At 36.9% G+C, this 144,179-nt stretch overlaps 1 protein-coding gene across 1 annotated transcript; it reads left to right on the forward strand.

Moving 5' to 3' along the window:
• The first annotated feature begins 1,759 nt into the window (after nt 1-1,759).
• Nucleotides 1,760-71,788, forward strand: emei (transmembrane protein 161-like emei). The gene is made up of 11 exons (XM_090387530.1): nt 1,760-1,857; nt 12,440-12,540; nt 18,194-18,292; nt 21,687-21,938; nt 24,702-24,856; nt 30,214-30,274; nt 32,818-32,961; nt 47,522-47,635; nt 59,760-59,934; nt 65,962-66,058; nt 71,410-71,788. Exons 1-11 carry the CDS (start codon nt 1,855-1,857, stop codon nt 71,667-71,669), a joined length of 1,461 nt encoding a protein of 486 aa, XP_090243656.1. The 5' UTR covers nt 1,760-1,854; the 3' UTR covers nt 71,670-71,788.
• Nucleotides 71,789-144,179: the final 72,391 nt, after the last annotated feature.

The raw sequence follows: 144,179 nt of genomic DNA on the forward strand, positions 1-144,179 counted from the left end.
CACCTGAGAACGACTAACTCAGCCACGGAATGAAAAAGCCCATTCAAATTTTAGTAACACTTTGGTCTTCTGGTAGTGAATATTATTTGAAACTATATTTTGTTTCTCAAATAAATACTCCATTGAATTTTGCACCTGACTGAAAACAAAAATTTTTTGCATAGTTGTACAGTTTTACTTTTTTTAAAAATGTAAATCAGGATTTTAAAACTGTCCTATACTTGTTTTTCTTGTAGGTGTTATACATAAAATATACACTCATTGATCAATGAATTATGACAACCCCATCCGTAATGGACTATGCCTCATAGCTTGCAGTATAAAAAGCCGAACTGCTTTGTAAGGTGCAGCGGTCGTTATTTACATCCGTTCGTGCAAGTCAAAGTGATAAAGTAGCAGTTATTATGGGATGTAATAAAGTTAACATGAATTTTCAAAAGGATATGATTGTGGGAGCTCGTGCGTCGAGTGTTTCCATATCGGAAACAGCACGTCTTGTCGGTTGTTCGCGGTCCACTGTGGTTAAAGTGTATAAAGTATGGTGTCGAATGAGTCAAACCACCTCCATCTCCCGTCGACAGATCTGTAAAGGATTACGTGGTGATAGAGAGATACAGTGCGTTATACAGGCTTAACGGCAGGTCACTGTGCGACAGTTGACTTCGCAGTATAGTATGGGGAATGCAAAAACAATATCCCAAATGACGATGTGCTGCACACTCATACATATAGTGTTCCACAGCAGACAACCCAAGAGACACCCTCTCCTCACCGCTGATCATAGTCGACCACGAAAGCTGTCGTGTCAGAAACAGGCTGATTGCACACTGAAAGAATGAAAGCAAGGGTGCCGATCGGATGAGTCCAAATACCTGGTGCAGCACGCCGACAGACGCCTTCGTGTGTGGCGCAAGCAACACGACTCCATGGACCTATCGTGAATGGTATCATTGTCCAGGCAGGTGATGAGTTACTTAATATGGCGCATGTTTTGCTGGCAATCACTAAGACTCTTGATGCTTGTGGACCAATATTTCTCTAGTGAGACCTACCGGCAGTGCTTCCATGTTGAATTTTTTTTCTTGGACAGAAACGGGATCTTCCAATTTGATAATTTGCCATGTCATCGGGTCCACACTGTTCTCGAGTGATTCAAGAAGCTTAAAGATCTGAGTCATCTTCACTGGCCTCCAAATTCGCCTGACCTCAATCTAGTTGCTCATCTGTAGGACGTTTTTGGAAAGTGAGGCGTTTGGACATGCTACCGTCATTTATTCCGATACTGTGGAAAGCCTTGCAGGCTGCATGGCTCTAGATCCTTATGAGCGACGTCAGACATATAATGGAGTCTTTGCCTAGCCGAGTGACGGCTGTTATCTGTGCGAACGGTGGTCCAACACGGTATTAGGTAGGTAGTCACAGTTCAGTGATCACTCAGTGTATATAACACTTATAAGAAAATTCGATTTACCCCAATGCAACATTCATCCCCAAAAATTGTATTTTGAAGATGAATGTTGTAATCCTTGTGTTATCATTTTCTATTTTTCTGGAGCACTCTCCCATTACAGTTTTAAACAGAATATAAGTACAGTATGCATTGCTATAATTGGATTGCAGAAAAGAAAATACACTGACATATTTCGTTGTAATTTTGCGTTAGTGCTGCCCTCTTTAGTTACATGGACGTCTCCACATGTTTTCTGGTTTTATTTATAGTGTGAGATCAAATTGAGGAATCTGGAGTGTTGTTGTTTCTCCTCATTTTGGTTTTTATTCAAAACTGTTAGCGAAAAGGATATTGTACACTTGATCGCATTGCATTAAAGTCAAACTTTTGTATCACCAGTCACAATGGTAAGATTACTATTTGTCGTCTACCCCTCGTTTCTCGTGGACTCCTTACGGATTCAGATTTTCCGCAGTCGTTCTCCTTAAAAATACTGCAAACATAATGTAGATATGAATATTGTTTCAAGTCGTGAATAAAAAGGAAACCGTATATAAGAAAAGGCCTATAATCAATATACATAAGCACTTGTGGATGTGTTTTCAGTTTCCTCACCAACTCACTCCACTGTGTTGCTTTTTTTTTTTTTTTTAAGTAAAATTTCGATGTAGTAGTAGTGACAAAAATGAAAGAGAGCAAGCTTATGTAGAATCAGACAAAAAAAAAACATACTTCACCCATCCTTACCATCCAACAATTTGTTTAATTCTTCATTGAATTTATTCAAACCATCCAATTCCACAAAAACAATTGGAATCCTATTCAAACAAACACTCACTGGCTGAAGGCAAGCTTCTGCACATCTGCCCCTGCAATCATTCTTCCTCAACTTAAATTTATGCCCCCCCCCGTGTGTAGGCTTGGCAAGAGGAAGAATGCTATTCACATCCAGCCTACTCAATCCATTCAAGGCCTTAAACACCCAAGCAGATAATCCCACAGGTGCCTAGTCTTCAGACTCTGCAACTTGTAGAACTGAAGCCTTTCTAGGCAACAGCAACCTTTTGTTCCTTTCATCACTCTGGTTTCCCTTCTCTGCACCCATTCCAGCAATCTACATTCTTCCTCCAGATCTACATCCTGCAGGCCTCCAGACCTGTACACAATACCCTAGATGTGGTCTAACCATAGCTTTGTACAAAGGGATAATCATCTCCTTATCCCTACTAGCAAATTTTCTGTATATCATTTACAAGACCCCATTACCTGGCCTTGCTGCACGTCTGCATTGCTTAGAGCAGTGGTCTCCAAACTTTTTTGGTTGTGCACCCGTATTCTACTTAAAAGGACTAGCTCGCATCCCGGAATAAAAAAAAATTAAATGTATAAGTTTCATATATTTTTTTATTTATAAATCATTTACATGGATGGCATTATATCTAAAATCTATTTATAAAATCATTTGTTTGATTGTTTTCTTTATCTACCTTTGTTTAGTAAGTTAAGCAAGGATGGTAGATATACTCCGAGCCCGAAGCAAACAGGTGGTTGCTTTGTTTTGGACATGGGCGAAACTGACTGCATGATCAAACAAAGCCGCACATTGAAGTATTAAAAAAACATTTATTTATAATTTTTATCTTCAATTACATTTTGAAAAACTAAAGTTTTCATAATTAATTAATATTGATTAATTAATTAATATTGATATTGAAATTAATTGCGGATTATCTCGTGGATCATTTCCTGCACCCAACTTTGGAGGCGCCTCCGTAGCCAGGTGGGCAGGAGCAGCAGTGCATAGCACACGCTTCTTGATTAGACCGGGGTTCGAGCCCGTGACCACCAAATACGGAGGATGCAGAAAGGTCAGAGAAGGACCACTGCATATCCCCAGAGCAATATGGCCATAGTTGCTAATGCTCTTAAAAACCAAATAACAACAACAACAACCAACTTTGGAGACCACTGGCTTAGCGAATTTCATATCTGAGTGAGTTACCCCCAGGTCTTTTTCATTGTCTACTACCCAGAGTGTAGTTCCACACAGTTGATAAGTTACTCTGCAATTACTGCTACCCATTTGCAGTACCTTGTATTTGTAATTTGTTAAATTCAGCTGCCATTTCTTAGCCCATCATCCTAATTTTTCTAACTCTTGTTGCAGTAGCATACAGTCACCACTGTCATTAACCACCCTGCCAATCTTTGTATCATCTGCAAACTTTGACATTAAGCCTGATATATTGTCATCACTATCATTAATAACAATTGAAAATGACAATGGGTCCAGTACTGGACCCTGGGGAACTCCACTGATAATATTAGTCCATGAAGAACAGTGCCATTCTCTGGCTTCCACATAACCATCCCTTTATCCATAGCAGCAACTTTCTTTGAATGTCATATTTCTCCACTTTATACAGCAGTCTTTTATGTGCAGCAGTATCAAAAGCCTTCCTGAAATCCAAGTATGTGATATCAAAATTATTTTTTTGAATCCTTTTCCTTGGTCACTGCTTCAATCAGATTGATTAGACAAGACTGCCCGTTAAGAAATTCATGGTGTGACTGAATGGTCTTGCATTACTTCTTTAACCAGTGACTCCATTATTTTCCCTGGAACAGATGTTAAGTTGACAGGTCTGTACATCGCCTTTTGATCCCACCCCCCTTTATGAATTGGGGATACATTTGGAAATCTCCAGTCCATAGGGACCTCTCCTGAATCCAAGGATTCACTCATAATTATGGCTAAGGATTTGCTCATCCCCTTTGCTATCTCATTTAATATGATTGGATAGATCCCATCTGCCCCAGGTGCCTTTTTCATTTTAAGCTTCAACAATTTCTCTTCCACTTTCCTCTTACTTATTACAAAATCATTTAGCTCCCCATGTCCATATCAATTCAGTGCAGTGAATATTCATTTCATCTTAACATGTTTTGTATATATCATGTGTCTTTCTTTTCCAGCAACTATAAATTCTTCACGGATAATATGAGGCAGGTGAAAAGTGAAATTTGAGTTGCAATGTGGGTAGCAAGTACTAGTATCAATTTTCGATTGCATTCGTTAGGCAAATATGAGAAATTTACTTCATATAATGACATGAAAAAGCAGCTACAAAAGAAGAATACTGACAAAATGTACAGGAACAAATCCTAGCAATATGGTTTAACATTTAATCATTAATATTAAGCTAATAACTACTTTGTTGCAATAAAAAAAAATAAACTTCCTGATTATGGGAATGTGAGCAAATGGAGTTACTGTATGATAAAATAATTTGGCTTGCTGTTCAAAATGTAAAAGAAAATGATAAAGATAAAATATTGACTGCAGAATACTTCATGTTTATTAAATAGAGGCCATGCTGATTTTTTTTTTGCACATTACATAGATCCATTGCAACAGAGCAGCTTAAATTTTTATTGAATAATAATATCGGTGTGTGCACGTATATTGTATCACAATAAACCATATTCTCAGAGTGCACATATGTATGAATTGCTAGACACCAGGGGCAAGCCACCCTGAGGGTGCAAGGGGTGCATTTCAATTGGGTGCCAACATTCAAGGGGTGCCTGAAAACTTAAAACTTATACAGATATGAAGAAAATTTTAAAGGGAGTTGTCAAATTGCAATTGGCACCTGGGCACCACATTCCCTAGGAACTTCTCTGCTAGACACACATCCTTCACCTGAATCCATTGTCGGGAAGCCATAGCACTGCAGCGTATAACAGATAAAGATGCAAATCAGTCAATTCTTCATGTTTCTGAGGAGAATTGGTGTCATACTTGTTTCTAACTGCCGTTTGCAAATTTATCTGGATTTGAACTTAAACTCTAGTACTGTTTAAAAAACCTTGAAAGGCATAATATGGCCGTAGCCCTAGTGCCATTAAATATTTAACAACAACAAGGTACACTGGTGTGCAAAACTTAAGGACCAACACTATTTCTAAAGGTTAAAACCACAAAATCTCTACTTAAGGTACTCTTTACTGATGAGAGTAGATTTAGTCTCAGCAGCGATTTTGGACGGCAGCTAATCTGGTGAGAGTTTGGCACACAGTATCACCTCACAAACATCACTGAAAGTGATTGATATGGCGGTCGAGGTGTTCTCGTCTGGGGAGCCATTATTTTGAATGGACATACACAATTCCAGGCACTGTAAGGGGGTACTGTAACAAGTGCATGCTACTGTACTGAGGTAATCCTTCCCCATGTGCGTCTGTTTCGAGGTGCCATTGGCCCCAAGTTTGTGTTTATGGATGATAACGTCACACCCCATCACACTGCAGCTGTTGATATGCTGTTGGAAAGTGAGGACATTGTTTGTATGGATTGACCTGCTCATTCCCATGATCATAATCCCATTGAACATATATGGGACACTCTAGGGAGATGCCTAGCGGCACATCCATACCCACCAGAAAATGTGGAGCCTCCGTAGCCAGGTGGGCAGGAGCAGCAGTGTGTAGCACACGCTTCTTGATTAGACCGGGGTTTGAGCCCGTGACAAATACGGAGGATGCGGAAAGGTCAGGGGATGACCACTGCATATCCCTGGAGCAACATGGCCTTAGTTGCTAATGCTCCTAAAAACCAATAACAACAACCAGAAAATGTTCACCAGCTGATGGTGGCACTGACAAAGGAATGGATGATGTTACCACAAGAACTTATCAACAACATTGTTCTCAGTATGGACAGGCAGTGCAGAGCCTGCATCGACATTAGGGGGTGACCATATCTCCTACTGAGGACCACCTCTTCCCTTTGTTCCATCTTTGGCAGCGATGCATCTGTATCATTGCAGCCAGTGCTATGTTGCCATTTTTGAATAAAGTCCCTCTGTACCATTTTGTTTCCATTGTTGTGTCGGTGTTGTTTCCTTCATCATTTCTGTACCTCATGAGGCTCTTTTGGTATGCTTTTCCCATATCAAGGCTACTCCTATGAGAAGCTACAGGTGAAAACCTGACTGGTCCTTAAATTTTGCACACCAGTATATATTGTCATATACTGGGAAAGGAAACAAAAGTTATTTGAATACTGTGAAATAATATTCATTATTTCTAGAATTCATTAAAAACTCATAAGAATGGAAGTTGGAAATTTACTTGTTTCATTCAGAGAATGTATTGTTCCTTAGCATTGTAGACATTACTTTGCCTCTCAGTGTATCATGAAATAGCTGCAAGAAAATTATTGTTGACAAAAAACAAAGAAAAAAAAACATGTCCTTTCTTTCATGCTCCATTATCTGCTTCAGTTATATCATAAAACTAGATGAATGATTTTTATGTAGTTGTAATGGTTAAGGAAAAGGCTATTGATAACAGCTTCAAGAAAGAATTGCAGAAAGTTGAAGAACTGCTGAATTAGAGTAATTAGAAGTGTTTATACCAAATTTATAGTAATTTTAATCACTTAAGCGTAGCAGCCTAGTGCAATTTGGTAATAGTAGACATGTTCCTAGTGTGTGTGTGTGTACTGTTATCAACATTCTTGTGTTGTTGGTTGTTTATTCAATTCTTTACGAGATCAACCTACTGCAATTACAACATAAATGTATCATAATTCAATTATATTCATAATTCATTATACATTAGCATTAGCAGAGGAATACGATGCAAGAAAGCAAGCTTATGCAGCATCAGCCAAAAAAAACCCCTCCCATTACACCACCCCTTCGTTCATTCCAAATTGCCTGTCCAGCTCAGCCTTAAATTTATTTAGGTTATCAACTTCCACAACAAAAGATGGAAGTCTGTTCCACTAATTAACTACCTGCTGGCTAAAGGCAAATTTCCACACATTTATTCTATAACTGTCTTTCCTCAATTTGAATCTGTGCCCCCTGAGGTTCTTAATCTGAGCAAGAGGAAGAATCCCATCAGCATTCAGTTTTCTCAAGCCATTCAAGGCCTTCTACACTGCAATCAGATTACCTCGCAGGTGCCTACTCTCCAGGCAGAACTTAAGCCTTTCTTAGTAAGAGCACCCCTTTGTTCCCCAAATATGAAGAAAAACATTGACTAAACCTTGGGAAAAAACCCAGAGATCAGTTAATTTACTCTTCCAATTAATGACTGTTAATGTATTCTCCAAGAAAATAAACTGAACATGTTTATTACAGTATTAACTGATAGTCTGGGACACAGGTCTACAAGAGTTGGCACAATATCATCAGTTTTGTGCTCTTTGGCTCCACAGTATACACAGCTGAAACTCTTGTACCTTCCACTGAAAGTGTTTTCTTTGATTTTGCCATTGAAAATTCCAGAAATCTTTTAGTTATCATGCAAAATGTAAAAGGGCAGGACTAAATTAAGTCTGTTCTTTATAATTATATGCACATACTGAAAAACACAAATTTAACTTTTACTTACTCACACCCTTAATTATTACCAAGACACTTGCATGGAATCTATTTAATTTCCCTGTTTTGTTTGAATAATAAAAAATTTATTTTTTGCCTTTTTACCGAATTGAACCCAATTAAAAATATTGAATAATAATGAATGTTTTTATCATGATTTTAGAATTTAAGGTCCCCCCCCACCAAGATTGAAACTTAGATACTCAAGTGGCAACTAGCAGATGCAGCATGAATGTTTGTATTTTTGTCAGCTGTTTGTGTTTAGCTGCCAAAATCAAAGCATTATGGCAAGACACCTGTCGCTGGCATCTCTTAGACACCATGTGGGAATCGGACTTGCCTAGAACAGTGGTTCCCAAACTACTGAGATCTGTGGACCCTTTCAAAAATCAAAAAAAGTTCACTGACCCCTTCAAATATAAAAAAAAGTTTGCGGACCCCTATATATAACATATACACATATATATATGTATATGTTAGTGAATACTCTAAGTTTTTGTATTATATATATATACAGGGTGTCTCAAAAATATTGGTACAAATGTTTAGGGGAGGTAGGTAACATCTAAAGGAATGTGAATCGCATAGGAACCCATAACCGGAAATGTCACCGAATGTTGGTAGACGGCACTGTTCATCAGTTCACGAGAGGGAAAATTTCTGATTTACACATAGAAGCAGTAGTCACCACACGAAGAGCATGCACCGATATACGAACTGTGAGCTGGCAGACATGCACCTAGTGTATGGATTAGCAGAGGGCAATGGACGAGCCGCTCAACGAATTTATGGAGAATGCGTCCCAGAAAGACATGTACCGGACCACCGTTTGTTTGCACGTGTGCATCAAAATTTGTGCGATTATGGGTCATTTAGAGGTAACAGGAGTAGTGTGGGCAGACCACGTTCGACGCGATCTTCCGCCATGCAAGAAAGTGTTGAATGCCTTCCAGAATAATCCTACTACCAGCACACGTGCCGTTGCCTCTGCCTTAGGAGTGTCTTGTTGCAGTGTACAGCGTGTCTGCCATGATGATTCCTTACACCCCTTTCATCTCCAAAGGGTTCAGGTAGTGCTCTCCCAAGATCATCCTGCACATGTGGCTTTTGCGCAGTGGTTTCTCCAAGAAAGTGTTCAAGACTTGAATTTTTCAGCCTATGTTTTGTTTATTGTTTGAGGCTTATTTCACTCTCGAAGGCTTATTCAATCAGCACAATGCTCATGTGTGGGCTCACGACAACCCACATGGTGTGCGCCCCCATGCGGCACAACATCGCTTCGCAATAAATGTGTGGGTAGGTATGGTCGGTGACTGTTTAGTCAGCCCATACCTGTTACCATCCCGCATAAACTCCGCTAAATATCGGATCTTTCTTGAACAAGTTCTACCAGGGTTACTTGACGATGTTCCAAAAAATGTGAGACGCAACATTTGGTTTCAACATGACGGAGCGCCTGCTCATTATGGAAGGTGTGTTCATGACCATTTGAATGGGCGTTTTGGGTGTTGATGGATTGGCCGTGGTGGACCTGTTGCCTGGCCCCCATGCTCCCCTGATTTATCGAGCCTTGATTTCTTTCTGTGGGGGGCTCTCAAATCTATCGTGTATGAATCGCCTGTGGAGATGGAAATGGATCTTTTCTGCGCTGCTGCTACCGTCAAAGAAACTCCAGGTGTGTTCGACTGTGTCCGCCAATCCATGCTGCGTCGGTGTCATGCATGCATCGCGTCTCATGGTGGAACCTTCGAGCATCTGTTGTAACATCATGAAATGCATCCATCTCATACTCCATTATTAATATTATGTCAAATAAATGTTTGCCACTAATTACTGTCTTGTGTCATTTCTGCTTCTTGTGCCTCTGCTACTACTTTCCCGTGACGTTTCCAGTTATGGGTTCCTATGCGATTCACATTCCTTTAGATGTTACCTACCTCCTCTAAATGTTTGCACCAATATTTTCGAGACACTCTGTATATATATATATATATATGGTTGACCACAGTTTCTTGGATTCCCTGGAACTGGTCTACGGACCCCAGTTTGAGAAAAAAGCTGGCCTATAAGAAAGGTAGATGCTTTTTCTTGCATGGCATCTTGTATGGTTTTCTTGTATGGTTTGAATTGCAAACAAAAATTTAATGTTTTGTAATTCATAGTATAACAAAATGCAAACAGAAAATACAGAATAACTAACCAGTTAGAGAATATTGGTGGGGAAAGGTATATGTGAGGATTTTTAAAAAATAACAGAAATATTTTAAAAAAGTGGCATCTGTGTGACATCATCCTGCAGATGAAGGTTAAAATTGGCACACATTGCTTAGATTCAATTATTGAAACATGCAGTCTTTGTCCTTATTGGCAATGCATCCAGTAATTATGTTCTCTAGATTTGTGTCATGGAAGAGTCACATTGGCATCCATTTGTTGAAGTGCATGGGTTTTTTTTTCATTGACACTCATTCACTTTCAGTCAAAGATAATGAAGGAGATAATATACAAATCTCTCAAATAAGAAAGGATAAAAAATATGTTTAACTCCTCATAAATTTAGATGTTGGAAACACTGCGGTAGTACTCTAGTGAATACTCTAAGTTTTGTATTACTGCGTTAGTTAAGTTTTATTTACATAATGGAATTTAATTATATACACAATTTTGAGCTTACTTGGGAAATGAAATCACACTCCATTGTAATTTAACTATTGATATACTAAAGATTTTTTGGATATTAATACATTTGCCTAAGCTTAAAAACTAAGCCTAAATTTCTTAAAATGTAAAACGGTAAATTCTTAAAATTTATTAAGTTTATTAGTTTAGGCTCAGTGCTCTTATATACGTCTGTGATTGGCTGAAAATTTTTATTTACCCAATAGTAGGGCATTATTTTCTCATTTCTATTTTGAAGGTGAGGTCATTGATCACTACATCAGTGTTATTTAGTTATACAGTAGATTCCTCTTTATTTTGCTAATTTATACTATGTAACCAAAAAAGTTTGTTTATACTATTTCATAAAACCATAAATAACAAAAAAACAATTTCGTAAAACCAGAAACATAAAGCCTTCATTGCCACTCTTTTGTTGGCAATTGAAAGTTTTATGTTTTTGTGACATTTATATGTATTATAATGTTCATATCAGTACTCTGTTATACAAGGTATTTCAGTTAAAAGGCTCTGAGTTCTGTCTCACATATTATAACACTTAGTATTTTGATGGATATAAATTAGAAAGAGTTCCAGAAGTTCCATGGATGCTTGGCTTCTAGGCCAAGCATCCATGGAACTTCTGGACCTACCAGCTTAATTCTCACTGTTTTTGTTTTAATGAAAAATGCCTCAACTTGTTTGTGTCAAAAGTAATGTATTTTTGGCTTAGTATTATACGGTTAACACTGTCAACCATTTTTTATGTATTCAAATATATTATAGATAGTATTAGCTGTTCCTACGTCACATGACATCAGTTATGGCTAACATTTATCCATTTCAAGCATATTCCCCCCTCCCTCCACCTTTATTGTGGTTTAATGCAATTTAGGAGAGTACTGCTGATTGTTTCAAATGTTTAAAAAAGATTCTATTGAAAGATTTACTAAACATTTTTTATAAGATGGGTAATTTTTTCTTTTATTATTTTTACATGTATTAAGTTCTGTTCAAGAAACCTGCAAGTTTGAAGGTGATTGATTTAATTATTTCATTATTTAATTGTAATGGAAATAGCAGAGAAGTTTAAATTGATTTGATTTTTATGGGAACATTATGAGCTGTTAATTTTATTTCTTGATTCTTTGCTTATTGCACAGTTCATATCAAAAGCGTCATTTGTGTATTATTGATTTTGAATGTTGCCCATTTTTGAGGGCTTGCTTACAGTATCATTTGCTATTTTCCATTTTATTGTAATGTTTCATCATGCATTACATTTTCATGTATATGGTTTTAATTATAGATTTTCACTCCTTGTATAACTTGCTTAAACTGATTCCTTTGAATATTTGCATTAAGGTGTTTAAATCTGTCTTCTGACATTTGCAGTGGATGATTAGTATCCTTTCAGATTACTCACTACGTGTAATAGAAAACAGTGCTCCATCTTCAAATTAGGTTTTTCATTTTGCTCCTAGTGTTTTCTTCTTAGAAGCTAACTCTATACAAACTTAAAATTTCTTTATCATTGAATGGTACTTCCACATGTAGTGCAGTGCTCTTGAAACTTCTAAAATTTTATTTACTGTATTAAATGATAAACTTAGTATTTAAAGTTTATTTACCATGATTTCATTCTGTTTTAAGCTTTCACAAGTGAAAGCTGCCATTAATTTCATTAGCATTTTTTTTTCTAAAAATATACTTCATTTGGACAAATTTGCATAAGCATTTCTCTACACAAGCCTGTTATATTTTGTTGCAAATTGATAATTACTTGTAGATCAAGAGATGGAGATAATATTTTTGTTCCAAGAGAAAAGTGTATTTGGTTATACAGATGAAAGAAAGATAGAAGAAATATTTTTTTACTGTGCATTATTTTTATGGACATATTCTAGTACAACGAATTTTTTTTTGTTCTTAGGCTGTGTTTGGTGTACAGTTAGTGGTTACTATGGTGATGGCTAGTTTTCTACAAAAGCTTTCATCCCATTTCTCTATTGGAAGATGGTTACTCTGTTACAGGTATTTATTTTTTACTATTCTATTCTTATTTAAAATTACTGCTAAACAACAGTTTAAGCAATATAACTAAACATTTTGGCAATGTAAACTCTCCAGTTAAACAAAATTTAAAAAAAAAAACATTAAATTAATTGCAAATAGAGGAAAACATTTTCTTGTATGTTCATTTTTTTTTTTTTTTAATATAATCATATTGTGAGAAATTTACCAACTGTCATAAAGGTAATTGTAAAATTATAGCTTCAGGGAATTTTAAAGTTTTAAAGGATTTGTAACTATATACTTTTGCAAAATGGCAATAGGAGCGATGTGCTATAATGCATATCTGAGTTCAAAATGCACCTAAGCACTATGCCATAATGCATATGAATGGTCATTCTTAAGCAGTCAACCAGCAAGTGCCGTAGACCTAAAGGCACATGAAATTAACAAATACTCACAATTGGCACACTGATTGAATACTTTGCAGTATTGCTTATCTTTTGTTTATAGACTCGCCACACAGTTTTATTTGTTCGTTGCTTGTGTTTATGTTAGTTTATTTACATGAATAAACTTTTTATAAAATTAAGATTTGTTCTGATTTACAGCTCAGCACAAAAGTGTTCGCTTTTAGCAGTGAATTCCAAACTTTTAATTTTCAACCTTTATGTATGAATTTTTGGAATTCTATGGATCTCAGAAAGTTGATTTTTTCAACATTCCGAAAATTATGACAACCTGAATGGATTCTCTTGCATTTAGGTGACAGCAAACAAGCAAAACATTTTTTGCACTCAAGTTCCCTTAGTCACCCTACTATAGCTTTCAGCAAATTTCAAAAATGTTGTGATCAGTGGCTTTATATTGAAATAATCAGCTTATCAGTGAAGGCTATTGAACCAGCAGGTGATTAAATGGTTTAATATCACCCCTCCCTGTAGGTCTCCTTAGCCGAGTGGCCAGGAGTGGGAGTGCATTAGCACACGGTCTTTGAGTAGATTGGGGTTCAAGCCCCTGACTGCTAAATACACCTGCTTGCACCTTCATGATAGTGGAACTGTTAGTAATCCTGGGTATAACTCCCATACGCAAGCACACTGTGGGTGACCACCCAGGTGTGAACCAACGTAAGCAGAGTGGCATTCCTCCATGTCGCGCCCACACCACATGGAGGAATGCTGTCCCTCTGTGTTACCAGGCAGTACTAGGTGGTAGATGACTCTCATCAACTGGTGCAATGTTTGTTTGTTTGTTAGTTATTTGGTTTTTAGGAGCATTAGCAACTAAGGCCATATTGCTCCGGGATATGAGGTGGTCATTCCCTGACCTTTCCACATCCTCCGTATTTGATGGTGACGGGCTCGAACCCCGGTCTAATCAAGAAGCGTGTGTCCGTAGCCAGGTGGGAAGGAGCAGCAGTGCGTAGCACACGCTTCTTGATTAGACCGGGGTTCGAGCCCGTCACCATCAAATACGGAGGATGTGGAAAGGTCAGGGAATGACCACCTCATATCCTGGAGCAATATGGCCTTAGTTGCTAATGCTCCTAAAAACCAAATAACAAACAAACAAACGGAGGTGCCCACCGGTGCAATACCACCACTTTGCTTATTGGAGACTTGAAGTGGTGGAACCCATGTTTAGTCTCCAGAGCCAAGTTCCGGTCAAACCTTCCCTATCTCTTCATGCTTCCCCTTCCCTTTCCATCGTGCAGTATGACTGAGGTCTTTTGAGGTTATGATGGACATCATGGCGAGATACATAGTGTACTAATTAGTACACCGGACCGAACCTATTGGTAACTCACTAGGAGGCTTCTGGATTAGCTAGTGTATAACTTGCTACCTTTACTCTGCCAGATAGTGACTGGAGGGAGTCCGAGTAGTGTGTATGCGGGGGGCATTGTCGAGGCCACGTTATGTCAAGGATCTGGGTATATTCTTACCATGTGTACGCCATATCCAAAAATTTCATTACTTCATGCAGCATGTCCCCCCCCCCACTTTTTCTTACTATTGAATACAGCATGAATTGTCAAACTAATAGAGTAAGCTTAGCTGAGAAAAGATCTAAACCTGCCAAACACTTCCTAGACAATTTCACAAATATACATGGTTTCAGTTCTAATCTCAACGATATTCATTTCCACTTGCAGTCTGCCAAACCCCATGTACTTTTTCTGACAGAATCTCAGTTATCGGTTGATTCAACCACTGCTCATCTCAGTTGCCCAAATTATTCGCTGCATGATTCCATTCGCCTCAAAGGTGGTACTTGTGCATATGTCCGTTCCGATATTACCTGTCAGAGACTTGGTAATTTGGAATCTCCTCTTTTCGACCTTCTCTCTCTTAAAATCTCTCTACCTCATTCTGTAAAATTCATCTGTTGTCTCTACCATTCTCCCAACTCCACTAATCACTTGGAGCTCTTTGATTTCCTCTCTTTGGAACTTGGCTTTCTTCCAACTTTCCTAACAGTGAGGTAATTTTCCTTCTTGATTTTAATGTTCACAACTCCAGCTGGCTTCCATTCTCTAGTCACACAGACCCAGCTGGTTGAGAAGCTGAGGCTTTTGCAATTACTAATGACCTTGCACAGATTGTTCATTTACCTACCAGAATACCAGACAATCCTAACCATACAGCCAACATGCTTGATCTTTTTCTCACAAACAACCCTTCTAAGTACATGGTTGAAGTGAGTGGTTCTTTAGGCACCTCAGATCACAACTTGGTGATTGTCTCTTCTCCAATGGAGCCTTTATCTCATGACTATTCCATACCTCGTGTTGTTTGGCATTACAAGAATGCAAAATGGGATGGCCTGCAGGATTTCTTTTCTTCTTTTTCTTGGTCGCATTACTGTTTCAAAACTTCTAATGTCAACGTTTGCTCAGATCGTGTCAGTGAAATTATTTTTGGAGGAATGGAATCCTTTATTCCACACTCCACTTTAAAATCTCGTCCTTTATCTAAACCTTGGTTTTCCAATAAATGTGCTAAGGCTGTTCAAGAGAAGAATGTTGCATATTGTAATTTGCTTGTTTCCAATTCTTCAGTTTCATTTTCTGTCTACACCAGAGCTCGCAACAATTTTAAAGCAGTTATTAATCAGTCCAAACTAGATTTTGAACAGGCTAAGAGTAGAAAACTTGCTTCTTGTCCTAATGGTAGCCGAGCATTCTGGTCTCTTGTCAAAGCTATTGGCCGCAACTTTTGCCCATATCTGCCCCCAACTCTGTCAAAACCAGATGGTTCTATTGTCACTTCAGCCAAGGACAAAGCTCACCTGCTAGCATCCCATTTTTCTTCCAACTCAGGTATTAATGACCTTGGTAAAACACCTCCCACCATTCCCAACTTGCTCTATTCAATGCCTCCTGTGGTCTTCCGTCAAAAGGATGTCAGAAGGATTTTCACAAATCTTGATGCTAAGAAAGCTCCGGTCCTGATGGTATTTCTCCACTTGTTCTCAAAACCTGTGCTCCTGAACTTACTCCTGTTCTTTGCTGCCTTTTTTTCACTTTCTTATTCCAAAGATGTTTTTCCTTCCGCTTGTAAATTTGCTCATATTCAGCCAGTTCCTAAAAAGGGTGACAAATCCCTCCTATCCAATTATTGTCTCATTGCAATTACTTCTACTCTTTCTAAAGTAATGGAGAAATCAATTAACCGCCAACTCTTAAACTACCTCGAATCCTTCCATCTGATCAACGATCGCCAGTATTAATTCTGCCAGTGTCGATCCACTGGTGATATTCTAGCTTATGTTACCTATTTATGGATAAATTCAATGGAAAATTTCGGTGAAACACAAGTAGTTGCACTTTGACATCTCAAAGGCTTTCAGTCGTGTTTGGCATAAATGTCTTCTAAACAAGTTTCCATCTTATGGTTTGTTAACTGTTTTTTGTAATTGGTTATCCAGTTTTCTCCCTGACCACTCACTGAGGGTGATGATAGATGGCTCTGTCTTCTAACTTCTCCACTAATGCTGGTATCCCCCAAGGTTCAGTTCTTTCCCCCACTCTTTTCCTCTTGTATATTAATGACCTTCTTCTATTGACCGGAAATTCTATCCATAGTTTTGCCGACGATAGCACATTGCATTCCACTTTACAGTTTGAGAAACCTTGCCCTGCTCAATCAGCTTCAGCTTCTCGAATATCCACTACCAATTCCTTAAATGCCGATCTCCAGATAATTCTCCAGTGGGGCAAAGACAACTTAGTTGATTTCAATCCTTCTAAAACTCAATCCTGTCATATATCTCGCAAAAAGGATTCTTCTACTCCTATGCTTTTCTTTGGTGTTACTCCGATTTCTAGGCAAGATGATATATCTCTTTTGGGATTACCCTGACTTCTAATCTCTCTTGGCACAACCACATTACAAATATTGCTTCCTCTGCTTCTAAAAAACTTGGGTTTCTCTTTCGCTGTCGGTGTTACTTTTCTTCCAAACAGCTGTTCACTCTGTACAAATCGCAAATCTGCCCTACCATGGAATATTGTTCCCCCATCTGGGGCGGCACCCCCCAAAACCTCTCTCAGGCTTCTAGATTCCATCCATTCAGAAGAGGGCAGTTAGGTTAATTAATGACTCCTCTCTAACAGAGTCTCTCCACTCACTGTCTCATAGACGTACTGTTTCTGCTGAATGCCTTTTCTACAGATACTTCCATGGACGCTGTTCTTCTGAATTGGCTTCTATAATTCCTGCTCTCTCTTTCAAAAAAGTCCGAACACGTGCCATCACCAGCCAACATCCATTTAGAGTCCAACTTCAAACTCACATAACCAACTTTTCATCTTCCTTGTTTATTCATTCAACTGCTGTTTTCTGGAACAACCTTCTTTTTTACGTATTTCCTGAAAATTACAGTCTACAGAAGTTCAAGTCTAATGTCAACAAATATCTTCTTTCGTCTTCTCAACCTCCAACCCAAGCATGGTACTAAGTACTATAGGTTCTAATACCTCTTGTGTTTGTGGTTTTCATAAAAAAAAAAAAAAAAAAATACGGTTAATCTGCCAAACCTGCATTGGACCAGCGTGGCAAATTATGGTTCATTTCCCTCAACATGAATTGTAGGTGGAGGGGCCTTCCATCCTGCAGTGAATTGATAATGGCTGTAGTTTAATTTTTTTTTTTTATCACCCCTTGCACATGTACTTACACAACTTATAATACTATTTTTTTTTGTTTCATTTTTACACTTTTACACCAATTTTATTTTTTTGGTGTTAACTCATAGTTAACTCTACATGTCACATTTTTAAGTTATTAATGCCAGATATAATTAAAAGTGAGCTTAAAACTTTGTTTCAAGTGAATCTCTCTCTCTCTCTCTCTCTCTCCCAAAATAACATTTTTTTTTTTTTTCTTTAACTTGAATTTTTGAATGTAAATTGTCAGTTTTTTTTAAGTAACTGTCATGATAAGTATGTATGTTATTACAGCGTTGACTATTATTATTCTTTAATAAAAATATTCATATACTGTAAATTTATGCTTTTTAATGTTGGCATATTCTGAACACCTTGTGTGATCACTTACATTATTAAAACATCTATGGCTGACCGTTTACAGATTAATTCAAAACCATATTGCAGTTCAACAAAATTGTAACTTATTTTGTTTTATAAATAGAATTTTATCTCTTTTAGATTGGTTAGATATCTCCATCCTTCAGATGAGGAACTGAGATCGCTCTCGGGTGTACAGCGTAATGCAGGTAAAGGCAAGGGGAAAAAAGGAAAAGACAGGTATGAAATTTTTATTTTGTTTAATCATATTACTCATTCTACAGTTTCTGTTAAATAATTTTTATATAATATTGGTGTAAATACTCCATAGAAAACTCTTAAACAAAAAAACTGTTTGTAGTTTGAAGGGGCATCATTTTATCTGTATCTCATGTTGTGCTCCTCCTTCACAACGAGTTGCCATGTATTGCACTACCTCGAATAAGTAACCCTTCACTAAAAGAGAAGACTATTGTTACTTATTCTTTGTGAGCACCACTACCCAGACAGCACCGTTTCAAGGCTTGTTGGCCCTTCGTTGGTGGGTACACCTTCTGGCATCTCTCATATTGTGTGATTATCTTCACAACTGGATTGTCATGTCTGCAATACCAGGGTGCCTGCCCACCCACTGACGAAGGGCCAATAAGCCTTGAAACGGTGCTGTCTGGGTAGTGGTGCTCACAAAGAATAAGTAACAATAGTCTTCTCTTTTAGTGAAGCATTACTTATTCGAGGTAGTGCAATACATGACAACTTGTTGTGAACGAGGAGCACAATATGAGATACAGATAAAATGATGCCCCTTCAAACTACAAACGTAGTTTTTTCGTTTAAGAGTTTTCTATGGTGTATTTACACCAATATTATATAGAATACTTACACTCTTAAACATATGATGATTTATTGCATCAATCTTCATTTATAAATAATTTTTGAAATTTTGATGACCAGTTAAATAAATTCTGTTTATATATTGATTATTGTTTCTATTCTTGCTTGTGAAAGTTCTCTGTGTAAATTTTGATAGGTTAGTTAATGTAGGCAACGTGTTACACTTCAGGTGGATTAGATTTTTTTCTTAAATTAATTGAATTTTTTATTTTTGTGTGATTAATAAAAGTAAAAAAAAAATAACTAATTATCTTGTTACCAATTAAGTAAATTGATTAATTAAAAATATATAAATGTAATTGTTTTGACTTCACTGCATATACCCCCAATGTAATTGGGGGTATATGCAGTGAACGCATTCATGGCATTGTTTTATAATACAGCTAGGCCTCGCATAACGTGAGTTCGATTAACGCGATATTCAGTTAACACTATTTGAAAAATGATACCACTTTTCACTTTACACGATGCAAATTTCCAGTTAACGCGATCTTTTTTTTTTATGCGATAGTTGAAAAAGATTTGAATCGCGCGTTAAGCTTACCGCGAGTCGTACGGTCAATAAACAAACGTTTGCCTGCTGCCCGCCTCGGTGTGTTCCATCAACCATCGGAAGAAGACGTTTGTCTCCTGCTAATAAAGTCAATGCAGACTTGCATTTAAAAATTTGAATTTTTAAATGCAAGTCTGCATTGACTTTATTAGCAAATTCTTTTAAAAATTCAAATTTTTAAATGAGCCAGATGAAAATGTTACCGCGAAGGAGATAACGGTAAAAGAATTAGATGAAATCTTTCGTATTGCATAGAACCTCAAACAAAAGGTTTGATGTTCTCTGCGATATTTATTTCGCCAGTGCCCAGAGAAGATTGTTGTCGGCTATCGGAAATTGATTGATGAAAAGAGAAAGTCAACACTGTTCAAATATTTCCGCAACAGTAATTTCTTCATTGTGTATTTTATGTCAGAGGTTCCCAAAGTTTCTCGGTTCACGGCGCCTTTAATGTCTCAGTAATTTTTTCAAGGCGCACCCAGACCAAAAGAAATACCTAACAGTTTCATTTAGTAGTTAGGTCCAAACAACTTAATAAGAAATGCTGAAACTGTGAACTACCTCGACCTAGTAGTTCGCGCGGTGTCTGACAGATGTCAAGTATCGCTGTGTTTCCCTCGAAAATTTAAAATATTCTGCGGCGCACAGTTTAAGAACTGCTGTTTTATGCAATAAACATTTAATTCCATAATTATTTTCATTATCTTTTACATTATATACAGTTAAAAAGTTATTTAAAAGGTATTTTTAAAATTCTTTATGGACATTCCAGAAGGTCAAGAACCAATTATAATTTTTCCTATTGGTTATGATATTCGATTAACACGTTTCCGTTTTGCGCGATGCGCTCACGGGACGAATTAATCGCATTAATCGAGGCCCGCCTGTACTTTATAATCAACAGCATGTGAATTGTAACATGTGTTTCAGGCTCTGATTCCATAAATTAAGCAACTTATGTCAACATTTTGTAATACAATTTTACTTATTTCTTTCTCTTTCTTTCTCAATGATTTTTATGTGCAAACTGAGAATATTTTGTTTCTGAGCATTTGCAATATTGCTCACTCATTTCTTCAGCTGGTGAATTGCAACAAACATAATATGAAAACAAACAAATAATAATTTCTAGATTTCTATTGGTACAGTTTTAATAAAATTTGGGCTACGATTTTATGTCATAAACACAAACTTTCATGGTTAATATTTTTCGTTAAAAAAAAAAAAAAAAAAAAAAATTTATTTCACACAACCAAGGTAAAATTTCACACTTGTAATTAGACATATTTTTATGCCTGTTCTCAGGTACCAGGCATTTTCTCTCTACCACCTTTAAATCACTTTAAATCAGCTGATTTAAAGTGACATCGAGCTTGTCACCAGCTCACATAGTGTAATTAGCAAAAGCAGTTTGGGCTTAATTTTGAAATTTACTGAAAACAATACTGCAAAAAGAGAGATATATTTTCCTTCATTTGCATGAGCTAGAAGTATTAAACAGCAAATGACACCTCAAGACATGGATTAACTTACCCCTGACGTTGAACTTCAGAATGAGAATGAATGACCCTTTCCGAAAGGTTGTTGAAAATTGATGCATGGCTAGTTCTCATTAATGTGAAATTATGCTTCTCTGACGGACAGAATATGAAGCTATAAAGGTATCATTATTATCTTTAACCTCCATTTTGGCATATGGCAGCTACACACAGTCACCACATGTCAAAATATTCTATTGCTGCTGACTGAAACCTTATATTACAAAGTAGACAAGACTTTAATAAGCTTGGGCATGTTAATCTTTCTCATGTTATCACATGAGAAAGATTTAAAAAACATTTGAGTGTTGGGGTGAATTTTTTTTTTTCTTTTATCTCTAAATACTTGCAGAAGGATCAAAGACTATAAAAATAAAAGAAATTAAACAATATGATAGAGTTGGGAAAAAGTAATATTTTTTAAATTTAGAGAAAGATGTGAAGTGATTGTTAGAAAGTAAAATTTTTAAAGTTCATTAATTTATTGATTGGATAGTTCTTTGATTAGCATTTTGGTGGTTTTTTAAAATGATAAATTTGTAATTATTTTGTTATTGCTTTTGTTTATGTGTTGATAAATATCTGTTTAAACATGCTTTTTGATGTTTGTATTTTATTTAATTGTGAGTATTTGCTTTCCTCTTTTCAGACATAATGAAAATACTGAGGACTCAGAATTTTTAGTTCCAAAAAATCTGGAACTACAGCTTGATTCAATTGCAGTTCAACCACTAGACATGTTCCAGCTAAGGTTTTATACTGAGTATCAGTGGCTTTTAGATTTTGCTTTGTGTGCAATTATTGTGTACTCGCTGACAGAACTGTATTACTTTCTCATGCCAGCTAAGGAAGAAGTAAATCTCAGTATTCTGTGGTGTATTCTTGTCTTGGGATTCACTCTGTATCCTTTCTGTTGAATTTTTTTAATTAGCTTTTATTTTATATGAAAGAAGTCTTGAAGTTTGCATATATTTAGTCAAAGAGTGGTTGACTGTTGGAATAATCTCCCACCACCTCTTGCAGAGGTTGGAAATTTATCTAAATTTAAGATGAATTGGATAATATTCTTAAAAGAAAGCTGTATAAGCTTGCTCCATGCATGAGTTTGTTAATACTAATACTGTAACACTTATGTACAATGATTTTTTGAAAGAAGAATGAACATATTTATTTACATTAATTTACATCTGAATTATGATGGTCCTTCTCAAAATTGATCCTGTTTGATATAATGCACCTATCCTCGTATCATTACCCTTTTCCAGAAACTTGTGAAAATCCATTCTTTAATTTCCTTCAAAATCATTTACTGCTGCTTTGATTGCTGCTTCTGAAGAGTTAAAATTATGCCTCCTTAATATTTTTTTAAAATAGGGAAATGGTAAAAAGCCAGAATTCAAATGGTTTGACCTATTTGATGATTGTTACACATTTGACATTGATGAAAACCAAGCACTCCGAGACATTTCTTATGGATATGTTTTCAGAGGACCTTAAGCACAGATGCAAATTCCAGTAATGTTAGAGAAACTTATGACCATAAAATTTACAAGCAGATGGCACCGCTTTTCTTTCTTTCATATTGGAGAAATTGGAGACTTCTGTGTTGAGTTCTGCTGTTCACTCTCTGCATCATAATGTTCTAGTTGGGTCTCATCAGCTGTTATAATCCTAGCTAGCAAGTCATCACTATCTCCAGCAATCATTTTCTTCATTTTCAAACAGATCTCAATGTGCATTTTGTTCTGGAAAGTCTTAGGACCCAACATGCAAATATATGACTCATGTGTTGAGAGGTCATCTGTGAATATGATGTAAATACTACCCAAAGATATATTCAAGATAACAAGGCCTGTTATTTTGCTGCTGTGGTGCATGACAGATTACCATATATGTGTGATAATCCTTCATGCACTACAGGAAAACGTTGATGTTTTGATTGTCTATCACAGATGTTTTGTTGGAGCACCAGCTTTTGTTATTACCTTGAGTCTAGCTTTAAATTGTTCAAAGGAAGCACAGATGAATTTTGGGGAAAGGAACTGGACAATTCCCCACTAGAATATTCCAAAAGTATGTTCTTGCACATCCTAAATTATCTGTGCACAGAACAACTTCTCTGCAATGTTATCCATCCTCCAACATGAAGGCTAGATCTGGCCTGGGCCTAGGTTCTCATTATGCTTTCTGTAACATGGAATATGGGAATAAGCTTCTATACAACTTATTTAAAATAAATAAAAAAAATACAGCAGCAAACTGTTCTTCACATATGTCAGCCATAATGGCATAATCAAAAACAACCAAGTATTTTTGAGATTACTGCCATGCCAAATACATGCACAGTAGTACAGTAGACTACACACACACACACACACACACACACACACACACACACACACACACACACACACACACACACACACACACACACACACACACACACACACAGCCCTCATAGAAAGTTCTATCAATCACAGACTACATAGGTTTCATACAAGTTTTATTGATTGCTGCATATTCCATGGTTTTCTGTTTGATGCAATAATATGTAGTTTATAAGGAGTTTGCAATTTGAAAAGAGTTCATGGTGAGAAAGGTAGCATATTGGCCAGACATAGCTGAGTGGTCAGAGTGAGAGTGCAGTAGCATGTGCTCTTTGAGTGGACTGGGGTTCAAGCTCATGATTGCTACATATGATTAATGTTTGTATTGACGATTTATTGTAAACTCCACTGACCACGTGGTCATGCTGGAGCATAAACAAAAACATATGTTATTAAAATCTAGTAATTAGTGATTTAACAATTTTTTTAGCATATGTTTTTATTATTTTATGTTCATCATAAGATTTTAATTATACATAGTTATTTCAGTCATCCTGTAAATAAATAGATTCATATTTATCTGTGTAGTCAGTGTTTAATAGAACTTTTTATATAATTTTATTTTATTTAGGAAGCTACTGGGATTAAAAATAAAATTCATTGTACTAAGGAAAGATCAAGAACATTAATTGAGGATATTTGTGAGTTGTCAAAATTTAAACTGAGATTAGTTGCAGTTGGGAACAGTCTTTTTACAGAACTGTATTTCAATAATATCACTGTTGGATGGATAAATGTGGAAAGTCTGATGTTTAGCTACCTGGGAGGGACATGGAAGTTTATCAGTTGCAGTAGCTTGGAGAATCTTAATTCCCAGTGTGAATACATGCTGATCCAATATAGTAGGAATACTCTGGATTTTGAGGCCCACTGCACAAGCTTTGTTGAGAGCTTGCTGTAGTTGACTCTGGTGAGATGGTTTAGAAATGGATGAGAAGAATTTGATATCATGAACATTATGGTCCCAACTTCATTACCAATTTATTTATTACCAGCTTTACTAGTATAAGTTGGGACTGCATTACAGATAAATAGCATTACATTTTCCTTATGGCAAGTGCTTTTTTTGGTGATCAGTAAAGCATCTTTGGGTTCTTTCTGTTGAAAATAAATTGCAGGACTTTATGGTAAGTGAATATAAATCATTTTAATTATAATATACTGTTACCATTAATAGCAGTAATGCACTTTTATTTAGGTTTAGTCAATAGCACAAACTTGTACTAAACATGTCATTATAAATTTTATTAAAGTTTGTCTTTAACTGAAATTGCCAGAAAAATATTATTGTCTCTGACAGCTTTGTATTTTCGAGGAGAAGAAGCAATTGGAGAACGATCTTTATGTTTAACCTCAGGATTTTTATTTTTCTTTCTTGCAATGGTAGTCTTAATTGCTGATGAGAATCTTTTGGAATTTGGGCTGCAGCCAGGTCAGCTTATTTAGTTAAATTAATTGTAATCAAATTATGAGAAATTATAGTATATGGTGGCAATTTTTAATCAAAGAGTATGTGGATCAGTCTGAAATTTATAGATGGGCACTTAATGAAAGATTGTTTGCTTCTTGAAGCCATTTTAACATTTTATAAATATGTTTTATATAAACAGAAGAGGAAAGGTGTGTGTGTGTGTGTGTGTGTGTGTGTGTGTGTACACGGGGTGGTACATAAAGTCCTACCCAGAGGAAATTTCAGAAACCCTTGATCCTATATAGGAAAAGGCCTGTGAACTGTTTATTAAGAGTGTGTCTTGGAAGTTAGCAGCATTAACTTCATAACTATGATAGATAATGCAAAGTTACAGAGAATCACCATTTTAGTAGAAATTGCAATCCTGAAAACAGGATCATTTGTGGCAGATATAATCCCATGCTTTTTTCTTCTCTGCTACTCGTCTCATTAGTTCATCTGACCTCCATTTAGGTCTAAACCTTGAACAATATATCTTAATTGGTATAAAAAGTGTAGTAGCTTTTACAGTTACTTCTCTGAGCACTTCCCATTTAGAATTTGAACAGCTGGAAACATCATCATTGGGCCCACTGAAGCAAATTTAAAAACTGTATGAGACCATTGTAATCATCTTTATGAAAGCCAAATCCCTTCTTTACCCTTCACACTAGTTATATCTTAAGTAAATCCCACATTAACAGATTATGATCACTGCCACCTAGCAGTTCCTTTATCTGGAGATTGTTAATGCATGAAGAGTCACTGCTGATAATCAGATTAAGAGTATTGCTTGTTGCCTTTCTAACTTGTTAGTGTACAAAATGCATATAGCTAATCCAGAAAAGTTGCGCTATTATGTGAGTGGCCAATCACAAGTTCCAGTCAGTATCTGGAAAGTTAAAATCTCCTATTATAAGATTATGATACCTGATGAAACCCTATCCCAGAAATCCGACGTGCATGTCACATTGGATTTCTGGGAGCATTGGCAAGAGGAGTCAGTCAGCAGCACAGTCTGATAATGGGTATCGGTAAAATACCTGAGACGTTACCTTAATGTATAGTAATTTAGGCGAATAGCTTAATAAACTATATCATTAATTTCATGTGGTATAAGAGTGGTATTAAATATAGTAATAATCTTAATGGAAAACAACCACGTAACATCCTTCCCTAACTACATTACTCCTATTGTAAGATGTTATGATTTACCGTTTCATTCTATTTGTCTGTTTTGTTTATTATACTCATCAGAATCACTTGGCTAATGACAGATTCATACTCTCATTTTTGTTTTCCCACTGCTTATGTCACACCGAACTGACTCAACATTACAACAGTGTCAACTGGGTGCACTGCCTTAGAGTCTATGCTTCTTAATCAAGAGCATGACTCCTTCCCTTCTGTCCTGTATTGTTTTTGTACACTGTGCATGTTGTACTTAGCATATTCAAATTCCACATGCCCTATGTCTGAGTGGCATCATGTTTCAAATATTCCTGCAATGTCTGCATTAAACAACTTAATCAATACTTCAAATCAAATTTATTTGCTATACTCCTAGCATTAGTGTTCAATCATGTATATGTGTACCTGCTTTTGATCTTAGTAACCTAACACAGTCCATATACATTTGCTTGTAGAAGCAGCACAAGAATCCATCTTACCTCTGCTTGTTGCTGCTGTTAAACTATTAGTCTGTGTTCCCCCATGCTAGCAGTTTTCCAACCTACCTAACACTGCCTTGATATCAAAGATTTGATAGGAAATATTCTTGCACCCATTGTATATAAGTATATCCCATCTCTGAAAAATACCACCTCTCCTGTTAATAAGCACAGATGATGCTCAGAAAAATTCTAAGACAAAATTGATTGACAGAGTTCTCATGTACCCTATCCTATCATGTCTGTGCAAATACCAGATACTTTCAGTTTCAATTCTAACCGACATCTTTTTCACAACATTGCCCTATATCTGTTAAGTAAATCCTCAGCTAAACTATTCCTAATATCATTAGTTCCACTGTATAATAATATCATCTTTGGTGCCCTTAAAAGATGATTACTCTTTTACAATATCATACACTTTTGTTCCTATAGTCATACACTGGTCCTATTCCACCTATCATTTTTGCACAATATATTTCCCTTTTCCCTGTGAATAGAGTCACTGACAATAGCTGCTTCCTGTGGACTCAGTGCATTCTATCTTTAGGGATGCTGCTCTGTTGGTTGATGCATGAGTGTGGGCTCTAGTGTTGATCTGGGCAACTAAAATAGTCTTTCATTTTAATTCACTTGAGGACATCAACCCTTTCCTTAAGTTCTCATATTTATCCATCAGAATGCTGAATTTGCAATTAATCTCCTCACACTCTGCAACAAAAGATACACAGAGGCATCCCTTTGTTGTATCATGTTCAATTATAGGATTTGTAAACATGCAAAAAGTAGCGCTCATTATAAAAAGGTCCTGATTCATAGGAAAACTGCCCTTGGCAGTTATTCCCCCAAGCCACAGCATCCCCACTACTTTCAGCTCTTTGTTTTGTTACTCCAATCTGAGGCATGGTTTTAGCTTAAGTTTTAAATATACCACACTAGACTAAGAGCTACGTGAGTACATTGACAACACCACATATTCCCAGATTATGTGATGATAGTAGTACATACTACACCATAAAATTACATTAGCTACTGTGTTATCAGATCATGTTTGTATTATAAATTTGTAATTTATAGACTTATAAAAACACTTCTGATTGATTTTATTCCTACAGAATTACATAAAAATTATTAAATAGCATTTGTATTATTCTTATATTAATGTAGTGAACATTGAATGTTTACAGCAGAACTCCCTACTTTGATGCTCATTTTTTAGCAATTTCCAATGCCAAGTAAGAAACAGTTTCACCTACTTTATCAGATAAACACAAATATTAGCTGCAATTTGAACCAAAAAAAATAACAAAAAACATTAATTTTTATGTAATAAAAGAAGTGTACTTAGTGGCATTCAATAATGGCAAACAGCTACACTGAAAATAGATGCATTTTAATCTAGTAGTGGCAGAATCTCCAATTTTTGCAAAGATGGTGGCAAGGAAACTTACAGGCACCTATTTTATTTTTAATTTTTAGAAAACGTATGCTTTTTTAATTCTGCTTGAATAATTCCTTTTTATATTTTAAAATATAAAATATTTTGTGTTTTTTTGAGGATTCAAAACTTGTAACTTTTTAGTTTTTAAAAATATATTAAAATTTTTAAAATATTTAAAATTTAGCATTTTATACCTTTTGTTTTCAAAAACCCCAAAAAAATGTTAATTTTGCCAAAAATTACAATAAAACTTATTAGACATAAAATAGAAACATCAGTTTCACAGTTGCTTTCATTTTACATTTTTAAAAACCATTAAGTGAAATTTCAAACTGTGCATGTGCATTTATTTCTGCTTATTATGTATATAACTATTATTAAAAAATTAAAAAACATTTATATTTGATACTATTAATTACTTCCATTTTAAGGCTTATTTCAAAATTTATTTAAAATATGGCACCCTTCAGAGCATGCAAAATTGAAACTATATAAACTATATATGTTGCTTTCCCCAGCCATTTTGAGAGAATACTGGGTTTCATGCTATCATCTTTATGCCATGAAGACAGTAATAAATCTTTCAAAAATGACTGGGGTAAGATAGTAGATGTTTATTGACCTAATAGGAAAGGAAAAATGAGTAACCTGAAACTTTACACAAACAGCGTTGGTGCTTGTCCAGTATCATGCCATTCTTCACACAAAATCCAGTTAGTTAGTTGCAAAATGGTGGCAGGCACCTGACAGGTTCTTGTGCCCAATTTCTATACAAAAACCATAAGAAAATCACTTCAGAAGCTATTGCAGCAAAAGTTTGACTCTATTTAGGAAGATGTGCACAAACATAACATTACACATTACTGTCCTTTTACAGAGTTCTACACTCATCACAGTGTACCAAGCAGAGTTGAACTGATGTTCAGGTGTCACCCTGCATAAGATACTGTACATGTTTAAATGTTTATTTAGGAACGTATAAAAATTTCAGGATATTAATTATTGATTGACAGTTAATGCAAGAAAGTTACTTTTGAAAGGTAGTGGGACACCTGTGAGGTGCCACACCTCCACTGTCAGGTTAAAGTAAGTAAATGCCATACTGTCTCAGAACGGAATTGAGGGGAAACTGGAATGAACTACAGTAGTAGACATCCTTTCCATTCAACATTGCTGTATGTACACAGTAGAAGGAAACTTCTACAATGGACTACACCACATCAGACCTGAATTCTACATCTGTTATTCATCACCACAACACTACAGGCTTGCAGAGCCAATCTTCTTTGCTCTAATTACTTTTTTCTAGGATTCCATTGGTCCTTGATACTTGTGGACCAATGCTTGAATGTTAAACGTATTTAAATATCATTATGGGCTAAATGCTTACATCATGCCAAACTGGTTCAAGGAATATAAAGATGTCTCCCTTCTTCAATAGTCCTTACAGTCATCAGACTGCAATCCCATAGAGCATATATGTGGTGACTTTGAAAGGGCCATCTGGCATTGGAAACCACCATGATCCACTATACAGGAATTGAAAAATACTATCCAATATTCATAGGCCAGTATATCACCAGAATATTACTTGAAGTTAATGGCATCCATGCCAAGATGAATTGTTACTGTGTTGCAAATTGTTACAGGTATATTGCAGACAAAATAGCATAATGTTAACAGTCCATGTAACCATTGATGAATGCTACAAATGAATGACTTACACCTTTATACCATGGTAAAATCATTATTTAGCAATATGTTACAGCACCTTTACAGGAGCCTTGATCACTTGCCAAGCATGTGTACTGCTAAATAATAAATTATTTTATTACATTGTAAAAAGTGTCAGTAATTAGTATCATTCTTTATGCCACAGATATCTTTATGGGATCTACTTGAATGTTATTTAACTTAGTTTTAAATTATGCTGTTTTAAAAGGCATTGAACATCATTAGCAATATGAATATGATGTTTAAATGTCCTTTTAAGTTGGTGGCAACTTTTAAAGAAATTGAAAAGAGTGGCGACTGTTAAAATGAATTGTAAAACAGGGAAAGGTAATAACTCTTTCTTTAGAAGATAGACAACTTGATGTTTTTAAGAAACTATTACCAAGAAATTTGTTCCTTTACAAATGGTACTGTTACATGACTTTAAAAAATGTGTTGTTTAATCTTGGTTTACTTCTAAGAATAATTAGTTAATTCATAATTATTTATTTCAGCATATTCAAGTTTCAATACAAGTGCCCATGACTTCTTACAAAACCAGGGACTGAATTCCAAGTAAGTCAAATAATATTTTAAATGATATGTATTGGGCCAGTGTTATGCAATATATGCATATTTCTTAAGAGACAGTGGTGCTTGCAGTTAATATGTTATGTTGAATATCAGTTTATATTCAATATAACATATACTTAACAAGACAAATGAGACAAATCAACTGAGAAGTGGCAACTGAAGTTTAATATTGACAAATGCAAGATACTTTGTATAGAGAGAGCAATCCCAGATTAATGTACTAACTGTGTGGTACCACACTCAGGTTAGTGGAGAATGAAAAAGACCTTGGGGTAATTGTGCTGTCAGATATGAAGTTCTCTGAGCAGTGAGACAGGCTGCCAGGACTGTTTATGGGCTTTTGTCAATGATATACAAGAATTTTGCCAGCAGAGACAAGGAGGTGATTATCCTGTTGTATAAGGCAATGGTTAGGCCACATCTTGAGTACTGCATGCAGGTCTGGAAGCCTCATTTTAGGAAAGACACTGATCTTCTAGAATGGGTGTATAGAAGAGCAACAAGATTGGTGAGGAGAATCAAAGGATGCTCTTACCAGGAAAAGCTTCAGTTTTGCAAATTGTATCATCTGGAGATTAGAAACCTGAAGAGATCTGATTGAGGTATTTAAGGCCTTGAGTGGATTGAGTAAGCCCAATACTGATGGGATTCTTCCTCTTGCTCAGACTACACACAAGGGACATAAATTCAAATTGAGGAAGAATTGTTGCAGGTCAGATGTGTGGAAATTTGCATTCAGCCAGAGGGTGGTTGATTGGTACAACAAACTCCCTATCTGGTGTAGAGGTGTATAGTCTGAATAAAAATAAATTTAAGGAAGAACTAGATAAACTGTTAGAGGGGATGGACAGGTGTAATGGGAAGTGTTAGCTTTTTTTTTTTTTTTTGGATGATGTTGTTTAAGCTTACTTTCTTGCATTATTTGTTATTACTGCTAATGATAATAATATGTTACTGCCTCAAGTTTTCATAGTTGCATCACTTGTCAATTTTTTTCAGGAATTTTAATTTGAAATGTACTTCATTAAATAGCAATTTGTTTTAGAAACCTTATGCCTTTTATACTCTTGACTTTGTAATACTTAAGATGGGTTTAAACTATGCATAATTCCTTTAAGCCAGATGCCAGACCTCTGCTGGTATGTGTTTTTTATTTATCCAGACATTCTTTATTGACTGTACTCTTAATTTATTGGATTGGAGTAATTTACATTTATATGCACTATATTGGGTTTTTGAGTTTATGACAATAACCGAGAACACCATTTTTATATTAATTAAACGTAGTGTAACTTCATTATGCATTGTAGCAGTGATCGATACCCTTATGTTTAGTATACAACTACTATTGAATACATAAATATTCATAATACGAAAGGATATATAGTGTATATTAGTATAAAATTTTTTTGCTTTTGTTAAACATTATATACAGGCAGGCCTCATATAATGCGAGTTCGATTAACGCAATTTTCAGTTAACCCTATTAGAAAAATTATACCACTTTTCACTTAACATGATGCAAATTTCCAGTTAACGTGATTTTTAAAAATTTTTTTTTTTATGCGATTGTTGAAAAAGATTTGAATCGCGAGTCGTACGGTCAATAAACAAACGTTTGCCTGCTGCCCGCCTCGGTGTGTTCCATCAACCATTGGAAGAAGACGTGTTACTTGTTTGTCTCCTGCTAATAAAGTCAATGCACACTTGCATAAAAATTCAAATTTTTAAATGAGCCAGATGAAAATGTTACTGTGAAGGAGGTAATGGTAAAAGAATTAGATGAAATCTTTCGTATCGCAGAGAACTTCAAACAAAAGGTTTGAGGTTCTCTGCAATATTTATTTCGCCAGGGCCCAGAGAAGATTGTTGTCGGCTATCGGAAATTGATTGATGAAAAGAGAAAGTCAACACTGTTCAAATATTTCCGCAACAGTCATTTCTTCATTGTGTATTTTATGTCAGCGGTTCCCAAACTTTCTCGGTTCACGGTGCCCTTAGTGTCTCAGTAATTTTTTCAAGGTGCACCCAGACCAAAAGAAATACCTAACAATTCTGTTTAGTAGTTAGGTCCAAACAACTTAATAAGAAATGCTGAAACTGTGCTACCTCGACCTAGTAGTTCGCGCGGTGTCTGACACATGTCGAGTATCACTGTGTTTCCCTCGAAAATTTAAAATATTCTGGGGCGCGCAGTTTGGGAACTGCTGTTTTATGCAATACACATTTAATTCCATAATTATTTTCATTATCTTTTACATTGTATACAGTTAAAAAGTTATTTAAAAAGTATTTTTAAAATTCTTTATGTACATTCCAGAAGGTCAAGGACCAATTATAATTTTTCCTATTGATTATTATATTAGATTAATGCATTTCCGTTTTGCGTGATGCACTTGCGGGACAAATTAATCGCGTTAATCGAGGCCAGCCTGTATATATATATATATATATATATATATATAATGTTTAACAAAATATATATATATATTCATTGAATATTAATTTTTTTTTTTTCCCCCTAGTGGACCAGCTTCTCAACTTATGTTTAAATTATCTTTAGCACTCTGGTGTGGTTTGATGGGAGCTTTTTTTACCTTTCCTGGATTAAGGTTTGCAAAAATGCATCACGATTCATTGAAGTATTGCAATGAAAGTCCATTCATGAAGTAAGTAATATTCATAGTGAATTAGCTTATGTAGGAGAGATTTACTACTATATTTGTTTGAATTGAAGATTACCTTTCTAATTTTTGGTGCAAAATTTAAGGTACTGTCTTGGAATTATGGTCATATTATTCAAACCAGTGAATAATATGACCATATTATTCATTGAAAAAAGTCACTAAAAATATACAGACAAAGTGGTCGAGATATTTCTAAGTAATTGACTTATTTGGTGGGCCTATGGTACTTATTTGGTATCCTTAAAACAATGTTTTTTTCCACCTGCATACAAGCAAATAAACATGATAACTGAAATCCAATATTATATATATACAGGCACTCCCCAGCTTATGTAATACTCGACTTATGGAAATTCAACCTTACGTAAGTTTTTACCGGCCGGTGCAAACTTAAAAAAATCTGGAAACGTATTTTGCCTCCCGGGAATAAATGGAGGTATCATGAAAATATCGTAATATGAACCCAGTAACACATTGTGTTTTTTTTTGGTCATTCATTCCAAGACCTCGGAAGTTGAAATTTTTGCTATATAACTAAGCTATTTATCTCTCTAAAAAGTCATTTTTATAATGGAAATTGCACTACACTTTCATCGTTATCATGTTTTGTTATAAGAATCAATTTTTAATGCCTCTGTGATATTTTTCTAAAGCACATTTCTGGAGGTCACTACCATAAAACAATAAAAACAATTTGCACTTTCTGATTTATTGGGCTTTTCTGTTAGCGCAATCTATTATAAGTGGGTAGTAAACTCAATCTTATTGCATTTGCGATAATACAGTCGGTCCTCGTATAACACGTGTTTACATTACACGAATTCGATCATACATGATTTATAAATAGGGGAACGTTATCTTATATAACACGAACCGAATTCGCTTATGCATGATTCGCCTTTGTTTTTACAAGAAATGGCAGTCGAACGCGGAATCACCCCAACCGAACGCAACACGATAGGAATGAAGAGAAGATTCTGAAAATGTATTTATGTGTTTTATATCAGTGAAGGGGAAACGCATTTCACCATAATAACGTAAAAACCAACACAATTCCAGCTATCGATATAATCGCAAATGCAATTAGATGGAGTTTACTACCAGTTTATAACAGATTCCACTAGCAGAAACGAAACTGGAAATTGTTTTTATTGTTTTATGGTAGTAACCCCCAGAAATGTGCTTTAGTAAAATGTGGGGTGTTAATAGTGTATCTCTGCCTTTACGGTGTTGTTTATTCAGTTGCTATACGCGAGCAGCTTTGTTTATGTGTATTAAGCGTGCCTCCTCGTTTTGTAATTGCGCTTTATTCCCTAAAAATTAGTAAAATACTTAAAAGGTGTGAAAAGGAAGCGTCCTGGCGAAGACACTGCAGATTCAGAGAGAGAAAAAAAAAAAGCAATATCGATAAACAGAGGCAGACTGGGTCAAAAATTCTTACCCGGGAAAATTTATAGTGGCCTCATACTACGGTTTATGGCCATAATCACACCGGCCTTCAGCCCACCGGGATTTCCCGGGTAAGGCTTATGTTATTATTATATTATTATTATATTATGTTATGTTATTATATTATGGCCAGTCCGCCTCTGTCGATAGAGAAAAAAATATGAAATTGTGAAACGCTTTGAGCAAAATGAAAGACCATGTGATATTGCACGTGCTACAGACCTAAATGAGGCAACGCCGAGAATTACAAAGAATGCGGAGAAAATAAAAACAACTTTCATAGCGGGAACAACTCAAAGTGTAATTAAAATTCATTAGATTAAGATACAAGAATTGGAAGAGATGGAACGGCTGTCATCTGTTTGGATAGAAAATCAAACAAAAAACAAGTTTGCTTACGATATAAGCAAAAGAATTATCAATATTTTATTACGTAATAGTCGTAATAAAATACGTAAGCATTTTATTACGACTTACGTATTATAATTTATACTTACGTATTATAAAATATGTAAATATTTTATTTAATATAATAAATTTTTTAGTATTAAAAATACTAAAAATACTTTATTATAATATAATAAATAATAAAAAATATTTATTTTTTATTATTTATTATATTATAATAAAAAATATATTATATTTTTTATTACGTATTTTAATCATTATAAAATATTTACGTATTTTATAACGATTAAAATTACCTGATTATTTATTGTGTTTGGTAATGTTTTGGTTCCAAATGTGTGTTCAATCTTGGGTGGTCGGCACCTAACCCCACTTTTCCCATAGGGCCTGTTGTTTATATTGCACGATTTTGTATTGCACGAGGGTTTCTAGGAACACAATTATCATGCTATACGAGGACAGACTGTACCAATAACTGGAATTTTGTGGGTTTTTACGTTACAGTATTATGGTGAAAAAAGTTCCCCTTCACTGAAATCTTCAATCATATAAAAACATAAATAAATTTTCTGAATCTTCTCTTCATTCATATTTACTTATTACAATGGTGAAGGGAAAGGGACCAACGGAAAGTGCAAGTGCTGGCAGTGAACCCAATAACACATTGTTTTAGGAAACGAAACAAAATTGATTTAGAAATGAAGATGATTAAGAAGTACGAAGCAGAACAAAGTTTGTCATCTATCGCCAGAATTAGGTCTCGCTGCTTCAACAGTCAATACTATTTTAAGAGACAGTGCATATAAAAGAACGTGTTAAAGGATCAACAGTGATCACAAAACAGCGTTCAGGCTCTATTTCGAAGATGGAAAAGCTATTAATAATATGGATGGAAAATCATATTCAGGAGCGAGTGCCCCTGAGTCCAATGGCCATTTAAGCAAAAGCAAGTATTTATGAAGATATTAAAGATAAGTACAGCGAATCCCAAGCCAAGTTCGTGGCAAGCAACGAGTGGTTCAAGCATCGCGCTGGTTTCCAAAACATTAAAGTATGCAATGAAGTTGCCAGTGCCGATTCATCAACTGCAGAGGAATTTGTGATGTGTTGGAAAAAACCCCTTCTAAATTTCTACTACCCTCAACTTCTGCAATACCATGCTTATCAGCTGGAGACATTGATTTTGGTAACGATGCTCGAAAGGTAAAACTTGCTAACATTATGCCTGTCTCCTCTCTCTTTTTGTAATTTTGTACACTTTGTACTTTTTCCTGCACATGAGATAAAAAAATTGGATAAATAATTCTATTTACATGTTCGTCGAGCATTTCTTTTTTGCTTCAATCAAATTCAATGCGCATAGTTGTGAGTGCTACATAAGCATTTAGGGAAATTCCAACTTACGTAAAATTCAACTTGCGTAAGGTTCCGCGGAATGCAACCTTTACGTAAGTTGGGGAATGGCTGTACATTGAACTGTTATATTATAGCTGGCAGTTTTTGAATTGTATAACTGTTGGTTTGACTTTATGTAAAGTAAAACCAAATGTTTCGTATTGCATTCCCATGTGTATATATATATTTAGTACTCAGTAGTGCTGAATATATATATACAAATACAGTAGATCTGCCAACCCGCACTGGATCAGCGTGACAGATTATGGTCCATTCCTCAACATGATTGTTGAGGAAGCCTCCAACCTGCAGTGGATTGACAATGGCTACAAATTTATTTATTACTTTTTTATTATATAGCTAGTTAAGTATATCTCTGTGTTTGAATTTGTAGAGTATGCAAAAAGAAAAAAAATGTTGGTGCCATCAGTTTGTTTGTTTGTTTCTTTCTCATCTGCAATGTTGCAAAGAGATTTGATTCCTTATGGAAATAAGAATTTGGCTCTTCTTGGAAATAGTAGATTTTTGTTCTTTTTTCTTCTTTTTATGCTTATTTTACTTTACATTTTTGCAAGTTTTATTTTAAGTTGAACTTATTCTTAATCTTGACTTGGTGCATCATAGCCTTAGTTGCTCATGTGCCATAAAAACTAAAATCACTCACTCTCTCTTAATCTGGTTTTCTGTTTGGTCAGCAGTGAGTTATATACTTTTTATAGTGATAAACTTATTCAACATCTTTATGTATATATATTATTATTTTCTGAATATAGTTCACTACAGAAACAGAGGACCTCTATATTGTCTTTCCTCTTAATTTTGGCAGTTGATCCTTAAAAAGTCATTAAAATTGAGCAGTATACAATATGTGTATATGTACATTGTACAGCTAGATCTCCATATACAGCTTTCCATATGCGGAAAGGTCAGGGAATGACCACCGCATATTCCCGGAGCAATATGGCCTTAGTTGCTAATGCTCCTAAAAACCAAAAAAACAACAAAAAACAACAGCCTCAGGTTACGTAAAGAGTTTAACTAATGTACAAGTTAGTGCAATTGCATCATTTCTGTACATAGTCAACTACTTAGGTAGTTATAAATTAGCATCATTAAGTAGTTATAAGTTGTTATAAATTGGCATCAATTGCACTAACTTCTGCATTAGTTAAACCCTTTACGTAACACAAGGCTTTAGCCCTAAACTATACTGTAATCTAAATTACTCCATACCATCAGGCATCTCTCATATTGTGAATTTATACTTCGCAACTGGGTTGTCATCGTTGCAACACCAGGGTGCCTGCCTACCCACTGATGAGGAGCCAATAAGTTCCGAAACAGTGCCGTATGGGTGATAGTATCCGCTGAGAATAAGTAGCAATAGTCTTCTCCTGTGGTGAAGCGTTACTTATTCGAGGTAGTGCAATATCATGGCAACTCGTTGTGAAGGTATTCACAATATGAGATATACTTAATGTGCCAATTTATAACCACTTAAGTAGTTGTTTGTACAGAAATGGTGCAGTTGCACTAACTTGTACATTAGTTAAACACTTTACGTAACCTGAGATTTTAGCCCTAAACTATACAGTAAAATAACACACATAACATATATACAGGGTGATCCAAAAGTCGGTAAACAATTCAAGAATCGGTATTTCAGTGAATTTTTGACGTATGGTAATGAGATTAGTGCAGAAATGAATAGAATTACGTGAGTTTTTTACCAAAAGAATGAGAAAATTATTTCCAAATACGTCCATCAAGTGGCGCTTGATCTGTAACACCACAAAGCACCTCATTATAGTAAATATTCAATGCGGTGGCCTTTGTTGTCGAGCACTGCCTGAAGACAAGTAATGACGTTATGGACAGCACGAAACAGCATTTCTGGAGGTATCATCGATACCTGCCATTGTATAAAGTCTTTTAGCATTGCCAATGACGTTGGGTGATCTCTGTAAACCCGTGACTTCAGGTAGCCCCATAACCAAAAATTGCAGGGCATCAGGTCTGGAGACCTTGGTGGCCATTCATGCTGAAAGTGATGGCTTATCACTGGATTCTCTCCAGACACTGAGAGTAACAATTGTTTCACAGGAGAAGCAATATGGGGTGGTGCTCCATCCTGCATGAATGTCACAACATCCAAAGCTTGCCTTTTCCCCAGGCTAGGGATAATGCAGTTGCGTAACAGGTCAGCATAACGCTGACCAGTGACAGTTTCAAAACCAGAGCCACTGATTTCCTGAAAGAAAAATGGCCCTATAACAAAATAAGAGGTGAATCCACACCACACCGTTACTTTTGACTGATGCAATGGAGTTTCCGTGTAAGCTCGAGGGTTTTCCGTATGTTAATGAGAGAATTGTTACCATATGGAAAACACTGTAAACACACACACAATTGCCCAAATTCTGCAATTGTGTGTTTACAGTGCCATTGAGAGTGAAATGGACTTCATCCGTCCACAAAACAATTGACAGCCTGTTGTCACATTCTTCAATTCACCGAAAGAAACATAACTCAAATGCATCCCGCTTTGCAAAATCGGGATGCCCAAGTTCTTGAAGGTGTTGAATTTTGTATGGATATCTACGGAGGACTACTCTTAGTGCTCTCCACACAACACTCCCATATGGGACGCCAGTTCGACGTGAAACTTCACAAGAGCTTGCTTCTCCCTGTGATGATAATGCCATTAGAGTATCCATGTCTTCCGCAACTGCAGCCGCAGTTGTAGCACATGTTGATGGTCTTCCACTTCGTGGACGATCTTGTAACGAACTAGTTGTCTCAAATTTCTTAATCACCATCTTTAGTCCTGCAACAGTCATTGGTCCTTTACCATGTCGCATACCCTTCAGCTGACAGAAAGATCACAAAGCTGCAGTTGCAGATGCAGCATTACGGTAATAACAAATGCACCAACAGTGCTCTATCTGGTAATGATAACATGACCGCTTAGCTTCTTTTCTTTTTCTTTCTCAAACGTTCACTAAACTGCTTAGCTGTTGTTCTTGCAATTCCTTTGTAGCAGACACTTGTGCGACATCATTCATGGTACAGCGCCACCTGGCGGTCATATTTGGAACTAATGTTGACATTCTTTCGGGAAAAAAACACGTAATTCTATGCATTTCTGCACTAATCTCGTTACCATATGTCAAAAATTCACTGAAATACCAATTATTTAATTTTTTACCGACTTTTGAATCACCCTGTATATTAAAATAAATATTAAAATAACACAAAACATAATATCTATACTCTTCACTCCCATAAGGTAACTATCCAATCCTGCTTTGAATTTAGCCAGACTCACTGCCTCTACTGCATTGGGAGGCAACCCACTACCTGTTGATGACCTTCATGAGATCTAGTCTTCTCTTATTTTATGAGATTTTATATTTGTGTTTCTTGGTTCTTGTCTCACCTCATTCATTCTGTTGCCTTATATACCCTTCACTGCATTATATACTTCAGTTAGATCTCTCCATTAGATGTCTGGTTTGCCAAGCTTTGCAGGATACACCTAAATCATTAATGCATCAATTTACCCACATCACTAATCTGATCACCTTTCTTTGAACCCTCTCCAGAAGTTCTGTATTTTTTTCCAGTTGCAATCTCCAGATCTGAATGCAGTATTCCAAATGTGGTCTAACAGTCATCTTGTATAGAGGAATAATGATGTCCCTCTCTACTGGCAGTGGTCCAATAAGTTATGGACATCCTGTGCCTTCTCAGCTGCCTGTTTACACTGCATGAAAAATTTCATGTCAAAATAAATGATAACACTGAAGTCCTTCATGTTAAATCACTTTTAAGCACCTCTCTTCCTTTGCTTTGTTTATATTTGATTCCAGGATTTTTTTGTTCCTCAAATGTACACTGGTGTTCAAAGAAAGTGCATCACATAAGAATTTCATATTTCTAACCCTTTTTCACAATGGTATGTTACATTAATGACTAGCATCACAAATAGAAATATAAACAAAAGATATTTATTAATAGTTAAGCCAAAACTAAGTAATATTTGACAGGTACTCTCAAAATATTCCAAAATGAGCATTTGCAACCTTTATACAACAGTTTTGGTAAACATGACAATTATGGCTGAAATTTTGTCAGAAGCCACCCTCAATTTGCTTCAGTTTATCATTTTAAATGGAAAACAAAATGAAAAGTTCACCAGGTGCAAACTAATATTTAATTGAACTGTCTCTGGCCCTGATGACAGCAGCACACCGTCGAGACATTGACAAGATCAATTTCTGAAAATAGTCAACTGATAGTTTGTGGTTCCGAACATGAATTATGGCTTCCTGAAGTTCACGAAGTGTCTTTGGTTTCTTTCTGGCAACTGCAGATTTCACATGATGCCAACAGTTCTCTATATTTTCAGGTCCGGGCTGTTTCCTGGCCAGCTAAGAGTTGTAATGGACTGTTCTTCCAACCATTTTTTCACCTGTAACAAATGTAAATGCATTATTGTTGAACCTGTAAGGCAGAAATGAAGCTAAAGTAACTACAGAAGTGCCTACTTACGCTTTTCTCCCGATAACAAGGTGCAGAGTCGTCCTGAAAGATGCAATTACTTGGCAGGTTGAAATGGTCTCTAATGGTTGGCAGCAATTTGCCTTCCAGTATATCAGGTATCCATTGGCATTTACAGAACCTTTTATAAACTGCAGGTGACCTACTCCGTGATATGAAATGCACCCCCATATCATTTGGCTGGTAGGGAATTTCGCTGTAGACACCATACAGTCTGGATGGTATTCTTCACCATGTCTACGGCGAATATTTTGTCTCTTATTAGAGCCATGCAGGTTGAATTTCTTCTCATCTGAGAAAATAACTGACTCCCACTGCTCGAGTGTGGGTCCATTTGACATGCTCCTTACACCAAATTAATCGGTCCTTTTTCATCTTTTGTGTGAGGAGGGGCTTCTTCTTAGGATGACGGGCTACAGATCCATTTTTGAAGAGGCGTCTTCTGACTGTTACTGCACTTGATGCCACTCCTGTATGTTCTTCCCATTCTCTTTTCAGCTCAGATGAAGAAGCTTTATGGTTTTTAAGGCATAAGTGCTTCAAAACATGGTCCTGTTTTGGCGTAGAGCATCGTTTGCTTCCGGTTCCTTTTTTCCTATCAGCAGAACCAGTATCCTTGAGTTTGGAAATAAATCTACTCGCTGTTGACTGATTACAAGACACTCTATAAGCAATATGGTAGGAAGAACATCCTTTCTCATGTAAAGCAATAATAGCACTCTTTCTTCGTGGCATCAACTGCACGTAACTCGCCATCCTGACACAAGCAAGGAATGACTGCAATTCTTGCAGAACATGCTTTTATAGTTGAAAGTAACAGCTGATGCAATATAACATCATCACCTACGCGTGTCAATCTTATCTGATGCAATCTGTAAGAAATATTGCCATTTACTTATGTTATTCAGATGACAATTACAATTTTAAGGGGTGATGCACTGTCTTTGAACACCAGTTTATATATAAACTTACATTTAGAAGCAGTAAACTTTAGTTGCCATTTTTTGGACCACATACACAGCTGAACCAGACCTTTTTGAAGAATTGTGGCCTGGCTCAAATTGTTAGCCACCCTTCCCAACTTCAAATCATCAACCAGCAAACTTTGGCAGCTTCCCTTGTATGCCCTCATTAATGTTGTTCATCAGAATTAGGAAGGAACCTCACACAAAACCCTGAGGGACCCCACTTGTTATGCATGTCCACCCTGAAGACTGACTATTATGACAATCTAGCTCTTAGTTTTCAATAAATATTGTAGTTTAGTTATTAGTAAATTGTCTGTGCTGCTCTGAAATGTATTTAAGAAATTATTCTAACATTTCATCAGTGAATGATCCCTGACATTCTCAGAGACATTGAATAACAGGCATTTTTACCCACTAATATAGAAGGATGGTCAGGGAACACCCACTGACCATCCCTTATGTTACATGAAACTGTATAAGTGACCAGTTTCATGGAACATAAAACACGAAGCTTAGCCAAATCAGCAATCATGTATTAGTTTGAGAAAATAATGTTAATCTGCTTTATATTTTTCTATCTGGGGAAACTTTTTCTTCTCCGATGGCAGAGTTTGGGCTCACACTCTTTAGAAACAACTGTGTTTATTAACAAGTTGACCTAAAGTTAATATCAATTTTAATCAAATAACATCACCAAGGTGAAGATGGTTCATTAAAAACTGGAAAGCACTGTTGTGACCAGTTTCAGAATGTTGTCTGATGGTCACAGTGGTTCCTTCGATATTTTAATGAATAATGTGTTCAGCTCCTTGACCACTCCTGTAAATTAAATTAAAAACAATATTAGTAACTGTAGATTGACTTTTGAATAAATATAGTCATTTCTGAAGGGCATAAGCCCAAAATATGGCACTGGAGGAACAAAAGTGGACAGAAAAGCAATGCAGAGTAGCATTATATTCTCAAACTGTTTTGATATTACATTGATATAGTAACTTGCTCCTTTACTTAATTGCAAATAATGTATAAAAATTGTAGTGATTAGCCCTATCATAAGTAATAAATTTAAAACAGGAAAATACAAACTAAGTGTGACAAAGTATGGTATTTCCTGGCAGAATTTGTATGGTTGCATATTTTTCCTGAAGCCACTTATAGGAAATAAAATTAATGGCCATTGCAACCACTGAAAATTAAGGTTGTGGTCGGGGATAAAACTTTCTTATTAGAAATATTTCAGTGTACAGCTCAATCAAAAACATTAATATTGATATTTCTGACTGATTTGATTAATGTTGAAACATTTCTCTCATACATCATTTGGAATGAATATATGATGTTTGTTTAACCAAACAAGCTATACATTATATGTGGAGTAACTGAAATTAAAATTTAAAATAATGGTTAATTTTTTATTTTATAATCTTATGCTTGGTTAATTTCATTTAAGCAATATAAACAGTAATATTTGCTCTCTATTATCCTCTAAACAAATTAAATCTCTCTTTCCAACACAATCATGATTGAAGGCAAACTAATTTAATTTCTTAGCATTAAAAAAAAGTTACTACAGTACCTTACGACTTAGTCTGAGATTTTTGCTTTTTCTTTGCATTTCTATTGATGACTCTTTCTAAATTAAATGTTTAGCACATATCAGTGCTCTGTTCTCTTAAATCCAGTCTGTATTTAAAATGTTCGGTTTCATTTCTAATATGAAGCTCTTCTGGTTGATTTTCACCTTTTTGATTTAATTAGTTGCTTTGAACTTATTTAAATTAAAAGCTGAGGTTGAATTACCTATCTATAAATGAAAATTAATCACCACAGCATAAATGCACATAAACAATAAGCCAAATTGAAAACCACGTAGCCGTGTAGTGCCAGTGCTTAATGTGCTGCTGTGAACAATGTTCTACCAGACATACACTGTGCTGCCACTTTATTAGGTACACCTACCTAGTAGCGTGCTGAGCCTCATTTAGCCTTCAAAACAGCCTGAATTAGTCTAGGCATGGATTGAACAAGATGCTGAAAACATTGTGCAGGAATGCAGTACCATGCAGACATGAGTGTGTCACACAGTTACTTGAGATTCGACAGAAGTGTAGGCCTGCAGCGAACAGCCCTTTCCAGCTCATCCCAAAGATGTTCAATAGGATTGAGATCCGCGGACTGAGCGGGCCACTACAGCAAAGAAAAGTCATTGTCATGTTCCTGGAACCATTCCATAGTGGTTCGGGCTTTATGCACCAGCACATTATCCTGCTGGAAGTAACCATCTGACTGAGGATAAACTGTCAACATGAACGGATGCACTTGGTGGCATTCAGATGTGAATCTATGGGTATCAATGGACCCAAAGTGTGCCAAGCAAACATTCCCCACACCATAACACTGCCCCCACCACCTTGCACAGTAGCCGCCAGACATGATGGGTCTATGGATTCATGTTGTTTTTGCCAAATTCTGAGCCTTCCATCAACATGATGCACCAGGAACTTCGACTCGTCAGACCAAGCAACTGTTTTCCAATCCTCGATAGTCCAGTGCTGGTGTTGCTGTCCCACAAGAGGCATGCTCTCTTGTTCTTCATTGATAACAAAGGTACGTGATGTGGCCATCGGCTGTTGTAGCCCATTTTCTACAAAGTGCGACTAGTGGTCCGCTACGATATTTTTTTCTCTGCACTAAGATTGTATTCTGACGTGATATATGACATTGTGTCCTGTCTGTTTGCTTGCACAATTCTAGCCATCCTTCTCTGACCTCTGTCATCAACAAGTGATTTTCTTCCACAGGAGTGCCGTTGAGAGGATGTTTTCTGTTTGTTGCACCATTCTTGATACACCCTTGAAACTGTGGTGCATGAAAAGTTCAGAAGAACTGCCGTTTCAGAGGTGCTTTGTCCAGCACATCTTGCACCTACTACCATGCCACATTTGAAGTCTGTTAGATCACTCCTTTTCCCCATTCTTGCTAGGTTTGTACGTTTAACTGATTCAAAAAATTCAAATTATTATTTTAGGGCCACCTGTAATCTCTTACATATACCCATATATGTATATGACTGTAAATTGCGTGTGTTCTCTGGTTGATTTGCCTGTTTTGCTGGATGAAAAAACCCAGTTTCTGGGGGGAAAATCCATGCTATCTATGCCTGAGACCGACTAATTCAGCCACGGAGTGAAAAAAGCCCATTAAAGTTCCTTGCATCATCAACGGGATTCGAACCCAGGCCTTTTCCACCCATGTGGGGAGGACGGTGACGATACCGCTGTGCTACCCATGCAGACACACTTAACTGATACTAGAAAGGTTGTTCTGCTGCATTTATATCCACAACTGTGGTCATGTGACTTGCAATGTTGTGGGAGGAACCATTTGTGTGCACAGCAGGGGTGTGCCTAATAAAGTGGTAGCACAAATGTATATATATATATATACCTTATTTTTATATTAAATAAAATTTTTTTGCACGCAATAAAATTATGCTATTATAATCCAGCTATTTCAAAGTCATGATTTATAACTTTATTTTAACTATATTTAACATGCTGAATAATAAAGTTATTAAAATAATTTCAGTGGTAATTATTTTGCATAACAAACATTACTAACGTACTGTATAAGAAAGAAAAAAAGATCATGAGAATAATAAAAAATATATCTCCTGTTAAAAATTAATTAAAACCATATGTAAAGGTGTTATATGCTTTATATTCTACTTGTAAGGCTTTTGAAACTAAAGAAATTGTTGGTATAGACAAGACACAACTGTCCATATAACTCTGTATAAATGAATGATAGGAATTCCCCTTGTATTTCTTGAAAAATGTTAGTTGGATATTAAACATTAAATTCATTTGTTATTCATCACTCTTCCTCTCTCTCCCCATTTCTTGTTAACAGAAAGTACTCTATATGCTCGAGGTACGAATTGTTTGAGCCCTTTCTTGAAGAACTGAACTTCAGGTTAAAGTACTTAATAACAGATTAGAAAGAATACTTGATGAGAATCAACCAAAAGAGCAAGCTGGCTTTAGGACAGGATTCTCAATTGTGGATCATCTTCACGTAATATTGCAGCTGATGGAGAAAGAAAATAAATATAAAACACCATTATGATTGGCATTTGTGGATTATGAAAAGGCATTTGACTCCATACTGCATAAGGCAATGTTTCGGGCACTGGAAAGACAAGGCATAGATACCCCATACATTATGATTTTGAAGAAAATATATGAGAACGCTACCTCCATTATTAGACTAGAAAAACACAGTAGCAAATTTAAAATCGAGAAAGCAATTCAACAAGGAGACGTAATATCTCCGAAGTTGTTTACTGCTGCCCTTGAGGAAGCTTTCAGAAGATTAGACTGGTCGCAGAAAGGAGTCAATGTGAATGGAGAGTATCTAAACCATTTACGATTTGCAGATGACATTGTGATCATAAGCACGATCCCGAAGAATTAGACGAAAACTTTAATCAGTTATGCACAGTTAGTAAGGATTTCAGACTAAAGATGAATATGGCTAAAACAAAAATAATGATGAATGAGTATACCCTACAAAAGGATATTGGAGGAACAGTAATTGAAAAGGCGGATTCATATACTTATCTGGGAAATGTCACTAACTGTAATAATGGTAAATGGCAGGAAGTCAAGAGAAGGATAAATTTCGGATGGATAGCATTCAGGAAATATAGTCACATACTGAGGAGCAATATCCCAATTTGTCTGAAACGTAAAATAATGGACCAATGTATACTCTCTACCATGACTTATGGAAGTGAAACTTGGGCACTCACCAAAAGAATGGAAGAGAAGCTGAAAACTACACAATAAAGAATGGAACGAATTATACTAGGAATCAGACTGTTATATAAGAAGAGAAACACATGGATTAGACAGCAAACTCAAGTAGAGGACATCCTTATCAAAACTAAAGAACTGAAATGGACTTGGGCACAAAGCTTGAAATGGACACAGCTTGAAGACTTGATGACAGATAGACTAAGAAAATAACAGAATGGTACCCAAGAGGAGCTAAAAGAAAACATAGAAGACAACAACGGAGATGGACAGATGAAATTCATGAGTTTGTGGGAAGTAAATGGATGCTCATTGCACAAAATAGAAGAAACTGTCAAGTTGCTGGAGAGGCAACTTGACACCCTGCAGTGGATTTAAAATGGCTGATGATGATGACAACAACTTGAAAGCCAAAGTTTAGCCATCCCTTGTATATAGTAATGTAAGTAAATAATTTTATTTATATTGTTTGTATCCATCTTATTTTGATAATGTAAATACCCATTATTGTTATGTCCCCAGCATCCAGGAAGGCTTCAGCTCTTGTTTATGCATCCTTGTGTATTGCTATTTTCCTACTAATTAGACCCCCACCCAACTCCATCATCAATTTGCTGTCAATATTGTTATATTTTATTAAGTGTAATGTATTATGTTCAAGTAAGATACAGTTATCTTACTTGTATAATATATGTATGCTAAAACCAGATGAGTAAGACAAATTTCAGATATACTTCTTCATTTTTACAAAATAAAAAAAGATAAAGTGGATTAGCTGCACATTAGTTTCCTACTGCTTATGCAATTCATTTCATAAATCTTATTTTAAAGATTACATATTTTTCAGTGACCAGTTTTTGGAATAAGTTTCTGATTTAATTAGCATTTTAATAAACTTCATAAACAGAACACATGCAGCCAACTTATTTGTTCACTTTGTAGGGTGATTCTTCACCTAAATTTTTTGGCTCCATTGCTCATTATTTTGCTCTGGGTGAAACCATTGGCTAGAGATTATTTTACTGAAAGAACATGGCCTGGGATGCAAGGAGTCCTGTAAGTATGTTATTAAGTACATTTAGGATATAAATTAAGACATAGTGGAATATAGTAATCAGAAATTTTGTTCTGTTCTTATATATTTTTCATTATTTTTGGTCTTTTCTAAAACAATAAACAAGTTGTATATGAACCTAAGAATATCTTGTGCATGTTTTTCATTTTTGAGATACCTTAGTCAAGACCATTTTTATAAATAACTTTGGTTATTAAAGAAACCAGAGTAGACAATTTCTAAAAATTCTGTAAAGGGTTATGAGTAGAGTCGTCAACCACTCATAAATTTAAGTGTGCAGGCTACAAAAGAGTTCTCAAACTCTATGTCTATAAAAAATTTTAAAAATATTGAAATATCCATAAAAATATTAGTTATAATTTCAGGGTTTTTAAAATATATATTGGATTATTGCAATTAAAAGAATCCCTTGTCAGAACTTTTGGAAATGCTAGCTGTGCAAAATATAGGTATAAAAGTTGGTTACTAAACATGCAGAAGTAGCCAAAAGTGTCTTCACCCTGGTGGTAAGGGAAGGTGGCATTGTACTACTGAAAAAGTAGCATGTGGTGCCATTTTCCCACCAGTGTAAAAAGTGAAAATGCAACGAGTTAATTCATATTTGATGTGCTGCTACATATAAAAAACAGATATTTTAAAAAGTTTTTTAAAGTTCATGATACCATATGTCTATTAGGACATTTAGTAGTGTGGGTTCCCCCTAAGAAGAATATTGTTTATTTTTCACTGTCACATTTTTATCTGTAGGGTGAACTCAAGAATAAGGCTTGTTCAAACATAGTACATGCCACATACTATGCTCTCCAGCCATGATATTATCAGGTAATTTAAATTTCATTAAAAAAATACACTTTTATATCAAAACAAGTGGATTTGTTAAGTGGTGAGTAAATTTTACTTATATTTCTGGACTCTGCTCAGAGCAGTAGCCATGTATAATCATCCTTTTTCTTCTACTATTTGACCAAACTTTTTTCCACTGTAGTACTTTCCCACTGATGGCACATTTTTTCACTTTGTACAAGAAGACTCTCTCATATTGGGACTGTCTCAGAAGGCTTAAAGTGTAAACATATAATTAACAAGAGAGCATGATATCATCAGATTTTTAGACAGGTGGCAGAAAGCAGTTTCATTGTAATAATGGTTTTTGCAGGATATTGCAGCATTTAGTAGTGTGGGTTCCCCCTAAGAAGAATATTGTTTATTTTTCACTGTCACATTTTTATCTGTAGGGTGAACTCAAGAATAAGGCTTGTTCAAACATAGTACATGCCACATACTTTGCATAATTGATGAATATATATTCTTTATAAAGTTGCATCAAATTCATTAAAATGAGTGAATGTGTGTCTGTCCAAGCAAAGTGGGTACTGCTGCGCATTTCATAGCAATTTTAATTAAATTCTATATTAATTTTTAAGAAAATTTTGTATTAAAAACTGGGTTGCATTTTAATGGATAACTGTATGAAAAATTATTACAAGTCAATTATTCTTTGCATTCAGGTCTTTTGTAACAACCTTATTATTATCAGATGAGGTATGATTTCTCAACAGTTGTTTTCTTGTGTTTCTCATATAATTCCATTTATGTATGGATGCTTCTTAGTCATCATCTCCATAATTTGGCATGATAGAAGTTGAAATTGCAGGTCAGTAATTGTCAGTGCCACTGCTGGAACTAGCCTTGTAAATCAGAGAGCCATTTTCAAATCTCCAGTCTTTTAGGACTTCACCTGAGACTAGGTTTCCATCTGTTGTGATAGAGGTTTGACAATCTGTTCTGCCACTGCTCTTAATAAATAAGGGCACGAGGATCCTTTATTTATTAATACAGCATGAGAAGTTGATGGATAAATACCTCTTGCAATTCATTTTCAGTGATCGTGCAATTGTCTAGTTCCCAATATCTGAGCCAATAATACTGTCAAGTCTAAAACAATACTGAAATATGAATGTTACTGCAAAAAAAAAAATAAAAAATAAATAAAAATATATAGCTCCGGCTGCCTGTTTATGGTCATCAGTTATGTTACCAAGGTTATGCTATAGTGAGCCAGTATGATTCATTTCCTTCTAATTATTATGAAATCAACAGGGATTACCTTTATTTTTGATATAGGATGCTTATTTTTCAGCGAACTCTCCTAGTCCAATGCATTAACAATTCTTTGTAAAGGTGATATAAAATTTATAAAAAATATTAGACATCTTCCCCACTGTCAGAACAATAGTGTTCCAAATCCCAGTCTCAATATTGAGCGCTCAACCCAACTTTGGTCTACAACCACCATACCTCTGCCAGCAAGGAAAACATTACATTATGTCATTGACATTAAAATTCAAACTTTAAAATTAAAAGGTCTAAAAAGCTTAGCTGCATATGGAGCATTTATTCTCTTCATTCCTTAAGTTGGACTAAAACTTTTCGAAGCAACATGTTCACAGGAATAAGAGCAACACACAATTAACCGGTAACCTTTGTTCTATGTAGTAATGTTTGTTCTTCACACATGCACATAAGTGACCAGTCATTGGATAATAAGAATGGTCTACGGATATTGCTTGATTTTTTACATACCTTCGTCTCTAGGGTTTCCGCAATAAGTAATTTATGGTGGTTATGTTGAATATTTATTATTTTTATTTCATTAAAGCCGAATGAATGTTCAACGTTCATGAATGAAATCAACATACATGATGAAAAATCAATGAATATCCATAGACCATTCTTATCATATGACGATTGTTCATTTTTGTGCATGCGTGAAGAACAAACATTACTACATAGGACAAAGGTTTCGGGTTAATTGTGTGTTGCACTTATTCCTGTGAACATGTTTCTTCGAAAAGTTTTAGTCCAACTTTAAAGGAATGAAGAGAATAAATGTTCCATATGCAGCTAAGCTTTTTAGACCTTTTAATTTTAAAATTTAAATTTTAATGTCGATGATGTAATGTTTTCCTTGCTGGCAGAGGTATGGTGGTTGTAGACCGAAGTTGGGTTGAGCCCTCAATATTGAGACTGTGAGGTTTGGAACACTATTGTTCTGACAGTGGGGAAAATGTCTATAACATTTTTTTATAAATTTTATATCGCCTTTACAAAGAATCGTTAATGCATTGGACTAGGAGAGTTGGTTGAAAAAGAAGCATCCTATATCAAAAATAAAGGTAATTCCTGTTGATTTCATTATATAATAGAATATAGGAATTATGAGCACTTAATAGCTCTCTATTAACCAATCTATTTATTACCTTCTTCTAATGTTAAGATATTCAAAAAACAAATTCTTTATTATTCCTCCTTTTGTCAGGTCTTTTCATTTGTGATAAGTGTTCAGCATCTCTTGATAATATATCTTCATCCCATTCTTTAACTTTCCTTTCTGTTACCACTTCATCAGTTCAATAGTCATTCACTTTTGTCTAGTCCTGAAACTATAATTCTTTAAAAGTATAAAAAGATGAGTAACTTCTAAACTTACTTCTTTGAATATCCCCATGCAATTGCTTATGGCAATGCTCTTCCCAGGAATTTTCCACTGGAAGATTTGATTAGTACTCACATTCTCTGGCAACTGTTCAGTAATTTCCCATTAATTTTTCAATGGCCTTAGAGCCAGTCCAGCTTTCATTATATTATAGTAGTGTGGAACTTCTAGCATACTCTGTACTCTCCTTATCTACTTTGCAAGTTACTTATGTCCCAGCCGGGTGGGTAAAGTGCCTGCCTGGCAACCCAAAGGTCACGGGTTCAAATCCCGCCTTGGGCTTGGATCTAAGTACTGCAAAAAACCTTGGGAGGTGCATTATGGCCACAGAAGCCGATGCACCAACAACTACCAAAAAAAAAAAAAAAAAAAACTTATGTCCCAAAATAGGGAGAAATTACTTCTACTTTTAACCATGATAAAATTATTAGTCTATGTTTTCCCCCTGAGACTAGCAATTTCCTGAAAAATATATTATGAGAATAGTATCTCTATAACATCATTAGATATTCTTGCACTTCCAGTCCAGTAAATATATTTATGGCAATTAACATTGCCATTCAGTTCAAAAATTGCTTCATCATTCCAAAGTGATGTCTGGAAAATTCATTCTTATGAATATTTTGGATAAATTCCTTTCTTCTGTCAGGATGATCATTTGTGTCCCTTTAAAATTCTTATAATTTAGGACGGTTTTAGTTCTGATGATAACTGTATTATCTGTCTGTTTTAATCTCGGTGTTGCTTGTGTGTATGCATGCACATGTGTGTGTTTGTACATTGATTTCTCCTTCATTTATGTGCTCATTAATTTATTAAATCAGCTATATTCCTATGGGCTGGAACCAAATTCTTATCCAGATCTTCAGTTAATAAGACCAGTTTCTCTCTTACATAAGCAGTTCCAACTAATTCAGTCTTTTCAGATGTTTATTTTCATTGTGGCTTATTATTTGTTTGTATAGTGTTGATTTGCTGTCTTAGTTCATAGTAATGCTATATTCAGCTTTCACAGTGTACTAAGTCCCCCCCCCCCATAAAAATACTTTATGAAAAAAAAGCAGTGTGTGTACCCTGTACTCCTGGCGGATGTTTTTGTTTGAAAACATCCTTGGCTTGGACGAGGTTAAAGGGTTTTAGGAATTAAAAGAATCTGAACATGTTTAACATTTTAAAGCCTTTATTTTTTTTGTTGAAAGTTTCATCAATTTCAGGTTGCAGTATGTGTTCAATAGGTAATTTACTTATACTGACAGGACAGAATTCATGGGATACCTGGTTCCTGAGCAATGCGATGCTGTCACCGCTCTCGTTAGTGGACGAACCCATCGCTTGGCAGGTATACAGGTACAGTGCATTCACATAGATGGTAATTCAATGTCAGTATGGATAAACGTCGTGAGCTAACTGACTTTGAAAGAGAAATGATAGTGGATGCCCAGCACATGGGTTACAATATCGTGGAGGTGGTACAGAAATTGCACTATCCCCTTTTGGCAGTATCAAGAGTGTATCAGGAATATGCCATTTCCGGAATAACATCTCATTGTGGACAGCACTGTGGGTGGAAAAAGGTGGTGGATGAACGTGGCTGTCAATGTCTGTTTCGCATTGTTTCAGCCAACTGGAGCGCGACAGTGGCGAAAATCACCGCTGACTTCAACGAGGGAGGTGCCAGACACATCTCCACCAAGACCATCAGGCGATCATTAGCTGCAATAGTTTATGGGAGCCACCGACCCACCAGAGCCCCATTGTTAACACCACGACACAGGACTCTGTACCTCAACCGGACAAAAGAACAAGGCACTGGACTTTGAATGATTGCAGATGGGTCTCCTAGTCCGATGAGTCCCGTTTCCAGTTATTTCGAGTGGATGGGAGGGTGCGTATCTGGTGGAAACTGCATGAAGCGGTGCACATGTCATGTCAGCAGGTGGATGGTCAATAATGGTCTGGGGCATGTTCAACTGGCACACATAGGGACCTCTGTTATATCTAGATGCATCTCTGAAGTGGTCCAGGTTGTGTGTCCATCCTTGCTGATCATCTGCATCCATTCATGGTCATCGTGCACCCACAGGGCAATGGACTCTTCCAGCAGGACAATGCACCTCCCCACAGAGCTGTGGTGACTAGAACATGGTTTGAAGAGCATTCCGCAGATTTTACCATGGATTGGCCTCCCCATTCACCAGACACGAACCCTGTGGAGCATCTTTGGGATGCTGTGGAAAAGTCCGTTCAAGCTTTGGAATCTCCACCCAGGAATGCGAAGGAATTGTGGACAGCGATGCAGCAAGCATAGATGGAAATACCTGTGGAATGCTTTCATTAGCATTAGCATTAGTAGAGGCATTTGATGCAAGAAAGCAAGCTTATGCAGCATCAGTCAAAAAAAAAAAAAAAAAACCACTTCCACTTCACCCCTCTGTTCGTTCAAAATACCTGTCCAGCTGAGCCTTAAACTTATTTAGGCTATCAACTTCCACGACAAGGGATGGAAGTCTGTTCCACCAACCAACCACCCGCTGGCTAAAGGCAAATTTCCGCATCTGTCTTTCCTCAATTTGAATTTATGCCCTCTCAGGTGATTATTCTGAGCGAGAGGAAGAATCCCATCAGCATTGAGCATGCTCAAACCATTCAAGGCTTTATACACCTCTATCAGATCACCTCGCTGGTGCCTAGTCTCCAGACACTGTAATTTGCAAAACTTAAGCCTTTCTTCGTAAGAGCACCCCTTTGTTCCATTCACAATTCTTGTTGCCCTTCTCTGTACTCGTTCCAGCAGCTCTACATCCTTCTTGAAATGAGGCCTCCAGACCTGTATACAGTACTCTAGGTGTGGCCTGACCATTGCCTTATACAAGGGAATAATCACCTCCTTATCCCTGCTAGAAAAATTCCTATATATCATTGACAATACACCATGAGCTACTCTTGCAGCCCGTCTGCACTGTCAGAGAACTTCATATCTGCCTGCACAACCACCCCCAGGTCCTTTTCATTCTCTACCACTGTCAGTGTAGTACCACAGAGTTGATACGTTGCTCTGGGGTTGCTGTTTCCCATGTGTAGTACTTTACATTTGTCAATGTTAAACTTCATTTGCCATCACTCAGCCCATCTGCTCAACCTTTCCAGATCCTGTTGCAGCAGCATAGTGTCAGTAGTGTCCTTGACAACCCTGCCAACCTTTGTATCGTCTGCAAACTTCGACATTAAGCTTGATATACCATCATCAATATCATTTATGAATACAGAAAACAATAATGGACCCAACACTGAGCCCTGAGGGACTCCACTAATAACATTAGTCCACGACGAGCAGTGTCCATTGATTACCACTCTCTGTCTTCTCCCCCTCAGCCTCCCCCACATTTATCCACAGCAGCAATTTGCCTCCAATGTCACACTGCTCCAATTTGTGCAGCAGCCTTCCATGTGCAACAGTATCAAAAGCCTTTCTAAGATCCAAGTATATAATATCAAAGTTATTCCCTGCATCCAGTTCCTTTGTGACTGCATCATAGTATCCAATCAAATTGGTCAGGCAAGACTTCCCCTTAACAAAACCATGCTGTGTCTGAGCTATAACTGAAGTCTTGTCTAAATGATCCTGCAGTGCTTCTTTAACCAGTGCCTCCATTAATTTTCCTGGAACAGAAGTTAAGCTCACAGGTCTATAATTACTTGTGTCAGCCTTTGATCCTCCTTTGTGAATTGGGGTCACATTTGCACATTTTCAGTCTATGGGTACCTCCCCTGAGTCCAAGGAAGCTCTCATAATTATGGCTAAGGGTTTGCTTACTTCCTTTGCTGCCTCCTTTAATATAACTGGATAGATCCCATCCACCCCGGGTGCCTTTCTTGTGTTTATCTTCAACAGTTTCTCCTCCACTTTACTCCCAGTTATTTCAAGATTCTGTAGCTTAATGCTAGAGTTGAATACACCTCTGGCATTCCCCTCGCTGAATAACTCCTCATGTGTGAATGTCGATGCAAAATATTCATTTAGTTTGTTAGCTACCTGAGCAGGATCATCAACACTTGACCCATCAATATCAAGTGGACCAATCTGATTCATCCCCTTCCTTCTAGAGTTTACATAAGTAAAGAACTCTTTGCTGTTTTTCTTTGCATCCCTTGCCAAGGATTTCTCGTAATCTGCCTTCGCCTGCCTAACCTCCTTTGTAACTTGGTTGCATATCAACTTGTATCTATCATAGGCTTCTGTGTCATGTGTTAATTTGTATGTATCCCATGCATTTTTCTTCTCTGCCATATGCCTCATTAGTTCATCTGACATCCATTTTGGCCTAAACCTTGAACAGTATTTCTTAGTTGGTATGTAAAGCCTAGTAGCTTCCAAGATAAGTTCTTTGAATGCTTCCCATTTTGAATTTGCTGTTGGTAACATCATCAGTTGGTCCCACTGTATAGAATTTAAATACTGTCTCAGTCCATCGTAGTCGCCTTTACGGAAGCAATAACCCTTCCCTTTACCCCTAATGGTAGTTACCTCTTTGAGTAAATCCCACTTCAGCACACTGTGATCACTGCCACCTAGTGGTTCATTTATCTGCAGATTCTTAATGCATGAAGAATCACTGCTGATAATCAAATCAAGAGTATTACTCCCTCTAGTTGCCTCCCGAACATGCTGATGTAGAAAACAATCATCCAATAAATCCACAAAAGCCCTGCTAGTGTGTGAGTAACCAGCCCCCAAATTCCAGTCAATATCTGGGAAATTAAAATCTCCCATTATAAGACACTCTGATTTACTGGCCCACTCTATTTCCCTGTACAGTTCCTTATTATACTCATCAGAGTCATTAGGCCTATAGCACACTCCTACTCTCAATTTTGATCTCCCAATGTTTATGTCACACCAAACTGACTCCACACTGCACTGTCCAGCGATGTCGACTGGCTTCACTTCCTTGGTTTTTATGTGTTTCTTAACTAATAGCATAACCCCTCCCCCCTTCCTATCCTGTCTATCCTTTCTGTAGACGTTGTACTCCCCAAATTGCAGTTCTGCATCCCTTATATCTGTGTGACACCACGTCTCTGATATCCCAACAATATCTGCCTTCGATGTTTTGAGCAATACCTCAAATTCATCAAATTTATTTACTATACTCCTAGCATTGGTGTACACGCAAGTATACCTGCACCTGTTTCTATTCTTAGCTACCCTAACACAACCCATGTGTTTACTTGTACCGCAATGGCTCCCAGCAGTCTCTGAAATACTATGCATCTTGTTTTTCAGGCTTCTGCTCATTCTAATAGAAGCAGTGCAAGAATCTCTTTCACCTCTGCCAGTGGCTACTGTCAATCTATTGGTCTTTGTCTCCCCCCAAGCTAGCAGTTTTCCGACCCACCTAACACTGCCTCGATAGCATCAGCAAATATTCTTGCACCCTTTCTATTTAAGTGTATCCCATCCCTGTAGAAGCAATCTCTCCTGTTAACAAGTACAGTCCAGGCTGAAAAAAATTCTACCCCTTGAGCCTTGCACAATCTTTCCAGGGCCGAATTGATCGACAAGGCTCTCATCATATACTCCCTCCTATCGTGTCTGGGCAGAATTGCAGACACTTTCAAATTCAACCCTAATTCTCGGCTTTTGTTCAACAGTGACCTGTACTTGTTAAGTAATTCTGCCGGTCTCCTACTCTTAATATTATTAGTGCCAACGTGTACAACTATATCACCTTTTGTGCCCTTAAAAGATGATATTCGCTCTACAACGTCATCAACCTTTGCCCCTGGCAGACATACCCTGGTCCTGTTCCACCTATCTTTTTTACAAAGCATGTTCCCCGTTTCCCTGACAATAGAGTCACCAACAACTACTAGTTTCTTCGGGACCAGCGCATTCTGCCTTAGGGGTTGCCTCTGTGTCACGCGATGCCCAAGTGCAAGCTCTGGCGTTGATGTGGGCAGCTGAGAGCTTGATGGGCCCCTCAATTTAGTTTCTTCGAGGGCATCCACCCTGTCCTTCAAGCTCTCATATAGGCCCACAAGAACGCCGAGTTGTTGCCTGATATCGATACACTCCTTGCATCGCGCACACACAAAGACATCCCCCTTGGCAGTATCATGTCCCGTACCCGATTGCTCTGCAAACATCAAGCAAACAGTGCATTTTATAAGGCTGTGAGTCAGAGGACAACTGCCCCCCTCAGTTCTGCTCTGAGCCACAGCACTTCCATTAGCTTGAGCCTTTTGCTTTGCTGCTCTGGTCTGAGTCATAATTCTATTAATTTATTAATTAATTATGTTATGTTATTAATTATATTACGTTTGTAATCTAAGTCGTTATATGTATTTATTTAAAAGTACAATTTAACTGCTAACGAAGTTCAACTAACGCTATCTAGTACGGTATATAACCTACGGTATATCTAGTACGGTATCACAATGGCGGGAAAGTTACTAACGGTAGCGGTAGTTACGAACGGTAGTTACGAACACGTGGAAACCCATACCGATACTTTTACGAGGCCGAGTAAAGAATAAATACACCAAATTAATCAAAAAATCACAAAATAATGTTATACTACTAAATTTAAATCAAAAGTTTTAGAAAACAATAATTTCAAATCAATAAATAAGAAAAATCCACTTAGCGGCTTTGAACACGACCGTCACTAGTAGCCTCAAGACTGTTCATTAAAATTCAATTAAATGTATTCAACTCCCTCTATTTTTGAGAGATGCTCGACAAGTATTACAAGCCTTCATAGTCATTACGTCTGCTGTTGTAAATTCTATGAGAAGATAACGGGTAATTTCCTGGAGTGCACAGTTTTACCTCATTTTCATATCATAACTGATCACAGATATCACAAACAGCTCCTCTTGTATTTTTCAGAAATTGTTCAAATTCTTTAGAGGACTTATGGTTATGTTCGATGTTCTTGTAAATGATTTCATGCTCGACTACTATTGAAACCTGTGGAGGGTGTACAACAGGCCACTGGGCTGAAATATGCTTTTGTTTATTTTTGGATAATGTAATCAAAGCTGGTTGTTGCAGTATCCAGAACATTTGAACTCAAATATTCTGGATCGAAACCTTCAAGAATTTCTTGAATATAATATTATAATGTCGACGGTCCAGCTTCTTGATGAGAAGTCAATGTAGAAATGTGATGTTGATCAAAATCTTGAGAAGCTGATTTTATTAAACTCTGCATTTTTTTCATTCTCTAGATTTTTGAACTTGTTCTTTTGTCAACATGGGAGGCTTCTTCGATGCATTTGAAGCTTTTATTCTTGCACAATTCTCTCGATTTCCCTCAGCTGGAGTTTTAGCCGTCTTCGAAATACTCTAATAGGTTAACTGAAATTAGGTTTGGTATTTTTACAATTCAGTAGTTAGCGAAATCCATTTTTAGAATATTATGACGTCATACCCAAAAACTACTGCAAGAAATTATTGTTTGTTGAAATGATTGTTTTATTGTTGCATTCTTGAATCAACGCTGTTTAAATTTTTAAACAGTTGAATCAAACAGCTCTTAAAATCTAACAGCCACTGAGTTATGAACAATGTAATGCTTTTTTTGCCTTTTTCACCTCCGTAGCCAGGTGGGCAGGAGCAGCAGCACGTAGCATATGCTTCTTGATTAGACCGGGGTTTGAACCCGTGACCACCAAATACGGAGGATGCGGAAAGGTCAGGGAATGACCATCGCATATCCCCGGAACAGTATGGCCTTAGTTGCTAATGCTCCTAAAAACCAAATAACAACAACAGCCTATGCCCGCTACTTAGAATGTTGGTGTTGATCAAAATCTTGAGGAGCAGATTTTATTAAACTCTGCATTTTTTTTTTGTTCTTTATGTTTTTGAACTTTTTATTTTGTTGACCTGAGAGGCTTCCTTGGTGGCTTTGAAGCTTTTATTCTTGCATAATATTACTACCCGCTTCTTACGTTAGTGACTGAGTTAGCATCATTTAGGAAGTGATGTCATTTCCATCTCTTAGTATGAACGATGTAACATTTCATTTTCATGCCTGCTACTTACTCTGTGGTATCAATGTTAGTAACTGAGTTAGCATCAATAGTGACATTTAGGAAATGACATTATTTGTGTCATTTAAAATCTAACAGCCACCTAATAGGAAGTGATGTCATCTGTGTCATTTCCCTAAGAAAATTTCATTACTAATTGGTTTTACTTCAGTCTGAAAATGTAGTAGGTGCCGCCATAGATGTTTTCACATCAAAAGTAATTAGTCATTTGGTGCTTATTGGAAGACCATTTTTCAAAAGCTCCTATTTTTTTTCACTTCCTTCTCCTTGCTAATTAAAAACATTTGCTTCAATTAGGCACTAAGTATTTACTAATTGAATTAGTAAATACACCTTATTTACTAATTGAAAATCAATGTCTCTCTTTCTCTTGTGAGAAAGAGAGAATAGAAATAATTATAATATCAGTTAAGGATAAAATAGAATAGTTAAGTTAGCAGTCCTGTTTGTTATGGATAATACGTTTTTTTTTTATACATCTGGAAGTAGCTTTAGTTTAAAAATACCCAGTTTTTAAATCTCATACCCACAGTTTCGTTTCTTTACAGTATGAGATCTGATGTTTTTGATACCACACGCCTTGTATTGCTTATTAGCATTGTATTTGTGCGCCTTCTTCTAATGCCTCGGTATCTCCAGTCTTATCTGAACATGGCACCTGAAAGGATAGAGCAGTTGAGAAAAGAAGCAGGGCGCATCAGCAATGTAGAATTGCAGCGAATGGTAGGAACTGATTATCTCTGTTTTTATGTTAGAGATGTAGAATTTAAATAAAAGGTTATGCACCATTATTACACATAGATAAATGCTTTTAAACTTTCAAGAATATTTTAATTATAATACTTTAGTTGAAGCACGATACTAAATCATTCTTCACTAATCTTCCCCTCTCTCTCCTCCTAAATACTTTAGTTGAAGCATGATACTAAATCATTCTTCACTAACTTTCCCCTCTCTTTCTCTCCCCTCACATAAAATGAATAGATTTGATGAATATATTTATTTTACACTACACTGCATTGAGATTTAAATATATATAGTTTTCATAATCATTTACAAAGTACAACAAAGCTGGTCTTTTCTTTTCTGCAGTTTTAAAGGTTTGTGGATTCCTAAAAAGAATAGTAGTAGTAGAGGCATGTGATGCAAGAAAGCAAGCTTATGTAGCATCAGCCAAAAAAAAAAACATTTCACACATCCATACACTCTAAAAGTTTGTCCAGATCTCCAGCTTTGATCCCCCTTTGTGAATTGGGGATACATTGCACATCTGTAGTCCGTGGGGACTTCCATTGAGTCCAAGGAGTACAATAGGATAAAAAAAATTTATAATGCAAATTAAATTGAATAAAGGATTTTGTCTTTCATGGCCCATCTCATCAGTAAGTTCAAGGCACTAGCCTCCAAAAAACATGAAGGGTGTAGCATTCTTAATACCATTTAAACCTGCTCTAGGACTCAAGGGTTTTAAGTTAAGGCAATTTAATTTTTTTTCTTTTATTTACTTCTATTTAATTTTTTTCCTTTCTTTTTAAAAATTGTGCAGCCTTTTAAAGTGCTACTTATAGAAGAGGAAGACTATTTTAAGAGCTGTACTTTTATAAGTGCTCTTAAAAAAATTAAAAACATAAAAGTCTCTCAAAGTATAAAATTTCTTAATTTTTCAACAATTAAGAACATTTAAAAAGTGTATCTTGTTGTAAAGTCTTTTGGAAAACAAATGTTTGTGTGACACTTTTGTGGATTAATAATGAATACATAAAAGTCTAGTATATTATAGGAGATAAGATAATTTTGTAATAACTGTATCTCCTACAAAATTCAACCTGTCATTTCTGTGACTGTAAGTTGCAGCTAGCTATAGAGTAAAATTGACTTTATCATTGTAAGTTATTTGAAAATGTCAGATATCAAATTTGTGTTACCAGTTCTTTTATATTGTATTGAAAAATAAAGTTATTATACCCTGCCAAAACACTTATAAATTTACATATTCAAATTTAAAGTTTAAAAATAAAACCCAATTTTTCTTTTGCATAGATCTTGTATGTGAATGGCAGGCTTAAAACAAATTTTCTTAAATTACATCGATGAAGGGATAGAGGGTGTAATGTCTAAATTTGCAGATGATGTAAAGATTGGTAGAGTAGTTAATGATCACTGCCAAGCAGCGCTTCTTCAACATGACCTAGATAGACTTCAGGGATGGTCAGAAAAGTGGCAGCGTTGCTTTAATCCAGCAAAGTGCAAGGTCTTACATCTGGGGAAACAGTAACCCCAAAATAACTTATTCACTTGGTGGAGTTAAACTAAAGTGAGTAGTGGAAGAAAAGGACTTGGAAGTTATGATAAGGTCAGACATGAAGTTCTCCGAGCATTGTAGATAGGTTGCAAGGAAGGCCCATGGTGTCCTATCTATGATTTATCAAACATTTGCTACTAGCAAATGTTTGATAAATCATAGAACTCAATAAGGACATCATAATCCCATTATATAAGGCTATTATTAGACCACACTTGGAATACTGTGTTCAAGTGTGGAGAACCGCATCTAAAAAAGACATTGAGTTTCTTGAAAGATGGGTAACTCGCCTGGTGAGATCGGCAAAATGGCATCCATATGAGGAAAGACTTGGAATATGTGGGTTGGAGAGCTTGGAAACTAGGCACCTTAGAGGAGACTTGATTTAGCTGTTTAAGGCTCTTAGAGGCAAAAGTAAAATGAATGGCAACAAACTTTTCATGGTTATAAATGATTCTAGAACTAGGAGCCATAAATTCAAGTTATGGGGGAGATGTTTAGATTGGATTGCAGGAAGTTTTATTTTAGCCAATGAGTTATAAATTACTGGAATAAGTTACCTACATGGGTGGTAGAAGCTGACAGTTTGGGCAAATTCAAAGGTCAGCCGAGAAATGTATAGGTTGTCTATTTCTTCTTCTTTTATTATTTATTAATTATTTATCTTATTTAATTTTATTATTATTATTATTATATATATTTTTTTTTGGCTGGTGCAGCATAAGCCTTAAGCTTCCTTGCAAGATATAGCCATTACTAATACTGAATGTTTAAATGCAAAAGCCAATTTTGCAGATTAGTCCTTTGTGGCTTTGGTTATTGATGTATCATTAACTTTATTCTTGTTGATGAAGAATTAAGGTTCCTCAAAAGCCATATTCCATTATTGTTACAACAGATCAGAGCTCATTGACTGCCAGTGTTCAGAAATGCATGCTTTTTTTTAGGATAATGTGTTTGCAGTTTTTAGTGATCTAAATGTATTTCTAATGTATTCTAAAGGCCTGGGAAGTGGGATTTTTTTTTTTTTTTTTTTGAATACCATGTTTCTTATAGGAATAACTGTGCCACTGGTTAAAAATATTAATTGCTTTCTATATTTGATTAGTATTAATATATACCTTTAAAAATTTTGTTATCTGCATCAGCAGGATATTGAAAGTTTCTCTTGTTTCATCCCTTGATGTGGCACCTGTACATGGTTAGGAAACCTCCCATGACACTGCTCTTCTTCCAGATTAGCAGCACTGAGATTCAATGCCCACAGCCTAGGTTTCAGGCTAACACCATAGGAATTTGCATTTTTGCCTTGCATTTCAATACGTTGAACTTGGAAAGGAGGATTCTGGCGGTTTATGGGCCAACCTCAACACCACTTTACCCCCTGCTTCAAGAAGACAGTTGGTCCTGGAAGACTCAGCCAGGATTAATCAACTAGTGGGTTCACCTTTCAAGGGTTAACTGTACCAATTCCATGCCCCTACCTCCGTGGTCCAAGGGAGAGAGTTCAGGCTTGTGGTGGTGTGGGTATGGTGTCTTGGTAGCCCTGGCATCCCACTCTTGAGTGCATTTATTGCTTGTTGGGTAGTGAGTGGCCCATTTGGGCTCTTTGGTGGGTGGGAAGCCTGGGCACTGAACAAATATTAAAAACACTATGAATCCTGATAATGTTATTTCTTCAGGGACCCCAATATGATCCCTATCTGAAAATAAAATTGATGATCCAGACAATGCCAGTGTAGCAAAGAGACCTCGAACAGAAGTAGTCAGTTCCAATTCTGAGGTTCTTAATCGTGCATTTAAAAACTGAGAAACCTATTGGGAAAATTCTCCATTTTTCATACAGAAGGGTTTACGGGGGTTAGCAGGTTCCTCAAAATTAGTTAAGAGGCTTCATTCTGAGGATCTCTTAATTGAAAAAAAAAAAAAAAAAAAATGTCAGGCACTCTGAGCAACATCAATCGAAGGGGTACTGATTACTGTGACATCTGACAAAACATTAAATTCATCAGGAGGTGTCATCTCAGAGTGGGACCTCCTTGAGGTCACAGAGGAGGAAATATGCTCTGAGCTAAAGCCATAGGGAGTGATAGCTGTTAAAAGAATTTTTGCATGTAGGGATGGGAAACCTGTTCCCACTCGAAACATCATCTTGATGTTTAATTTGCTAACATCTCCTAATGATATCAAAGCTGGCAATATTAATTGTGCCCAAATCCTCTAAGGTGTTTTTAAGTGCCAGAAATATGGACATTCTCAAATGGCCTGTTGTGGAGTCCTTGGATGTGCTGCGAAGGACCACAAAACTACATCATGTTTAATCACAAAACCCACCTGCATTAACTGCCAACCCTGCTTACTCACGTGCAGACATGGAAAGAAAACAAAGAAATTCAAATGCTAAAGGCAGAGCTGAACATATCATATTAAGAGGCAAGAAAAGCAGTGAAACCTTTAAATACCAACAAAAATATATATAAGCCCAGAAGGTAACAGGGAGATGTTCCATCGGAACCCAAACAGAAATGACAATCCCAAGAGTCATTCAACCCCATTGCATGCTACATAGTTAAGCATAGTTAAGCTCACAAAAACCCATACAGAAGGATCAATTAGCTGCTACTCCCATATCTGTGCTTCCTAATGCTTCACCAGTAATAAAAGAGACTCTTAAAGAAAAGACTAAAAAACCTGAAGTATCCACTAACAGTCAAACAAAAATGGAAGTCGAGCTGAAGGAGGTACCAGCTGATGCAATCTTGAAACTCTTTGTGGAGGAAGAAATGGACACAAGACAGCAATGATACCCCCCCCCCAAAAAAAAACATAAATCCAGGACTGAGAAAAGTAAGCCCTCAGCACTTTGGAAGCCAACCGATGGATCCGCCAAGTCCAAGTAATGTATCATATATACTGATTCTCTTAGTTCATTACAGGCTTTGTCATCATCCTCACCCAGTCCTGTCCAAGGTACAACAGAGGCCACTTTTCCTTCTGAATCAGAATTTGATATTTGCTTTTGCTGGATTCCTAGCACATTAAAATCTTGGGACACTGCAGCCAAATGAGTGCCCCTTTATAACTCTTACCTGTTAGTCTACAGGCTACAGGCAAGTAATACAAAAGAAACTGGTTTGCATAGCAATATTCTTGGCATGGGCAGGCTGCAAGCAAATTATATGACAATCAGCCTGTAATCAAACATTGGCAGTCTAGTCTGTGCAGGGATCATAAAGAGGAAGTTGTTCTTGCTTGGCTCCACATAGGACATAATCATCTGGCACATTCCTTTTTGCTGAGGGCCGATGACTTCCTATGTGTGAGCAACACAACACCTTTTTATCCATGAAGCATATTTTAACCGAATGTGCCAATTTTAGAAATGCTTGTTTTACCACTTTTAATCATCTGACTCAGCCATATACACTCAGTCAGATTTTATTTGACAATGGCCACGTGTCAGCAATTTTTAATTTTTTGTGAGCTATTAATATGTATATAATATCAGTGTAGTTACACCATAGATAACTCTTAAGAAACTATGATGGTAGTGTGGGAGGCATCATTTGCTCTGTATCTCATATTGTGCTCTTCCTTCACAATATGTATACACTTATTTAAAATGTATACATTAATATGTATATTAATATGCATGCACTTATATAAAATATATATATTTCTATTCTTATACAGCTTTTTATTTACTGATGTGGTAACCATTTGGTAACCATTTGATGAGGTAACCTTATTAAAGGTTCCCAGAATCACAATCAGTTTTAAATATCAAGTTTGACGTGGCACGTTATCTCCTAGTCATTTTTGTGCCATAAATATCAAACCAAACCAGTCTCTCATTTCAAGAGACATATAACTAGTGTAACTACTGAGGTACTTAACTATGTAGTAGCCTAGTGGTCAGGCGCGCGGGTGCATAAGTACACGTGCCTTGAGTGACCGGGGTTCAAGCCCGTGACTGCTGAATATGGTGCTGTTTCTTGTATTCTGTGTATCTTGTAAACTCCTCTGACCGTTTGGTCGTCCCGGAGTATAAACAGAAAATTTATTATATATTATGTAAAGTGATAAAAATGGGCTATTGCTTTGTCCATCAAATTTGATGGCTTTGCTCAGCTACTTAGTGGTTAACAAGCCACCTTAGGATAAGTAATGAGTAGTAAAAAAAAAAAAAAAATTGGTTCAGAAATATACAGAAAGCTTAAAAAGTTAATTTATTAAATAAACTGTTTAACTAAAAATTTAAATGAAACTCAGCATTCAAATGGGGAGGAGGGTGCAGAATTCATATAGAAATATTTTTGAAGTTTGTTCCATATGCTTCTGATTCTGATACATACCTAGGTGATACCCCTTCTTATAACCTCTTTATGTTATAAAATCATGCACACATATATATTGGCTAACTCCACTCCTTTTTTTTTTTCATGTAGGTTGCTCGAGTGTTCTACTACTTATGTGTGGTTGCATTACAGTACATTGCTCCTCTTCTCCTGTGTCTTTTTACAACTCTGATGCTGAAGACTTTAGGTTTGTATCTTTGCCAGCAAAGCTAACTTTTTATACATTATTTAGTGAAGACTTAGTAGTAGTAAATTAATTAATTCTCTGTAATATTTTTTTTTATTCTTAGGAACAAAAAAGTATGCAAGTGCAGTAAATAAAATCAAATAAAATTTGTATGTTTTAACTGTATTTAATTTCTGTTATCGAGAGATCTTTCTCATCACACTGAAGACTGAGGGCCAAATATTCAACCTTATGACTTGGGCTTATGTTCAACTTGTAGACAAATGCCGTTATCTGTTCTGCCTAAGTTGCTAATATCTTTTTAAATTTTATATCATCACTCCAAGTTAAAAAGATAATCACGCTAGGTGAAAGGTAATTACACATTAGTTTCACCAGCCACCATTGGAGTTCTGATGCTAATGACTTTATCCTGTGATAATTTGTTTCCAGCCTTTGTAGCAGTATATCAAATACACCTCTCTGTAAATTAGTATGTAGTATCAGTGTAAATACACCATAGTTAACCCATAAATTTGAACTACGTAAATAGTGTAGAGGGCATCCTTTTAATTGTATCTCATATTGTGGATGCCTTCACAACCAGATAGTGAATTAGTATACACCTCCCTCTGCTGAAAAGTGCTGATGTTTGTGACACTCTAATAGCCCATCTGTGACCCCGACTAAGCAATCATTCATTTTAGTAGCCACGATGTGAAGGAGCATATATGAGCATATATAACCAAAGATATACTTTTACACTTTGCTAATGTCGACTTTATCTCTCCATACATTGTTCTGTGCACTTTGTAAATAAATGCAGATCATTATGCAAACCTCCTTCAAGACATTCACACCCCTTCCCCCAAGTTTGAGGAAACATTTTCAGGCCATTCATTTTAAATGTAATTTTCGATTTGGCTGTGATGACTCAGAGAACAGTTGTAAATTATTCTATATGCTACAGTATTTAATATTTTTAAAAAGCTTATTAAAATTTCTGTTACCATGAAACTGTATACTCAAGAGAAAAAGTTTAGTCAAAATACTTATTGCATTGCTGGAGCATAGTTTGTCACACAAAGAATAAGTCAAATGTAATATATGTCATTATAGTTGCAGTCTATGTAATAAGATATATAAACTGAAAAGTAGTTTGTATTGGTAGAATCAATATAAGAGAAAATTACATGATACAAAGGTATAAAAAATGTTTATTTTTATGAACTGATACAGCCTCAAGGTTTATTTTAGGACAGCCACAGTACCATATTTAACAATGGGTTATGCATTTTTTATGTCAGTGTACAGACTCAGTCTTGCATTGTGTGTATACCCATGTTGTCCTAATACTTTACCACAGTGCCATAGCCAGCCTAGTGGCCAGAAGAGTTTGACTTAATTGCAACTATTTTATAACAGCCAGAGATACCAGTGCCACAGTAAACAGTTTCAGACTCACAATGTGCATAACTGCATATTAGTGTTAGGCATATAGTGTAAGGAAGCCAGAGGCTTTTGCTGCACTAGCGAAAAAAAAACAAAATGTAGATAAGAAAGTAGACTAAATTATTCACTTCCCTCCTCACGTAGGTAACTATCAGTTGACATTTGAATTTCTTCAAACATTAGCATTAGTAGAGGCATATGATGCAAGAAAGCAAGCTTATATAGCATCAGCCATAAAAAAAAAAAAACAAAAAAAAAAACCCTTCTCATTTCACCCATCCATTCACTCCAAAATATTGTCTAGTTCAGCCTTGAATTTATTTAAGCTGTCAACTTCCACGACAGACCAAAGTTTTTTCCAGCAATCAACCACCTGCTGGCTAAAGGCAAATTTGTGCTTTTCTATTCTACAACTGTCTTTCCTCAATTTGAATTTATGTCCCCTCAGGTGAGAAATCTGAGAAAGAGGTAGAATCCCATCGGTATTGAGATCACTCAAACCATTCAAGGACTTATACACCTCAATCAGATCACCTTGCAGGTGCCTAGTCTCCAGACCCTGCAATTTGCAGAACTTAAGCCTTTCTAAGTAAGAGCACCCCTTTGTTCCTCTCACCAGTCTTGCTGCTCTTCTCTGTACTCGTTCTAGTAATCCTACATCTTTCCTAAAATGAGGCCTCCAGACCTGTATGCAGTACTCAAGGTGTCGCTTGACCATTGCCTTATACAAGGAGATAATCACATCCTTATCCCTGCTAGCATGAGCCTTGCACAACCTCTACAGGGCCAAATTGATTAACAAGGCTCTCATCACATACTCTCTCCTATCGTGTCTGGGCAGAATTACAGACACTTTCAAATTTAACCCTAACTCGTGACTTTTTTTCAACACTGTCCTGTACTTGTTAAGTAAGTCCACAGATCTACTCTTAATGTCATTAGTGCCAACATGTACAACAACATCACCCTTAAAATGTGTCCTTAAAAGATGATATCTGCTCAACAACATCATCAACTTTTGCCCCTGGCAAACATACCCTAGTCCTATTCCACCTATCCTTTTTGCACAATATATTTCCCGTCTCCCTGACATTAGATTCATCAACAATAACTAGCTCCTGTGGGACAAGCACCTTCTACCCTGAAGATTGCTGCTCTGTTGCCTGATGCATAAGAGTGAGCTCTGGCATTGAGTTGGGCAGCTGAGAGCTTGATGGGCCCCCATTTTAATTCCCTTCTGGGGCATCTATCCTACTCTTCAAACTCTCATGGACACCCATCAGAATGCTGAGTTGGCACCTAATTTCTTCACTCTCTCTGCACCTAGCACACACAAAGACATTCTCCTTGGCTAGATCATGTCTTGTTCCAGAAAAATCAGCAAACATTTCACAAGTTGTACATTTTTTAGGCTGTGACACATTGGAGAATTTCCCCCTTCGGTTCTCCCCTGAGCCATGGCACTCCTGCTACTTTTTGCACATTGCTTTGCTGCTCTAGACTGGGGTATGATTTCTGTTTAACAATGAAAATTAATAAGGTTAATAAATTTAATATTAAAGGTTAATATTTAATTTAATTAATATTAGTAAAATAATAAGAGGAGTTTACCTCAATATAGTGCGTAGAACACTTCCGTATGATACCCTCCAGAAATTAAAACGGAAAAAACGAAAAAATCGACAACTTACCGGTACATTAGAGTAAAATATAAATAAGGAAGGAAAATCGTTTTGAATATTTTCGTTAGATTCTTTTAATTGCGTTAATTTGATTTTTAATTGTTTTAAATTGATTAGAATTGTGTTAAATTGATTATTTAATTATTTATATTTTACTCTAATGTACCGGTAAGTTGTCGGTTTTTTCATTTTTTCCATTTTAATTTCTGGAGGGTATCATACGGAAGTGTTCTACGCACTATATTGAGGTAAACTCCTCTTATTATTTTACTAATATTATTATCAACGTAGAACATATTGAGTAGTACAGCTCTGATTCATACTATCTAATTAATTTAATTAAATAAAATAAAATCCAGTCTTGTATCGTGGTGTGCTGGGTTTTATGACATGGTGGCTTTGTGCAGTATGGTTTGGCACAAGTGCTATTGGTCTCATTTATCATTCCTACTTAATTTGAATATAAGACATTTATTTCACATCTTTGTGTGTGTGTGTGTGCTCATATGAAACACCCCTTATTTCCTATACAATACTATACGTTATTAGATTAATTTTATTTAATCTAATAACGTATAGTATTGTATAGTCAATTTGATTAATTGACTATACAATACTATACTAAGCTAATGCAGTGATATGTATTACACTATAACATAACGATCAAAATGTTAAATTAGTTATATCCTTAGCTAAAGGTATATGCCCAAAAGTGATTAAAACCTTCAAAATATTTATTTATTACAATTAAAGCCCTACTATTCTTCTGCATTATGGTTACATGCTACAATATTCCTGCCAAAACAACAACGTGATAGCAGTATGGGGAGCATGTTGTAACTTACAAAATCACTAGCTAAATTTAAAAAATAAGCTAACGAACGCTACTAAGCCGATTTAATCTGTTTGTAAAACAAATTAATATGTTAACTAATCAAAATATGATAAAATTTTTTAAGAAAACATCCGTTTGCAGCAGCTCCAGAAGTCTTCAAACCTATAGTCTCCAATTCTGAGTTCCTTATCTCTGCATGACACCACGTCTCTGATATCCCAACAATATCCACCTTTGATGTTTTCACCAGCACCTCAAATTCATCAAATTTATTTAACAAAACTGACAACCTCAACCACCTGTGGAGGCAACTTGTTCCAGTAATCAACGACTCACTGGCTAAAAGAAAATTTATGGCCTCAAGTTGCAGAATTCTTTATAAAAGTGAAAATTTTGCCTTCGTTCATTTTACTAACCCCTCTCAGAGCCTTATAAACCTCAATCAGTTCCTCTCTGTTTTTCCTATTACACTCACCTTTTTCCAATTTCACCATACAAGTTGTCCTTCTTTGGATCCTTTCAGGAAGCTCAGTGTGTTTTTTCAGATGACATCTCCATATTTGCCTTATACAGTGGGATTATGACATTCCTATCTCTATAGGATATTATTCGATAAATCATTGATAGGATACCATGGGCTTTCCTGCCCTCCTGTTTTCCCTGCTCAGAAAAGTTCATATCTGCCCCTATTATACCCCCAGATTCTGTTCTTCCTCTACTGTCTTTAATTAAACCCCACCAAGTGTATAAGTTTTATTTAATTCTTATTCAGAAATAAATCTGAATAAGTACTGATCTTTATTCAGAAATAAACATTGACTCTCCCAGACACTTGATGTTAATCGCCTTCAGTTAAGCCACCGGAGCCAACTTAAAACATGTCTACTCTCTTTGACTGCCTACAGCAGAATCTTATATGTACACTATTGGCATTACAGAAATGATGCAATTGCACTAACTTTTATGCTAGGCTACTGGATAATATATTTTGATATGTCCTGCCCCCATTCTCAGTAGCTTAAAAGAGTTTACTTCCATGTTACAACTGTTCATGACAAGCATTTAACTGGTTCTACAGTTAACAGTGGGACACGCAACTTTTGTAGCAGCATATGGATTTGATTATATACATACTTATCTCCCAAAACCATGGCCAGGCCAAGTAAACAATACATAATTTTTAGGATTATTAGTGATAAGAGAAATTTGGAGCTCCTATATTGTATTTCATTGCTGAATTAAATTATTTAAATATGAAGAAAATTTTAAAAAATTCTTTTAATTTGTTTTTTACCATTTAACAGTGTATATATATATATATATATATATAGAGAGAGAGAGAGAGAGCTTAATAGTTGAGTTTTTTATTTTTAATGACTTTCTTTTTCCCCTTTTTTTTTTAGGTGAATATACATGGGGAAGCTATTTTTGGACAACCCAGTCTTCAGTGACAAATTCATCGATTATTACTCCATCACCTGAGGTGAATGAGAACTCTATATTGGCCACAAGTGAACAGTTTTCATTGACACTAGCCAATCTGAAACGAGTATTCACTCCAGTCTTGTATCGTGGTGTGCTGGGTTTTATGACATGGTGGCTTTGTGCAGTATGGTTTGGCACAAGTGCTATTGGTCTCATTTATCATTCCTACTTAATTTGAATATAAGACATTTATTTCACATCTTTGTGTGTGTGTGTGCTCATATGAAACACCCCTTATTTCCATGTCACTGCATGTAGATAGAGGAATAATTACAGAGATGGATTGTAAAGAAATTGTGTTTTGTTGTGATGAAAGAAGTCTGAAGTTCACCAGCTACTCAAAGTAGTTAATTTTCCATTTGATTGTTGTCTGTCAGGAATATTCAATCCATTATAGTATTCCCACATGTAATAAACATTTGTATGTACAAAGGCTGAAATTAAGTATTTTTTTGGAATATTTCATACATGCAACTTAAATGTGCATTTTAGTTTGTGCTTTGTTACATGAATTATGTGGTTCTGTGAAATAGATATTGTTTGTTGTTTAGAGTGCCAAGAATTATTTTTTGAGTGGGTTGGTTGAAATTTAAATTATTGGATTAATTGGTTTTTAGCCAGTTGTATGTTCTGTAGTTTGTAAGATGTTCATATAATCATATTATTTATTTCAGATAATTACTCACAGTTCAGAAATCTTGTAAAGCAACATATTTTGCATTTAATCATGACAATAAGATTTTCATAGGGAAGATAAAATTAATCTACTTTGTGTGTTGTGCATGTATATTTTAATTTTCAGATTTATATGCAAAACTTACCGGACTCTATATATATTTCTATAAACCAAAGTACGTGTAGATTTTTAGCCTGTATGATTGAGATATTTCTCATTCAGATTATTACCCTGCACTCTTAATATGATGATAGTTGGCAATTCTTATGGCTGTGCTATTGTGTGGTTCATGTCTCATTCTGAACTGTAATTGCCTTCCTAGAGTAAGTAAAATATAGCTGATGTTACATAAATCACTTAGTGAATGGTTTGTACCCTGTGTACAAATACAAATACAAACTAATAAGTATATGGACTAATATTATGGTAAATGAAGTATTGTTAGCTGTTACATTTTGCATCGCTTAAGAATGGTATAGTGAAGTATTATGCATTTCACCACAGCCATATACTTTTTGACATACGCAATAATTGGTAGCATTAATGGTGCCGAGGTAGTAACCACAAAATGTGAAACATCTTATTAAACTCACAAACCACAAATAAAGAAAGGAAAAAGAAAAAAAATTTTTTTTCTGGATATAAAATATAGAAAAATAGCAGTTGTTTTTCATTGGATCCAGTGCTGAGATTTGTAATCTCAACAAGTAAAATACTGCAAGCCCTCTAAAAGATTACTGTTTTGTATGTTTTATCCATTACAGCTTACTCATTTAAAAATGTTGGGGGAAAGAAGAAATAGCTGCAGTCACTTAGAGCAGGGGGTTGACAACTGCTGGCCTATAGCATGTTTGACTGATAAGCTAACATGCTACCATCTACAAATTTCTACAAACCAAAAATGCAGAATTGTAAAGAAACAAGTAACAGGAATGAAAAAAAAAAAAAAAAACCCTGAAAATCAAAATTATTTTATTAACTTTACATGCTTTCCAGTAGTATTCTTATTCTGCAGCAAGTAATAATTTATTTTTCCTTTTAAATTTTTTTTTGTGTTTTTTCTTTTAAAAAATGGTATGTCTTATCAACATTCTACACCCAAATAAAATAATTTTGAAACTGATATTAAAGATGCAGGGTTATTTTATGACCATGCATCTTGGGCCTATGCTTACTTTAGGCATTGACACTGTTATTCATGATTTGACCTGAAATTGCTGATGTTGTTTTAATTGAATATCACTCCCAAAAGTGGCAAATCTGCTATTCATTTAAAACTTGAAATATGCCATAACAGCTTGTTTCGAGACCTATTGGTCCCTTATCATGACAGGTGGCCACATTTAACAAATGGTGCCTGACATACCTGAGTGGTCAGGGGCATGAATGCAGTAGCCCGTGACTACTAAATGCGATTAACATTTGTATTGATGATTTATTGTAAACTCCACTGACTTGGTTGGTGGTTGTGCCGGAGTATAAACAAGCACTTTTTTTTTTTGAGCCAAATGGTGAATAATGCACCAAGTCTAAATGAGCAGTCACATGATTAGCATAAAGAAAAACTTCTTGTTGAACATGAAATTTGTCTATTTGTTGAACAATTTGTTGAACAATGAAATTTGTCTATATTTAAACCCCTAATACCCCACACCTTTACTGATTTGCTGTGGGGCCAATGGTACTCAGTATTAGGATATCATACTGCATACATTAATGTGTAAATGAACTAAAAAGGGTTTAGCGCTGAAAGTCTCAGACCACAGGAAATTTACTAAACGAACAAATTAGTGCAAAGCATTGTTTGTAATAAGTAATTTACTACAAACTAAAATGATGCTTTGCATTAACTTGTTCATGTGTAAATTAACATATAAAGAAAAAATTCTTTTCGATAAAATTTGAGAATTAAAATGTTGTAGGTGGCTGAAGTAGTATACTTGACAACAGAGTTAACCATCTGGTCTTAACAAGAATTTTATAAACTATTTTTATATATTCTTGATGGCTTGAATAGTGTCTGTAAAATATAAAATAGTGAACAGTATTCCAAAAAATAAAAACTTTTTGCAAGATGGATATTATTTAAAGAATAAGAATGTCTTTTGATCATGTCTACATTTGGAAAGGCTTTTTATATTACCTTCTGAATATATAATATGAAATTAGAATTTCCAGTAAAGGTTACCTAATCATTGAAATTGTTTGTGAATTTATTGTATGGTCTCTCTTTTGTGAATTTGTGAATTTATTGTATGGTGTCTCTTTTTCAGCATTTGTCAGTCCTGGAAGAAAGTCTTTCCATGCACATCTTGCCAGTGCAACTCCCATTGCATGCCTGCAGTTTTTTGGATTTCATTATCCCATTGTATTGTAGGCTTTCCTCTTGTTTACTATCCATTGGTCTGCATTCTGTTAATTTTCTGGTTCATCTTTTATCATGTGGATGTGGTATATTGCATTAAATATCTTTTTGAGTGAGACAAAAGTAAAGTACATTTTTTTTAATCTTTAATTTAAAATTATTTGATTATCAATGGATAAAAATATCAGTTTCTTAATGAATTTTGTTTTGATTATTATTAGTATAGATAGCTTTAAAAAATTTAATTATCTATATAAGTAGGATAGTGAAAGTTTCTTTCATTTCAGGAAATATAAAATTGTATAAGTATTGAAAAAATAGGTCCTAGTGATGAGCTCTGCGGAACTGAACTATGTGAAGTGAAAATATGACCTATTGTTCTGACCATCAAGTTTGCTCAGCAACTTTGTATCAACTTTGGGATAAGTAATTGTTCAAAAAAAAGACAAAAAAAAATAAAAAAAGTCAGTTCAGATGTACACAAGGCCTTGAATTTAGTATATTATAGTATTGTGTTTGGATCTTGAATCAAGTCAGATAGTCTATTTGCTGGATAAGCTGAAAATTTTAACTGTAATTTAGGATAAGAATTGGCAACATTATTTCCAAGAAAGTTAATATAATATTATCAGACTCTTTTCAGATGATTGAATTTGGTGCAAGTCTGATGCTGAAATCACAATTGTTTATCATCAAGAGGTAGTTAACAAAAAATTTCTTTGGGACCAGTTGTTTTATTGTCATTTGATTTTAGAGAAAGAAAACTGACCATTTTCTAACAAGATCAAGAAACTCTACAATTCAAACACACTAGATGTAGCCAGACAAAGTAATTGCAAAGTCATGGCTTTATGATCAAATGGCATTAAGCCCACAATTATTATGGTAAAACTTGATCAGTGGTGTGTACATAAATCAAGATATTATTTGACCTGCATGGGGAGGGGTGTATCATATATAATGAGGTAAAAGGAACACTAAATTAATTAGCTATAGTTTAATTTCTCTTAATGTTTAACTGTGTTGTTATGTTGATATTTGGTGGGGGAGGTGAAAGTTTCAAAAATTCTAAGCAGTTTGTATTGCTGACAGTAGTGAATAAAATAAATTGATTAACACTATATAATCCTTAATTTTTATTGTATCACATTGCCCATTTTGAGAAATTTTAATGAGTTACATTATAAGAATAAGCACTCGCTCCATTGTGATATTTATGTACCTCATTATATCAGTGAGTAGTCAGCCTCCCATCTGTGTAGGTTAGTAATGTTGTTTGGTAGTCTTCAGGGTAAGCAACACAAAAATCTGTATTTCCTGAATAACTTGTTTGCCATGCAGTATTACTACTATTTATGTATCACTTGATTCAATTTTATCAAATTCTGAATCTGAATTCTAGAGAATTTTTTTAAATTTTGGCTTTTGTAGGCTCAGATTAGACAATTATGGTCAACAAGTATGCTCTCCTCCTATGATTTTCAAAGCTGTGTTAATGCTGCTATATGTTATTAACTGTCTCTACAATTTAATTGGAAAGTCAGATAAAAATATGTACTATACATGTACTATATATACTACATAAAAACATATTAACAGACACCTTCCAAATGTAGATCTTCATATGTACTCCTGAATGGATAGGTGAAATGGGAAGTTTTTTTTTTTTTTTTTTTTCTTGCTGATGCTGTACAAACTTTCTTTCTTGCATCCTGTGCCACTATTAATGCTAATGCTAATTTGTTCAAGACCAGAACCAAGCAATGCTGTTTCATAGTGACTTGGACCAGAATAAATTTAAAGAAGAACCAGAGAAATTATTAGGAGGGGCAAGTAAAATAATTATTATTTTATTTTTTGTTTATATTTTTATTTTTTGCTGATAATGTATAAGCTTGCTTCATGGCATAATTTTTACAATACTATTACTTTTGAAGTTATGATGATAAGTGCCCAAAGATCTGGTCCCAGAATGCAGTTCACATTTCATACAGTCCACCACTGTATTTCCAAAAGAACACATCTCATTCCAGTATGGAACACACACACATAAAGCTCCACTGAAAAGTTCATGAATGTAGCCTCGGCAAAGAAGGCAGTTGCCACCTTATTTTTGAATGCAAAATAAATTCATTTTGATATCCTAGAACAAAACTACAATTAATGCTGTTCACTACTCTGATCTTCTGAAAATCACTCTCTGAAGCCAGCTGGAAGTGAAAGAGCCCTAGTTCTTCTGTTCAAAGATGTATTTTTCCTCAGTCCTCCTTACATACCTAATTTTATCTTGTCTTATATGTTTTTATTCAGCTGAAAGATCATTTAGGAGGCAAGAAAATTTAGATCAAATAATGAGGTCAAAATGCAGTCCTAAAAGTGATCAATTGAAAGATTTCTTTGAAATTAGAATGCAGAAACTCAAAATGTTGGCACAAATGTATTCTGAAGGAAAGAGTACCTGAAAGTGGCTAATTTTATTTTGTCCTATTAACTATATGGTTTAAAAATATATATCCAACTCAAATTTTTACCCCATCCCATGTATTTTTATGGTATTTTAAGGTTTCAGAATCATCTTCTATTTTTGCATTTTTTATAAATAAAAAGTTTCATGGTATTGCATACACAGGATCATCAAGAAAAAAAAAAAAGCAGTCTCGAACATTTGTATTTTTTAATGTATTGTGCTGTTATTAGTGAGTTTGGTGTCATTAAATAGTAAGAAATGGGAGTTTTTACCTATTCAAATATATATTCTATATGTGATCTCTGTGTATTCAAGATCATTTGCAGATGTTCATTGAGGTTTTTAGCATAACATGTTTTTCAAAGAGTCTCTCTACAGCATGTACGATTTCACCATTTTAGTTCTTTACTGGTATGGGGATTATTCCTATAGATGTTCTTCAGAAACTCTCATAAGAAATAATTAGCAGCAGTTCAGTGTGAATTAGGCAAGTACATTGGTCAAGACCATCCAGTCCACTATTTGCCAAGATATTGATTAGAGATAACCTTATCATTAAACATTCCTTCAAGAACTGAAGAACCACATTTACCATATATGGTCTTTCCTCATTTTGTTGGAAAAATGAACAATGTTTCTGTACCTTTGAAGAGTTGGAAAAAAGTGGGCTTGAAGGAATTTCAGTTAGCTTTCTGCATTAACTGTGTCACCCAGGAAGACTGGTTGAACAATTTCAGCTGATATTAGCATTATCATTAGCATTAGTTGAGGCATATGATACAAGAAAGCAAGCTTATACAGCATCAGACAAAAAAAAAAAAAAAAAGAACCTTCCCATTTCACTCATCCAGTCACTCCAAATGTTTGTCTAGTTCAGCCTTAAATTTATTTAAGCTATCAATTTCCACAACAACAGATGGAAGTCTGTTCCAGCAATCAACTACCTGCTGGCTAAAGGCAAACTTCTGCACATCTGTTCTACAACTGTCTTTCTTCAATTTGAATTTATGCCCCCTCAGGTTCTTAGTCTGAACAGCCGGTGCATCCAACCATGCATTTTTCAGGTTGCAAAAGCTTCTTGATAGCTAATCTACATAGGTGGTATCACTGCCCTCAACCCCACCATTCCAGTTATTGATGTAGCTGATAAAGTGGAAGTGCACTTTGTCACTGACCCATATGTATTGAATAATTGTTGCATTAATTAAACTTGATGAAAGTGTTGTGTTGTTTTTCAGATAGTCATAAAATGAATCACAAAAAACAAATCACCTTTTTTGTGAGCATAAATTGGGATTGTTGCATCTACATATTAAAAAGAAATGTCTTGGTGAATTGTGCTTTAAAGTAGATTTTTTTTTTTTTTTACCCAGGTGTTGTGAGACAGTCATGTTAGATTTCTTTGGACTACAAGTAATCATATCGTGTATGTGTGCAATGTTTTTAGACATACTCATGCACTTCTTTCTGCCAACAGCATGCTTCTTATTGTCTGTCGCAGAACTAGACTTTCAAACGTTACTAACCTTAGTTGGTAATCTTTCTGTACCTTTTCTGCAACCAAATCTCACTTTAAATTGTGCTTCACCATAACCAAGTTAAAACCTTTCATGTAAAAAACATGCTGCTGATTAATTCACTCAGCTTGTTTAAAGTTTTTTCCTACTAGGGTGAAATACTGTAAAAAAGGGATTACTATTCTGAAAAATGTCATGTCTAGCAAGTTTAATGACACGAAACTCGCCAGTGTTAGCCAGATTCATCAAAAAATATAGGCATTCAAAACTATTGCATGATTTATTGATGACCTTGTACATTCTTCTGCTATGTAGAATCAGTTTTTAACAATCAATGTTGTTGCCACTTCCATAAAAAAAAGTGCTCTTTAAGTTACTTGTGAATAATGAAATGCAAGTTTTCTTAATTCTAGTAGTTCTAAAGCAAATTTATTTATTTACTTTTATGTTTTCTGAGATAGATATTTTCGATATAACTTCTAGCAGTGTTTTAGGTAACTAGGGTTTGTGAGGATATACTAAAGCATAGCTGTATGTAATGTTAAGTAAATGTGGTGGGTGGAAAAATTTAATCTTCACTGAATTGGGATTTTTGAAACTAATGGAAGCATATTAAATGAAATGTAACTAAGAAGTCTCTGATCCTTAATTTTATCAAAAACATTAAATTAAAAAAAAAAAACTGATAAATAATTTATTTTTTTAGTTTTATTTTGTTTTCTTTGTTTCAGAAGCTTTATACATATTTACCTCTCTGTACATTTTTATTATAATCATTTAGGTTAACAATGCCAGAAAAATGCAAGCTGTATTTGACTGACTTCCCCCCCCCCCCCAGGATGTAGCCTTGTTATTTTATTACATTCTCTTTTATTGTTCCTGTTTTTTCATTGTTACTGATAATTTTAGGACCCAAAAAATTTTTCAGTCTGTAATCTCTTTAGCAACGTTAGAGCTTGCTGTTATGTGATCAGTAATGAACTTTCTTCCTGTATCATCCCGTATGAATGTGTTTATCTTTTATGTTTTAAAAAGCTGTTGATTATCTTGGTCATTTTAAATTTTAAGCCTGTGGATATTCCTCAGTTCCATTCTGTTATTGTTGATATTGTGTTATCCATTTTTTTCCTGTGAAGTCTTCAGTTTTTTGCGTGCTTATTTCAAATCTCTTTTAATAACCAGGTATTCTGTTTTGATTATTCGTATTTCTTTCTATAATGAAATAGTAGATGTAAAAGTAACATTTATGCTTGGTATTCCTTGCCAAATTATGATGCTTGGTCACAATGGTTGCTTGGATTATTTATTCAGTTAACATTAAATCATTGGTTTTATGTAAATTTGGAAATTACTCAGTTGGAAATTCAGTTGTGCTTGGTGAGTAATAACACATAAAGACTACATTAAAACTGTTAATTTTTGCTGTCTTCTAGTTCAGGTCGTCATAAATATTCATGTTGCTGAAATAAAAATTTCAAAACTATTTATAATTATAATAGCTACATCAATAATGAGTTAAATATCTTCAAAGTAACAGTTAGTGTAAATAAATATCTTTAGCTTTTCTTTGTTTGTATAAAAGAAAAAAAAAAAAAAAAAGGGGGAGAGAGAATATTTATTTGGACACTAAGAAGATCGGTTCAAAAACAGCTTACAAACACCAACTGAGTTTTATCAGAGTTATCTATTGCTGCCAGAATAAAATTGTTCATCCATGTTGTTTATGAGGAAAACACACATGAAGTGAGCCACTTAACTCTGTGTATTCTAAATGCATTTAAAACAAATGTCTTACCACTAGCCAGCTTTCTCTAGGATTGCACATTGACATTAAATTTTATTCTTACAGATTTATAGGTGCATTTCTATTTTAAATATTTTGCTCTTTAGGGATATATCTAAGTCTTTCAATCATATCTATCATGTTAGCCTTAAAGGTTAAAAATGGGATTTTTTTTATGTATGTATATGAACTACAGTTTGCATCTGCAAATTAACCTGTATGTCTGTGAATACAAATAATTATATGACAATGAAGGTAAAGTAACAAGTGTCCTTCCTATTTACAATTATTTATGAATGGATTGTTAAAAGAAAATCATCACTGTAAGATTGCTGATTGTATAACTTGTATAGTAAAATTATAAACATTTTTTCCCAAGAGTAATTTGATAATCCATAAAAATATGATGTTCTTTGTCTTCAGTAAAAGTGACTGGTTTCATTTTAAATACTAACACACGCACACACTAGACACTAAAAATTGTTGTCTAGTTTTGAAAATGAAAAATATAATCTCCAGTAGTTCTTAAAACTTTATATACCCACCCATCTATAAGTTTGGTTTACAATATGACAACATTTTTTGTTAATTTTTTAAAATTAGCTATGACAATGTAAGGTTTAATATAAAAAATCACACTACAAAGTATTTTAAGATTTATAACAAAAAAATATTTAAATGATTAATATTAACAACTGCACTGATTTTCACCAAAATATCCTCCACAAGATTTTATTACTGCCTTACAAAGACATGGTATTCTGGCAATTAATTTTATAATGCTGTTCTGACTAACATTATTTCAAGTGATCTGCAAAGTTTTCCATAGTTTTGTGAAGATGGATAGACTTCATGGACTTGCATGTCTAGATCACTGGTTCCCAAATGATGTGCTGCTACCTTTTTCAAGTATACTGCAAGATTTTAAGAAAAACTCCATTGAGTTCAGTGGCAATCACTATTTTGAAAATACCCACCAGTTAGAATATCTCTTCTAACTGCAGGTGTGACTTGAGTGACAAAAAGATTGGAAACCACTTGTAGATGATCCCATGAAAGCTGTATTGGGTTTAAGTCAGGTGATTGGGGTGACTACACCATAATTTGCAATACTCACTTTTGTTTAGTTGCCAGAAAGTCTCTGCACAGTTTAGAGCTGTGCTTTGAGTCATTGTTTTGTAATATTGTAATATAAGATTTTGTCCATAAGTTGAATTCCAGTGGATATTGCATTATGTTCAAAAATGTTTTTATAGCCTTTTCTTAAAATTCAATTTTGATGCCATCCAATCCATAAAAACGAACTTCAGATCATGATGGAACCACTGCTTGGATCCAAAAAAATTTAATTTTGGATTCATCCATCCAGAGTATGTCTTCCAACTCTTCATTTGTGCAATGTTGATGGCTCTTAGTCCAAGCCAACCATTTCTTTTCCAGTTTTAATAGGGTTTGTGCACCATTACGCAACCACGAAATCCTGCTTGTTTAAGACGAAGTTTTACAGTGGATGTAGACAGGAATTTCTATGTTCCTATTGAACTCAGCTTCGATTGCAGGTGCAGTAAGTCAACGACTGCATCTAAAAATCAGTCTTGTGTTCTTTTCTGTGCATTTGTTACATGCAGTCATCCTGATTGTGATATCATCTTTAATTGCTGGTCTCATATCGTGGGGTGGTAGTTTGTACTACTTTAAATGAAGCACCTAGATTTTTTGCCAGTACATCTCATGGAATAACTTTCTTTATACAGAGTTATAATAGCACTTCTTTTTTCAACACTCAGTTCCCTATTTCTTGCCATGTTTAACACAAAACACACTGAATGATGGCATTCGATTTTATAAGTTGCAGCTTTTACTTCTCATTTATATTGAAAAACTAGAATCATCTACATGCTGCTATAATGATACAATACCTCCACTTTCTAGAATATTCTAGCATAATCTATCTTCTACAACATTTAGGAATCTTCTATACCTTTCTGGAATATTTTTGATTCCAGAAATTTCTTTAATATTTTAATAAAAATTGGTAAGCCAGTTGCTCCTGTTTTAATAAAAACTTTGAAAAATGAAATGTGATTCCAAACTTAAGTGGGAAAGAACTTTTATAAAAATATTTTTTGCATTTTCACATGGATTATCTTCTTTAATGTGTTAAGAAATAGCCAACTATAATGTTCATGTATTAATCCACATTATTGTCCATCCATACATGCTCAAATAAAAGTGAAAATATAGTCTAAATTACATGCCATATATAGAGTGGAATTTGACCAGTAGTGGTCATCTGGAGTCACTCAGATTTTAACAAAAAAAAAAATTGTTCAACAGATTGCAATATTTCTAAATTTTATATGCTTAATATTAAAATGGCACATGCATTGGTCAAAACAATTAGAGGAATTCTACATTCTATTGAACAATCTACTGTATCATTGTGGCTATAATGCTAGCACAGATTGATATACAGATGTAAATTATTAAGCTCTCCAACAACTACAGGCAAGAACATTCCAATCCAGGCATGCAACTACTTCATTAAATACTTAGCTATGGTGATCATCTCATCCATTAACTGCAACTCCAAAAGACATGTTGATTATCATAGCAAAGAATCTGAAAATGTCATATGCATTTGGCCATGCCGACCACTTGGAAAGTCATAGGGAGACTGGAGGCAGGACAATAACAAGTGACGGCTTGGTGTGTGAGTGTCAATAAGGTTGTGTTACTGGTGCCAATAAATGCTAACCATTCAGGTCATATCACATAATTAGCGATGCTAAGGCAAGATTGCTGTCTTTCTCCTTGCAATGAGTGCTATGTAGCTACTTCGATACCTGACAATAGCAACAAAGACAGTCCAAGAACATGAGGGTGCATTCTGTCTATTGCAGTTGCCTTCCTGGTCACCAAAATTTGAATCCAATTGAGCATCTATGGGATGAGGTCAAATAAATAGAAATCTGTAATCATCCCACTTGCAAAGCCCTCATGGGTAGCACAGGTGGTGGGATTGCTGTCCTCCCCACACTAGGTGGACAAGACAGTTCAAATCCCATCGATAATGGGAGGAATTTTTATGGGTATTTATTGCAACATGGTTGAGTTAATCAGTTTCAGGCATTGGTAACATGTTTTTTCTCCTGAAACGTTTTTCGTCCAGAAAACAAAATCAACCACAGAACGCACGGAATTTACAGATATATACTGCACAAGTTGCCTAAGTTGCTGATGCACTTAAAACCCTTCTACAACAGACCAAAAATCAGAAGTGAAGATAAAATACTCATATTAGGCTAACCTGTAAACCTGCCCATGTGTGATATAAACATAAATTGCGTGTGTTCTCTGACAAAGGACTCCAGTTTCTGGGGGGGGGGATCTTGCTTCATGTCCGAGACAAACTCAGCCACAGTCAAAAAAGTTCCTCACATCACTGATATAATTTGAATCCTGTGGAGAGCACGGATTATAATCACTATGGTACCTGTGCAGACAGAAATGTAGATAAATGCACAGAAATTTCCACTTCTATTGTCAGAAATGAGAACAGGATTTCAACATGTGAACTATGGTTCATATTTTCTGTCTCAAGTGTAGCACAAGGGAGCCCAACCGTTTCCTGCAGTGTTCCACCTAAGAACAGATCCAGATACTGTCTGAATCTACTCTTCCCCTCCTCAAAACTGACTCACATCTGGTGCCACATTTTTGGTAACTGCATAAACAAATTTTATGCAGAACAATTTCATATTCATAAAATAAAATTAATATGGATTAACGAATCAATGCCATGAGTTGACTAACTTCCTTTGTTCGTTAACCTACATTAAATTTATTTTATAGATGTAAAGTTGCCATCGTGGATAGTACAGTTAGTAGAACCGCTGTCCCCACATTGGGTGGAAAAGACCCAAGTTCGAGTCTTGTTGATGACCAGAGGAATTTTTATGGGATTTTTGCACAACGTGGATGAGATAGTCGGTCTCAGTCGAGGACCGCATGGTTTTTTTCTCCCGGAAACACGAGGTTTTCGTCCAGCGAAAAGAAAATCGACCACAGAACATGTGCAATTTACAAACAGCATACACGGAGCAATATGGCCTCAGGCGCTGATGCTCCTAAAACCATACTACCTAAATTTAAGATTGTTTTCATTTTTTATTATCTCAACCCTCCAACAAAAAAAAATAAATTTGTTTAAATAGCAAGAATATTAGGTGGCACTATGAGCAGATCACTAGGGGAGAATTGATTATTGATTCCGTTTTAAAAGCCTGACCTTCAAATTTTCATATGGATTGATTTTAACTAGAAAAGTGTGCTACTTTTGTTTATCTCTCCAAAAATCGATTTTCCAAGGGTGGCATGCGACACTTCCAGCATAATATAACGGAAAAGGTGGGCGCCACTGCTTTAAACAATCCAAGCTATCTCAACTGTGTGGTATTTATCTAGGGGTTCAAGCTTCCCAGTGACAAGGATGGTAATCAGGTAATTGTAGGGTTTCTAAAACTACCTGGGCTATGGTGCCAAACAAGAACATACCATAAGACTAAATACAGTGCACCGTGGTACTTCGTTATTCACACGGATTGGGGTTGGCTAAGCATGGCTTCACAAATTCACAATATGAATTTGAGGGCTTTCTCTTTAGAACCGTTTACACTGAATAAAAGAATGTAGATTGAGTTGTTTTCTTGTTCTTCTTCGTCTGACTATGAAGATTTGAAGACTTGAGAACTATTGATCTGAAGAACATTTGTCTTCAGACAAAGAAAAGCTATCAACTCCACATAAGTCCCTTCTCATGCTTGTGGTCTTGTTGCTGTACCATGTTTTCCTTGGTATAAAACATTGGTATAAAAATATATACTTATAAAACATTGCTCTGAGAGCTATTTGATCGGATAAATATTGTTTGATAAAAATGATAATGATGTGGTACTATCAGCACGGAAGGGATATATATCCAAAGCTTTGTTTTTTGCAATGTGATGAAAGGCGCAGATAAAAAAAAAGAAAGAAAAAAAAGATGACGATGAAATGAAGCAGTTAAAAAAACTACTTCTGTGCATATTTCATTTTTTCATTATTTGCCATTTCCAATTCTTAATCCTTCTTAATGAGAAATATTCATCATTCTTGTATTCAAACGCACACAAAACGAACTGCTGAGTGAGGTTATTTATAAAAGGCACTATGTCAGCTGAGGCCATGAGAAGTCAGTATATTTTATTTGAAAATTTCGTGTATATTCTCTGTTCGTTTTCTAGCTTGTAAGATACACATCCACGTTTCTGATATAAAAAGTCACGCAGTCATTGTACAAGACAAATTACTCGACTACTGCTTCCAAAAAAAAAATAAAAAACTCTCTCACAAAAGTTCCATTATGATGGGATTCGAACCCAAACATTTACCATACGCAAAGAATAGTGTCAGCCCTTCTATACCACCTAGGGCATGTGTAAATAAAACACTCCCACTCATTTTTTGAACAGTGCGCAAATGGTCGAGAAGACACTTATTTACAGAATGTCGTCCGGTAAGTGTTACATCCTAGTACATTGAAAGTGAAATTTTTCATAATATACTTATTCAAACCCAAGTTAGCTAATACTGACTAATGGGAAGTCTAACAGCGCACGAGAAACTCATTTTCGGGGAAGGAACAGTGAATAATCTGGCTCTATGACATACAGACACCAGAATATGCATTAAAGGGGAAAAAACACGATTATCAAACGATTTCTGCATTTGAAAAGCAAAATCAGAGTGCAAATCAAATTTAATAAAGCCAGACAATTTACCAATCTGTTATTAATAAAGTTAATAAAGCCAGACAAGTTACCAATCTGTTCTTGTAATAACCCCATTATTACAAGAACAGATTGGTAACTTTTTACAAGCTTGCTACTACAATTATATAAAATATGAACGTGCAGCGCAACCAACCCCCACATTGGTTGCGTTTATGCCAACAAACTGATTCTGGTATCCCAATTCAGTTAGTATAGACTAAGTGTCTATGGAAATTGCTCTGTATTCATAAACCTTTCTACCTTGACTTCAAATTCTACAAGAATATTACAAACCCATAATCTTAGCCAAAGTCAAAATTTTTTTATTAAGTTGGGCTAAAGTCAAAGAACTTGAAACCAACCTAATGGGAAAGAAAAACACATTGCTACTGTTATCATCCTCAGACCAGGTATATCGGTTGGCTGTTTTGAAACACTATCGACCGATTCAGTTCGATAGTGATTCAAACTCAGGTTGGTAACTCAAAAAGATAAAAAAAAGGGAAAAAAACACGTTATGGTCTTACATTATTATTATTATTTGTACTAGCCATATGGTGCAAGGAAGCCTGAGGCTTTTGCTGCACCAGCCAAAAATAAAAAAATTCCTGAGTTACCCTGAGAGAGAGAGAGAGAGAGAGAGGGGTATCACCAAGAAAGAGAAGAATGATGGTATCCAGCTCAGTACCCTGGGTGTGCTAAGCCCATATTCACCAGATGCGAGCCTCTGGGGTGAAATTTACCATTTAAAGAAATAGAAGGCTGTAAAGGAAACTGTTCAACATGAACATGACCAGCACCGGTTGATTTGTCTTGAATTTTAGTTAGCGCTGTTCAATTCAAATATGCATTTATATGGGAGAGCACAATTATCAGGCTTTGAAGTTATCAGCTCGGATAATTCAGTATACGTAATTTGCTGGGGGGCATAGGATTTTGATCATTTACTTGTGCCTTCGCTGAAGTAAATTTTACTTATGCATATGTGGATTCTTATAGGGACAGTTCAATCAGTCGTCATCAGTGATATTTAACTTATCATCATTTGATAAGGGGCTCACATCTGGTGAGTATGGGCTTGGTAAACCCAGGGTCCTGAGCTGGGTATCATCATTCTTCTCTTTCTTGCTTTCTTGGTGATTCCCTTCTACTTTTCTTTCTCTCAGAGTAACGCGGGAATTTTTTTTTTTTTTTTTTTTTTTGGCTGGTGCAGCATAAGCCTCAGGCTTCCTTGCACCATATGGCTAATAATAATAATAATGTCAGACAATAAAAACAAAATCTTAATATTAGCAAAGGCAGATTTCTTGATAAGAAACAGTTAAAGTTACGAAAGAAGAAAGGATACTTACATTTAAAGACACTTGAAAATGATTTCTTAATAAATTAAATAGTAAGTATATACTTTTCTCAATTGCGCATCAGTAGGGTGTTAATGAATCAATCATTGCCGTTGCTTTTAGTACAGTAGCTGCGATCATTGTCCTTCCACACGTGCGGGAAAATCCTTCTCTACAGGAGGAACTTTTATCGACTTTCCGTAAAAACGTGTGAGAGTTAACGGCTCTTGGGCAAGGTTTGGAAACTTGGGTTTTTCGTCCAGCTAACAGTAAACCGACCAAGAATGCAATTGCAAACACGACATAGTGCCGCCTCATAACTTTTGTTGCTTGAGCGTTTAATACCAGTGCGGAAATAGCATATCGCCATTGAGGGCACCCGAAGGGTCAGAGGGGACTGGACAGTTGGTTTTAATTCATTAAAGAGCACATGGAGGGGGTGGGTGCTGATGGATCTCCCGGATAGAGACAGAAATCCGTGGTTTCGCTATTGCTTAACACACACACACACCAACCCCCCACTGAATCAACTGTGCGTTATATCAAAGAGGCCCACGATAAAATTTAAGGAAGGCGTTCATTCCGCTACAGTTTTTGGAATTGAAGTTCGTGGTTAAGTTGGCATGGCGTTCTCTTTGCATTACTGATAAAGACCAAATCCTTGTAGTATTTTTATAAGTAGAACTCGTTGCCATTTTTTCCTATTTCCATGTTCGACAACTAGGTTTCTGTATTTTCCAAATCGTCGAGAACGTAACATCCCACTTGACCCCTTCCCATTAAATATTCTTCGTTCTGAAGAGACAGCTGGTCCCCAACCACCGCGATCGGCAAGGATACCTGTCTGCCTAAACACAAAGTGGTGTGCTTGCAAAAGGTATCCCTCGCCGAATACAATATAATATTACAATTTACCAGGTGCACGTACCCTTTCTTTTCATGAAATGGAAAGAATTTTTTGTAAATACACCACGTGCTCGTTTATTGCGATATAAAGTAGGTGGGTAGATATGTTGGGATGATATATATGTGCGCAGTTCAGTGCCAGTTGGTTGCCCATATTGGCAAACAAAAGTCCCTTTTGTTTGCCAATATGGGCAAACAAAAGATTTAAGTGACTTTTATAGAAGCGAAGGAACAGGACCTAGGATGAGAAAATGTTTTCGCAATCTCGGGTTCCGGGAGTTCTTAATGGACCCTTCGGAACTCTACATATCCTATGGTAAACCAACGACGGAATACGTGAAATTTGCAAATAAGAGATACCGATCATGAACTTAATCAACTGGGATAAAATTCTAAGTATAGGCAATGCACGTGAATTTAGAGAAGGCCACTGTAGCCGAGTGGTCAGGCGCATGGGTGCATAAGTACATGTGTCTTGAGTGATTGGGGTTCAAACCCGTGACTGCTAAATAGGGTGCTGTTTCTTGTATTCTGTGTATTTGTGAACTCTTCTGACTGTTTGGTCATCCTGGAGTATAAAACAGAACATTTATAGTAAAAAACAATTTATAATTTTGGTTTTGGACATTTTAATGATATCTACCTATTTTTTTGATAGCATATACTTGAATCTTAGGAAGGCTTTTGATACTGTTGCACAATGAAGACTTCTGCACAAATTGGAGCAGTGTGGCATTAAGGACAAGTTGCTGCTGTGGATAAAATGATGGTTGAGTGGGAGAAGACAGAGAGTGGTAATCAATAGACACTGCTCTTCGTGGACTGACGTTATTAGTGGAGTCCCCCAGGGTTCAGCTTTGGGTCCATTGTTTTTTTTTTCTGTATTTATAAATGATATTGATGATGGAATATCAGGCTTAATATCTAATTTTGCAGATGACACGAAAGTTGACAGTGTTGTTAATTACACTAATGACATTACACTACTGCAACAGGATCTAGAAAAGTTGAGCAGATGTGCTGAGAGATTTAACACTGACAAATGGAAAATACTGCATACAGGTAGCAATAAACCCAGAGTAACGTATCAACTGTGTGGTACTACACTGAGGGTGGTAGAGAATAAAAAGGACCTGGGGGTAATTGTGCAAGCAGATATGAAGTTTTTATTTATTCTGAGCAGTGCAGATGTCCTGCAAGAGTAGCTCATGGGGTCTTGTCAATGATATATAGGAATTTTGGTAGCAGGGATAAGGAGGTGATTATCCCTTTGTATAAGGCAATGGTCAGGCCACACCTTGAGTACTGCATATAAGTCGGGGGGCCTCATTTTAGGAAGGATGTAGAGCTGCTGGAACGAGTACAGAGAAGGGCAAAAAGATTTGTGAGTGGAACAAAGGTGTGATTGAAATGTATAAGGCCTTGAATGGTTTGAGCATGCTCACTGCTAATGGGATTCTTTCTCTTGCTCAGATTCCTCACCTGAGGGGGAATAAATTCAAATTGAGGAAAGACAATTTTAGAATAGATGTGCGGAAATTTACCTTTAACCAGCGGGTGGTTGATTGCTTAAACAAACTTCCATCTGTCGTCGTAGAAGTTGATAGCTTAAATAAATTCAAGAAGGAAGAAGTGGACAAACATTTAGAGCGAATTAATGAGCGAAATAGGAAGGTCCCTTTTTTTTTTGATGCTATATAAGCTTGCTTTCTTGCATCATGTGCCTCTAATAATGCTAATGCAGGGCAGGAAAAACTGCCACGACCAAAACAGATGCATATGAAAAAACAGAGAATAATCAAATTACATAAAAAATACATATAATTAAATATCAGACAAAGTCCAAACTTCGTCGCAAAGAGTTACATCTGTTCAGAGTGCGTTGGAGAGCCAGCAGCACAAGGAGCTGCCGAGAACAGAAATGCCAGCAGAAGGAGCTGGAGTTGCAGTGAAAATATAACATACTCGTGCCTCCACCAAAGGAAAGATTTTCACAACGATTCTACAGAACTTTAGGTATTCCGGCTCTATACCATACTGCATTACCAATCCATGGCTTATAGATGCAGAAGAGTCTTCCCCTAGCAAATATAGCAGTTGCGAAGAACTGGAAATCCAAGTTCTCCTGTTTATCAAGCAGAATCGTTTGGAAGCCTTCTACCATAAGATTGAGATTACTCACCCGAGATACCAATTCAATTCGTAGATCGCTGTACTCCTCACAGTTGTACATAATATGTTCCTATGATTCCCTTTCGCCACAATGGCAACTAGATTTTTCAGTGATTCCTAAATCATGCAACTTTGCATTAATCGAACCATGACCAGTCAATAAGAACATAGCCAAATGAAGGGGTATAGTGTATAATGTGTTTAGGGTCTAACGGCACCAGGGGTTTCCCCCATCTCCGCGTAGTATACATTGTGGTGTGATACAGAACACTGTAGAAACCAGAGGTTTAAAAGTGTATGGATATTGTGGTGTGTAATGTTTTGTACTATTGTTCATCTGGTCTTTTAGCCGTTGGGTCTCAAATGAGACCCACCATTGCCCACACTATACCTCATGGAGGCAGACCAGGTACACAAGTATTTTAGAGATTTACTATTTACTCTGGCAGGTCCTACCACCTAATTTCCCGAGATTTCAGTGTTTAGGACCTATAAAAAGGGGAGGGGGTGAAGAAACGCTAGAAATTGGGTCAGGCCGAAAGAGATATAACTTATGCGGGTTAGAGTTAAAAAATTTTTTTTTTTTTTTTTTTGAGTGTGGGGCTTGTGTAGTTTTGACAAGGGTCAAACGCTAGTCGCAAGATAGCTAGAGTGGGGAAGGGAGACTGAAGCCTGGGGGGGTGAAAGACAGAAATATGGGGTCGATAGTGAAGATAACCCCAAAAGTCAGTGGGACAGGCTCATGCCTCACCAGGTGAAGATAGAGGGTGGCAGGGGGGAAAGGTACAGAGTAACCATCCCCCTGCCAAGGGAAGGGACGGAAAGTGAACAGAGTGAGGGTACCCGGTTCGGATCGCCTAATGACGTTTTGGCAGCAAATTGCAGAATGTCTTTGTCGGGTCTTCTTCGTGTGCCATTCCTGGGACATGTCCCGTCCGTGTGAGTGGTCAAGTCCAGATAATGGCTCCAGTTTAAGCCAGTGGTCAGTTCCAGGTTAATTTATTTATTAGTTGTTCTTCAGAGTGTAGCTGTTAGGTTTTTGTTTCGTTGACGGATTTAAGGATCTTTATTCTGGATGACGAGTGGTTAGTTTGTAGGAAAATTCCTGCTAAGGTTGTGGGTATGTCCTTCTAGTAAAAAGATCCTGCGCAACTGCGTTAAGGCTTTATAATTGTCTTCGCTCTCCAAGAGATATTGTTCTTGGTTTATCAGCGAGAAACGTATTCTGGTTATTAAGAGGCAGCCTAGGTCTTCGTATAGTTGGCAGTGGTGCATGAGGTGCTCCCACGTCTCTGGCTATCCACAGTGGCAGGCTGAGTTAGTCGGTCTCAGGCGTAGATAGCAAGGTTTTTCTCCCCAGTAACAGGCAAATCGACCATAGAACATACGCAATTTACAGACACAAATACGGGTTAATGTATTTAATTACGGGCAACCCTAAAATAATAATTTGATTTTTTTTTTTTTTTTTTTTTTTTTTGTCCACAGTGGCAGAGAGGAGTGCCACTCAAACCGAAACTGCAGAGTTTTGCTCTTATTGTGCCGTGTCCCGTGAGTAGGTAAGATGTCAGCAGTCCCGGTGAAAACCAGTTTGGGCCTTTGGAAAACACTAGTTGATTATCCGGTATGAATCTTCGGGTGACTTCTCCTTTTGTGGAAGTCGACCAGCGGGTTTGCCAGGCCTGCTGTAGGTGGGTGAAAAGGCGTTTTTTCTCGAGTTTACGGCCGTTCGCCGGATCAGTTGTGTAGTCTATGCAGGTGATTGCTCTGCCTTTGGATAGGTGATAAAGCAACCCACAGTGGACGATCTCCAGGTAAAGGGGGAGAACGCCCAAGAGGACCTGAAGGGCTTGGGTGCTTACAGTACAGCAGGCTCTCGAGATTGTCAGTAGGATTGAAAGTTGAATGGTCTCTAGCTTCCTTTCGTTTACTGCTGTTACTGCCTTGTGGAACCAGACTCCTGATGCGTATGTTATTGCTGGTAAGAAGATTGCCTTATAGAAGAGGGCTAGGGTCCTCTTCTTAAGCCTCCAGTCGCGACAAGTGATTCTAGCTATTAGTGCGGAGTATTTTTTGATTTTGCTTCTGAGGTAAGTAAGATGGGGTGTGAATGACAGATTTTTATCCAGCAGAATACCAAGATATTTAAGTTCGGTGGAAAGCTTAATTGTTGTTTCCTGAATCTTTATCTCGGGAGGCCTTCTGATATTGGCAGTACCTTTAAGTAGGCTGGAGCAGATTTTTGTTGGGGATATCTTTAAGTGGTTTTGAGTTGCCCAGTTTTGTAGGATATTTATAGCAAGGTTTGCAGAGATCTCTAGTTGAGCTCTTGAGTCTACCGCCAGAATCAGGATCAGGTCATCCGCGTAGGATTGTGACCTCACATCACCAAGGTCGAGGTTTAGAAAGCTGTCGAGCACCACGTTCTAGAGAAGTGGGCCAAGTACCGAGCCTTGTAGGCATCCTCTGTAGACTGGTCATGTGACTGAGCACTGACGGTTACTGTTCTGTTTGCGAGATAGGTTTTTACACAATTGTACAAATTAGCTGGTAGTTTTGCTTTCCGGAGTCTGCCGAGGACGCCTGGCCCCCAGAGGGAGTCAAACGACCCGGCAAAATGAAGGTGCAGCTCTTCAGAAAAACCGAACTCTGTTTGCAATTTCCCGTTCTCATTCAATGATTGCACTGAATTCAGTGGCAAACTAAACTCGCCATTCTTTCACATTTGGTATTAGTGGCTGGCTGAACTCAATTTTGAAAGGGTATACAGACAAGTCATTTCGATAAATCTTCCTTATTGTGCTTTTAGATATCCTCATCTCTTGTGAGAGTTTACCCAATCTCTTCCTTGTGGTCCGCAGCAAGATTTCCCGAGCTCATCCACCCTCTCTTGCGTTCTTGATGACTTTCGGGGTGTGTGATCTTTCGTTTCTTCTAAAGACGCTGCCTCTTCTCTCAAAAATATCCGGTAACCTCAGCCCTCTTTGGTCTTTTGATGGTCCATCACGCACGTCGAAGTATTGTTAGAATCTTCTTTGAGCAGAAACAACTGCATTTCCACTTCTGTAGTGTTCCTTAACAAAAAAAAAAAAAAAAACACTACCGCCATTTTCTTCACGTCAGCTGGAGAGTATTCGATGTTGCCAACCAAATCTCCAAACCTTTCTATAAGAGATATTTCTGTTGGATTCTGATTGGCAATGTGCTATAACTGCCTTAAGATAATTTTAATGAGAGATGGCGCTATTTTTTTAATATGTTGCTATAAATGTCCGATATTAGGATTTACCAATTTGCGAAATTAGGACTATTACCTTTCTGATACGATGCCCGATGCCCTTGTTTAAACATCGGAAATGTAATAATTGGACAGTACATAAAGGGATGCAGTGATAATTTCCTGTTTCATTCACTCTTTCGATTTTTAAACGAGGGCCTAGGGGATATCTATTCCCTAATATCCTCTCAAATTGCCTGGGAAACATTTACTGTATTTAAATTTAAATACAGTAAATATATTTAAATTTATTTATTTTAATGATTAATAAAGGGAGATATATTTGAACACCCTTTTTTTAAAGCAAATTTTATTTTCCAAATAGGATAAATAACACGTGCCAACGATGTAGTATTCCAATTGGAAACAAAGATGGACAAAAGGATGTGTAACTCGAATGAAAAGATAAGAATTTCAAAGATACTCCAAGACTCAGTTCTCAAGATTTAAATTTAATAATATTCAAATAATTTGTAGATTTTTTACTCTCAAAATTTTAGGTGTACAATAACTTAGTATCTAATGACAACGAAGCAGATTTGTATTTTAAGAGTTTAAGAAAGAATGTTTTGTCACTGCTCTTCTTTCTGTTGCTTTTACATTGGGGTGGAAAGCGAACTACGTCAGTGATATTGGAAACTGGAATTCGACTGTACCTCGTGTGAAGACCAAATTGAGAAACGTTTCTTTCACTGGAAGGCATATCGTATAACCACTGCTTTCAGTACTGCGCATCCCAAGACAAAGACACCGATTAATCGTTTGAACTTCCATTACGATACTACTCATCTTACATCTGATACAGTTTTTGCTTGTCGCTCAAAGGTTTCAATAGCTCTTCGAATGTCACATCTGCCCCACATTTATTTGGTCTGTTGTTGTTCGAGCTGAAATGTGAAAATACTCGAAAGTCTTGATCATCGAAACGAAATACGAATAGACGAAAGATTCGATTTTTTCGCCACGATATAGTAAAGAAAATGAAGTAGGAGTAATTATAATTATCAATTTATTGATAAATATAAGTTAAATGATTATGTATACATAGAAATCTTCATATTTATTATTTTTAAAAATAAGGTTTATGTAATTTAGTAAGATCAGGAATCACGAATGCTTATGCTATCGAGATTAGCTTGTTACGTCATTACACGAAGGTAATGACGTAACAAGCAAATTTGATTGGTTGAAGAGCTGTCAATCTTTATTAACTGTTAAGAATTTCATTGGTCACAGTGATTGGCAGAAATCGCTGTTCGTAATATTTTCCTATTATATAAATAATTTGTTTTACTTAGTTTAAATGCAATAAATGGCAATGAGGTTGCAATGAAATTCTTTGCAGGTAATAAAAATCAAACCACTCTCCATAACGTACGATCACGTGATCTTGCTGTTTTTTTTTTTATAATAAACATCTTTCGCTGTCTACAAGAAGATTTTATGAATATTTTATGTTTTTGCCCCCTTTCCAAACTGGTTTGATTATATTAAATTGAATATCCCAATCGAAAAACAGAATGTTTCAAATAACGCGACACTAATATTTGTTGTGGGAGTTGTTCAAACGGTTACTGCGTCTAGACAGCATTGTTAAGTAAACTCACACGCGTCGTTAAACAGGGTGCTTGTTTTACTTGCGAAAACAAATTCGCCCTGAAGAGAACTGCACAAAGTTGTCTGTACAACCCTTTCGTGATAAAACTGAGGACAATCAGTTGCGGTGCGAAATGTCCTCTTCTGTTTATAAATTAGAACTACGAAAAGTGCTAACAAGTTCCTTGTTTAGACATGGACATGTATTATAACATCCAGGGAGGTCAAGAGCTAACACGGGTCCCTTCCCTATCTCTGTACATGTGCCTGTCCACTGTATATATTAGGATTAGAAAGCAGCAAGTCCGTTCTATCGTACTGACTTCTTGCAGATTATATTTATAAATGTAATATTAAGGTCTAGACTGAGCCTCCTTAAAGAATTGCTGGCCCGGATACTGTAGACCCCCCTAATCCCTCTCGTCGGGCCAGACTATATCTTGTGAAGGGTGGCTCCTGAACTTTTTCCAACTCAGCCTTTGTTCTTTATGATGATGCATACTCTTTAGAAAAGGCTATACATTATAAAGTGACAAGACATAGGTTTTAGGTCCTAATCTAACCTTTCATTAGATTAAATATAGATTAGTTATGTTATTTCTCCTTCATATGATTGCGGGTGTAATACTGAATATTATTTCTGGCCACTTTTCTACCAAGAAGCAGCGATCACGAGGAATCTAGGTATCCGTCCACGGCACGAAGAGGCGGGTCTTAGCATTCTCTTATCTTATTCAACGATAAGACTAATTCCTGCAGCTGTAGGAGGTAGTGCAAAGCCTATAAATGCTAACAATCCGACTGAAATAATAATAATAATAATTTTATTCCAATAATGGAAACTCCGACACAAGGCTGGAGGGAACCAACGTACATACCCACACAAAATAATATATATGTTTAAATAGAAAAAAGTAGAAATAAATAAAATAATTAAAGTAGAAAATTGAAAATATCCCGCACTGGGAAAACCCATGGTAGTATTCCCTTACAGTGCCAACAAAAGTTGCAGTAGGTTTGAGGAAGTCCTAGTGGCGGCCAAAATAGAGATAGCAGCGTCAGAAAATGTAAAAACTTCAGACAAAGGAGCACTGTGTATAAGTCCAGAATTTGAAGACGCTGACAGTTGTAAATTAGATGGATGTGCGAGGCACCAGAAGCATCTGTATGTCCTAAGAAAGTAGAAAGTAAACGCGGAGTAACTTGAGCTTGTCTGTTTTCACGTCGTACAAAAGCAAAATTGATATAATTTTGAAAAGATTTCCGAGAAGATCAGTCCCGGGACAGAATTTGGAGGCACCTGTTGTGAGATGTTGTGTGAGGTCATCATAGAATGGGCAGCTGTGCAAAACATTAGCTGAATCTTCTTCGCCACAAATACAAAGGACGGTGTTTGGAAGCTCAAAATCGAACGATCTGGAATTCAGCGATCCATGGTTAATATGAAATAGTGCGTAGAGTTTGGCTGTAAACCGACGTCTAACACCTTTTGGTGGCGAGATAGCTGACATTCCGACGTGATTTCTTAGTAATGCCTTTAGCGGATGTAGTCCACCTAAGCTGACAATGGTCGACAAGGAGGACCATATGTCTAAGGGGAGAGTAACAGCCATTACCTGTACAGCACGACTAGAAAAAAAGTACTGAATGTATGTAAAATAAAACCTGGATGAAGGAAAGCTGTGAGGGATCAGTAATTGGGCTATCTTGAACCAGAATGCTGTCGCAAAGGAGTATAAACACTGATTTATAAAGCAGATGCAAAGTTTTAATGTTTAAGTCTCAGTCCTGGTAAGTGGTGCGAATAATCATGGCTGTGATTTTTTTAACTTTCTGAGCCAGTTGTTGGGTATGTAGCGAGAAAGAGTCTCTCATTCGAGGTCCTCAGAGAATGGGAATTGGCGTTTGGAATAAACAAAACTGCCGAGAGAAGTTATATTTATTCTAAGCAGCAATCTGTTTTAAGGAATATAATTGCCGAGGGCAGAAAGCCGTCCTGACACGACGGAGGGCCCTCTCCCACCATAAACTATCAAGAGCGCCCTCGAAGTCTACGACAGTAACAAGACATATGTAGAGTTGTCAATGAATCTGCGAAACTGCAAGAGCATCCTCGCACCTAAGGCATGGACGAAAAAAAGTACTCTAATTTAGACATTGGAAATTATCTAATTCTATATCGGTTAGTAATCTGTTGACACGCATTGCCAAGATGTGTCTTTCCAGAATTTTTCCAGGACTTGAAAAGAACCCTATTGAACGATACTATTAAGGATAGCATAGAATTTTCCAGTTTTGGAATAATTTTCAGTACGACGTACTTATTTGCATATTTGAGGAAATACACGTGATGAAGGACACTTCTTGAAAACACCAAGAAGGATATTGGGTCGAAGGAGAGGCAGCAAAAAGGAGATTCATATAAAGAGAAAATTCGGAGTTAATATCCTTGTTACTTAGTGGTTAGAATACGTACCAGCAAAATCTGAGTCAGTACTGCCACCGAGTGGGAAAAAACGTGGAATTTAACAAAATATAATTCTAGTTTATTCAACTTGGTTCAGTGGAGTTTGGAATTGACTGGTCAAGTTCTAATAAAATATTCCTGAAAATTCTTTGTGTAAGAAAGCAGCAGAAGACGATGAGTGGTTCTTAAGTACAAACTAGGAATGGGCAAAATACACTAGAGTAGTTAAGACTAACATCTAACTATTGCTTCCTATAGCCATGTAAATACAGTATGAAGAATTTCAAGTACACGTGCAAATGAATCTTTTACAGTAATGTTACAAAATTCTCCTGATCATTAAAAGAGCAATTTCAAAAAGAAAATCGATCGGATCATAATGTTTATTAGCTATTAATATGAAAAAGTAACTTACGAGGGGCGTTTGACAAGTTTATGGCTTGAGAATGAAAGAGTAGTGGTACTGTGTTAAAAATTGCTGTACATAATGTATACCATTTCAAACAGTAAGCCATGCATGTTTCATACGGTTTCAATAAAGTTTTCTTTTTAATTATAGGTCTTGAAGTCAAGGAATGAGAAAAGAAGGACAAAAAAAGCAGTCACCGTGCATTCATCCAATATTTTAGAAGAAAGGGACTAACGCTAAAGATAATTCATGAGGATATAGTTACAATATTAGGAAGGACGCCCTTTCCTATTCCAGGGTTAGTGGGCAGCAGAATTTAAATGAGGGAGGGAGAGCCTGGAAGGTGACACACTCTGTGCAAAACCTGAAACGCCCATCACTCCACAGGTTGTTGACAGCGTGCATGATCTGGAGATCAGTGATCGACCGGTGACAATTCGGTACGTTACTAGCGTCTTGGATAGCTCATCTGAAGGATTTTAGGGGTTGTAGGATTTTAGGAGTATCAGTGACTAAGACCATATTGCTTCATTTATATTAGCTGTAAATTACGTGTCTTCTGAGGTCGATTTTCTGTTTGCTGGAAGAAAAATCCAAGTTTCCGGGAGAAAAATCATGCTACCCTCGCCTGAGACCAACTAACTCGGCCACATTCCACAAAAGTTCCACACGCATCAGCAGGACTGAAACTTGGGTGTTTTCCATTCGGTGTGAGTCGGACGGCGATCCTGTCGACTGTGCTACCCACGAGGGCCTCTGAACGGGTGTACCACATAATAGCAGAGGTTCTGGCTATGAAAAAGGTCACCACGAGGGTCCCAAAGTTACTGTCATCAAAAACGCACGAGTTGTCAAGTGAATATTTGCTTCATTTTCAAACAGATCCAGCAAATTTCCTTCCTAGGTTTGTGATTGTGGATGAGACGTGGGGCCTTCACTTTCAGCCAAAGACAAAGAAGCAGTCCAAACAGCGAGAACACAGCTGTTCTCTCCCTTTAAAGAACGCCATTTGAATTCTTCAGGTGGAAAGGTGATGGGAACGGTTTTTTGAAATGCTGAGTGTTGCTACTGGATTACCTTTAGAAATGCCAGACAATCATAGGGGCATATTACGCAGACCTTGTGAGGCGTTTGCGTGAAAATACCTGTGACAAACGCCGAGAAAAACTCAGCAAAGAAGTCCTTGTTCCAACAGGATAACGCGCTTGCTCAAAAGTCTGTCATTGCCATTGCTGTACTGCATGAGTGCGACTTTCCTTCCATATTCACCAGTTCTAGAACCATCGGACTTCCACGTATTTCCCAATTTGAAAAAAAATACCTGGCTAGCGTAAATTTTTCCCATCGACATTGACGTCATTGCTACGTTTCTGAAAGCCCAAGAGAAAATTTTCTTTGCAGCTGGGATCAACGCATTGCAGCATCGGTGGAAAAATGTATTGACTCTAAAGGGACTATGTTGAAAAGAGACATGTTATCAGACTCCTCAAATAAATCCTTTATAGGCCACGAACTTTTCAAACACCCCTTGTACGTTCTCGATGCATACGATTAAATTTCAATACGGCTATATCACAGATATTTTTATATTATACAGAGTATTTTAAAATTTCACAGAAGAAATGTAGGAGTATATTCTACAGCTAAAAATAAGAAAAAAAGCTCCAATGATATGTTTCAAATCTTTATATTTAAAAAACGTTAATCATAAACTACAAAACATAAAAGGAAATTGAAATAAAGGTCTAAACGGCAAAAAATCAAAAGCAGCCGTTTAACTTTACCTCCATTTTGTCCAATCCCGCATCCAGCACCACGAATCCAGAATTCCTTGGCATACCTTATTGTGTCAAGACTGTTCTTAATGGTTTCAACGGCTTCCAAAATTCGATTTCATAATATGCGTTGATTAAATCAGGATTTCATGCAACCCAACACAATGCAATTTAAGAGTGGAAAGGTAAGGTCGGTGATCGTGGTGGCTACTGTACTTGGGTCTTCAGGGCCAATTTTTCCTGTGCAATTCTGAAAAACCTCGTATATAATATATAAATTTTAACTACTTTTGTATTACATCGAGAAGTTTCTCTACTGTATGAGTATTGCCTCATGGACCGTGCTGTTCAATATCTTGTGAAAAAGTATGGCGTGAGTTTTACAAATTTGCAGTTGTAGATAAATTTTGCAATTATAGTTGTAAAATATTATTTCACAGTTACATTTTATAATTAAACCTTCAATTATTTAGTGGAAACGCTAGATTTGAAAAATAATATACCTTAAAATAAATTTAAAAAAAACCTAAAAGATATTAGAATAATTTTCTTGATGCCAGGAGTAGAGATCAATATATTTTTTTACACCCCTGTAAAAAAAAAAAAAAACACATAACAATATGTATTTTTAAGAATATGCGTTATTTGGGATGCTGACAGTGCTCTAACAAAAAGTGCCGACAAGCACTTCATTCCAAATTCGAATTTTGATGCAGGTTTACATTTTTGATGTAGGTTATATAAATTGCGAGTCAGCAGAATTTACGAGATGGAAGACTGGAGGTTCTGAAATTCAAAGGCGAAGGGATAACTTCCACAAGAATTCGACTTTGCGGTGTGGAAAGAAAATTTAAATGTATTATCTACCTTTTCGAAATACTCACTGGAAGAAGTTCCACCGCTTTTCAAAGTAAAAACTCAGAAAAACATACGAAAGACGCATCTCTGATATTTGTGCTTTACTCACTGCTTCTAATATGAAGTCATTTTTAAACCAGTCTATAAATCAAGCTCATTTGTAAGCTAAAATATTAATTTAGCTTATTAGCCTTATTTTAGCTTATTAATTCCCAATCGGGATAACGCTTTGAATCTAAGTCAGTTAGACTTTCTATTATTAAAATATTTTCGAATCTGATATATAGACAGTAGGTGGCGTCATTGTCTACAATTAAATATCATCGAAAATTAAAAGCTCGCGTGACTGACAATGCCAAATACTTTGCCGAAAGAGGGCAAAAGTCTCAATCAAACAAATTGGTCGCCATTTGCATTTTGGAAATGGCATTAGTAGATTCGCTAATAGTATAGTATCGCGGCTGACAAATTCTGTCTCCTAATTGAGGAGAAAGAGAGAGAGATTAACATGATGAATCATTTGTAGTTCTCCGTTAATTGGAGAATGACTCCCGGACTGTTATTAGCTGATGTAAACAGCGAAGTTATTGTAATGGAGAGAGGACAGAGGGTAAGTCTCTTGTAGGTAAATGTTGTACATGGGCTGTGAACATCGCCGTCAGTTTTGGTGAAAAATTACATTCAGTTTCGTATCATTAATTACGAAGCGGCGATCATATTTGTCCGTTGACACAAGGGGTCTTGCTGCTAGCATCCTCGAGTACCTGATTGATTATTCTTCATTTTCAGCCTTTAGTTTTCGACTGATTGCACGAGACACTGGCATTATTCTCGAAGAGATTCTGACCTAGTTTCAATTACATGATTTCTGTACTTGATGGGGGACATTCTTGCGGTTAATTTGGTTCATAAGAAATTGTTTGTGTCTTAACACCGCGACTTGGCTAACGGCATCCCACAGAGTTTCAAGTTCAATCATGTGATGGTTTGCTTTTTTTTTTTTTTTCGAGCTTCACGACCAGCGTGGAAAAAATGATCACAGTAGCAGGTGCATGAGCTATTTCCATGTTGGCTTTCATCTTCGCAGGACTCTTATTCTGACCTGGGTATCGGGTTTCTTCTTTTCTTTTCACATCAAGGACTAGACGGGTAAAGAAAACCAGATAGAGAGAGAGTATCCTATTGAGATTCTGTCACCTTCGAGATTAGTTCATTAGCGCTACTTTAACTTCACCCCTTAAATTGAAAAAAAAATAAAACATTAAAGACGACTGAATTTAATGAATCCTTGGGATAAAATTAAAAACAGTTATAGTTTTCAGTTTTATGGAAAAAAATACAAAGTCTATAGTTGTCTTTGAAATAAAAATTTTTAATCCTGGATTTTTTTTATTAGTATCTTAATCGACCAAGCAGTAATGAGGTTATTAGTTAAGTTGGCAACGATTTTGCATGAATCTCAGTAATATGATCATAAAAAGTAATTAAAAATCTACTACGAGCTCATTAATTCAATCTGTGTTTTACGTAAGATGATTTGCTTTCATAAATCCTATTTTTGGAATTTCTTCCACTTTGTTATTTCGAAAAAAGTCCTATTTATTAATAATCTCTTTCTTATAATGCGATTACACTATAATGGTGTCCTGCTTTGGATCTTAGAAGGTCTAGTCACCCTTTTAGGACTACCTTACTCTGTGAGGTGATGTAGAAAAAGAAAAACTACCGGAAATGTTCGTGACGTATTTCCTATTCGGCCATGGGCATATGTACATCAAGGAAAGGAGCTGTGGTGGTGTAGGTTTGCCTTTGTCCAGAGTGCCCGGCAAATGCGCTGTGTCAGCCTAATGTAAAAAGCGCGAGACTGGGCCCCCTTGGGTTTTCGATTGCTAATTATAAATGAGTTGTTAATTAGATCTTCCAACAACTCCCCCTTGTCATAAATAAATTGCAACAGCGCACTCATGCTTTAATTCAAAAACAACTGTATTATACGTTAGGGACTTGTTGTAAATTATGTAGCATAAGATGGGGTGGATAAGACTTGACCTTTTTCCCGTCAGATAAACGTTACGGTTCTGTGGTGCGATCTGTGGGGAGTGGCTTTGAATAAGCGATGTAACATGTATAAATTTTTTCACTTCAAAATAAATATTCAGTTACAGCTGTAGTTAGCTGATGTGCGGATGGAGTAGAGTTCCCCTCAGCTATTCTTGATTTTCTGACAACAAGTAAATCGTCCTCTGAACACACGCTTCTACAGACGAATATTGGATACGGATATGAGGAAAAGCACTGATTCCGTTAAAATAATCACTTAAATTGAATTCGCCTACGCAGCCCTTTTGGGACTTGATACACGGGAGTTGCAGCGATCCATCGCCCTTGTTTTATGATCTCCATCCATGATTTATGATCTCTGAAGGGCGCACGTTCTATGATTTTTTCCCTGGATCTCTGAAATGTTGCGATTTCTGTCTTTCAAGTACAGAAGTGTATTTTGGGAACAAGAAGAAATCTCACAGCTAGATCCGACGAATATAGAAGGTGGAGAACAACGGTTATGTTACTCTTTGCCAAAAGTTATCAGATATGTTGTGAATAGTTAACTGATCTGCCCGCTTGATTAACTCCTTTGTAGAAGTTCAACTGACTGACCTTTTGGCTCAAGAGAAAGAATAAATTCTATTGAAGTTCAAAAATACAACTAACTTGCTCTTGACAGTCGAGTAGATCTGCTCAAGCCATCTTGAAAATGCCACAGTTTCTGGTCAATAGAAATATGGCTGTGGTCCTTTACTCTCCATAGCTTTCGGCTCTAACTTCCATGATTTCTCCTTATTTTAGAAATTGCAGTTAAAGGAAGGAGACCATACTTTTCAGAGACCCACGAAAAATGTCAGGAAGAGCTGAATATTAAAAACAAGGACTCGAGAAATGCTTTTTTTTTTTTGGTAGTTGTTGGCGCATCAGCTTCTGTGGCCATAATTCACCTCCCAAGGTTTTTGCAGTACTTTGATCCAAGCCCGAGGCGGGATTCGAACCGGCGACCTTTGAGTTGCCAGGCAGGCACTTTACCCACCCGGCTAGCCCGGTTGGCCAGAAATGCTCCAAATGATGGCAGAATCTGTCGATTCTGACATGACACCAATAAAAAAGTGTGGTGATTTTTAGGAGTTACGAGGTCGATCAATATGTTATTTCTACCCAGTGAGGCTATCCATCCACACTTTTATTAAAGTCTTTAAAATTGAAGAATAATTTGAATTTCCGATATAATTACTAAAGGATTGGGAATTGACGACTATTGGGAATTGATGGTTCTTAGTATAACAGCATAGTGTTAAGATGTTACATTTTATTCCTCCCCGCAGAAGGGTTTCATTGAGGATCCGAAACGTAGCCCATAAAGTTTTAGTAAATTGGGAGTATCGAGCGAGTCAAGAACTTTGTACGTTCTAATATATCTGAATAAAACTAAAATTATTTGGATCCAATCTCCCTCAAATTTCCTTATTCGTTTGCCGAAGAAATATTTCGAAAGCTGTTATAGATAGCCACGTAATTTACCACGTTATTTATGCTCTACTAATAATTCCAACTTATTGTACTAAACATAAAGATTATCCTATCGAGTTTTCTATTAATTTAAAATTGTCAGTTTGTGCAGTTCTTATTTACTTAGAATAGAAGCTGCTCTTTCTTTATTTCTTATAAAAATTGATAACGAGACAAGATACTGTATTTTTTATTCCAAAATTGATTTGTTTCTCTTGTATGAGACAACCTTGTTTTTTGATAAATATAATAAACGAAAGTGGCACGGTAATTATAAAAGTTTGGATTATAAGCGGTATAAATTTCAAAGAATTATGTAGCAGAATTGATTGAAGTTTTCCGGGAATAACCTTTATTTCTTAGAAATAATTAAGAATAGAATGTTGGTTGAACGAACAAACTGTTTTAAAAGAAATACATCGTAATGAAATTTGGCAATAGCAGAAAATTAAATAGAGCGATTGCCAAATACCAGGAATATATTAAAAAAAAGCTTTAATTAAATAGGTAATTAAGGAACTCATTGCCAAGTGCATGCTCCACTTAACTGAGCATCAGGTGTAATTAGTCCTAAGGACTTTAATAGATGTTCCCCGAAGGGCAAGAGCTAATCCCGCGTGCATGTTTAATATATGAAGGTGAAGAGATAGATGGGTGATGAATTATCCAACAAATGCAGAACGTAATTCAGAATAATGTAATGATGAGAGCTTTGAGGTTTTCAGGGAGATGGGAAAGGCTAAAACAGAGGAAATGTTCTGTCGTTGGCTGTACGCAGGCTTCTCATGCAGTTGCCATCTGAATAACTGGCTAATAATATCAAGGCTTAGACCTGTCGCTCTGCATATGCTGGACAGTGCAGTGGACATAATTAGAATCGACTCTTCGAGCCGGAAACTCATTAATTGATCTCCACGTAATATTTATTGAATAATTCGCGGTGCAGCTTGTTAAGGGAATGCCAGCTTTAACAGATTAGCCTTCCTTTTGATTGGAAGGGTTATCAGAAGCAAGATAATGCGCACACCGATTGTGACTTATTCAATGTGTTAAGTTGACATCTGCATGAGATTTATTTTGATATTCGGGAGATTTTTTATGATTATAACGCGTCATACGCCCCAGTGATCCTATTCCAGAAAGGTTATCTGGAAGTAGTAGCTGTATAAGTTCAAATTCTGAAGGCGTTTTTGCCAAATGGCGTTGCTTTATTCACACCAGAAGAAAGAAATGTGACAAGAGTTTCAGAAATGAAAAAAGGATCACTGGGGAATCGAGCCACTGTGGTTAAAGCATCCATTTTACTTAATCAGATCTTCATCAGTGGTTATTAAATTCTCCTCCCTTCCAAAAAAAAAAAAAAAAAAAAAAAAAACACAGCGTGAAAATATCTATAAAACTTCTCCCATCCTTGACTTCCATATTGGGTCAAGGAACAATGGTAAAGGAATGGGGATAAAAAAGTGTCAGAATAAGAAATGGATATACGCCAGCGTATCCACCAGGCCGATGTTCATCCACCATTTCGGACCAGTTCATGCCACTTATATGCTGTTTTGATAAATAAAATAAATGACTTATGTAAATAATTTAAGAAAATATACTACACAATCTGTGTTTGAAATATTGCTAGCGATCGACTTTTCCCATCTGTGAGAGTCTTAGAAGTCGGATTTTTGGTATGCAAATAATCCTGTATATCCTCTATAAGTCTGCAGATGCATCTTGTAGACCGAAAAACATTACTGCCATACTGTAAGCTGCTTTAAGGTTTTATATCTCCAAGCGAGTGTGCTTCTACCATCTGTTCCTCCTGAGTCAAACCAGCGGGAAGGAATTATGCTACCTCTATGATACTATTACCCCTTGCAGTGAAAAGATAATCACGTGGCATCCAGTAGAGAGAAAGAGAGAGTGTTGCTAAATGTTTACCAAGTTTGGGAAACTTCAGACGGAAAACTAAATGTCGAAATGGTTGGTAGAATATACAGAGCGCTCTTCCCCAGTGGCTACTAATAAAGACAGAATGGTGGGAGGTCACGACTGTAGATTGTACGTTGAGAAAAACCACAGCTAATGGCACTGCCAAGAAAGTACATAGCCTTAAGTGTTAACTTGACTTTTTTAAAGTGAAGCTGACAGGTGTACTTTGTGTCTGCTTTACCGAGAAGCTTCGAAGAAACGCAGTTGTGTGTTTGCGTATATGTCGCGTGCTAAGCAGATCTTGGCAATAAAGAAGTTCTTTGAATTAGTGGTTTAATGTGCCATCAACAAGTTTGGGATATTTTTGATTTCAGATCCATGCATAATACACCGATTTCTGAAATTTCAAACGCGGGTAGTAGGCACTTTTTCTTCGTAAAATCCCGTTCCAGTCTCCCAATCTATTTCAACTGTTTCTTGGCAATGCAATAGCGCAACAAGAAAGAAAGCTGGTTTGATGGAGTAGATTGGCAAATACCTTTCGCGTGTAACCGAGCGATAAATTCACAAAGGAATGAGCGAACAACCCCTGGACATCATCCATAATTAGAGAAAGATGGTATGCGACCGTTGAACACTAATGAGTACGCAATTAGCTAACAAGTATTTCGATGCGCTTAATTCTAAGGAAACATTCGAAGCATCTCGCAGAAAAAAGACCTTTCTATGGTATAAATTGCTATCAGTAGCTGTTTGAATATACTTGAAGTTGTTGAAGTGCTTCTGTAATATTTATAGAAGCGGGTCGGCCCATCTTTATTCACACACTACTGATATTAGTAGAGAAACTTCTAACATCCTTCCAAACCATTAAAATGCAATGACTCTCAAAAAAGAAGGAAATTATACAGTCATGCGAACTGGTAGGATTCAGTGTTCGTACATTAGTCTGTCGATTCCCTGTATTACACCAATATATACACTCGTTAAGCAAGTTATTCAGATGCTATTCCTCAAAATGTGTCTACTGTACTTTTATATTATTTGACGATAAATAGAGATGGCGTCCTAAATTTACACGTTTTTCTACTCCTACTCCATGCTTTAAAGCTTATTCTGTTATTTGTAAACCTTTCCACCCAGTATTGCACCTTATTTTGACAAACATACTCTTCTCCATATTGTGCTAACATTCTTTTTCTCTGATGACTACAAAAATCTGATCACAGCACCAGATGCAATTGAAAAGCGGAGCCTAAATGGTTACATCATGACTATAAAACAGACTGAGTGCAAGACAACTGGAGAGATGCATATAGACCTGGCTAACAACGCAGAAGCATGATGAACTTGAGAGCGTCTTCTAATATAGGGTGTTTAGTTTTGAACGCAAAATACCTTTACTTTTCATTTACTCTCCAAATAGATAATTTTAGTAAACTAAAAAAAATTGTAACTCCGTTTAATAACCATCTAAATTAGCGCTGAATAACACTTCTCAGTAGTACCACCTTAATTGCTAACTGAAAGCACACTTAGTTCCCCCATTACCTGCGAGTTAAAGTTGAGCAACTTTTTAATTCACTTAAAATACACTGATATGCGCAAACAGCTATTTTGGTGAGGCCATCTGCCAGTTCTTTGGTTTATTCGGATAATCGAAGTTTCGGATAATCGACTTTCACTCTGTAAGGAAACAAATTCAAGACAAAGGCATATAATGCGTACACAGAGCACACACATACACGCTTGCAGAACGGAGAAAGAAAGATGTTGTTTTTCTGCAATGTTAAAAGTGTACGACATCAGCTCTTCTGCCTTTCCAAACAGACTTACGTTCAATTTCTGTTTTTTTTTTTTCCTTTTAAGCCCGACAAATTATTCACGTGATGTCGGCATAATGCAGTGAAAGGAAAGATGGTGTCTTTGTTCTCCCCAGCTGACTGCGGACCCCGAATGCTGTACGAAAATCCTATTACGCGGAAGATGCTCTCCAGACTACGAGTGTTTATTTCTGTCAGTTTCTGAACGGGTGCATGTGTGTCTTCCCTCCTACACTATTTTCTCGAGAATGCCCCAACTTAATAGGCCGTAAAGGACGCTAACACCAGGCGATCAATGACTTCTTCAGACCTACGGACTTGTCTCTCCGTAAAACTTGTTTACTAATGTCGATGAACGCTGAAACTTAGCATGGTCTCTAACTGGGCTGCAATCCCTTTGCTCGTAATTAAATCTGCGATTGCAGAAACTTTTAATACCAGCTTATATCAAATGCTCACTTGCATGTCAACAAACTGCATCATTATTCCATCAAACTCGTGGATTAGAGCGAGGGATTACATCAGGTCTCCCTAAACAGCTATTGTTTTGTGTGTACAATTATATTACTTCGCTACCACGAAAGTCTACAGTTTATAATTAAGCAGTTTTGCTCTATTAATACAAATCAGCAAAGAAGCGAACTATTTATCTGTAAAACTGTATTTAAATCCTAATAATACTGCTTTTATTTATAATAGAAAACTATAAAAGTTAGGCGTTAGATATTATTAAAGAACAAGGATGGATAACGCATCTGCACCTTGCATTTTTTTAAAGAAGAGTGTATTTGACTGCATTTCCAATGTGTGTTCTCTGTTGCTTCATTAATTTTCTGCTGATTATGCAAGAAATATCTATTTCCGTCTTAAGAGTAAGTTATACAACCATCCTTTCCCTCGAGGAGATTTTAAACTGAAAAAAAAAAAAAAAGCGGAGGGTTTGTTATTTTTTCGTCATACGTTCTAGTGGACGCGATAACAGCTTGGAGACGAGAAGAAATAACTGGATGTGCCAGTGTTGCTTGTGAATAATAATAATTTCCCTTCAGGCAGATGGCGCATCAGTAGACACGGGAGCGTCTAAGCGAGCTGGGAGACAGGACAGCTATGTACAGTGATGCCATGCGGGAGAGAAGACTTGTCGATAGTTTTTAGTAAGCACACGTTGTGTTGGAAGTCTTCTAAGAACCGAAGAAGCTTGTAATGCATCCCTTTCAAAACGAAATTAAGTGCAAAGAGGATAAAAATTGACTCCAACTTGTAATGAACACAGAGTCAGTTAGTGCTTCCTGACAATAGTTTTCACTGCACACTTCTCAAGCTCTACAGTGAAGTTGTCAAAGCAGGGGACGTAAATGTATACCTGGCGTGAATGTTGTTTAAGTTTTCACAAGAGCAGGTCATTGTTCGATCTTGCACGTGCTGGAGAGTGATGCTGATATTTATGGACTATATTTGCATAGCTTGTATTATCTGTAAGTAAATTTTCATGCTTTTTCCTTCGTTAGTTTTCACCATCACCTTGTCCAAGTTTTAATAACTTTACAGCAAATAGTAATGTCCAAAATTAAGTATATAACTAATATGAGTAAATGCTGTAGCATTTTTAATGAACTATATTCAAATATTACTCTATTGGCATTTAAATCTTCTCGTAGGAAGTTAAAGCATCAGCCAATCAACTTAAATTAGCTAATTCAACGATACTTGTTTTTGTAAAAGGAATATCCTAACTTAGTGCAGTTATAAATCATAACTGTTAAACGTTTACCAGCTCTTAACCATCCATTAATTGACTCTCAAAGCCGACAACGTAATAAACAAATAGTTATTAAACTGCCGGTCAAGGAAATCTTAAGAACCAGACCGTAACAGAATTCCAAAGATCTTGGGATTGCATAGGACAGTTCTGGAGAAAGATTATTGATTTCTTGAGAAAGTTCATAGCACTAGGGGAGCCCATTTATCAGTAGAAAACGTCATCTCATTTTGGAGTTGTTAGGTTTCTTTTTTTCTCTGACTACGTTTGTTTTAATAGTCGCATATTTGTTTAAATTATGCTTTTAAATAATATAATTTATATTTCTGTTTTTGCGTATTAGATTTATAATGAAGCCATAGAGTAGTATCAGAATAACTGACTCAGTAAAGTTCGTTGAGTGGCAAAGTTTGGTATCATCATTTATCAACGTCAGAATTGGTCCACCCTTCCAGTACTGTCTATAAAATGGTGTATCATTAAGATTTAAACGTCTTTTAAGAAGTCGAAGTAAAATCATACAGCCAGTGTTTTTAATATTACAATTTAATAATATTAAACTATTAATCATAGGTGTAATTTCAAGATAAAACTTCAAAATATAACTCAAGTTAAAAATAAAATTTAGCCCTTCTGTATGCTTCTATTCCTTGCTGAAATTCTCCACAGTGCACTGATATTTATGGTGCAGTTGCTTGAATAAAAAGTGTTGGGGTGCACCGCATTTATTCCCAGTGAAATGGCTGTTTTTCGAGATGGATTGCTTTCATTTTCTTCTTCTTTACATCGCTATTTGTGTAAAAGAGAACACTTGCAGACATAAAATGGTGTACAAGGCTCGAACATAAAAAAAGAGAGGGAAAGAAAGTGTCAGAGAGTGGTAGATATTTGCCAAGAGATATAAAATAGACTATAAATTGTTTTCGTCTGGATATCTTAGAAGTTGCAGTGCTTTTAGGTGCTGTTAGCTATACAAAAGATGCCTTTAATCTTTAGAAATAACCAAAAAAGATTCGTGATAGATAGCACTCCTTTTCACCACTCCCTAACATGGTCAAGGCAGCAAAGCATCGGGATAAACTGAAACAAGGTAGTGAGAATTGATCATCGGAAAATTGTTTACGAACTCATGGAGAAAACGATTTATTTCTAAAGCTTCGCTGGAAGATCATCAAGATAAAAATAAATAGGAACAGAACGAGAGAATGAAGGAACAAAAAATCTAAATCTCTTTATTTTTACTTCGTTTTTAGAGAGTATACAATATTCATTTGTGTTTTTTTGAAAAACAAAAGTTGTTTAGAAATCAACCGAAGAATATTTAAATATTAAAAAAACCTCAATTTTTAAAATCGGAGAACCTTAGAAAGCCGTATGTATTCTTCCCATGTTTTTAAAAATTATGGGCACCCCCGTTTATAATAATAATACTTAATTATACCATTTTAAATCAAGCAAAAATAGTTTGTACCTCTTAAAGTACTGAACATTTGCAGGACTAAAAATATCAATTTCCCCTTCAGTATTTTAGCTCTTTGCCCATTTCTAGCTTTAAAGTACTTTCCAGAGCATTAGATAGAAAATCCTAACATCTCCACAATCCAATTGATATTCAGTATGTATACCGCTTTTCAGTCCTTTTGTTTGTGTCTTTAGTTTTCCGAAACCAATAGAAGCTTTGAGTGTGTTAGTAAACTTGGTTTTGCTAGTTTGTATTCTTAGAGTAACGATAAATCTGGGACATAGTCAACGAGCTCTGTGACCCCAGGCGTTGTGTTAGAAGTAAAGAAATCGTGCGCCAGCTTAAAAAGGTTAGTAGTGTTGGGACTTGAAGTCCCTTGGGCTAAACCTTGCATATGATGAGAGAATTTTAGATGTACGCCCCAGGAAAAATTAATCCTTGTTTTTGTCTTAGGATTTTATCAGCTAGTTGCATTGAGGATTCTCCTGAGGTTCAGGGTGGTATTCATTATAGAAAGTTGGTAGAATTCAGACGTGAAGAAAAATAGGATAAAAATTCTAGCCACAAACTAATAATTAAAAATAATGTTTTTTGTTTTTATGAAAACTCCCAACACGAAAGGTATTAGAACCTAATAGCACTTAGTACCGTATAAGAGTTGAAGACAGAGGAAACCTGTTGATATTAGACTTGAATTTCTGTAGATTGCAATTTTCGGGAAATACGTGTGAACGAAGGATGAAAACAAAAGTTGAAGAGATCGATGAGGAAACAGAAAAGTTGGTTCTGTGAGTTCGAAGTTGGATAGTAAAAGGGTGCCGACTGATAGTGGCACGTGTTCGGACTGGTTTGGAAGAAAGAGGGGGAATTATAGAAGCCAATTCAGAAGAACAGTGCCCATGGAAGTATCTGTAGAAAAGGCATGCAGCAGAAACAGAACGTCTATGAGACAGAGAGAATTTGTAAGAGATGAGTCATTAATTAATCTAACTGTCCTCTTCTGAATGGAATCTAGAAGCCTGAGAGAGGTTTTGGGGGCACCACCCCAGATGTGGGAACAATATTCCATGGCAGGGCGGATTTGCGATTTATACAGAGTGAGCAGCTGATTGGAAGAAAAGTAACGCCAAGAGCGAAATAGAAAATCAAGTTTTTTAAATGCAGAGGAAGAAATATTCGTGATGTGCTTCTAATAAGGGAAATTAGAACGCCAGAGTAATCCGTAATAGAGATATACGATCTTGTGTAGACATATGAGTGTTCTTGAAGAGGAGCAATCGTGCAGTAGACTCTCTTTTGCGAGGTATAGAAGAGGACTTAATTTTAGAAGGTTCCTATGTGAAAAAATTTGGTAATTAAAGTACAATGAAAACTGTAGAGTTTAAAAAAGAATGAAAACTTCATAAGTGATAAATATAATTACTATTTAAATTATAGTATTTTTTAAAATGTCAGAGGCGCACAATAAATGTTAGATGAAAAGTATTTTGATGAATGGATTTATGGACCAAAATAGCAATATGGTACAGTGCAGATGTACGTGTTCCTGTAAAATTAGAAGAGAAGACACACAAATCAGAAACAATACTCAATTTAGTTTTACACGAAATGACCCATCCTCTAGTATATCCACTTAGTTTTAGGGCTCTCCAAAGGATGATATCCAGTGGGTACTAGATATGACAGAATGGTGGGATGCCACCACGATAGAAGCTACATTAAGTAATGACAGCTAATGGAATTGCTAAGAACGTACATTGACTTAAGTGTTAACTTGATTTCTTGTAAGTGAATTTGACAGAGGTACTTGTGTCTGCCTTAGCAAGATGCTTCGAAGAAACGCAATTGAGTGTGGGCGCGTATGTCACGTGCTAGGTAGGTCTTTGCAATAAAGAAGATCTTTGAATCAATGGTTTAATACACCACCAACAAGTCTGGGATTCTTTGATTTTAGACCATTGCATAATTCATCGATTTCTGAAATTTATTTTCTCAACTACAACAGTATTGTATGACCTACAAAAAAGTAAGAAAATGTCTCTGTCTCTGAAATATACGGTACGTTTTACAAGTTATAAATACAAATGTTAAAAATATGATCCCGGATTAATGCCAATAATCTATAGTGTGCGATTACATCAGGTATAATGCGATATTATTTGAAAAGAGCTAAAATATAACTTAATTATTAAAATATTATATGAATAGATCGTACTTATTAATTTCCATAATAATTAACAGGTTGTTAACAATAACTTAATCAGTTATATTTGGATGATACAGTTAAAAAAATCTGGCTGGAAAACTGTAAGTTGTTTTAAGCTCTGAAAGTTTACTGAGGGGAATGCAAAATAAAATAATGGAGGATGGAAATCCAGATTAAAAATTCCATCACCGAAAGAGAGGATACTGTATCCATGGCGAAAAACAAATAAGTACAAACTATACGAATTGAAATTTAATTGGATTGGCAGAAAATGGTCTCGAAGTGTCCAGCAGAATCTGGCATTCGCAGCGTACACCAGTGATATTACAAAGGAGAACACAATTCAGTCAGTCGGTTAGCAGCTTCGGTTCTTTTTTATCGTTTGTATGCTGCCTACAACATCGATACGAGGACGATGTGGTAGATTCTGGCTGATATAATCCCGAAGAAAAATGAATAGCATCAACGCCAATTTATCACATTCTCTCGATCAATATATAGGAAATACGACAGCCACTAAGCTTGCCAAGTGACTTGGTTTATACTAATTAACAATCCCCATGCCAACTATACAGGTTTAAAGTATGAAATCCATATTTCACAGAGGCGCCGGGATGACTGCTTTTTTAGCATCCCTTTCAGTGATATTCGTCCATCTTTTTCCTCCGATGCTCTCTTAAAACTTTGTCACTGCTCTTTGCTTCCGCCTGATTGATCGACTCGAACGGGAGAAAGAGTAAGAGGCTATTTTCTTAATTCGCATCATGATTCACAAGGTCCTCTCTTATCTTTTTCTCCCTCTCTTTCCTCCTTATTTTCTCCTCTTTTTCTTCTCGTCACTGTCTTAATTCTTTCGGATGTGCGGGAGCTAAGATCATTACTAAACATGCAGCTACGCAGTTGGGGAGTAATTTCGCCTCCAATAACTCTGAGATGTAATTATAGGGTGGAAGTACCGGCTTGTTTGCATATTTTAGTGCTCCCATATGCGTCTGGATACTGAACACACTGCGTATTTAGCAGCTACTTTGGTTAATGCATAACCCTGCTTATACCACAAGGGAAACTGTGGGGGGAAGTAAAAGATAACCAAGGTACAGAATAACCCTTCAAATCGGAGGTCATCCTACAATCAGTCGTTGGAGTATTGACAGGTTTAATAGGTTCTTTAAATCGACCTTTCTTTACACAACTTTTTTATCATTAATGATAAAAAGTTAAGTGTTAAGAAATAAATATTAATATAACTTCCTTCTTCTTTCAGTTATACTGTTTTTGTGTTTTTGAAATAGTTTTTTGTCTCTGATCGTTTTTAAATGCTCCAGAGATAGAATAGCAATGGAACACATTATTCTTCAGTTTTTATTATATAATAATGATTTGATATTATTCTACCAGACAGTAAATTAATTTTTAAAGTTACTTTGTAGCCATACTTGATTTTTTTTCTGAACTAAAACTTAACACATTTTTCAAAAAAACTCTTAAATAAACTGATTGGCACTTTTTTAACGTCATTAGCATTAGCAGATGCATATGATGCAAGATAGTAAACTTAAACAGCATCAGCCGAAAAAAAAAAAACATTTCACACATATTCCCTTTAAAAGTTTAACCAGTTCCTCCTTTAATTTATTTCAGCAGCTATCAACTTCCACAAAGACAGATGGAAGTTTGTTCCAGCAATCAACCACACGCTGGCTAAACGCAAATTTCCGCACATCTATTCAACAACTGTCTTTCCTCAGTTTGAATTTATGCCCCCTCAGGTTCGTAATCTGTGCAAGTGGAAGAATCCCATCAGAATTCAACGTGCTCAACCCAAGGCCTTATACACCTCAGCCAGATCACCTCGCAGGTGCCCACTATCCACACGCTGCAATTTGCAAGATTTAACCTGTATCTACGACAAAGAGCCTTTCTTGGTAAGGGCACACATTTTTTCCCGTCACCAGTCTTTTTGCCTTTCTCTGTACTCATTCCAGCAACTCTACATCCTTCCTAAAATGAGGCTTCCAGACTTGTACGCAGTACTCAAGGTGTGGCCTGACCATTGCCTTATACAAAGAGAGAATCATCTCCTTTTCCCTGCTAGCAAAATTAATTCCTGTATATCATTGACAAAATCCCATGCCCTGCTCTGGCAGCCTGCTGCAATGCTCAGAAAACTTCATATCTGACTGCACAATTACTCCCAGGCCTTTTTCTTTTTTATCCACCATAAGTGTAATACCACGAAGTTGATACGTTTCTCTGGAGTTCTGATACACATATGCAGTACTTTGCATTTGTTAATGTTAAACTTCAGTTGCCACTTCTCAGCCCATCTATCAAACAAAAAAAAAAAAAAATCTCAGCCCATCTGCCTAACTATTCTAGATGCTGTTCCGGGCTACATCCTGTCTTGGCGAACAACCACCATGTGCACTGATTGGTCAGTTTATTAACTGGTTAGGTACCCAACAAATAGATAGTGGGTAGCCACTGTAGCCCTCAGGATAGTTTGTATTTCACATGCCATGGACTTAACCAGGTGTAGAAAGCGTGCCACGGAAATTTAGTCCACGTTGAATGAATTGCTTCCCACAGTTGTAAACTGAGTGGTTGCGTACATCTACGACAAAGAGCTCGTTCCATCTCATGTGCTTAATTGGATTGTAGTAGTAGTAGTGGCATGTGATGCAAGAAAGCAAGTGTATCAGCTTATGCAGCATCAGCCAAAAAAAAAAAAAAAAATCACACCATTCCCTCCAAATGCCTGTCCAGTTCCTCCTTAAATTTATTTAACTTAACAACTTCCACAACGACAGATGGAAGTTTGTTCCAGCAATTAACCACCCGCTGGCTAAAGGCAAATTTCCGCACATCTATTCTACATCTGTCTTTTCTTAATTTGAATTTATGCCCCCCTTAGGTTCGTAATCTGAACAAGTGGAAGGATCCCATCAGAATTCAGCGTGCTCAACCCATTCAAGGCCATATACACACCTCATTCAGATCACCGCGCAGGTGCCTAGTCTCCAGCCACTGCAATTTGCAGAACTTAAGCCTCTCTTGGTAAGAGGATCCCTTCATTCCCCTCACCAATCTTGTTGCCCTTCTCTGTACACGCTCAAGAAAATCTACATCCTTCTTAAAATAAGGCCTCCAGACCTGTACGCAGTACTCAAGGCGTAGCCTGACCATTGCCTTATACAGAGGGACAATCACCTCCTTTTCGCTGTTAGCAAAATTCCTATATATCATTGACAAAACCCCATGACCTGCCCTGGCAGCCTGTCTGCATTGCTCAGAAAACTTCATATTTGACTACACAATTACTCCCAGGTCTTTTTCATTTTCTACCACATGAAGTGTAGTACCACACAGTTGGTAAGTTTCTCTGAGGTTACTTCTACCCATATGCAGTATTTTGCATTTGTCAATGTTAAACTTCAGTTGCCACTTCTAAGCCCATCTGCCCAAATTATCTAGATCCTGTTGTAGTAGCACACTGCCATTACTGTCATTAACAACCCTGCCAACCTTTGTATCATCTGCAAACTTCGACACTAAGCCTGATATACCTTCATCAATATCATTTATAAATATACAAAACAACAGTGGACCAAACACTGAACCCTGTGGGACTCCACTAATAACATTAGTCCACGAAGAGCAGCACCCATTGATTACCACCCTCTGTCTTCTCCCACTTAACCATCCTTTTATCCATTGTAGCAACTTACCCTTAATACCATTCTGCTCCAATTTGTACAATAGTCTTCCATGCGCAACAGTGTCAAAAGCTTTCCTGAAATCCAAATATATGATATCAAAATTATTTTTTGCATCCAGTTCCTTTGTAACCACATCATAATATCCTATCAAATTTGTCAGACAAGACTTTCCCTTAACAAACCCATGCTGTGTCTGAATTATTGCTGCAGTCTTGTCTAGATGATCCTGCAATGCATCTTTAATCAGTGACTCCATTATTTTACCCGGAACAGAAGTTAAACTAACTGGTCTGTAATTACTCGTGTCACCCTTCGATCCCCCTTTGTGAATTGGGGATACATTTGCACATCTCCAGTCCGTGGGGACCTCCCCTGAGTCCAAGGATGCTCTCATAATTATGGCTAAGGGTTTGCTTAGTTGCTTTGCCGCCTCCTTTAATATAACTGGATAGATCCCATCCACCCCAGGTGCTTTTCTTATGTTTAACTTCAACAATTTCTCCTCCACTTTGCTCTCAGTTATTACAAAATCATTAAGCATCCTGCTACAATTTGCTAACCTTCTGCCATTTTCAAACCTTAATAATTCTTCATGTGTGAATGTAGATGCAAAATACTCATTCAGTTTGTTTGCTATCTGAGCAGGATCATCAACAGTTGAACCATCGATGTCAAGTGGACCAATCAGATTCATCCTCTTCCTTTTAGAGTTTATATAAGTAAAGAAATCCTTGCTGTTTTTCTTAGCATCTTTTGCTAAAGATTTCTCGTAATCTGCCTTCGCCTGCCTAACCTCCTTTGTGACCTGATTACAGACTAGCTTATATCTACCATATGCTTCTGAGTCGCTTGATAATTTATATGCATCCCATGCATTTTTCTTCTCTGTTACGAGTCTCATTAGTTCATTTGACAACCATTTAGGCCTAAACCTTGAACAATATTTCTTAATAGGTATGAAATGTTTAGTAGCTGCCACGATTAATTCCTTGAATGCTTCCCACTTAGAATTTACTGTTGGTAACATCGTCAGTTGATCCCACTGTACAGAATTTAAAAACTGTCGGAGACCACTGTACTCACTTTTACGGAAGCAAAAACCGTTTCTTTTACCCATGATGGTAACAGACCATTGAGATATGTTAACTGCGGAAGCCACCACACTAGGTCCCACTGATAGTATCATGAACACGCGATGCTATTATTGAAGGAGTGCTCCATTTCATGAAAATGATAGGTTTAACTAATAAAGTGGCCACCCAGTGCATATCTTTGTAACAACTGCAAGGTCTTTGGCTGGCTTTCTGGTACAAAAAGGCAGCCAAAGATCCTGCTAACACCTTTAAGAACCTCGCAGACCGTATTGTAAGACATATAAGAGCACGGATTAGGAGGAAATGTGGCTTAAAGCTCTGCTCGGATATGGTTTTAATAAAGTGACTATCCAGTGTATAACTGTAGCCAGTATTAATGAAAACCAAGACATAAATCTGCACGTTGTCCAATTATTTATTAAAATTGGCGTTATTTACGAGTAGCAAATATTTAAACTAAAAATAGAGATGACGTCCTACTCAAGCAACTCCCACGCAATGTTTAATGCCGCTTAAGACGGTGTAGGTTTAGTAAATATAAGAGGTAGACGAAAATAACCAAAGTCTGAAATAGCAACCGATTGTCTAATTTAGGATAATGGATGTGGTTAGAATTTTCAATGGCAATTGTTAAAGAAACATTTTAGGCATTTACAAATCAAAGACCTACAAGATTTTCATCCACATGCTTGCTAGATTAATAAAAACATAGCTCGCACGCTAACAGTCTAGAATTCTGAATGTTATCTGTAATAGTTCTTACTGATTGAATTCGTGTCAGCAATAAGGCGATAACGATGGACCCGATGGATTACAAAATCCTTCTCATTTCTAACCACACATCAGAGTTTTCAAAAAATGGCATCATCTATCTTCGTGGATCTGACATAAAATATAACATGAATTGTATTTTCTAGAACTACTATTAGATGTCTTAATCCTTATATTTGATTTATTCCCACGATTAATGCTACATGAAGATCTTAAAGATTTATTTTTGTATACGTTTAAAAAAAATAGATAAACGTTGATGTTAGGCATTCAGAGTTCATTGACGTTCTTCTAAATATGGTAAGCAAATAATCTCAGGGGTAGTGGTGCTATTTCGTACTATAAGAAGGAACTTAATTACAAGTTTAAGAACGTCTGTGGCACGTGGAACCTTCTGCAAGAAAAATGACACCATTAATAAAAATTGTCGAGGACACGGATGACATTTCTTAGTATTCATAGTGACACTCTCCACTACCTCGTAGCTACTTCAAATTCGCATCATACTCAATAAACGTCAACATTGTGTCTATCTGGATGTCGCATGTTGACCTGCTCTTGCTGGTCATGTTTCGTTTGACCCAATAGAATTATGAATTTAACTCTTTCCAAGGACTTTCAGTTTTAGGATATATAGTTATCCGAAGATACACGTTTTAGACCTGAAATGAGAATTATTCCATACTTAAACAGATTATAAATTGTGCATAATTGCTCACTAACTGGAAGGAATGCTCTTTCATTTGTGTCACTTTATGTGCCTGTGAATTTTAGTTTCCATCCGCTTTGGATTGCATCATAAATGTAGACAATACATGCCCCTAAAACCCAACAACAACAGCTTATGAGGGTCAATTATAACATCTATGCGGGTCAATTGTAACAGATACAAACTGATAGGAAAATTTGTACCAATGAGGTTTTTTCTAGAAGCTTTCATTTTTTAAACGATAATGCAAATATTGGAGATATATAATTCAAATAAAGCAAGAAATAATGCAAATAAATCAGAATTATATCAGTATAAATTCATTTAAATATCACTATAAGATTTTACTACTACACAGGCATTTTCTACCTGCTTTTCTGAAGAAACGTTTTTGATCTCTCTCTCTTTCCCTCTCTGGTTTTTAACAAGAACATGTTTCTAAATTTGGGAGAACTTCCTTCAAATTTTTATCTCAGATTAGGACTTAAATGCGTTGGTCTCTACAATCTAAATTCTTTCAGCCAGCGTTGTTAATTACTGGAATAGGTTTCCTCCATGGGTGGTTGAGGCTGACAGCTTGAGGAAATTCAAAAAGTCAGCTGGATAAGCACCTTCTTGAAGAGGAAGTCAAACGCGTAGTTTATTTTAATATTTTGAATGAATTAATTAATTTTAATTTTCGCTGGTACAGCAGACGTCTGTGGCTTCTTTGTACCATGTGGCTGATAATGGGGTAAATTGTAACGTGTTACAAACATCCCCACTTGAAACGTTTGAAGTTATTGTCAGTAATGGCGTCATTGGTACAACTGTAACGTTTCAAGTGAGGATGTTTGTAACACATTACAGTTGTCCCGATGACGCCATTGCTGACAATAATTCGTGGTGTTAATTTTTAAGGATTAACTTAGGAATAAATTTAACAAATTTTAATGTAAGGGTAACATAAAAGATAGGGTAATATTTTTTGGACCATAAAGTCTAAGCAAACAGGATTTTATTTTCTCAAAAAATACGTTATAACCTACAATATTTGAATTGAAAAATTGTTTTCAAATCAAAAATATTTTTAACTCACAGGAAATTGAAACCACACTGAAATTCGAAACTGAAATTCATAATCTGATAGAAACCGATATAAATTTAGTTTCATCTGCATCTTATAAATAATAATTGTTATAAATAACACGAATCCCAGAGATCGATTCAACAATTCATCATAAACATGATCTTCATATTCGTATATCCGGAAGTCATATCGCGGCTTTTCATTTTTAAACAAGGTTCCATCCTCAGAGGTTTGTTTTCATCAAATAACTCGTTACTGTAACTTAATCCTTTTTCTAAGACCATCTGCTCCAGGAAACCACATTCTTGCTCTGTTCCAAAAGGAGTTAAGCGATTTCGTATACTACATCTTAGACACACATGCTTTTCACACTTTTTGAGTGTTTACAATTGTTTTATTTTTGGGTAACGCAATTAAACTATAGCTTTTGTTCAAGACCATCTGTACTATATTGGCCATGAAAATACTACAAATAAACACCATAGAAATTATCTTCCCATACAGATACTTTTCGACCAGTTTATCACTGGGGACCATAATTTTTCAGCTTCGGTTTTTGTGGTTTATTACACTGATTTTAGCATTCTTTAACTCGCCAAAATATTTTCTCCTCGAAAGGACCTTCAAAAGTTAAAACCCTTGCGTGCGGATTTGCCCCAAGATGGACAAATTCAATTATCAACTTCAGACCCTCAGGGTAATTCCAGATTCTCTAAATAAACCAGTGGAACGATAAAAGAGAACTCCAATTTTTTGTGGTTCCACTATGGCAGAATTAATTTATTTTTTTCTATTACCATCGTTGGGCTTTTAAATTTGAATTTCTGATACGAATAATGTTATCAAACCCCTTCCAAATTTTCATTGGAATGGAAGAGATTGCTTTGACAATTTTTCATACGAGAATGAGCTCCCTCTGAAATATCTACATCCAAATCAGCTAGTACTTTGCGGAAAGGAAGCTGAAGTCTAGTCCGTCTTCCCACCACCCTACTTTGCTTCATACATTAATATTGATCTCTACTGCAATCTCTAATTAGCAACTACCGGCATTGCTACCTAATCTACGACTATCATCTCATTCTATCTCCAAAGAGCAATGAACAGCATCCTGGAGTGTGTACGTCTTCCATTTTAAATTACTTAATCATAGTTGATGTATTCAGTGCTCAAAATCAACATTATTCAGGAGAAATTATCCCAGAAATTGTTTAAGACAAATTGTCCCAGAAATTTAGAGTTATTTTATCTCCATTTGCTTGAATTTTTATGATGATGTTCTAAGAGCTAGTAAGCTGTCACCAATTTTATTGAAACTGTCCTCTTCATTCACTTTTCGGCAGTCATATTCAATCGTTAATGGGCTGTCTATGTTCACCATCCTGACATGTGATGCGAATCTCCTGGAAGAAATTTTCTGTCGTTCGATGGCATTTTATTGGCGAAACTCCGCCCCTTTTCGGTGTCCTGAGAAGGTCAAATTAGATCTACTGAATCTGTTTACTCGATATTTCACTTTTTTTGTTTTTACCGAGACGTATCTGCGACTTTTAAATGTCATTTAAGGAAGGGAAAGTTGTTCGTAACTCTTTCTTACTTTCTTTTTTCCTATCGGCATCACTTACAGTCGCTGTTGAATTTTTTAATGGACGCCATATTTTATTATCCAAAAGAAAAGTTTCTTTAGATGCGGTTTTTGATGTAATTTATGGGTAAAAGTTACAAACCCAGTTATCAGTTGGTTTTGCAGTATCGTAACGCTATATACACTCGGTGAACAGGTTATTAGGAACATCACTTGAACAAAAAGCCCCTATTTTACTTTATAGATAATATTAAGTAGGATTTATGGAGAATTTTCTTTTCTACCTAAATAGGACATTTAGAGTTTTGAATTCCAAAGGACCTTCATGCCTGCACGCACAAATAGAATGGATAGTTTTAAGGCAACGTTCCTGAAACTGTGGTTCTCTCCAAGTTGGTAGAAATGTCTGATAAATATAAAAATAGAAACTTTACCGTTTTAGTGCTACTTAATATGGTTAGAATTTAAGAGTTTTTGGTTTATGGTTTGAATTTTATAAGGCCACCAGGTGGGCCCCCCTGGTGCCCTGATATTTAAAATGAGACCGCATTTTAAATATTGTATTCGGGTTTGGATGCTGCATTTAAGGAAAGGCATTGCGCTTCTTGGTAAAGGTCAAGAGACGTGGAGACAGCCGACGAGAATAGCAAAGGGGACGTCCATATGAGAAGAAATTACAGAGATGTGGGTTACAGAGCTTGTAAAGTAGTCATATTATGGAGGTGGAGCTGAATGACAGGAATAAGATAATAAGAGGGAGGAACAGATTGAGTGATGGTGGAATTTTGACATTGAAATAGAAGACAAAAACAAGGGATCATTAATACAAACAGTTGGTGAAAACTAATAGACTGGACCTCAAGAAGTTTATGTGAGATCAGCGTGTTGTCCACAGATGAAACATACTGCCTTCCTGGATAGTTAAGGTTATCGCTCTTGCGAAATTTAAGGGACGACTGGATCGGGACCATCAGCAGGGGAGGGGGATGGATAGTACGATAAGACGGATACTGGTTGAATAGACAAAGTTGTTGTTTTTTTTTCTTTTTTGTTGGCTGTTACAACAAAAGTGTAACTTAGTTGCATCTTATTAGCATTTTACCAATATTTTAAAATGCACACTGATATTAAGATTATAAAATTTGTATTATTTTAATATGATATATGCGCAAACCAGTAATTTTACTCTTATCCGACAGGGTTTTGTAGTCTATTTTTTACACTTTGTAGGTCAAAATATGAATGTTTTGAAGCGTGTCGTCGTTTTTCATCCATATAAAACGGGAAGACAAATCAATCACTGAATACATCAAACAACCGTCTTTCTAATAGGATATCGGGAATGTCTTGTTAATAACTCCTACGACAGAGGTTCTGTCCTTTCAAATATACCTAATTTATTTTAATTGCATAATGGCTGTGGTCTAATTTAATTTATGATTGCTGATTCATTTCCTTATTATAATCACTTTTCTCTAATAATAAAGTTCCGTTAATGTTTATGGTCAGTTAGGAACAGGAATTGAAGCAAAACCATGGCAAAAGAAAAAAAAAAAAAACTAGAACAAGTTTAGTGAGAGTGAAAACTCTTTGAATGCTTCACTAACTTGCAAGGCGTCAGATCACGTGATATAGCAACCAACAGGTAGGCTTCCGCGTAATATTCGCAAATTTAGAGTTTAGTAAAACTAGAATCAAGACATTAAGAGGTCAGCAGATATGCAAGTGTAGTAAAGTACTGGAGTAACGAGGTCTCGTCCCTATTACCTTGTGCTCTAGAGGGAGCTCAGAACGTGGACTATCGTAAACATAACCCCAACTGTTTTGTTAGTGGCCATAACTATAGTGGTCTATTTACAATAGCCAGCTGGGATCTCCACCCCTTCAATGCAGCGCAGACAAAGCCTGTCACCGGGAACAAGCAGGGCGTAGGTCACTAAATGAACATTCGCTCTGCGTGCCACCCTATTTGCTGCTAGACGTAGGTATGCTTTAATTGGGAATACACATGTCTCATGTCAGCAACCAAGGGAATTCAGAAGGGACGTAGAAAACCCTACCTAAAATAGTCGATTCTCAAAAGGATTTTAAAATTTTTTTGACGTTCTGTTGGTTTCTGAACAAATAGTGGATGACAAAGCTAATTGTCCGATTTCGTAACTTGTGTATAATTTCTGTTGCTAAAATCAGAATAAAATAAGTTAAAATATTGATTAAAATTGAAATAAATTCAAATATTTAATAAACTAGTCTGGGATAACGGTGAAGGATCGAAGTCGGGACCGACTATTATGACTGTAGTTCGCGCTTGAGAGTGAAGTTTTGCTTGTTTCAGTTCTGGCTTTAAAGGTAAATTTAGAGAGTAAAGTGAAGTTAAAACATGGATTTGATTCGTGAAGAGGAATAATATCTATGGTGATATTTTTATATTGAAATTGGTATTTATATAGCTAGAATGATTGAAAGAATATTTTAACGGTTGGAAGGTTCTAATTGATCTCTTGCTTTAGCATAGGGAGTCCGTTGAACTATATTTTTACTTAATAATTTGAAAGTAGGAGACTTACGTATTTGGGGAGGTAGGTTCTCTTATAGAGAAGGAGTAACTCCAACCTTAAAAGGACATTTGCTGCCAAATTCTGGCTTCTAAAATGAGCCAACACCAAACTCCGCTTTCCTCCAGGCTCTCAGAGCAACACAGTTAGCAGATGCCCTTTAACTGCGCAGGCTCCGATAATAAATAGGAGAAAGAAGGCCGCTATTCACGATCAAGATGGCCACTGGTAAAATTACAGAGGCGAATTTCTGGGATCACTGCTCTTGGCACATTCCTCAACCTTATCTCCAGTCTTCAGCACATCTGCTAGCAAACCATAACCGGCTAGTACTAACCGACAGATTCCTGCCTGCCAAAGCAAATGCTGTCCTCACTGCAAGTGATCGACAGTGACTTCCAAAAAGTGATCAACAACAAAATATGCAGGAAGAGAATCCTCGCCGAACTGAAAATTTAGAACTGTGCCTGTCTTCCAATAGTCTGGATGTATGTTATTTAATATATCCATTGATTACTAAAGTTGTCTCAGGTCTGAAAACTCACCACCGACCCTCACAAGTTTGTTCTGTTTAAATATTAGCCACTTTGTATATTATGTTCGTAAATACCCTTTACCTTTTCATTTATAATTTAAAATCATTGACCCCTGAACATTTAAACCCCTGGCCTGTGGCCGTGACGGGTAGGTTGCAACATAAACTGCATTTTGAACATATTATTATTATTATTCCAATAAAGATTCTCTTCGTTTTCTTACTAGCAGCATTTAGTAAGAGTAATAGAGGCATGTGATGCAAGAAAGCAAGTGTATGAGCTTATGCAGCATCAGTCAAAAAAAAAAAAAGATAATAATTCACACAACCTTTCCCTCTAAACGTTTTTCTAGTTCCTCCTTGAATTTATTTAAGCTATCAACTTCTACAACGACAGATGGAAGTTTGTTCCAGCAATTAACCACACGCTGGCTAAAGGCAAATTTCCGCACATCTATTCCACAAATGTCTTTCCTCAATTTGAATTTATGCCCCCTTAGGTTGGTAATCTGAACAAGTGGAAGGATCCCATCAGAATTCAGCGTGCTAAACCCACTCAAGGCCTTATACACCTCAATCAGATCACCTCACAAGTGCTTAGTCTCCAGACGCTGCAATTTGCAGAACTTAAGCCTCTCTTGGTAAGAGGATCCCTTCATTCCCCTCTCCAGTCTTGTTGTCCTTCTCTGTACACGCTCAAGTAAATCTACATCCTTCCCAAAATGAGGCCTCCACACCTGTACGCAGTACTCAAGGAGCGGCCTGACCATTGCCTTATACAGAGGGACAATCACCTCCTTTTTCCTGGTAGCAAAATTCCTGTATATCATTGACAATACCCCATCATGGCAGCCTGTCTGCATTGCTCAGAAAACTTCATATCTGCCTGCACAATTACTCCCAGGTCTTTTTCATTTTCTACCACACAGTTGGTATGTTTCTCTGGGGTTACTTCTACCCATATGCAGTACTTTGCATTTGTCAATGTTAAACTTCAGTTGCCACCTCTTAGCCCATCTGCCCAAATTATCTAGATCCTGTTGCAGCATCGTACCATCATTAGTGTCATTAACAACTCTGCCAACATTTTTATCATCTGCAAACTTTGTCATTAAGTCTGATATACCTTCATTAATATCATTGATAAATATACAAAACAACAGTGGACCTAACACCGAACCCTGTGGGACCCCACTAATAACATTAGTCCACGAAGAGCAGCACCTATTGATTACCACCCTCTGTCTTCTCCCACTTAACCATTCTTTTATCCATTGTAGCAACTTACCCTTAATACCATTCTGCTCCAATTTGTACAATAGTCTTCCATGCGCAACAGTGTCAAAAGCTTTTCTGAAATCCAAATATATGATATCAAAATTATTTTTTGCATCCAGTTCCTTTGTAAGCACGTCATAATATCCTATCAAGTTTGTGAGACAAGACTTTCCCTTAACAACCCCATGCTGTGTCTGAATTATTGCTGCAGTCTTGTCTAGATGATCTTGCAATGCATCTTTAACCAGTGACTCCATTATTTTTACCCGGAACAGAAGTTAAACTAACTGGTCTGTAATTACTCGTGTCACCCTTCGATCCCCCTTTATGAATTGGGGATACATTTGCACATCTCCAGTCCGTGAGGACTTCCCCTGAGTACAAGGATGCTCTCATAATTATGGCTAAGGGTTTGCTTACTTCCTTTGCTGCCTCCTTTAATATAACTGGATAGACCCCATCCACCCCAGATGCCTTTCTTATGTTTAACTTCAACAATTTCTCCTCCGCTTTGCTGTCAGTTATTACAAAGTCATTAAGCACCCTGCTACCACTTTGCTCTCAGTTATTCCAAAATCATTAAGTATCCCGCTACAATTTGATAACTTTCTGCCATTTTCAAACCTTAATAATTCCTCACGTGTGAATGTTGATGCAAAATACTCATTCAGTTTTTTTGTTATCTGAGCAGGATCATCAACAGTCGAACCATCGATATCAAGCACCAATCAGATTCATCCCCTTCCTTATGAGGGGATGAATCAGTTATGAGGTTTTCGGTTGCACAAGTATATGGAGAGTTTGATTTTTACTTTAGAAGTGAGCACAGCTCACTCATAAAAAATGAGTAGCCATAGTAGTATTTAAACGGTAGCAGTTAGGAAGAAGCAAGGGCCACTGGAGATTAAAAAAAAAGTTTACCTATTTATGAAGGGTATAGCATATTGTCTGTGGACTTCGGTGCTCGATAAAATTGACCTCGTAGAAAACGTGGTGTGACTCGTGCAAGTTGCGATGAAGCAGGGAAAATTCGATATGGTGGTGTACCATAGAATAACGATGAAATGGGAAGACAGAGAGAAACTTGGGACAATTATGAGGGACATTTATGGGGGTTGTATAAGAATTATGAAAAATGTCATATTACAGAAGGCGATACAAGATGCTAGAAAAAAATGGTCACGTGACGCAACTACGGCGTATGATTCCTTTCAAGGGCTAAATGGGCCCGACAGCGGTGAACCATGCTCGATATAAGGTTGTTTCACATCCTCTATATCAGGAGTGGCCAACAAGTCGATCGCGGCTTTGATTTCGGTTGATCACGACGAATGTTAAATATAAAAAAGATTAGTCAAAATCTAAATGTTATTATTATTATGTAATGATAAAAGAAAAATGTATTGTTTCATTTGCAATGCTTCCGTGGTTAGATCCAAAATAGGAAATTTAGAAAGGCACTTCAACGCACTCCATGGTAAATACCAATCGGATTTTCCGCCTAATAGTGACTTAGAAAAAATAAATTAAAAGAACTTAAATCCAGATTATTCGCGCAACAAAATTTCTTCATGACACCTAATTTACAATCTAAAGCAGTAACTGTAGCATCATTTAAAGCGAGTCATCCCCTTGCAAAAAAATGCAAACTATTTTCTGATGTTCAAATCATGAAAGACGCATTTTTAAGAATAACAGATTCTCGTTTCGAAAATGTTAAGAACAAAAATGAAATTAAAAGTGCTCTTCAAGGTCTGTAATTAGCTCGAAATACTGTAATGCGACGCATCGAAAAAATGAGTAAAAATGTGAGCGAACAATTGCGTGCCCATATTGCTAATTGTGTCTCCTTTTTTTACAACTGGATGAATCTACAGACGTCAGTGATACAACTCAATTGCTCGTTTTTATTCGTATGGTTTTTCGATGATTCTGCCACTAGAGAAGAACTGATAGGTATGGTTTCGTTAAAGGAAAGAACTAGAGGTTTTGATATCTCTAACTCATTCAAAAATTTTATTGAAAAAATTAAATTACCACTATTTAAGGTCTTATCAATAACAATAGATGGAGCCAAAGCAATGACAGGGCATCTTAATGGATTCATCGCATTGTGTCAAAAGGATGATTAATTCCCATATTTTTTGAGTTCCCACTGTATCATTCACCAACAAGTGTTGGCCAGCAAAAGATTAAATACTAAAAGTGTTATGGACACAGCTTTCAAAATCTATGAATTCCATCAGAGGACAATCTCTTCAAAGGAGACTTTTCAAAATGCTACTCGATGAAAAAGAACCGGATCTGATATTACACACAGATGTGAGGTGGCTGATCGGAGTAAGTCTCTACAGAGATTTCGAAATTTGCTGAATGAAATTTAAAAAATTGTTGATCAAAGGGAAGATGATTATAAGCAACTACAAGATATGGAGTGGTTGTGTGATCTGGCTTTTTTGGCAGATTTTACCAGTAAATTAAGTGGTCTGAATTCCGAATTACGAGGGAAAAATAAAAACGTGAGTGAAATGATTAGTAGTATTTCTACATATAAATATCAATTATGGCAATGGCTAAAGATCTCAAAGAAAAAGAATTCGATCATTTTGCCAATATGCAAGGTCATTATCAGCAGCTACATTGTTCAATATATTTCTTATCCATTTAATGTCGACTTAGATACGAAACAAATTGCAGAAAAAATCGTTGAGATTTTTCACATGGAGAAAATATTACTTGAAAATGAAATTATTACATTTCGAAACGATATCTTCCTAAAAGCCAGATCATCAGAAAAATACTTTTGGAAATACTGTAGGTTTGCTGAGAAAAGTACCCAAATGTAAAAAAATGCACTGAACTTTTAAATTCCTGTTTTGGCTCCACATATCTATATGAATCGGCCTTTTCGTATTTGAAACAAAGACGAAGAATCGCTCTACTCTTAGACTTGCATACAGAAGATCATTTACTATTGGCCTTGTCACAGTATATCCCCGATTTTGAAAGCTTGGCAAATGACATGAAGACACAAACTTTGCATAAATTAAAAATTTAAATACGTATGAATTTAAAATAAGAATTCTGAATTGTATTTAATCTTAAAATTTATAAACAACATTTTTCAATATATGTTGATTAACTTTTTTAACCACGTGCAATGCAATTCTTGAAATGGTAGATCGCATCACAAATTCAGTTGGTCACCCCTGCTCTATATCGAACAAATCCCAATTCTTTCCCCAGCGCAGACCTAAGTTCACCGAGTGATCAAGGAGTTGGCTGTCGGAGTGTAATGCGACGACCAAGGGTGTCCCACTCATGCTCGATCGGATTTAAGTCTGGTGATCGTGCTGGCCACGGCAGTCGTGGCATAGGGGCTCACATCTTGCGAGTATGGGCGTCGCACACCCAGGGTCCTGAGCTGGTTATCATATTTCTTCTCTTTCTTGGTGATTCCGTTCTACTTCTGATACTCTCTCTCTCTCTCTCTCTCTCTCTCTCTCTCTCTCTCTCAGGGTAACTGTGGAAAATTTTTTTGGCTGGTGCAGCATAAGCCTCAGGCTTCCTTGCACCATATGGCTAATAATAATAATAATAATAATATATTCAGTTTCGAGATATATTTCCCCACCACCACTTGAGCTTGAGCTCTATGTGCAATGGCGTTGTGCATGAAAAGAAAATGTGGGCCAACCACGACCCTAAAAAGTAGCACATAGGGTTCTAGGATCTGTTCTTGGTACCCCCTTTTAAAAACATAAAGAGGGGTGCAGCCGCCCCACACGAGAACGTTGCCTCCACCGTAAGTGTCCCTTTCTCTGATGTTGGGGGGATGGTACCGCATTCCTCGTTGTCTCCACATGAAATAACGTCTAGAATATGTTTGTAGGCTAAAATGGGACTCATCAGAAAACAGAACCGTATCCCATTTGTCATGGAACCAGTTTCGACGAACTCTGCGGTGGATTGGGGTTAATGGGATACAAACCACTGGCTTCCTTGCGTAGAGCTTACTCGAATTGAGACTTCTTAACTCAGTCCGAAGGCCTCCGTAGCCGAGTGGTCAGGAGTGGGGGTGCAGTGGTACACGCTCTTTGAGTAGACCGGGGTTCAAGCCCCTGACTGCTAAATACGGTTGATCTGCCAACCCACACTGGACCAGCGTGGCAGATTATGGTCCATTTCCCTCAGCATGAATTGTTGAGGAGGCTTCCATCCTGCAGTGGGTTGATAATGGCTGCAATTTACTTTTTACTTTTAACTCAGTCCGGTTGGAAATGTGTTCACCTGTGGACGCAGCAACCTCAACAGACCGTTGATGACATGGCATCGTAGGTTTTCTCCTTCGTGCTGTTAGAGCCAGATAATGGTCTGCTCTGGTTGATGTAGCCCTCGGGCGGCCTTGGCCAGCTCCTCTTGTAATGATTCCTGTCTCCCGAAACTGCTTCCGTAGTGCTGAGACGATACTGCGTGACCCATTAAGCCAACGTATCACATGCTACTGCCGGGCTTCAAGTCGTCCAATGGCCCGCCATCTAAAAGAATCATCTAAAGGACGATGACTTGCCATTGTTAATACTGGAGAGGTGGCTATTCCACTGAGCAAGCCAAATAAACGAGAAAGAAGTGATGTTTTCGCAACCTGTGCTTTCATAGACTTGAATAACTTGCATAATGTACAGGTCTGTAATGTGGTAAAGTCGATTTATATTGGATACTCGGAGTTTGCATGCCAGGATGCTTATTATATCAAATATTTGCCTTTGGTGACACTTTTCACAATAAAATATGTTCTGTTAGTTTATCGAGCAGTGTACTTAATTCGTAATATAAAATTTTCACTAAAAATATACGACATTTATACAATTACTTCTCACGGACAGAAGTTTGCATTTTTATCCAAAGTGGCAATTCAAAATAGATAAAAGCCACATCAGGAGAGCGATTGCCCTGTTGAACGCTTGAACATTAATGATCTTGCATTAACTCAAGACAGTAATAATGACGTAATTACGCAATAATGACATAAGCAATAATTAAGAAGAAAAAGAATGTGAGGAAGAGAAAGTCAAGGCGAAAACTAGACTACAAACGTTGGGATGACAGCAAAAATAAGACCCCAACGCAACAGAATGACACATCTGATGTCATGGTGGCTGATGAAATGTCCACTTCGGGTAAGGATTAGGAAGACGTTTCCAGGATAGCGTTGCCACTGGCCTCGTGGATAGCACAGTTTGTAGGGTCGTCGGCCTCTCCACACCGGGTGGAAAAGACCTGAGTTCGAGTTCCGTCGATGATGTGAAGATTTTTATTGGCTTTTTTGTAACTTGGCTTTGTTAGTCGGTCTCAGGTGAGGGTAGCATGGTTTTTTCTCCCGGAAACTAGAGTTTCCATCCATCAATCGACCTCAAAACACAAGCAATTTACAAACAGTATCCACGAGGCAACCCAACAACGACTGCCCCCCTTGTCTATACACGAAAAGATTAAGGAGGGTGAACTGCAGAGCATTGTAACGATGAAAGGAAATGACGAAGTTGAGGTGAGTGTTGCCCGTACTCCAGACTTACAGACAAGTAGGTTGTCGAGGGATGTGACTCTCAGTGCGGTGCATAACGCTAGAAGTGTGACATGTAGAAAACTCTTTCAATCACATGATGAGCGTGCTGATCTAGATGGGATTGTCGAAACATTGAAATGGACTCGTGTTGGGGAGTGGTCAATGATTAGTCGGACACGTGAAGTTGGCGGTTCTGAACCCGTTCAACGATCCTTCTCTCCAGTGGAGAAAGTTAATGCCGGCTTTGAGCCACACTTCGAAAGAGATAAGATTATTCGAGACTCGAGTGACGATCACAGTCCTACAGGTAGTGGAGACGGCTTTGATAAGACATCTCTGCACATTGCGACGAAGATTACTGCTTTGCTGAGAGTTAGTAGCCAGGATGTCCTCTTTGATAAAGAAAATGGTGTGAGTAGAAAGACCATTGCAGATATTTTTCTCCCTTGGATAGGTGCAGCTATTAAGCTGGCTGTCCACAATGAAAATATGGAGAAAATCCCCTATTTTGATAGTGGTTAAATTTATCAGGCGCAATTAAGTGATTTGCAGAATTTGGCTTTCAAAACAAAGTCAGATGAATGATAAGCAGGATGGGAAAAACCTGCGCAGTGACGCAAAATTATGATATTAGGGTCACCCGTAAATGATTATATCTACCCATATATTTATTTTATCTGTAAATTGCGTGTGTTCTCTGGTCGATATGCCTGTTTGCTCAACCAAAAACAACTCCATGTTGAAAAACCTTTGCTGTCTACGCCTGAGACCGACTAACTCAGCCACGGAGTGAAAAAATTCCACTAAAGTTCCTCGCGTCATTGAGGGGATTCGAATCAGGACCTTTTTCACCTGGTGTGAGGAGGATGGTGACGATACCACTGTGCTACACGCGCAGACTCTACAGCGACGCATGTGGACATGTATTTTTGTAAAGGGCCGCATCTAGAACGTCTGTTCAACTCCGCCTCGTGTCCCTGTGAAGAGCAGAATCACTGTAAAAGGGCCAGAAATGTGATTGGTGTAGGTTTGTGCGTATTATGTGTGTGTTCCGTTGTTCTGTTCTGGCCTCTTGGCTACCCAGAAGCATCAGTCACCTGGACAGATGATTCTGGGTACTCGTCCACGCCACGGGAAGGTGGGCCAGTCCCAGTAAAGCACGTACTGTCTCAAAAGAGACTCTGACCCACCTGGTGTTGCCAGCAGGTGGGCCAGGATCCTCTGGGGCTCATTCCAGAGAGACAGACAAAACAGAGAAGAGAGAGAGAAAAAACCACACGTGGTGCAGATTATGAAAAAAAAAAAAGAAAGAAAGAAAATAATAATAATAAATAAATGAATTAATTAATAATGATAAATAAAAAAAAATTACACTGGAGTGGCTGACTCCAAACAGAACGCGAGGGTAAAAAAATTACATGAAAGAGAGAGAGGGAAACGGAAAAATTAAATAAAATAAATAAAATAAAAAAAATAAACTAACATAGCTACACTTGAGGGGATAAAAAGATAAAATAAAGGAAGAAGAAGAGAAAAAAAAACTTTATCTAATCCACTTCAGACCCAATGCTGGGGGGGGTTGATCACTCTATATGAATCCTCCTTCGAGCAAAGACTTCCGTAGCAAAGTTGTGTAGAGCAGATAAAGGTTCAGGGGTTTGGAGTAACTGGTCTAATTGGTTTTCGGATATTGGGATGGTGTTCATTAAATCTTGCCTCAGATCTTCGTACAGAATACAGTCAAAGAGGAGGTGCCTCCAGTTTTCCTTGGCTCCGCAGTAGCACAGGTCAGTCGTTCAGAGGCCTACTTGGTGCAGTTTTTCATTAAGAGAACCATGTCCTGTAACTAGGAAGGAAGTCTCCATGGTGAGGGGAAAGCCAGGATTGGGCACAATTAGAGGATGTAAAGGTGACATCAGGAAGGAATCCTCTGGTAACCATCCCAACTTGGGATGTATTCCGGTGGGTCTGCCAGATGTTCACTAACTCGTTGTAGCATCTGGCTTTCTCAGCTTTGGGGTCGGCGTCAAGGTCAAGCTCAGTGTCAAGGAACTTAGTGGGGATGTTGTTTTTAATTCTAAATACTAGTCCTCTGTAGGTGGCATAGAGATCCAGAGGAAAAGTTCCAACTGTGACCTGGATGACTGCTGTTGGTACTGTTTTGCAAACTCTAAGGTTTGCCAGTAGCATTGTACGTTGGATGGAACTCAATCTGTCTCTCATCCTGACCAAGCCAACTCGGTGAAACCAGGCGCTGGCTGCATATGTGACAATCGGCAGGAAGACTGCTTTATAGTAGAGACGAAGCGTCCTCTTGGAATGGCCCCAGTCGTTCCTGGAGATACGAATAATGAAGCCAGAGATCTTTACTTTTGATCTGAGATGGGTGAGGCGTGACAGGAAGCTCAGTTTGTGGTCAATTACCACTCCAAGAATGGTAGCTTCAGTAACTATGGGTAGCCGGATTCTAAAGATTTTAACCTGTGGTGGACGCCTGAGGTCTAGTTTGTGCTTAAAGAGCACCATTTTGGTTTTACTTGGGTTAATGCGGAGTTTGTTCAAAGCTGCCCAGGAAGAGAGATCGGATAGGACCAGATTGGAGTAATGTTCAATGGTACTCCTAGATTTTCCAGGCACAACGATCGCAAAGTCATCGGCAAAGGCTACAACTTTGGTGTTCTCAAAGGAGCGTGATAGCCAATCCTGTAGAACCATATTCTACACCACAGGCCCCAAAACCGACCCCTGGGGGAATCATCGAGAGACAGCCCTGATGACATGTTGATACTTGTATTTTAGGATAACATTTCTTTCAGAGCAGTAGCTAAAGAAAAGTTTATATAGTTGATTGGAACAGGAGGCATACCGGAGGCGCTCCAAGACGCTGTTCCACCAAACAGTGTCGAACGCTCCCTCAAAATCGACAAAAATTGCAAATTCAAACTTGGCCTCGGAGTTTTCTATATATAGCACCAAATCAAATCAAATTATTTATTAGGGTTACCCGTAATTGATTACATCTACCCATGTGTTTTGTGTCTGTAAATTGCTTGTGTTCTCTTGTCAATTTGCCTGTTTTGCTGGACCAAAAACCTCAGTTTCTGGGGAACAAACCTTGCTATCTACGCCTGAGACCGACTAACTCAGCCACGGAATGAAAAAAGCCCATTAAAGTTCCTCGCGTCATCGACGGGATTCGAATCCAGGACTTTTCCACCCGGTGTGGGGAGGACGGTGACAATACCACTGTGCTACCCCGCAGATTATATATAACACCAGGTCGAAAAGGGCCTCTTCACAGGAGCGTCGTGGTGTGAAGCCATATTGATGTGGAGAGATTAGATTTTTTCGCCTGGAAAAGCGCCGAGACTTTTAGGACCATAAGACATTCGAGGATTTTCCAAGGGTGCAATGGGATGGAAGGAGCGAGGATCTGAAGGTGGCTTATGTGGTTTCTTTATCAGGCGCAGAAGAGCAGTTTTCCAGACCTTGGGAAAGAAACCTTCCTAGCATTTATTGTACAACAGGAGGAGGTATATCGGCCTTAGTTTAAACAGACAGAAGATCAAGGTGTACTCTAACAGATCTAGGCCAGGGCATTTGTTAGGGTTTTTTTTTCTGTAGTACTGCGGTCAGCTCTTCCAGGGTGAAAGGATCCGTTGTGCTTTCCTTGGCGTAGCTGCGATTTGCTCTTCTGATTGCTGTATGCTCTGGGAGATTTTCAGCAACATCGTTTGAAGGAAACAACCTATCAAAGATTAGGTTGGCTGAATCATGCCAGTTGGAGGTTTCCTGAGAGTTAGCCTGTACAGTGTTGAAAATTTCTGGGGTGAAGGTTTTATCTCTCGTGATTTTATATACTAAGCACCAGGGGTTGGAGTTCCCAGTTTCCTTAACAAAGCACATCCAGGTTGCTTTCTTCCTGGCTGCTATGGCTTTAGTATAGTCGTTTTTCTTTTGGATGTAATCACTATAGAGTTGCTCAACTTCAGTCCAGGTGCCGCTGGCAGTAGTGGCGGGCCCGCAGTTCCAATCTTCGAAGTCTAATGAGACCATTGGTCCACCAAGCGGAGATAAAAGGTTAGAATATTTTCTTTTTGGCAGATTTATAGGGTAAAGGATTGCTTGTTGAAGAGCAGTTACCAGTTCTTTGGCTTGCGTGGATTCATATAGATTTGGCTCACTTGCAGGGAAGTCTCCTTTAATAGAATGTTCAAAGGATTGCCAGTCGACATTTCTGGTGGAGAACCTCACAAGTGCAGGCCGTCTTATCTGGTTGTCTTTTTTGGGGTTAAGTTTATGAGGAAACGTATGACTCTCTGGTCGCTGAGGGTCCAGTCTGGGATAATGTTCCAGTCGGAGACCAGGGCACCAAGGTCCCTAGTAGACCTTGGCCCCCCTGGTCTATTCTAGTTTCTATTGAGGACAAGGTCCTCCAGAAGTGATCCACGGGCGTCAGCAGTATGGCAAACCAAGAACTAGGACTTGGCATTAAAGTCAAAGGCAACCAGGAGAGATTTTGAGCCGAGGACGTTGAGAGCATATTCCCGGAAGTTAAGTGAATTGTTAAAATCAGCAGATGGGAGAAAATACAGGGACAGCAGATAGAATGACCGCGTTACATATGAGATCTTCACACAAGTGGTGAATTGATTGCAGAGGCCATGTATTACGGCGATGCAGCAAGAAACCTCAGTCGGGAGGGGCAGTGACATGTGGACATGTATATAAAGGGGAGCTCTTAGAATGTCAGTTGTCAGTAGTGTTCTTCACAGAGATACTCGACCTCGTATCTCTGTGAAGAACGCTACCGCAGCAAAAGGGCCAGATATATGAATAGAGAGGTTTGTACGTGTTCTGTTCTTGTGTCTGGCCACTTGGCTACCCAGAAGCATCAGTCACCTGGACTTGGTCACCTGGACATCAATCACCATTCTTCGGACTTGTACACACCACGGGAAGATGGTCCAGTCCCGACAGAACTCATATTGTCTCAATTCGAGACTCTGACTCGCCTAATGTTGCAGGAATTGGACCAGATTCCTATGGAGGTCCACTCCAGGGGAGAAAAAAAAAAGCACTCTGGAGAAACACTCCGGGGGGGGGGGGAATCTGCCAACTCCATCTCAAGGTTCCTTTGAAACAATTCATAAGTATGTCAACGTTTTGATATTACACTGGTGTGCAAAACTTAAGGACCAGTCAGGTTTTCACCTGTAGCTTCTCATAGGAGTGGCTTGTATACCGGAAAAGCATACCAAAGGAACCTCGTGAATTACAGAAATGATGAAGGAAACAACAACGGAAACAATACGGTGTAGAGGGACTTTATTCAATAATGGCAACACAACACTGGCTGCCACGATACAGATGCATCACTGTCAAAGATGGAACAAAGGGAAGAGGTGGTCCTCAGTAGGAGATATGGCCACCCCTAATGTCGATGCAGGCTTTGCACAGCCTGTGCATACTTAGAACAATGTTGTTGATAAGTTATTGCGGTAACATCGTCCATTCCACTGTCAGCGCCATCTTCAGCTGGTGAACATTTTCTGGTGGGTGTGGACGTGCCGCTAGGCGTCTCCCCAGAGCTTCCCCTATGTGTTCGATGGGATTTAGATCGGTAGAACGGGCAGGCCAATCCATACGAACAATGTCCTCACTTTCCAAAAGCATATCACAGCTGCAGTGCTATTGGGTGTGGCGTTGCCATCCCTAAACACGAACTCGGGTCCAATGGCTCCTCGGAACAGACGCACATGGGGAAGGATTACCTCAGACAGTAGCGCGTACTAGTTACAGTACCGCCTTCCAGTATCTTGAATTGTGTACGTCCATCCAAGATAACGCCTCCTCAGACGAGCACACCCACACCGCCATATCGATCCCTTCCAGTGATATTTGCGGGGTGATACCGTGTGCCAACCTCTCACCATTTTAGCTGACGTCGAGAATCGCTGCTGAGACTGAATCTACTCTCATCAGAAATACTGCAACATAATATACGTGCAGTGTTCTCAATGATAGCCCTCCATCCGATTTAGATATTCTGACAATGAATCCTGAAACTTCCTAACTTATATATTGCAAATGTGAGTCATATGACTGTTTATTATCAATGATAATCCCTTAATATTTTGTTTCAGGGCCCATTGGCAATCGTTCACCATTTAGTTTGACTTGAGGTGGCCGGTTAATATATAATTTAATCTCGAATAACATCATTTTAGTCTTGTAAGGATTTATACTTATAATTATGTACCCAACTTTTCAAATCTTTCAAGACACTATTAACCTTTTGCTCCAGATTTGATCGCGAACTTTCAGAAACAATAATTTCCAGATCATCTACAAATACAATAGTTTTACTGTTGGAAAATAACTAAGCCTACAGGCTTAGTTCTTTAGGACTTGGTCATACTACAAAAACTTGTAGGCGCACTGAACCAATCTGCAGTCATTGTGGTAAGAGTGGCCTTTCTTACCGTAGGTAGAGCAGCGCTCATCAGCAATCATGTGTTGTGCCAATTGTATGTCCAGAGGACGCGAGTCAAATCATTCATTCTTCGACAAAACATGTCCTGAGTACGAAAACGCGCTGCAGTTAGTCGCTGACGAGTTGAGAATATCCTGTAACAGTCGTCAAATTGACATTGATACTAAGCTTTCGCCTCCCTAACTTTATTTTTTTTAAAATCCGTATGGAACTAAATAAATTACCTTTCCCTTTTTAATTACAAAATCCCGAAACCAAACTTCTCTCTCTCTCGTTTAAGAACATCAGGAAATCCCCTCTCGTCCTTCCCATATCCTTTGTCAAATGATATATTGCGTCCTACTTAAATGTTCCGGTAATACTTGTTGGTCACGTTAAAAGGTGTCATCGTGAATTCTGTTTCTAGGGCTTCGTGTGCCCCCACATCCCTACCTGTGCATTTTCAGTCCTTAAAGAGACAATAACGGTGAATTACACTTGGCCTTTTCAAGACATCCGTGGCACTTTTAATCGTGTTGAAGCCCGAAGAATAAATGCACCACTCGCTGACCACCTTCTAATTAATTAATTTAATGGGTTGGGCGCTATCACTCACGAATCCAAACTTGTTCGGGAACTGAATTCCTCTCTTTGCTTCTTCCTCCGAGCCATTTTGTTAAAGCGAGGTCTCCCGTGACAAAACATCAATCCTGTATGATGAACAACACACTATCTTTCCATCTAATTGTTAAGGGGATTATATGCATCGTAATTGTCCAACAAGGTGGACATCGAGTGTCCAAAATATGGATACTTTAATTAATCATAGAAAATTCTAATATAGCATAAAACTAACTTTTTTCCTCGAGGGCTACGTTTAATGATGCTTTGCCACAGCTGCGTGACTGCCTCTTGTAGGGTTTCTCTCAATAAGCAGTTAAGATACGACGATTTTTTTTTTTCTTTTTGAAACCTTGCAGATCTTAGAAGTCTTACTGAGCTTCTTTTGAATGTCTTAAGCCAATAGGTGAATGAAAGTCTTGTCGATGTCGTTAATAGTGACACTTATCGCTGTCAGAAATCCATTGATCTGTATGTGGATGTAAACACGCTCCTGCCCTACATCTCTAAGATGTTTGTATCTATTTCAGTCATTCTATTATGGTATTCTGTAAATCAGAGAAATTTTTTTATTTAAATCTTAAATTTTTTGTCTGATTAGTTCATTCCAAGTTGAGTTATATTCATTTTTTTTGTCACGCAGTATTGAAAACCCAAAGAAGATTCGTTGAGCTTACTCCTTCAACTTAATTATGTTACACTCGCTGGACAAAAAATTAGAAACTTTTTTTGCAATTGGCGTTTGGAATTGAGAAATTGTGATCATACCATGCGACAAGTTCAATTTGTATGATCACAGGTTCCTTAGTATCAGATAAATACCGCGCGCTTTTCTGGGATTCTTGGATGATCCGAATCGTGGGAAAGACAGGGATTATTTTTCCGAATTTCAGAAAGGTTTTATTTTTGGAGCACGTTTATGAACCACAATTAAGAAAATAAAGGAAATCACTGGTATGTCAAAAGCAGCCATCTCAAAAGTATACAATGAGCGGAAGGAGAAAGGAGAATGAAACTCTAAAAGGATGAATGAGGCAGACAGTTGGTACTCTGAGAACGAAACCGCAGGAACTTAATGCAAATTGTAAATAGAAGTTCCAGTGTGCAGCATGCGAATGAAAAATTCAATTTAGGCAAAGAAAGATCCATTTCCAACCGAAAAATGCCAGAGTTGGGGAATTCGGGGTTTAGTAGTCGCATGCCTATAGGAAAAGTCACTTCTGACTATAAAAATTCAAAAGATTCAACTGGAGTGGTGTGTCTAACGCCAAGACTTACTGTGAAATAGTGGAAAAAGACCACGTGGTCTGACGAATGATAGGGGGAAATTGTGGTGTGAATCTGATGAAGCCATTCATCCAAACTGTCTTGTCCATCACCCATGCGGCTGGAGGTGGTATCTTGGTACGGACTGGTCCACTTATACCGCTAGAAGGTCATGTTACCTTCAGTGAATATCTTTTTGTTGCATCCGAACCAACTTCACCTTTCAATGTTTCATTGTTCCTTGGAATGCGATCGATTCCTTCAAGACGACAACGCAACTGTCCACCATGCAAAAAGTATATTTGAATGGTCTAAGGAACACTATCAAGATTTCCAGCATTTTGATCCGAAGAATTGGCTGCCCAATTCTTCAGATCTGAATCCAGTAGTTTGGGTTTTCAGTTCTCCACTGATCAATACCCAGCAATTGATAAATACCATGATGGAAGATGATAATGAAGATGATGCACTGTCCTATGAATATTTTAAACCTAACGCGTGACTGATTAACTACATAAATTAAAAAAAAATGAAATATACCCAAGACTTCGGTGAATTGTTATCTGATCTAGTTAAATCCTACTTTTTATGGAGAGTTGGTCATAATATATTATTATATTGTTGAAAATATTCCTGATGATGGAGTATTCAAACTATGGAACGATTTCATCCACTAGAATGTGTATATATATTCATATTTAAACTAAGAAATCTACTTTCTCGATTATCCTACTTGATCTTCTATCGCTAAGTTACTCAAACAGCGGAGAACCCTTTGAAAATAACTTGAAAACACTTTAGAAAACTGTACCGCTCGCTGCTTGCTAATATGTTAGTGCTTGATGAATTTAACCTTTCTCAAATCTAACCGTTAATTGCAGCGTGATAAATTAGCATCAACAGCTCTAAATGTAATGAGCTCTTTAATCTCTCTTAATACTGAAATTCTCCCACAAGACCCAGTATTCGGCTAGCCTCAATGCTCGCCACTGAACTTATATTTCCTCTTATAACCGAGGATTTATCTGCATCAGACCATAAAGCCACAAATCCGTCCGCGTAACTGTTTAATTTGGAAAAATTAACAACAGAGAAAAATCTCAACTTCGTAAAATATATTCAAATATATTCTGTCAGATTTAAATGTAAATTAATTGAAAAGGTTGCTTTAGTATTCCTCTGTTTTAATAACAAACACGTTTCTATAAACAGATTCTTGTATGGTGATCACAAACAACCCATTTTATTTATCTGTTCGATTTTTTTATGAAAACCCCAAACACGAGAGGTATTAGAACCTTTAGTACTTAGTACCGTGCTTGGGTTGGAGGTTGAGAAGACGAAAGAAGATATTTGTTGACATTGGACTTGAACTTCTGGAGACAAAAGTTGGTTCTGTGAGTTTGAAGTTGGACAGTAAATGGATGTTGGCTGGTGTTCGGACTGTCTTCAAAGAGAGAGCAGGAATTATAGAAGCCAATTCAGAAGAAGAGTGCCCATGGAAGTATCTGTAGAAGAGGCAAGCAGCAGAAACAGTGCGTCTATGAGAAAGCGAGTGGAGAGACTCTGTTAGAGATGAATCATTAATTAACCTAACTGCCCTCTTCTGAATGGAATCAGAATGTAGACGAAAAACGCGAGTTTCCGGGGGGAACACAGCCATGCTACCCTCGCTTGAGACCGACTAAGTCAGCCACATTGTGAAAAAGGCCCATAAAAATTCCTTTCTTCATTGACGGGATTCGAACTTGTCTTTTCCACTCGGTGTGGGGAGGATGACGATTATACCAACTGTGTTACCCACCAAGGCTGGTAGGAGGTGATTTACCAAGATCATCAACGCACGAGTTAGAAGAAATTTAGTTAGAAGAAGTTAGTTGGTTAGAAGAATTAGTTAAAAGAAGAGATCAGAAAGGGAGTTACTCTCTCAAAATGATTGCAGATTCGTTTGACTCGTGTGACCGTGCCAGATTATAAATAGAAAATGTTCTATTTCTAATTTTTTGTATTATTTCATAATACTAAAAATTCATGGCGAAGCTTGAAGCTCAAATATGATTCCACCTTGATAATGATTTCATTTATTTAAAAGTGGTTAAATCTTTTAACTCAGTACTTCTAATGCATTACATTTATATTAATGAGTTCAACGTTGAAGTTTTGAGACGCCTTCGTGGTGCGATTCGAAAAAAAAAAAGAAAAGAAAAGTAAAACCAAAAAGCCTGGTTGCTTCACCACAACAATGCGCCGTCGCATTAGTCGCTACTTGAACAGAATTTTTAGGCTAAACATGGAATTGCTGAAGCCCAACAACCTGCGTTTTCATCAGATATGTCACCACGTGACTTTTGTCCCTAGACCGATCAAAAAAAACGAAAAAAACGAAAGGAGGTGAATTTGATGAAGTACAAACAAAGAAGAGTAATAATACGACAGTTCAACTTTAGCCGATTTCAAAATCGGCTTTTCAGAAGTGTTCCCAAGAGTGAGAAAATCGTTGAGCTAACAATCCCGCGACTACTAAATACGGTATAACGTTCTTGTATTCTAACTATCTTGTGAACCACTCTCTGACCTCTGGTCGTCCCGAATTATAAGCTTTCTATAATTGTAGAGGGGGATGCATATTTAACATTCTTCCCAGAGAAGAAAATACCTACTTCCAGTGCTGTCTAAAGGGGACAGAAATACCCCACCATTCAAACCCCCGCATATAGGCACGCGTGTTCAACTACACAGACGTTATTGTCAGTCTCCAAATGGATTTCATTCAGGTCCATTGTGTGCCAGCACTTTGCATCTACGAGGCTGTAACGTTTCAAGAACAACTTTGATCTTTCCTCCCGGAAACCGGTCTTGTTCCTTCAAACAGATTGCGTGGCAGCATTCGTGTTAAGTAGGTTTCATTTAAATTAAGCTAAATCCTACCGATCATCGACGAAGTAAGACGATTGCCATACGGCGAAGCATCCTATTTAATAAACGCGCGAGAAGACTAACCGAAGCAATGGCCAGTATCGGATCTACTTTTGCAAACGAACTACTCGTCACGCTGCAGGCATCCCTCAAAGGATTTTCAATAGCGAGTAATCCAGTAGTCTCCGCATAACGCGGATTGTAACTCAGATAAACAACTCATCAGGTTTCTCAGTTGAGGGTGAGTGTAGCGACTTCCCACAATCCGTTAGAGCTTTACACTAGCGCACGAAATCACACTGTCACCAAGGCAACCGTAGACTCTTTCGTGTTTAACAAACTTGTTATCCACAGGCTAATCATGTGTCATATGCATG

Source organism: Mastigoproctus giganteus, chromosome 13 (assembly GCF_048544385.1).
Source record: "Mastigoproctus giganteus isolate SK-2022 chromosome 13, ASM4854438v1, whole genome shotgun sequence".
NCBI lineage: Eukaryota > Metazoa > Arthropoda > Arachnida > Uropygi > Thelyphonidae > Mastigoproctus > Mastigoproctus giganteus.

Bases quoted from the DNA above. Each gene is read 5' to 3' on its own strand.
- emei (XM_090387530.1), top strand. The intron at 12,541-18,193 runs GTATTTATTTTT...TATCTCTTTTAG, and splicing joins AGATGGTTACTCTGTTACAG to ATTGGTTAGATATCTCCATC. The intron at 47,636-59,759 runs GTAAGTATGTTA...GTTTCTTTACAG, and splicing joins CCTGGGATGCAAGGAGTCCT to TATGAGATCTGATGTTTTTG.